The sequence below is a fragment of the Pristiophorus japonicus genome, chromosome Y (assembly GCF_044704955.1).
Source record: "Pristiophorus japonicus isolate sPriJap1 chromosome Y, sPriJap1.hap1, whole genome shotgun sequence".
In the NCBI taxonomy this organism is placed as follows: domain Eukaryota; kingdom Metazoa; phylum Chordata; class Chondrichthyes; family Pristiophoridae; genus Pristiophorus; species Pristiophorus japonicus.
The window spans coordinates 24,564,194-24,707,278 of record NC_092011.1 but is presented as its reverse complement, the minus strand read 5'-3'; positions in this window follow the sequence as shown (position 1 = coordinate 24,707,278).

The following is a 143,085-nucleotide window of genomic DNA, read 5'->3' as shown; positions in this document are numbered from 1 at the left end:
TGTGTATTCAGGGTAAGGATTACTGTACACGGTCCCTGTGTATTCAGGGTAAGGGTTACTGTACAGGGTCCCTGTGTATTCAGCGTAAGGGTCACTGTACAGTGTCCCTGTGTATTCAGGGTGAGGGTTACTGTGCAGGGTCCCTGTGTATTCATGGTAAGGGTCACTGTACAGGGTCCCTGTGTATTCAGGGTAAGTTTTACTGTGCAGGGTCCCTGTCTATTCAGGGTAAGGGTTAGTGTACAGGGTCCCTGTCTATTCAGGTTAAGGGTTACCGTACAGTGTCCCTGTGTATTCATGGTAAGGGTCAGTGTACAGTGTCCCTGTCTATTCAGGGTAAGGGTTAATGTAAAGGGTCCCTGTGTATTCAGAGTAAGGGTTAGAGTATAGGGTCCCTGTGTATTCAGGGTATGGGTTACTGTACACGGTCCCTGTGTATTCAGGGTAAGGGTCAGTGTACAGTGTCCCTGTGAATTCAGGGTAAGGGTTACTGTACAGGGTAACTGTGTATTCACGCTAAGATTTACTGTACAGGGTTCATGTCCATTCAGGGTAAGGGTTACTGTACACAGTACCTGTGTATTCTGGGTAAGGGTCAGTGTACAGTGTCCCTGTGTATTCAGGGTAAGGGTTACTGTACAGGGTCCCTGAGTATTCAGGTTAAGGTTCACCGTACATGGTCCCTATGTATTCAGGGTAAGGGTTACTGTACAGGGTCCCTGTGTATTCAGGGTAAGGGTCACTCAACAGGGTTCCTGTGTATTCAGGGTAAGGGACAATGTACAGGGTACCTGTGTATTCAGGGTAAGGGTTACTGTACAGGGTCCCTGTGTATTCAGGGTAAGGGTTATTGTACAAGATCCCTGAGTATTCCGGGTAAGGGTCACTGTACAGGGTCCCTGTGTATTCAGGGTAAGGGTTACTGTACAGGGTACCTGTGTATTCACGCTAAGGTTTACTGTACAGGGTACATGTCTATTCAGGGTAAGGGTTACTGTACACGGTACCTGTGTATTCAGGGTAAGTGTCAGTGTACAGTGTCCTTGTGTATTCAGGGTAAGGGTTACTGTACAGGGTCCCTGAATATTCAGGATTAGGTTCACTGTACATAGTCCCTATGTATTCAGGGTAAGGGTTACTGTACAGGGTCCCTGTGTATTCAGGGTAAGGGTTACTGTACAGGTTCCCTGTGTAAACAGAGTAAGTGTTAATGTACAGGGTCCCTGTGTATTCAGGGTAAGGGTCACTGTACAGCGTTCCTGTGTATTCAGGGTAAGGGTCAATGTACAGGGTACCTGTGTATTCAGGGTAAGGGTTACTGTACAGGGTCTCTGTGTATTCAGGGTAAGGGTTATTGTACAGGATCCCTGTGTATTCCGGGTAAGGGTCACTGTACAGGGTCCCTGTGTATTCAGGGTAACGGTTATTATACAGGATCCCTGTGTATTCAGGGTAAGGGTCACTGTACAGGGTCCCTGTGTATTCAAGGTAAGATTTACTGTACAGGGTCCCTGTGTATTCATGGTAAGCGTTACTGTACAGAGTCCCTGTGTAATCAGGGTAAGGGTTACTGTACAGAGTCCCTGTGTATTCAGGGTAAGGGTTACTGCACAGGGTACATGTGTATTCAGGGTAAGGGTTACTGTACAGGGTCCCTTAATATTCAGGGTATGGGTTACTGTACACGGTCCCTGTGTATTCAGGGTAAGGGTTACTGTACAGGGTCGCTGTGTATTCAGGGTAAGGGTTAATGTACAGGGTCCCTGTGTATTCAGGGTAAGGGTTAATGTACACGGTCCCTGTGTATTCAGGGTAAGGGTCAGTGTACAGTGTCCTTGTGTATTCAGGGTAAGGGTTGCTGTACAGGGTCCCTGTGTATTCAGGGTAAGCGATACTGTACAGGGTCCCCGTGTATTCAGGGTAAGGGTTACTGTACAGGGTCTCTGTGTATTCAGGTTAAGGTTTATTGTACAGGGTCTCTGTGTATTCAGGGTAAGGGTTACTGTACAGGGTCCCTGTGTATTCAGGGTAAGGGTTACTGTACACGGTCCCTGTGTATTCAAGGTAAGGGTTACTGTACAGGGTCCCAGTGTATTCTGGGTAAGGGTTACTGTACAGGGTCCCTGTCTATTCAGGGTTAGGGTTATTGTATACGGTCGCTGTGTATTCAGGGTATGGTTTACTGTACGGGATCCCTGTGTATTCATGGTAAGGGTTAATGTACACGGTCCCCGTGTAAACAGGGTAAGGGTTACTGTACAGGGACCCTGTGTATTCAGGGTAAGAGTTAATGTACACGGTCCCTGTGTATTCAGGGTAAGGGTTACTGTACAGCGTCCCAGTGTATTCAGGGTAAGGGTCAGTGTACCGTGTCCCTGTGTATTCACGGTAAGGGTTACTGTACAGGGTCCCTGTGTATTCAGTGTAAGGGTTACTGTACAGTGTCCCTGTGTATTCAGGGTAAGGGTTACTGTACACGGTCCCTGTGTATTCAGGGTAAGTGTCAGTGTAGAGTGTCCCTGTGAATTCAGGATAAGGGTTACTGTACAGGGTCCCTGTGTATTCAGGGTAAGGGTTACTGTACACGGTCCCTGTGTATTCAGGGTAAGTGTCAGTGTAGAGTGTCCCTGTGAATTCAGGATAAGGGTTACTGTACAGGGTCCCTGTGTATTCAGGGTAATGGTTACTGTACATCGTCCCTGTTTATTCAGGGTAAGGGTTACTGTACTTGGTCAATGTGTATTCAGGCTAAGGGTTACTGTACAGGGTCCCTGTGTATTCAGGGTAGGGTTACTGTACAGGATCCCTGTGTATTCAGGGTAAGGGTTACTGTACAGGGTCCCTGTGTATACAGGGCAAGGGTTACTGTAGACGGTCCCTGTGTATTCAGGGTAAGTGTCACTGTACAGGGTCCCTGTGTATTCAGGGTAAGGGTTCCTGTACAGTGCCTCTGTGTATTCAGGGTAAGGATTACTGTACACGGTCCCTGTGTATTCAGGGTAAGGGTTACTGTACAGGGTCCCTGTGTATTCAGCGTAAGGGTCACTGTACAGTGTCCCTGTGTATTCAGAGTGAGGGTTACTGTGCAGGGTCCCTGTGTATTCATGGTAAGGGTCACTGTACAGGGTCCCTGTGTATTCAGGGTAAGTTTTACTGTGCAGGGTCCCTGTCTATTCAGGGTAAGGGTTAGTGTACAGGGTCCCTGTCTATTCAGGTTAAGGGTTACCGTACAGTGTCCCTGTGTATACATGGTAAGGGTCAGTGTACAGTGTCCCTGTCTATTCAGGGTAAGGGTTAATGTACAGGGTCCCTGTGTATTCAGAGTAAGGGTTACAGTATAGGGTCCCTGTGTATTCAGGGTATGGGTTACTGTACACGGTCCCTGTGTATTCAGGGTAAGGGTCAGTGTACAGTGTCCCTGTGTATTCAGGGTAAGGGTTACTGTACAGGGTAACTGTGTATTCACGCTAAGATTTACTGTACAGGGTTCATGTCCATTCAGGGTAAGGGTTACTGTACACAGTACCTGTGTATTCTGGGTAAGGGTCAGTGTACAGTGTCCCTGTGTATTCAGGGTAAGGGTTACTGTACAGGGTCCCTGAGTATTCAGGTTAAGGTTCACTGTACATGGTCCCTATGTATTCAGGGTAAGGGTTACTGTACAGGGTCCCTGTGTATTCAGGGTCCCTGTGTATTCAGGGTAAGGGTTACTGTACAGGGTCCCTGTGTATACAGAGTAAGGGTTACTGTACAGGGTCCCTGTGTATTCAGGGTAAGGGTCACTCAACAGGGTTCCTGTGTATTCAGGGTAAGGGACAATGTACAGGGTACCTGTGTATTCAGGGTAAGGGTTACTGTACAGGGTCCCTGTGTATTCAGGGTAAGGGTTATTGTACACGATCCCTAAGTATTCCGGGTAAGGGTCACTGTACAGGGTCCCTGTGTATTCAGGGTAACGGTTATTGTACAGGATCCCTGTGTATTCAGGGTAAGGGTCACTGTACATGGTCCCTGTGTATTCAAGGTAAGGTTTACTGTACAGGGTCCCTGTGTATTCATGGTAAGCGTTACTGTACAGAGTCCCTGTGTAATCAGGGTAAGGGTTACTGTACAGAGTCCCTGTGTATTCAGGGTAAGGGTTACTGCACAGGGTACATGTGTATTCAGGGTAAGGGTTACTGTACAGGGTCCCTGTGTATTCAGGGTATGGGTTACTGTACACGGTCCCTGTGTATTCAGGGTAAGGGTTACTGTACAGGGTCCCTGTGTATTCAGGGTAAGGGTTAATGTACACGGAGCCTGTGTATTCAGGGTAAGGGTCAGTGTACAGTGTCCTTGTGTATTCAGGGTAAGGGTTACTGTACAGGGTCCCTGTGTATTCAGGGTAAGGGATACTGTACAGGGTCCCTGTGTATTCAGGGTAAGGGTTACTGTACAGGGTCTCTGTGTATTCAGGTTAAGGTTTATTGTACAGGGTCTCTGTCTATTCATGGTAAGGGTTACTGTACAGGGTCCCTGTGTATTCAGGGTAAGGGTTACTGTACACGGTCCCTGTGTATTCAAGGTAAGGGTTACTGTACAGGGTCCCTGTGTATTCTGGGTAAGGGTTACTGTACAGGGTCCCTGTCTATTCAGGGTAAGGGTTATTGTATACGGTCCCTGTGTATTCAGGGTATGGTTTACTGTACAGGATCCCTGTGTATTCAGGGTAAGGGTTACTGTACACGGTCCCTGTGTATTCAGGGTAAGGGTTACTGTACAGCGTTCCTGTGTATTCAGGGTAATGGTCAGTGTACCATGTCCCTGTTTATTCAGGGTAAGGGTTACTGTACAGAGTCCCTGTGTATTCTGTGTTAGGGTTACTGTACAGGGTCCCTGTGTCTTCAGGGTACGGGTTACTGTACAAGGTCCCTGTGTATTCAGGGTAAGAGTTACTGTACACGGTCCCTGTGTATTCAGGGTAAAGGGTTACTGTACAAGGTCCCTGTGTATTCAGGGTAAGGGTCACTGTACAGCGTCCCTGTGCATTCAGGATAAGGGTCAGTGTGCAGTGTCCCTGTGTATTATGTGTAAGGGTTACTGTACAGTGTCCCTGTGTATTCAGGGTAAGGGTTACTGTAAACGGTCCCTGTTTATTCAGGGTAAGGGTCAGTGTAGAGTGTCCCTGTGTATTCAGGATAAGGGTTACTGTACAGGGTCCCTGTGTATTCAGGGTAATGGTTACTATACAGGGTCCCTGTTTATTCACGGTAAGGGTTACTGTACATGGTCCCTGTGTATTCAGGGTAAGGGTTACTGTACAGGGTCGCTGTGTATTCAGGGTAGGGTTACTGTACAGGATCCCTGTGTATTCAGGGTAAGGGTTATTGTATACGGTCCCTGTGTATACAGGATATGGTTTGCTGTACAGGATCCCTGTGTATTCAGGGTAAGTGTCACTGTACAGGGTCCCTGTGTATTCAGGGTAAGGGTTCCTGTACAGTGTCTCTGTGTATTCAGGGTAAGGATTACTGTACATGGTCCCTGAGTATTCAGGGTAAGGGTTACTCTACAGGGTCCCTGTGTATTCAGGGTAAGGGTCACTGTACAGTGTCCCTGTGTATTCAGGGTGAGGGCTACTGTGCAGGGTCCCTGTGTATTCATGGTAAGGGTCACTGTACAGGGTCCCTGTGTATTCAGGGTAAGTTTTACTGTGCAGGGTCCCTGTGTATTCAGGGTAAGGTTTACTGTACAGGGTCCCTGTCTATTCAGGTTAAGGGTTACTGTACAGTGTCCCTGTGTATTCATGGTAAGGGTCAGTGTACAGTGTCCCTGTTATTCAGGGTAAGGGTTAATGTACAGGGTCCCTGTGTATTCAGGGTAAGGGTTACAGTATAGGGTCCCTGTGTATTCAGGGTATGGGTTACTGTGCACGGTCCCTGTGTATTCAGGGTAAGGGTCAGTGTACAGTGTCCCTGTGTATTCAGGGTAAGGGTTACTGTACAGGGTACCTGTGTATTCACGCTAAGGTTTACTGTACAGGGTACATGTCTATTCAGGGTAAGGGTTACTGTACACGGTACCTGTGTATTCAGGGTAAGGGTCAGTGTACAGTGTCCTTGTGTATTCAGGGTAAGGGTTACTGTACAGGGTCCCTGTGTATTCAGGGTAAGGGTTACTGTACAGGGTCCCTGTGTATACAGAGTAAGGGTTAATGTAGAGTCTCCCTGTGTATTCAGGGTAAGGGTCACTGTACAGGGTTCCTGTATATTCAGGGTAAGGGTCAATGTACAGGGTACCTGTGTATTCAGGTTAAGGATTACTGTACAGTGTCCCTGTGTATTCAGCGTAAGGTTTACTTTACAGGGTCCTGTGTATTCAGGGTAAGGGTTATTGTACAGGATCCCTGTGTATTCAGGGTAAGGGTTAATGTACATGATCCCTGTGTATTCAGAGTAAAGATCAGTGTAGAGGGTTCCTATGTATTCAGGGTAAGGGTTACTGTACAGGGTCCCTGTGCATTCAGGGTAAGAGTTACTGTACATGTTCCCTGTGCATTCAGGCTAAGGGATACTGTACAGGGTCCCTGTGTATTCAGGGTAAGGGTTACTGTACAGGGTCTCTGTGTATTCAGGTTAAGGTTTATTGTACAGGGTCTCTGTGTATTCAGGGTAAGGGTTACTGTACAGGGTCCCTGTCTATTCAGGGTAAGGGTTATTGTATACGGTCCCTGTGTATTCAGGGTATGGTTTACTGTACAGGATCCCTGTGCATTCAGGGTAAGGGTTACTGTACACGGTCCCCGTGTAAACAGGGTAAGGGTTACTGTACAGGGTCCCTGTATATTCAGGGTAAGAGTTACTGAACACGGTCCCTGTGTATTCAGGGTAAGGTTTACTGTACAGCGTCCCTGTGTATTCAGGGTAAGGGTCAGTGTACCGTGTCCCTGTGTATTCAGGGTAAGGGTTACTGTACAGGGTCCCTGTGTATTCTGTGTTAGGGTTACTGTACAGGGTCCCTGTGTCTTCAGGGTACGGGTTACTGTACAAGGTCCCTGTGTATTCAGGGTAAGAGTTACTGTACACGGTCCCTGTGTATTCAGGGTATGGGTTATTGTACAGGGTCCCTGTGTATTCAGGGTAAGGGTCACTGTACAGCGTCCCTGTGTATTCAGGGTAAGGGTCAGTGTGCAGTGTCCCTGTGTATTCAGTGTAAGGGTTACTGTACAGTGTCCCTGTGTATTCAGGATAAGGGTTACTGTACAGGGTCCCTGTGTATTCAGGGTAATGGTTACTGCACAGGGTCCCTGTTTATTCAGGGTAAGGGTTACTGTACTTGGTCCCTGTGTATTCAGGGTAAGGGTTACTGTACAGGGTCCCTGTGTATTCAGGGTAGGGTTACTGTACAGGATCCCTGTGTATTCAGGGTAAGGGTTACTGTACAGGGTCCCTGTGTATACAGGGTAAGGGTTACTGTAGACGGTCCCTGTGTATTCAGGGTAAGTGTCACTGTACAGGGTCCCTGTGTATTCAGGGTAAGGGTTCCTGTACAGTGTCTCTGTGTATTCAGTGTAAGGATTACTGTACACGGTCCCCGTGTATTCAGGGTAAGTTTTACTGTGCAGGTTCCCTGTGTATTCAGGGTAAGGGTTAATGTACAGGGTCCCTGTCGATTCAGGTTAAGGGTTACTGTACAGTGTCCCTGTGTATTCATGGTAAGGGTCAGTGTACAGTGTCCCTGTCTATTCAGGGTAAGGGTTAATGTACAGGGTCCCTGTGTATTCAGGGTAAGGGTTACAGTATAGGGTCCCTGTGTATTCAGGGTATGGGTTACTGTACACGGTCCCTGTGTATTCAGGGTAAGGGTCAGTGTACAGTGTCCCTGTGTATTCAGGGTAAGGGTTACTGTACAGGGTACCTGTGTATTCACGCTAAGGTTTACTGTACAGGGTACATGTCTATTCAGGGTAAGGTTTACTGTACACGGTACAAGTGTATTCAGGGTAAGGGTTACTGTACAGGGTCCCTGAATATTCAGATTAAGGTTCACTGTACATGGTCCCTATGTATTCAGGGTAAGGGTTACTGTACAGGGTCCCTGTGTATTCAGGGTAAGGGTTACTGTACAGGGACCCTGTGTATTCAGGGTAAGGGTTATTTTACAGGATCCCTGTGTATTCCGGGTAAGGGTCACTGTACAGGCTCCCTGTGTATTCAGGGTAACAGTTTTTGTACAGGATCCCTGTGTATTCAGGGTAAGGGTCACTGTACAGGGTCCCTGTGTATTCAAGGTAAGGTTTACTGTACAGGGTCCCTGTGTATTCATGGTGAGCATTACTGTACAGGAACCCTGTGTATTCAGGGTAAGGGTTATTTTACAGGATCCCTGTGAATTCCGGGTAAGGGTCACTGTACAGGGTCCCTGTGTATTCAGGGTAACGGTTATTGTACAGGATCCCTGTGTATTCAGGGTAAGGGTCACCGTTCAGGGTCCCTGTGTATTCAAGGTAAGGTTTACTGTACAGGGTCCCTGTGTATTCATGGTAAGCGTTACTGTACAGAGTCCCTGTGTAATCAGGGTAAGGGTTACTGTACAGAGTCCCTGTGTATTCAGGGTAAGGGTAACTGCACAGGGTACATGTGTATTCAGGGTAAGGGATACTGTACAGGGTCCCTGTGTATTCATGGTAAGGGTTACTGTACAGGGTCTCTGTGTATTCAGGTTAAGGTTTATTGTACAGTGTCTCTGTGTATTCAGGGTAAGGGTTACTGTACAGGGTCCCTGTGTATTCAGGGTAAGGGTTACTGTACACGGTCCCTGTGTATTCAAGGTAAGGGTTACTGTACAGGGTCCCAGTGTATTCTGGGTAAGGGTTACTGTAAAGGGTCCCTGTCTATTCAGGGTATGGGTTATTGTATACGGTCCCTGTGTATTCATGGTAAGGGTCACTGTACAGGGTCCCTGTGTATTCAGGGTAAGTTTTACTGTGCAGGGTCCCTGTGTATTCAGGGTAAGGTTTACTGTACAGGGTCCCTGTCTATTCAGGTTAAGGGTTACTGTAGAGTGTCCCTGTGTATTCATGGTAAGGGTCAGTGTACAGTGTCCCTGTTATTCAGGGTAAGGGTTAATGTACAGGGTCCCTGTGTATTCAGGGTAAGGGTTACAGTATAGGGTCCCTGTGTATTCAGGGTATGGGTTACTGTACACGGTCCCTGTGTATTCAGGGTAAGGGTCAGTGTACAGTGTCCCTGTGTATTCAGGGTAAGGGTTACTGTACAGGGTACCTGTGTATTCACGCTAAGGTTTACTGTACAGGGTACATGTCTATTCAGGATAAGGGTTACTGTACACGGTACCTGTGTATTCAGGGTAAGGGTCAGTGTACAGTGTCCTTGTGTATTCAGGGTAAGGGTTACTGTACAGGGTCCCTGTGTATTCAGGGTAAGGGTTACTGTACAGGGTCCCTGTGTATACAGAGTAAGGGTTAATGTAGAGTCTCCCTGTGTATTCAGGGTAATGGTCACTGTACAGGGTTCCTGTATATTCAGGGTAAGGGTCAATGTACAGGGTACCTGTGTATTCAGGGTAAGGGTTACTGTACAGGGTCCCTGTGTATTTAGCGTAAGGTTTACTGTACAGGGTCCTGTGTATTCAGGGTAAGGGTTATTGTACAGGATCCCTGTGTATTCAGGGTAAGGGTTAATGTACATGATCCCTGTGTATTCAGGGTAAAGATCAGTGTAGAGGGTTCCTGTGTATTCAGGGTAAGGGTTACTGTACAGGGTCCCTGTGTATTCAGGGTAAGAGTTACTGTACATGTTCCCTGTGTATTCAGGCTAAGGGATACTGTACAGGGTCCCTGTGTATTCAGGGTAAGGGTTACTGTACAGGGTCTCTGTGTATTCAGGTTAAGGTTTATTGTACAGGGTCTCTGTGTATTCAGGGTAAGGGTTACTGTACAGGGTCCCTGTGTATTCAGGGTAAGGGTTACTGTACACGGTCCCTGTGTATTCAAGGTAAGGTTTACTGTACAGGGTCCCTGTGTATTCTGGGTAAGGATTACTCTACAGGGTCCCTGTCTATTCAGGGTAAGGGTTATTGTAAACGGTCCCTGTGTATTCAGGGTATGGTTTACTGTACAGGATCCCTGTGCATTCAGGGTAAGGGTTACTCTACACGGTCCCCGTGTAAACAGGGTAAGGGTTACTGTACAGGGTCCCTGTATATTCAGGGTAAGAGTTACTGTACACGGTCCCTGTGTATTCAGGGTAAGGGTTACTGTACAGCGTCCCTGTGTATTCAGGGTAAGGGTCAGTGTACCGTGTCCCTGTGTATTCAGGGTAAGGGTTACTGTACAGGGTCCCTGTGTATTCTGTGTTAGGTTTACTGTACAGGGTCCCTGTGTCTTCAGGGTACGGGTTACTGTACAAGGTCCCTGTGTATTCAGGGTAAGAGTTACTGTACACGGTCCCTGTGTATTCAGGGTATGGGTTATTGTACAGGGTCCCTGTGTATTCAGGGTAAGGGTCACTGTAGAGCGTCCCTGTGTATTCAGGGTAAGGGTCAGTGTGCAGTGTCCCTGTGTATTCAGTGTAAGGGTTACTGTACAGTGTCCCTGTGTATTCAGGATAAGGGTTACTGTACAGGGTCCCTGTGTATTCAGGGTAATGGTTACTGCACAGTGTCCCTGTTTATTCAGGGTAAGGGTTACTGTACTTGGTCCCTGTGTATTCAGGGTAAGGGTTACTGTACAGGGTCCCTGTGTATTCAGGGTAGTGTTACTGTACAGGATCCCTGTGTATTCAGGGTAAGGGTTACTGTACAGGGTCCCTGTGTATACAGGGTAAGGGTTACTGTAGACGGTCCCTGTGTATTCAGGTTAAGTGTCACTGTACAGGGTCCCTGTGTATTCAGGGTAAGGGTTCCTGTACAGTGTCTCTGTGTATTCAGTGTAAGGATTACTGTACACGGTCCCCGTGTATTCAGGGTATGTTTTACTGTGCAGGTTCCCTGTGTATTCAGGGTAAGGATTAATGTACAGGGTCCCTGTCGATTCAGGTTAAGGGTTACTGTACAGTGTCCCTGTGTATTCATGGTAAGGGTCAGTGTACAGTGTCCCTGTCTATTCAGGGTAAGGGTTAATGTACAGGGTCCCTGTGTATTCAGGGTAAGGGTTACAGTATAGGGTCCCTGTGTATTCAGGGTATGGGTTACTGTACACGGTCCCTGTGTATTCAGGGTAAGGGTCAGTGTACAGTGTCCCTGTGTATTCAGGGTAAGGGTTACTGTACAGGGTACCTGTGTATTCACGCTAAGGTTTACTGTACAGGGTACATGTCTATTCAGGGTAAGGTTTACTGTACACGGTACCTGTGTATTCAGGGTAAGGGTTACTGTACAGGGTCCCTGAATATTCAGGTTAAGGTTCACTGTACATGGACCCTATGTATTCAGGGTAAGGGTTACTGTACAGGGTCCCTGTGTATTCAGGGTAAGGGTTACTGTACAGGGACCCTGTGTATTCAGGGTAAGGATTATTTTACAGGATCCCTGTGTATTCCGGGTAAGGGTCACTGTACAGGGTCCCTGTGTATTCAGGGTAACAGTTATTGTACAGGATCCCTGTGTATTCAGGGTAAGGGTCACTGTACAGGGTCCCTGTGTATTCAAGGTAAGGTTTACTGTACAGGGTCCCTGTGTATTCATGGTCAGCATTACTGTACAGGGACCCTGTGTATTCAGGGTAAGGGTTATTTTACAGGATCCCTGTGTATTCCGGGTAAGGGTCACTGTACAGGGTCCCTGTGTATTCAGGGTAACGGTTATTGTACAGGATGCCTGTGTATTCAGGGTAAGGGTCACCGTTCAGGGTCCCTGTGTATTCAAGGTAAGGTTTACTGTACAGGGTCCCTGTGTATTCATGGTAAGCGTTACTGTAAAGAGTCCCTGTGTAATCAGGGTAAGGGTTGCTGTACAGAGTCCCTGTGTATTCAGGGTAAGGGTTACTGCACAGGGTACATGTGTATTCAGGGTAAGGGTTACTGTACAGGGTCCCTGTGTATTCAGGGTATGGGTTACTGTACACGGTCCCTGTGTATTCAGGGTAAGGGTTACTGTACAGGGTCCCTGTGTATTCAGGGTAAGGGTTAATGTACAGGGTCCCTGTGTATTCAGAGTAAGGGTTAATGTACACGGTCCCTGTGTATTCAGGGTAAGGGTCAGTGTACAGTGTCCTTGTGTATTCAGGGTAAGGGTTACTGTAAAGGGTCCCTGTGTATTCAGGGTAAGGGATACTGTACAGGGTCCCTGTGTATTCATGGTAAGGGTTAATGTACAGGGTCTCTGTGTATTCAGGTTAAGGTTTATTGTACAGTGTCTCTGTGTATTCAGGGTAAGGGTTACTGTACAGGGTGCCTGTGTATTCAGGGTAAGGGTTACTGTACACGGTCTCTGTGTATTCAAGGTAAGGGTTACTGTACAAGGTCCCAGTGTATTCTGGGTAAGGGTTACTGTAAAGGATCCCTGTCTATTCAGGGTATGGGTTATTGTATACGGTCCCTGTGTATACAGGATATGGTTTACTTTACAGGATCCCTGTGTATTCAGGGTAAGGGTTACTGTACACGGACCCCGTGTAAACAGGGTAAGGGTTACTGTACAGGGTCCCTGTGTATTCAGGGTAAGAGTTACTGTACACGGTCCCTGTGTATTCAGGGTAAGGGTTACTGTACACGGTCCCTGTGTATCAGGGTAAGGGTCAGTGTAGAGTGTCCCTGTGTATTCAGGATAAGGATTAATGTACAGGGTCCCTGTGTATTCAGGGTAATGGTTACTGTACAGGGTCCCTGTTTATTCAGGGTAAGGGTTACTGTACATGGTACCTGTGTATTCAGGGTAAGGGTTACTGTACATTGTCCCTGTGTTTTCAGGGTAGGGTTACTGTACATGATCCCTGTGTATTCAGGGTAAGGGTTACTGTACAGGGTCCCTGTGTATACAGGGTAAGGGTTACTGTAGACGGTCCCTGTTTATTCAGGGTAAGTGTCACTGTACAGGGTCCCTGTGTATTCAGGGTAAGGGTTCCTGTACAGTGTCTCTGTGTATTCAGGGTAAGGATTACTGTACACGGTCCCTGTGTATTCAGGGTAAGGGTTACAGTACAGGGTCCCTATGTATTCAGGGTAAGGGTCACTGTACAGTGTCCCTGTGGATTCATGGTGAGGGTTACTGTGCAGGGTCTCTGTGTATTCATGGTAAGGGTCACGGTACAGGGTCCCTGTGTATTCAGGGTAAGTTTTACTGTGCAGGGTCCCTGTGTATGCAGGGTAAGGGTTACTGTACAGGGTCCCTGTCTATTCAGGTTAAGGGTTACTGTACAGTTTCCCTCTGTATTCATCTTAAGGGTCAGTGACAGTGTCCCTGTCTATTCAGGGTAAGGGTTAATGTACAGGATCCCTGTGTATTCAGGGTAAGGGTTACAGTATAGGGTCCCTGTGTATTCAGGGTATGGGTTACTGTACACGGTCCCTGTGTATTCAGGGTAAGTGTCACTGTACAGTGTCGCTCTGTATTCAGGGTAAGGGTTACTGTACAGGGTACCTGTGTATTCACGCTAAGGTTTACTGTACAGGGTACATGTCTATTCAGGGTAAGGGTTACTGTACCTGGTACCTGTGTATTCAGGGTAAGGGTCAGTGTACAGTGTCCTTGTGTATTCAGTGTAAGGATTACTGTACAGGGTCCCTGAGTATTCAGGTTAAGGTTCACTGTACATGGTCCCTATGTATTCAGGGTAAGGGTTACTGTACAGGGTCCCTGTGTATTCAGGGTAAGGGTTACTGTACAGGGTCCCTGTGTATTCAGGGTATAGGTTACTGTACACGGTCCCTGTGTATTCAGGGTAAGGGTCAGTGTACAGTGTCCCTGTGTATTCAGGGTAAGGGTTACTGTACAGGGTACCTGTGTATTCACGCTAAGGTTTACTGTACAGGGTACATGTCTATTCAGGGTAAGGGTTACTGTACACGGTACCTGTGTATTCAGGGTAAGGGTCAGTGTACAGTGTCCTTGTGTATTCAGGGTAAGGGTTACTGTACAGGGTCCCTGTGTATTCAGGGTAAGGGTTACTGTACAGGGTCCCTGTGTATACAGAGTAAGGGTTAATGTAGAGTCTCCCTGTGTATTCAGGGTAAGGGTCACTGTACAGGGTTCCTGTATATTCAGGGTAAGGGTCAATGTACAGGGTACCTGTGTATTCAGGGTAAGGGTTACTGTACAGGGTCCCTGTGTATTCAGCGTAAGGTTTACTGTACAGGGTCCTGTGTATTCAGGGTAAGGGTTATTGTACAGGATCCCTGTGTATTCAGGGTAAGGGTTAATGTACATGATCCCTGTGTATTCAGGGTAAAGGTCAGTGTAGAGGGTTCCTGTGTATTCAGGGTAAGGGTTACTGTACAGGGACCCTGTGTATTCAGGGTAAGAGTTACTGTACATGTTCCCTGTGTATTCAGGCTAAGGGATACTGTACAGGGTCCCTGTGTATTCAGGGTAAGGGTTACTGTACAGGGTCTCTGTGTATTCAGGTTAAGGTTTATTGTTCAGGGTCTCTGTGTATTCAGGGTAAGGGTTACTGTACAGGGTCCCTGTGTATTCAGGGTAAGGGTTACTGTACACGGTCCCTGTGTATTCAAGGTAAGGTTTACTGTACAGGGTCCCTGTGTATTCTGATAAGGATTACTCTACAGGGTCCCTGTCTATTCAGGGTAAGGGTTATTGTGTACGGTCCCTGTGTATTCAGGGTATGGTTTACTGTACAGGATCCCTGTGCATTCAGGGTAAGGGTTACTGTACACGGTCCCCGTGTAAACAGGGTAAGGGTTACTGTACAGGGTCCCTGTATATTCAGGGTAAGAGTTACTGTACACGGTCCCTGTGTATTCAGGGTAAGGGTTACTGTACAGCGTCCCTGTGTATTCAGGGTAAGGGTCAGTGTACCGTGTCCCTGTGTATTCAGGGTAAGGGTTACTGTACAGGGTCCCTGTGTATTCTGTGTTAGGGTTACTGTACAGGGTCCCTGTGTCTTCAGGGTACGGGTTACTGTACAAGGTCCCTGTGTATTCAGGGTAAGAGTTACTGTACACGGTCCCTGTGTATTCAGGGTATGGGTTATTGTACAGGGTCCCTGTGTATTCAGGGTAAGGGTCACTGTACAGCGTCCCTGTGTATTCAAGGTAAGGGTCAGTGTGCAGTGTCCCTGTATTCAGTGTAAGGGTTACTGTACAGTGTCCCTGTGTATTCAGGATAAGGGTTACTGTACAGGGTCCCTGTGTATTCAGGGTAATGGTTACTGCACAGGGTCCCTGTTTATTCAGGGTAAGGGTTACTGTACTTGGTCCCTGTGTATTCAGGGTAAGGGTTACTACACAGGGTCCCTGTGTATTCAGGGTAGGGTTACTGTACAGGATCCCTGTGTATTCAGGGTAAGGGTTACTGTACAGGGTCCCTGTGTATACAGGGTAAGGGTTACTGTAGACGGTCCCTGTGTATTCAGGGTAAGTGTCACTGTACAGGGTCCCTGTGTATTCAGGGTAAGGGTTCCTGTACAGTGTCTCTGTGTATTCAGTGTAAGGATTACTGTACACGGTCCCCGTGTATTCAGGGTATGTTTTACTGTGCAGGTTCCCTGTGTATTCAGGGTAAGGGTTAATGTACAGGGTCCCTGTCGATTCAGGTTAAGGGTTACTGTACAGTGTCCCTGTGTATTCATGGTAAGGGTCAGTGTACAGTGTCCCTGTCTATTCAGGGTAAGGGTTAATGTACAGGGTCCCTGTGTATTCATGGTAAGGGTTACAGTATAGGGTCCCTGTGTATTCAGGGTATGGGTTACTGTACACGGTCCCTGTGTATTCAGGGTAAGGGTCAGTGTACAGTGTCCCTGTGTATTCAGGGTAAGGGTTACTGTACAGGGTACCTGTGTATTCACGCTAAGGTTTACTGTACAGGGTACATGTCTATTCAGGGTAAGGTTTACTGTACACGGTACCTGTGTATTCAGGGTAAGGGTTACTGTACAGGGTCCCTGAATATTAAGGTTAAGGTTCACTGTACATGGTCCCTATGTATTCAGGGTAAGGGTTACTGTACAGGGTCCCTGTGTATTCAGGGTAAGGGTTACTGTACAGGGACCCTGTGTATTCAGGGTAAGGGTTATTTTACAGGATCCCTGTGTATTCCGGGTAAGGGTCACTGTACAGGGTCCCTGTGTATTCAGGGTAACAGTTATTGTACAGGATCCCTGTGTATTCAGGGTAAGGGTCACTGTACAGGGTCCCTGTGTATTCAAGGTAAGGTTTACTGTACAGGGTCCCTGTGTATTCATGGTGAGCATTACTGTACAGGGACCCTGTGTATTCAGGGTAAGGGTTATTTTACAGGATCCCTGTGTATTCCGGGTAAGGGTCACTGTACAGGGTCCCTGTGTATTCAGGGTACCGGTTATTGTACAGGATCCTTGTGTATTCAGGGTAAGGGTCACCGTTCAGGGTCCCTGTGTATTCAAGGTAAGGTTTACTGTACAGGGTCCCTGTGTATTCATGGTAAGCGTTACTGTACAGAGTCCCTGTGTAATCAGGGTAAGGGTTACTGTACAGAGTCCCTGTGTATTCAGGGTAAGGGTTACTGCACAGGGTACATGTGTATTCAGGGTAAGGTTTACTGTACAGGGTCCCTGTGTATTCAGGGTATGGGTTACTGTACACGGTCCCTGTGTATTCAGGGTAAGGGTTACTGTACAGGGTCCCTGTGTATTCAGGGTAAGGGTTAATGTACAGGGTCCCTGTGTATTCAGAGTAAGGGTTAATGTACACGGTCCCTGTGTATTCAGGGTAAGGGTCAGTGTACAGTGTCCTTGTGTATTCAGGGTAAGGGTTACTGTACAGGGTCCCTGTGTATTCAGGGTAAGGGATACTGTACAGGGTCCCTGTGTATTCATGGTAAGGGTTACTGTACAGGGTCTCTGTGTATTCAGGTTAAGGTTTATTGTACAGTGTCTCTGTGTATTCAGGGTAAGGGTTACTGTACAGGGTCCCTGTGTATTCAGGGTAAGGGTTACTGTACACGGTCCCTGTGTATTCAAGGTAAGGGTTACTGTACAGGGTCCCAGTGTATTCTGGGTAAGGGTTACTGTAAAAGGGTCCCTGTCTATTCAGGGTATGGGTTATTGTATACGGTCCCTGTGTATACAGGATATGGTTTACTGTATAGGATCCCTGTGTATTCAGGGTAAGGGTTAATGTACACGGACCCCGTGTAAACAGGGTAAGGGTTAGTGTACAGGGTCCCTGTGTATTCAGGGTAAGAGTTACTGTACACGGTCCCTGTGTATTCAGGGTAAGGGTTACTGTACACGGTCCCTGTGTATTCAGGGTAAGGGTCAGTGTAGAGTGTCCCTGTGTATTCAGGATAAGGATTAATGTACAGGGTCCCTGTGTATTCAGGGTAATGGTTACTGTAGAGGGTCCCTGTTTATTCAGGGTAAGGGTTATTGTATATGGTACCTGTGTATTCAGGGTAAGCGTTACTGTACAGGGTCCCTGTGTTTTCAGGGTAGGGTTACTGTACATGATCCCTGTGTATTCAGGGTAAGGGTTACTGTACAGGGTCCCTGTGTATACAGGGTAAGGGTTACTATAGACGGTCCCTGTTTATTCAGGGTAAGTGTCACTGTACAGGGTCCCTGTGTATTCAGGGTAAGGGTTCCTGTACAGTGTCTCTGTGTATTCAGGGTAAGGATTAATGTACACGGTCCCTGTGTATTCAGGGTAAGGGTTACTGTACAGGGTCCCTGTGTATTCAGGGTAAGGGTCACTGTACAGTGTACCTGTGGATTCATGGTGAGGGTTACTGTGCAGGGTCCCTGTGTATTCATGGTAAGGGTCACTGTACAGGGTCCCTGTGTATTCAGGGTAAGTTTTACTGTGCAGGGTCCCTGTGTATGCAGGGTAAGGGTTACTGTACAGGGTCCCTGTCTATTCAGGTTAAGGGTTACTGTACAGGGTCCCTCTGTATTCATCTTAAGGGTCAGTGACAGTGTCCCTGTCTATTCAGGGTAAGGGTTAATGTACAGGATCCCTGTGTATTCAGGGTAAGGGTTACAGTATAGGGTCCCTGTGTATTCAGGGTATGGGTTACTGTACACGGTCCCTGTGTATTCAGGGTAAGGTTCACTGTACAGTGTCGCTCTGTATTCAGGGTAAGGGTTACTGTACAGGGTAACTGTGTATTCACGCTAAGGTTTACTGTACAGGGTACATGTCTATTCAGGGTAAGGGTTACTGTACACGGTACCTGTTTATTCAGAGTAAGGGTCAGTGTACAGTGTCCTTGTGTATTCAGTGTAAGGATTACTGTACAGGGTCCCTGAGTATTCAGGTTAAGGTTCACTGTACATGGTCCCTATGTATTCAGGGTAAGGGTTACTGTACAGGGTCCCTGTGTATTCAGGGTAAGGGTTACTGTACAGGGTCCCTGTGTATTCAGGGTAAGAGTTACTGTACACGGTCCCTGTGTATTCAGGGTAAGGGTTACTGTACAGGGTCCCTGTGTATTCAGGGTAAGGGTCACTGTACAGCGTCCCTGTGTATTCAGGGTAAGGGTCATTGTGCAGTGTCCCTGTGTATTCAGTGTAAGGGTTACTGCACAGTGTCCCTGTGTATTCAGGGTAAAGGTTACTGTACACGGTCCCTGTGTATTCAGGGTAAGGGTCAGTGTAGAGTGTCCCTGTGTATTCAGGATAAGGTTTACTGTACAGGGTCCCTGTGTATTCAGGGTAATGGTTACTGTACAGGGTCCCTGTTTATTCAGGGTAAGGGTTACTGTACATGGACCCTGTGTATTCAAGGTAAGGGTTACTGTACAGGGTCCCTGTGTTTTCAGGGTAGGGTTACTGTACAGGATCCCTGTGTATTCAGGGTAAGGTTTACTGTACAGGTTCCCTGTGTATACAGGGTAAGGGTTACTGTAGACGGTCCCTGTTTATTCAGGGTAAGTGTCACTTGACAGGGTCCCTGTGTATTCAGGGTAAGGGTTCCTGTACAGTGTCTCTGTGTATTCAGGGTAAGGATTACTGTACACGGTCCCTGTGTATTCAGGGTAAGGGTTACTGTACAGGGTCCCTGTGTATTCAGGGTAAGGGTCACTGTACAGTGTCCCTGTGGATTCAGGGTGAGGGTTACTGTGCAGGGTCCCTGTGTATTCATGGTAAGGGTCACTGTACAGGGTCCCTGTGTATTCAGGGTAAGTTTTACTGTGCAGGGTCCCTGTGTATTCAGGGTAAGGGTTACTGTACAGGGTCCCTGTCTATTCAGGTTAAGGGTTACTGTAGAGTGTCCCTCTGTATTCATCTTAAGGGTCAGTGACAGTGTCACTGTCTATTCAGGGTAAGGGTTAATGTACAGGGTCCCTGTGTATTCAGGGTAAGGGTTACAGTATAGGGTCCCTGTGTATTCAGGGTATGGGTTACTGTACACGGTCCCTGTGTATTCAGGGTAAGGTTCACTGTACAGTGTCGCTCTGTATTCAGGGTAAGGGTTACTGTACAGGGTACCTGTGTATTCACGCTAAGGTTTACTGTACAGGGTACATGTCTATTCAGGGTAAGGGTTACTGTACACGGTACCTGTGTATTCAGGGTAAGGGTCAGTGTACAGTGTCCTTGTGTATTCAGTGTAAGGTTCACTGTACATGGTCCCTATGTATTCAGGGTAAGGGTTACTGTACAGGGTCCCTGTGTATTCAGGGTAAGGGTTACTGTACAGGGTCCCTGTGTATTCAGGGTAAGAGTTACTGTACACGGTCCCTGTGTATTCAGGGTAAGGGTTACTGTACAGGGTCCCTGTGTATTCAGGTTAAGGGTCACTGTACAGCGTCCCTGTGTATTCAGGGTAAGGGTCATTGTGCAGTGTCCCTGTGTATTCAGTGTAAGGGTTACTGTACAGTGTCCCTGTGTATTCAGGGTAAGGGTTACTGTACACGGTCCCTGTGTATTCAGGGTAAGGGTCAGTGTAGAGTGTCCCTGTGTATTCAGGATAAGGTTTACTGTACAGGGTCCCTGTGTATTCAGGGTAATGGTTACTGTACAGGGTCCCTGTTTATTCAGGGTAAGGGTTACTGTACATGGTCCCTGTGTATTCAAGGTAAGGGTTACTGTACAGGGTCCCTGTGTTTTCAGGGTAGGGTTACTGTACAGGATCCCTGTGTATTCAGGGTAAGGGTTACTGTACAGGGTCCCTGTGTATACAGGGTAAGGGTTACTGTAGACGGTCCCTGTTTATTCAGGGTAAGTGTCACTGTACAGGGTCCTTGTGTATTCAGGGTAAGGGTTCCTGTACAGTGTCTCTGTGTATTCAGGGTAAGGATTACTGTACACGGTCCCTGTGTATTCAGGGTAAGGGTTACTGTACAGGGTCCCTGTGTATTCAGGGTAAGGGTCACTGTACAGTGTCCCTGTGGATTCAGGGTGAGGGTTACTGTGCAGGGTCCCTGTGTATTCATGGTAAGGGTCACTGTACAGGGTCCCTGTGTATTCAGGGTAAGTTTTACTGTGCAGGGTCCCTGTGTATTCAGGGTAAGGGTTACTGTACAGGGTCCCTGTCTATTCAGGTTAAGGGTTACTGTAGAGTGTCCCTCTGTATTCATCTTAAGGGTCAGTGACAGTGTCCCTGTCTATTCAGGGTAAGGGTTAATGTACAGGGTCCCTGTGTATTCAGGGTAAGGGTTACAGTATAGGGTCCCTGTGTATTCAGGGTATGGGTTACTGTACACGGTCCCTGTGTATTCAGGGTAAGGTTCACTGTACAGTGTCGCTCTGTATTCAGGGTAAGGGTTACTGTACAGGGTACCTGTGTATTCACGCTAAGGTTTACTGTACAGGGTACATGTCTATTCAGGGTAAGGGTTACTGTACACGGTACCTGTGTATTCAGGGTAAGGGTCAGTGTACAGTGTCCTTGTGTATTCAGTGTAAGGTTCACTGTACATGGTCCCTATGTATTCAGGGTAAGGGTTACTGTACAGGGTCCCTGTGTATTCAGGGTAAGGGTTACTGTACAGGGTCCCTGTGTATTCAGGGTAAGAGTTACTGTACACGGTCCCTGTGTATTCAGGGTAAGGGTTACTGTACAGGGTCCCTGTGTATTCAGGGTAAGGGTCACTGTACAGCGTCCCTGTGTATTCAGGGTAAGGGTCATTGTGCAGTGTCCCTGTGTATTCAGTGTAAGGGTTACTGTACAGTGTCCCTGTGTATTCAGGGTAAGGGTTACTGTACACGGTCCCTGTGTATTCAGGGTAAGGGTCAGTGTAGAGTGTCCCTGTGTATTCAGGATAAGGTTTACTGTACAGGGTCCCTGTGTATTCAGGGTAATGGTTACTGTACAGGGTCCCTGTTTATTCAGGGTAAGGGTTACTGTACATGGTCCCTGTGTATTCAAGGTAAGGGTTACTGTACAGGGTCCCTGTGTTTTCAGGGTAGGGTTACTGTACAGGATCCCTGTGTATTCAGGGTAAGGGTTACTGTACAGGGTCCCTGTGTATACAGGGTAAGGGTTACTGTAGACGGTCCCTGTTTATTCAGGGTAAGTGTCACTGTACAGGGTCCCTGTGTATTCAGGGTAAGGGTTCCTGTACAGTGTCTCTGTGTATTCAGGGTAAGGATTACTGTACACGGTCCCTGTGTATTCAGGGTAAGGGTTACTGTACAGGGTCCCTGTGTATTCAGGGTAAGGGTCACTGTACAGTGTCCCTGTGGATTCAGGGTGAGGGTTACTGTGCAGGGTCCCTGTGTATTCATGGTAAGGGTCACTGTACAGGGTCCCTGTGTATTCAGGGTAAGTTTTACTGTGCAGGGTCCCTGTGTATTCAGGGTAAGGGTTACTGTACAGGGTCCCTGTCTATTCAGGTTAAGGATTACTGTAGAGTGTCCCTCTGTATTCATCTTAAGGGTCAGTGACAGTGTCCCTGTCTATTCAGGGTATGGGTTAATGTACAGGGTCCCTGTGTATTCAGGGTAAGGGTTACAGTATAGGGTCCCTGTGTATTCAGGGTATGGGTTACTGTACACGGTCCCTGTGTATTCAGGGTAAGGGTCACTGTACAGTGTCGCTCTGTATTCACGGTAAGGGTTACTGTACAGGGTACCTGTGTATTCACGCTAAGGTTTACTGTACAGGGTACATGTCTATTCAGGGTAAGGGTTACTGTACACGGTACCTGTGTATTCAGGGTAAGGGTCAGTGTACAGTGTCCTTGTGTATTCAGGGTAAGGGTTACTGTACAGGGTCCCTGAGTATTCAATTTAAGATTCACTGTACATGGTCCCTATGTATTCAGGGTAAGGGTTACTGTACAGGGTCCCTGTGTATTCAGGGTAAGGGTTACTGTACAGGGTCCCTGTGTATACAGAGTAAGGGTTAATGTACAGGGTCCCTGTTTATTCAGGGTAAGGGTCACTGTACAGGGTTCCTGTGTATTCACGGTAAGGATCAATGTACAGGGTACCTGTGTATTCAGGGTAAGGGTTACTGTACAGGGTCCCTGTGTATTCAGCGTAAGGGTTATTGTACAGGATCCCTGTGTATTCCGGGTAAGGGTCACTGTACAGGGTCCCTGTGTATTCAGGGTAACGGGTTTTGTACAGGATCCCTGTGTATTCAGGGTAAGGGTCACTGTACAGGGTCCCTGTGTATTCAGAGTAATGGTCACTGTACAGGGTCCCTGTGTATTCAGGGTAAGGTTCACTGTACAAGGTCCCTGTGTATTCAGGGTAAGGGTTACGGTACAGGGTCCCTGTGTATACAGGGTAAGGGATATTGTACAGGATCCCTTTGTATTCAGGGTAAGGGTCACTGTACAGGGTCCCTGTGTATTCAGGGTAAGGGTTATTGTACAGGGTCCCTGTGTATTCAGGGTAAGGGACACTGTACAGGGTCCCTGTGTATTCAGCGTAAGGTTTACTGTATAGGGTCCTGTGTATTCAGGGGATGGGTTATTGTACAGGATCCCTGTGTATTCAGGGTAAGGGTTACTGTACAGGGTCCCTGTGTATTCAGGGTAAGGGTCAGTGTACAGTGTCCCTGTGTATTCTGTGTAAGGGTTACTGTACAGTGTCCCTGTGTATTCAGGGTAAGGGTTACTGTACACGGTCCCTGTGTATTCAGGGTAAGGGTCAGTGTAGAGTGTCCCTGTGTATTGAGGATAAGGGTTACTGTACAGGGTCCCTGTGTATTCAGGGTAATGGTTACTGTACAGGGTCCCTGTTTATTCAGGGTAAGGGTTATTGTACATGGTCCCTGTGTATTCAGGGTAAGGGTTACTGTACAGGGTCACTGTGTATTCAGGGTAGGGTTACTGGACAGGATCCCTGTGTATTCAGGGTAAGGGTTACTGTACAGGGTCCCTGTGTATACAGGGTAAGGGTTACTGTAGACAGTCCCTGTGTATTCAGGGTAAGTTTCACTGTACAGTGTCCCTGTGTATTCAGGGTAAGGGTTCCTGTACAGTGTCTCTGTGTATTCAGGGTAAGGATTACTGTACACGGTCAATGTGTATTCAGGGTAAGGGTTACTTTACAGGGTCCCTGTGTATTCAGGGTAAGGTTCACTGTACAGTGTCCCTGTGGATTCAGGGTGAGGGTTACTGTGCAGGGTCCCTGTATATTCATGGTAAGGGTCACTGTACAGGGTCCCTGTGTATTCAGGGTAAGTTTTACTGTGCATGGTCCCTGTTTATTCAGGGTAAGGGTTACTGTACAGGGTCCCTGTCGATTCAGGTTAAGGGTTACTGTACAGTGTCCCTCTGTATTCATCTTAAGGGTCAGTGACAGTGTCCCTGTCTATTCAGGGTAAGGGTTAATGTACAGGGTCCCTGTGTATTCAGGGTAAAGGTTACAGTATAGGGTCCCTGTGTATTCAGGGTATGGGTTACTGTACACGGTCCCTGTGTATTCAGGGTAAGGGTCACTGTAGAGTGTCGCTGTGTATTCAGGGTAAGGGTTACTGTACAGGGTACCTGTGTATTCACGCTAAGGTTTACTGTACAGGGTACATGTCTATTCAGGGTAAGGGTTACTGTACACGGTACCTGTGTATTCAGGGTAAGGGTCAGTGTACATTGTCCTTGTGTATTCAGGGTAAGGGTTACTGTACAGGGTCCCTGAGTATTCAGGTTAAGGTTCACTGTACATGGTCCCTATGTATTCAGGGTAAGGGTTACTGCACAGGGTCCCTGTGTATTCAGGGTAAGGGTTACTGTACAGGGTCCCTGTGTATACAGAGTAAGGGTTAATGTACAGGGTCCCTGTGTATTCAGGGTAAGGGTCACTGTACAGGGTTCCTGTGTATTCAGGGTAAGGGTCAATGTACAGGGTACCTGTGTATTCAGGGTAAGTGTTACTGTACAGGGTCCCTGTGTATTCAGGGTAAGGGTTATTGTACAGGATCCCTGTGTATTCCGGGTAAGGGTCACTGTACAGGGTCCCTGTGTATTCAGGGTAACGGTTATTGTACAGGATCCCTGTATATTCAGGGTAAGGGTCACTGTACATGGTCCCTGTGTATTCAGAGTAATGGTCACTGTACAAGGTCCCTGTGTATTCAGGGTAAGGGTCACTGTACAAGGTCCCTGTGTATTCAGGGTAAGGGTTACGGTACAGGGTCCCTGTGTATACAGGGTAAGGGCTATTGTACAGGATCCCTGTGTATTCAGGGTAAGGGTCACTGTACAGGGTCCCTGTATATTCAGGGTAAGGGTTATTGTACAGGATCCCTGTGTATTCAGGGTAAGGGACACTGTACAGCGTCCCTGTGTATTCAGCGTAAGGTTTACTGTATAGGGTCCTGTGTATTCAGGGTAAGGGTTATTGTACAGGATCCCTGTGTATTCAGGGTAAGGGTTACTGTACAGGGTCCCTGTGTATTCAGGGTAAGGGTCAGTGTACAGGGTCCCTGTGTATTCAGGGTAAGGGTTACTGTACAGGGTCCCTGTGTATTCAGGGTAAGAGTTAATGTACAGGTTCCCTGTGTATTCAGGCTAAGGGTCACTGTACAGCGTCCCTGTGTATTCAGGGTAAGGGTCAGTGTGCAGTGTCCCTGTGTATTCAGTGTAAGGGTTACTGTACAGTGTCCCTGTGTATTCAGGGTAAGTGTTACTGTACACGGTCCCTGTGTATTCAGGGTAGGGGTCAGTGTAGAGTGTCCCTGTGTATTCAGGATAAGGGTTACTGTACAGGGTCCCTGTGTATTCAGGGTAATGGTTACTGTACAGGGTCCCTGTTTATTCCGGGTAAGGGTTACTGTACATGGTCCCTGTGTATTCAGGGTAAGGGTTACTGTACAGGGTCCCTGTGTATTCAGGGTAGGGTTACTGGACAGGATCCCTGTGTATTCAGGGTAAGGGTTATTGTACAGGGTCCCTGTGTATACAGGGTAAGGTTTACTGTAGACGGTCCCTGTGTATTCAGGGTAAGTTTCACTGTACAGGGTCCCTGTTTATTCAGGGTAAGGGTTCCTGTACAGTGTCTCTCTGTATTCAGGGTAAGGATTACTGTACACGGTCAATGTGTATTCAGGGTAAGGGTTACTGTACAGGGTCCCTGTGTATTCAGGGTAAGGATCACTGTACAGTGTCCCTGTGTATTCAGGGTGAGGGTTACTGTGCAGGGTCTCTGTGTATTCATGGTAAGGGTCACTGTACAGGGTCCCTGTGTATTCAGGGTAAGTTTTACTGTGCAGGGTCCCTGTGTATTCAGGGTAAGGGTTACTGTACAGGGTCCCTGTCTATTCAGGTTAAGGGTTACTGTACAGTGTCCCTGTGTATTCATGGTAAGGGTCAGTGTACAGTGTCCCTGTCTATTCAGGGTAAGGGTTAATGTACAGGTTCCCTGTGTATTCAGGGTAAGGATTACAGTATAGGGTCCCTGTGTATTCAGGGTAAGAGTTACTGTACAGGTTCCCTGTGTATTCAGGCTAAGGGTCACTGTACAGCGTCCCTGTGTATTCAGGGTAAGGGTCAGTGTGCAGTGTCCCTGTGTATTCAGTGTAAGGATTACTGTACAGGGTCCCTGTGTATACAGGGTAAGGGTTACTGTAGACGGTCCCTGTTTATTCAGGGTAAGTGTCATTGTACAGGGTCCCTGTGTATTCAGGGTAAGGGTTCCTGTACAGTGTCTCTGTGTATTCAGGGTAAGGATTACTGTACACAGGTCCCTGTACAGTGACCCTTACCCTGATACACAGGGATCCCTGGTATCAAGTCACTGTTAGTGTCCCTGTGGATACAGGGTGACCCTGTACAGTGACCCTTACCCGGAATACACAGGGATCCTGTAAAAACTTCCCTGAGTATTCAGGGTATGGTTTACTGTACAGTGTTCCCTGTTATTCACAGGGACCCTTTACAGTAACCCTTACCCTGAATTCACAGGACCCTGTACAGTAACCCTTACCCTTATCATAGGGACCATGTACAGTGAACCTTAACCTGAATACTCAGGGTCCCTGTGTATAGGGTAATTATAAAGGCACTGTTATCAGATGTATTACCTGAATACACAGGGACCGGGTACAGTACCCTGGTACCCTGAAAGGGTCATGTACCCATGTACTGTAGTAAGGTACCTTAGCGAGAAGGTATCAGCTAGGTACCCTGTACAGGTATACTCGGGTTACCGTACCTGTGTATTCACGCTAAGGTTTACTGTACAGGGTACATGTCTATTCAGGGTAAGGGTTACTGTACACGGTACCTGTGTATTCAGGGTAAGGGTCAGTGTACAGTGTCCTTGTGTATTCAGGGTAAGGGTTACTATACAGGGAACCTGAGTATTCAGGTTAAGGTTCACTGTACATGGTCCCTATGTATTCAGGGTAAGGGTTACTGTACAGGGTCCCTGTGTATTCAGGGTAAGGGTTACTGTAAAGGGTCCCTGTGTATTCAGGGTAAGGGTTACTGTACAGGGACCCTGTGTATTCAGGGTAAGGGTTATTTTACAGGATCCCTGTGTATTCCGGGTAAGGGTCACTGTACAGGGTCCCTGTGTATTCAGGGTAACAGTAATTGTACAGGATCCCTGTGTATTCAGGGTAAGGGTCACTGTACAGGGTCCCTGTGTATTCAGGGTAACGGTTACTGTACAGGGTCCCTGTGTATTCAGGGTAAGGGTTATTGTATAGGATCCCTGTGTATTCCGGGTAAGGTTCACTGTACAGGGTCCCTGTGTATTCAGGGTAACGGTTATTGTACAGGATCCCTGTGTATTCAGGGTAAGGGTCACTGTACAGGGTCCCTGTGTATTCAGAGTAATGGTCACTGTACAGGGTCCCTGTGTATTCAGGGTAAGGATCACTGTACAAGGTCCCTGTGTATTCAGGGTAAGGGTTACGGTACAGGGTCCCTGTGTATACAGGGTAAGGGCTATTGTACAGGATCCCTGTGTATTCAGGGTAAGGGTCACTGTACAGGATCCCTGTGTATTCAGGGTAAGGTTTATTGTACAGGATCCCTGTGTATTCAGGGTAAGGGACACTGTACAGGGTCCCTGTGTATTCAGCATAAGGTTTACTGTATAGGGTCCTGTGTATTCAGGGTAAGGGTTATTGTACAGGATCCCTGTGTATTCAGGGTAAGGGTTACTGTACAGGGACCCTGTGTATTCAGGGTAAGGGTCAGTGTACAGGGTCCCTGTGTATTAAGGGTAAGGTTTACTGTACAGGGTCCCTGTGTATTCAGGGTAAGAGTTACTGTACAATTTCCCTGTGTATTCAGGCTATGGGTCACTGTACAGCGTCCCTGTGTTTTCAGGGTAAGGTTCAGTGTGCAGTGTCCCTGTGCATTCAGTGTAAGGGTTACTGTACAGTGTCCCTGTGTATTCAGGGTAAGGGTTACTGTACACGGTCCCTGTGTATTCAGGGTAAGGGTCAGTGTAGATTGTCCCTGTGTATTCAGGATAAGGGTTACTGTACAGGGTCCCTGTGTATTCAGGGTAATGGTTACTGTACAGGGTCCCTGTTTATTCAGGGTAATGGTTACTGTACATGGTCCCTGTGTATTCAGGGTAAGGGTCACTGTACAGTGTCCCTGTGTATTCAGGGTGAGGGTTACTGTGCAGGGTCTCTGAGTATTCATGGTAAGGGTCACTGTACAGGGTCCCTGTGTATTCAGGGTAAGTTTTACTGTGCAGGGTCCCTGTGTATTCAGGGTAAGGGTTACTGTACAGGGTCCCTGTCTATTCAGGTTAAGGGTTACTGTACAGTGTCCCTGTGTATTCATGGTAAGGGTCAGTGTACAGTGTCCCTGTCTATTCAGGGTAAGGGTTAATGTACAGGTTCCCTGTGTATTCAGGGTAAGGGTTACAGTATAGGGTCCCTGCGTATTCAGGGTATGGGTTACTGTACACGGTCCCTGTGTATTTAGGGTAAGGGTCAGTGTAGAGTGTCCCTGTGTATTCAGGATAAGGGTTACTGTACAGGGTCCCTGTGTATTCAGGGTAATGGTTACTGTACAGGGTACCTGTTTATTCAGGGTAAGGGTTACTGTACAGGGTCTCTGTGTATTCAGGTTAAGGTTTATTGTACAGTGTCTCTGTGTATTCAGGGTAAGGGTTACTGTACAGGGTCCCTGTCTATTCAGGGTATGGGTTATTGTATACGGTCCCTGTGTATACAGGATATGGTTTACTGTACAGGATCCCTGTGTATTCAGGGTAAGGGTTACTGTACACGGACCCCGTGTAAACAGGGTAAGGGTTACTGTACAGGGTCCCTGTGTATTCAGGGTAAGAGTTACTGTACACGGTCCCTGTGTATTCAGGGTAAGGGTTACTGTACACGGTCCCTGTGTATTCAGGGTAAGGGTCAGTGTAGAGTGTCCCTGTGTATTCAGGATAAGGATTAATGTACAGGGTCCCTGTGTATTCAGGGTAATGGTTACTGTACAGGGTCCCTGTTTATTCAGGGTAAGGGTTACTGTATATGGTACCTGTGTATTCAGGGTAAGCGTTACTGTACAGGGTCCCTGTGTTTTCAGGGTAGGGTTACTGTACATGATCCCTGTGTATTCAGGGTAAGGGTTACTGTACAGGGTCCCTGTGTATACAGGGTAAGGGTTACTGTAGACGGTCCCTGTTTATTCAGGGTAAGTGTCACTGTACAGGGTCCCTGTGTATTCAGGGTAAGGGTTCCTGTACAGTGTCTCTGTGTATTCAGGGTAAGGATTACTGTACACGGTCCCTGTGTATTCAGGGTAAGGGTTACTGTACAGGGTCCCTGTGTATTCAGGGTAAGGGTCACTGTACAGTGTCCCTGTGGATTCATGGTGAGGGTTACTGTGCAGGGTCCCTGTGTATTCATGGTAAGGGTCACTGTACAGGGTCCCTGTGTATTCAGGGTAAGTTTTACTGTGCAGGGTCCCTGTGTATGCAGGGTAAGGGTTACTGTACAGGGTCCCTGTCTATTCAGGTTAAGGGTTACTGTACAGGGTCCCTCTGTATTCATCTTAAGGGTCAGTGACAGTGTCCCTGTCTATTCAGGGTAAGGGTTAATGTACAGGATCCCTGTGTATTCAGGGTAAGGGTTACAGTATAGGTTCCCTGTGTACTCAGGGTATGGGTTACTGTACACGGTCCCTGTGTATTCAGGGTAAGGTTCACTGTACAGTGTCGCTCTGTATTCAGGGTAAGGGTTACTGTACAGGGTACCTGTGTATTCACGCTAAGGTTTACTGTACAGGGTACATGTCTATTCAGGGTAAGGGTTACTGTACACGGTACCTGTTTATTCAGGGTAAGGGTCAGTGTACAGTGTCCTTGTGTATTCAGTGTAAGGATTACTGTACAGGGTCCCTGAGTATTCAGGTTAAGGTTCACTGTACATGGTCCCTATGTATTCAGGGTAAGGGTTACTGTACAGGGTCCCTGTGTATTCAGGGTAAGGGTTACTGTACAGGGTCCCTGTGTATTCAGGGTAAGAGTTACTGTACACGGTCCCTGTGTATTCAGGGTAAGGGTTACTGTACAGGGTCCCTGTGTATTCAGGGTAAGGGTCACTGTACAGCGTCCCTGTGTATTCAGGGTAAGGGTCATTGTGCAGTGTCCCTGTGTATTCAGTGTAAGGGTTACTGTACAGTGTCCCTGTGTATTCAGGGTAAGGGTTACTGTACACGGTCCCTGTGTATTCAGGGTAAGGGTCAGTGTAGAGTGTCCCTGTGTATTCAGGATAAGGTTTACTGTACAGGGTCCCTGTGTATTCAGGGTAATGGTTACTGTACAGGGTCCCTGTTTATTCAGGGTAAGGGTTACTGTACATGGTCCCTGTGTATTCAAGGTAAGGGTTACTGTACAGGGTCCCTGTGTTTTCAGGGTAGGGTTACTGTACAGGATCCCTGTGTATTCAGGGTAAGGGTTACTGTACAGGTTCCCTGTGTATACTGGGTAAGGGTTACTGTAGACGGTCCCTGTTTATTCAGGGTAAGTGTCACTGTACAGGGTCCCTGTGTATTCAGGGTAAGGGTTCCTGTACAGTGTCTCTGTGTATTCAGGGTAAGGATTACTGTACACGGTCCCTGTGTATTCAGGGTAAGGGTTACTGTACAGGGTCCCTGTGTATTCAGGGTAAGGGTCACTGTACAGGGTCCCTGTGTATTCAGGGTAAGTTTTACTGTGCAGGGTCCCTGTGTATTCAGGGTAAGGGTTACTGTACAGGGTCCCTGTCTATTCAGGTTAAGGGTTACTGTAGAGTGTCCCTCTGTATTCATCTTAAGGGTCAGTGACAGTGTCCCTGTCTATTCAGGGTAAGGGTTAATGTACAGGGTCCCTGTGTATTCAGGGTAAGGGTTACAGTATAGGGTCCCTGTGTATTCAGGGTATGGGTTACTGTACACGGTCCCTGTGTATTCAGGGTAAGGTTAACTGTACAGTGTCGCTCTGTATTCAGGGTAAGGGTTACTGTACAGGGTACCTGTGTATTCACGCTAAGGTTTACTGTACAGGGTACATGTCTATTCAGGGTAAGGGTTACTGTAGACGGTACCTGTGTATTCAGGGTAAGGGTCAGTGTACAGTGTCCTTGTGTATTCAGTGTAAGGATTACTGTACAGGGTCACTGAGTATTCAGGTTAAGGTTCACTGTACATGGTCCCTATGTATTCAGGGTAAGGGTTACTGTACAGGGTCCCTGTGTATTCAGGGTAAGGGTTACTGTACAGGGTCCCTGTGTATTCAGGGTAAGAGTTACTGTACACGGTCCCTGTGTATTCAGGGTAAGGGTTACTGTACAGGGTCCCTGTGTATTCAGGGTAAGGGTCACTGTACAGCGTCCCTGTGTATTCAGGGTAAGGGTCATTGTGCACTGTCCCTGTGTATTCAGTGTAAGGGTTACTGTACAGTGTCCCTGTGTATTCAGGGTAAGGGTTACTGTACACGGTCCCTGTGTATTCAGGGTAAGGGTCAGTGTAGAGTGTCCCTGTGTATTCAGGATAAGGTTTACTGTACAGGGTCCCTGTGTATTCAGGGTAATGGTTACTGTACAGGGTCCCTGTTTATTCAGGGTAAGGGTTACTGTACATGGTCCCTGTGTATTCAAGGTAAGGGTTACTGTACAGGGTCCCTGTGTTTTCAGGGTAGGGTTACTGTACAGGATCCCTGTGTATTCAGGGTAAGGGTTACTGTACAGGGTCCCTGTGTATACAGGGTAAGGGTTACTGTAGACGGTCCCTGTTTATTCAGGGTAAGTGTCACTGTACAGGGTCCCTGTGTATTCAGGGTAAGGGTTCCTGTACAGTGTCTCTGTGTATTCAGGGTAAGGATTACTGTACACGGTCCCTGTGTATTCAGGGTAAGGGTTACTGTACAGGGTCCCTGTGTATTCAGGGTAAGGGTCACTGTACAGTGTCCCTGTGGATTCAGGGTGAGGGTTACTGTGCAGGGTCCCTGTGTATTCATGGTAAGGGTCACTGTATAGGGTCCCTGTGTATTCAGGGTAAGTTTTACTGTGCAGGGTCCCTGTGTATTCAGGGTAAGGGTTACTGTACAGGGTCCCTGTCTATTCAGGTTAAGGGTTACTGTAGAGTGTCCCTCTGTATTCATCTTAAGGGTCAGTGACAGTGTCCCTGTCTATTCAGGGTAAGGGTTAATGTACAGGGTCCCTGTGTATTCAGGGTAAGGGTTACAGTATAGGGTCCCTGTGTATTCAGGGTATGGGTTACTGTACACGGTCCCTGTGTATTCAGGGTAAGGGTCACTGTACAGTGTCGCTCTGTATTCACGGTAAGGGTTACTGTACAGGGTACCTGTGTATTCACGCTAAGGTTTACTGTACAGGGTACATGTCTATTCAGGGTAAGGGTTACTGTACACGGTACCTGTGTATTCAGGGTAAGGGTCAGTGTACAGTGTCCTTGTGTATTCAGGGTAAGGGTTACTGTACAGGGTCCCTGAGTATTCAATTTAAGGTTCACTGTACATGGTCCCTATGTATTCAGGGTAAGGGTTACTGTACAGGGTCCCTGTGTATTCAGGGTAAAGGTTACTGTACAGGGTCCCTGTGTATACAGAGTAAGGTTTAATGTACAGGGTCCCTGTTTATTCAGGGTAAGGGTCACTGTACAGGGTTCCTGTGTATTCACGGTAAGGATCAATGTACAGGGTACCTGTGTATTCAGGGTAAGGGTTACTGTACAGGGTCCCTGTGTATTCAGCGTAAGGGTTATTGTACAGGATCCCTGTGTATTCCGGGTAAGGGTCACTGTACAGGGTCCCTGTGTATTCAGGGTAACGGTTATTGTACAGGATCCCTGTGTATTCAGGGTAAGGGACACTGTACAGGGTCCCTGTGTATTCAGAGTAATGGTCACTCTACAGGGTCCCTGTGTATTCAGGGTAAGGTTCACTGTACAAGGTCCCTGTGTATTCAGGGTAAGGGTTACGGTACAGGGTCCCTGTGTATACAGGGTAAGGGATATTGTACAGGATCCCTTTGTATTCAGGGTAAGGGTCACTGTACAGGGTCCCTGTGTATTCAGGGTAAGGGTTATTGTACAGGGTCCCTGTGTATTCAGGGTAAGGGACACTGTACAGGGTCCCTGTGTATTCAGCGTAAGGTTTACTGTATAGGGTCCTGTGTATTCAGGGGATGGGTTATTGTACAGGATCCCTGTGTATTCAGGGTAAGGGTTACTGTACAGGGTCCCTGTGTATTCAGGGTAAGGGTCAGTGTACAGGGTCCCTGTGTATTCAGGGTAAGGGTTACTGTACAGGGTCCCTGTGTATTCAGGGTAAGAGTTATTGTACAGGTTCCCTGTGTATTCAGGCTAAGGGTCACTGTACAGCGTCCCTGTGTATTCAGGGTAAGGGTCAGTGTGCAGTGTCCCTGTGTATTCAGTGTAAGGGTTACTGTACAGTGTCATTGTGTATTCAGGGTAAGGGTTACTGTACACGGTCCCTGTGTATTCAGGGTAAGGGTCAGTGTAGAGTGTCCCTGTGTATTCAGGATAAGGGTTACTGTACAGGGTCCCTGTGTATTCAGGGTAATGGTTACTGTACAGGGTCCCTGTTTATTCAGGGTAAGGGTTATTGTACATGGTCCCTGTGTATTCAGGGTAAGGGTTACTGTACAGGGTCCCTGTGTATTCAGGGTAGGGTTACTGGACAGGATCCCTGTGTATTCAGGGTAAGGGTTACTGTACAGGGTCCCTGTGTATACAGGGTAAGGGTTACTGTAGACGGTCCCTGTGTATTCAGGGTAAGTTTCACTGTACAGTGTCCCTGTGTATTCAGGGTAAGGGTTCCTGTACAGTGTCTCTGTGTATTCAGGGTAAGGATTACTGTACACGGTCAATGTGTATTCAGGGTAAGGGTTACTGTACAGGGTCCCTGTGTATTCAGGGTAAGGTTCACTGTACAGTGTCCCTGTGGATTCAGGGTGAGGGTTACTGTGCAGGGTCCCTGTATATTCATGGTAAGGGTCACTGTACAGGGTCCCTGTGTATTCAGGGTAAGTTTTACTGTGCATGGTCCCTGTTTATTCAGGGTAAGGGTTACTGTACAGGGTCCCTGTCGATTCAGGTTAAGGGTTACTGTACAGTGTCCCTCTGTATTCATCTTAAGGGTCAGTGACAGTGTCCCTGTCTATTCAGGGTAAGGGTTAATGTACAGGGTCCCTGTGTATTCAGGGTAAAGGTTACAGTATAGGGTCCCTGTGTATTCAGGGTATGGGTTACTGTACACGGTCCCTGTGTATTCAGGGTAAGGGTCACTGTACAGTGTCGCTGTGTATTCAGGGTAAGGGTTACTGTACAGGGTACCTGTGTATTCACGCTAAGGTTTACTGTACAGGGTACATGTCTATTCAGGGTAAGGGTTACTGTACACGGTACCTGTCTATTCAGGGTAAGGGTCAGTGTACAGTGTCCTTGTGTATTCAGGGTAAGGGTTACTGTACAGGGTCCCTGAGTATTCAGGTTAAGGTTCACTGTACATGGTCCCTATGTATTCAGGGTAAGGGTTACTGCACAGGGTCCCTGTGTATTCAGGGTAAGGGTTACTGTACAGGGTCCCTGTGTATACAGAGTAAGGGTTAATGTACAGGGTCCCTGTGTATTCAGGGTAAGGGTCACTGTACAGGGTTCCTGTGTATTCAGGGTAAGGGTCAATGTACAGGGTACCTGTGTATTCAGGGTAAGTGTTACTGTACAGGGTCCCTGTGTATTCAGGGTAAGGGTTATTGTACAGGATCCCTGTGTATTCCGGGTAAGGGTCACTGTACAGGGTCCCTGTGTATTCAGGGTAACGGTTATTGTACAGGATCCCTGTATATTCAGGGTAAGGGTCACTGTACAGGGTCCCTGTGTATTCAGAGTAATGGTCACTGTACAAGGTCCCTGTGTATTCAGGGTAAGGGTCACTGTACAAGGTCCCTGTGTATTCATGGTAAGGGTTACGGTACAGGGTCCCTGTGTATACAGGGTAAGGGCTATTGTATAGGATCCCTGTGTATTCAGGGTAAGGGTCACTGTACAGGGTCCCTGTGTATTCAGGGTAAGGGTTATTGTACAGGATCCCTGTGTATTCAGGGTAAGGGACACTGTACAGCGTCCCTGTGTATTCAGCGTAAGGTTTACTGTATAGGGTCCTGTGTATTCAGGGTAAGGGTTATTGTACAGGATCCCTGTGTATTCAGGGTAAGGGTTACTGTACAGGGTCCCTGTGTATTCAGGGTAAGGGTCAGTGTACAGGGTCCCTGTGTATTCAGGGTAAGGTTTACTGTACAGGGTCCCTGTGTATTCAGGGTAAGAGTTACTGTACAGGTTCCCTGTGTATTCAGGCTAAGGGTCACTGTACAGCGTCCCTGTGTATTCAGGGTAAGGGTCAGTGTGCAGTGTCCCTGTGTATTCAGTGTAAGGGTTACTGTACAGTGTCCCTGTGTATTCAGGATAAGTGTTACTGTACACGGTCCCTGTGTATTCAGGGTAGGGGTCAGTGTAGAGTGTCCCTGTGTATTCAGGATAAGGGTTACTGTACAGGGTCCCTGTGTATTCAGGGTAATGGTTACTGTACAGGGTCCCTGTTTATTCAGGGTAAGGGTTACTGTACATGGTCCCTGTGTATTCAGGGTAAGGGTTACTGTACAGGGTCCCTGTGTATTCAGGGTAGGGTTACTGGACAGGATCCCTGTGTATTCAGGGTAAGGGTTATTGTACAGGGTCCCTGTGTATACAGGGTAAGGTTTACTGTAGACGGTCCCTGTGTATTCAGGGTAAGTTTCACTGTACAGGGTCCCTGTTTATTCAGGGTAAGGGTTCCTGTACAGTGTCTCTCTGTATTCAGGGTAAGGATTACTGTACACGGTCAATGTGTATTCAGGGTAAGGGTTACTGTACAGGGTCCCTGTGTATTCAGGGTAAGGATCACTGTACAGTGTCCCTGTGTATTCAGGGTGAGGGTTACTGTGCAGGGTCTCTGTGTATTCATGGTAAGGGTCACTGTTCAGGGTCCCTGTGTATTCAGGGTAAGCTTTACTGTGCAGGGTCCCTGTGTATTCAGGGTAAGGGTTACTGTACAGGGTCCCTGTCTATTCAGGTTAAGGGTTACTGTACAGTGTCCCTGTGTATTCATGGTAAGGGTCAGTGTACAGTGTCCCTGTCTATTCAGGGTAAGGGTTAATGTACAGGTTCCCTGTTTATTCAGGGTAAGGGTTACAGTATAGGGTCCCTGTGTATTCAGGGTAAGAGTTACTGTACAGGTTCCCTGTGTATTCAGGCTAAGGGTCACTGTACAGCGTCCCTGTGTATTCAGGGTAAGGGTCAGTGTGCAGTGTCCCTGTGTATTCAGTGTAAGGATTACTGTACAGGGTCCCTGTGTATACAGGTTAAGGGTTACTGTAGACGGTCCCTGTTCATTCAGGGTAAGTGTCATTGTACAGGGTCCCTGTGTATTCAGGGTAAGGGTTCCTGTACAGTGTCTCTGTGTATTCAGGGTAAGGATTACTGTACACGGTCCCTGTGTATTTAGGGTAAGGGTTACTGTACAGGGTCCCTGTGTATTCAGGGTAAGGGTCACTGTTCAGTGTCCCTGTGGATTCAGGGTGAGGGTTACTGTGCAGGGTCCCTGTGTATTCATGGTAAGGGTCACTGTACAGGGTCCCTGTGTATTCAGGGTAAGTTTTACTGTGCAGGTTCCCTGTGTATTCAGGGTATGGGTTACTGTACAGTGTTCCTGTCTATTCAGGTTAAGGGTTACTGTACAGTGTCCCTGTGTATTCATCTTAAGGGTCAGTGTACAGTGTCCCTGTCTATTCAGGGTAAGGGTTAATGTACAGGGTCCCTGTGTATTCAGGGTAAGGATTACAGTATAGGGTCCCTGTGTATTCAGGGTATGGGTTACTGTACACGGTCCCTGTGTATTCAGGGAAAGGGTCACTGTACATTGTCCCTGTGTATTCAGGGTAAGAGTTACTGTACAGGGTACCTGTGTATTCACGCTAAGGTTTACTGTACAGGGTACATGTCTATTCAGGGTAAGGGTTACTGTACACGGTACCTGTGTATTCAGGGTAAGGGTCAGTGTACAGTGTCCTTGTGTATTCAGGGTAAGGGTTACTATACAGGGTCCCTGAGTATTCAGGTTAAGGTTCACTGTACATGGTCCCTATGTATTCAGGGTAAGGGTTACTGTACAGGGTCCCTGTGTATTCAGGGTAAGGGTTACTGTAAAGGGTCCCTGTGTATTCAGGGTAAGGGTTACTGTACAGGGACCCTGTGTATTCAGGGTAAGGTTTATTTTACAGGATCCCTGTGTGTTCCGGGTAAGGGTCACTGTACAGGGTCCCTGTGTATTCAGGGTAACAGTTATTGTACAGGATCCCTGTGTATTCAGGGTAAGGGTCACTGTACAGGGTCCCTGTGTATTCAGGGTAAGGTTTACTGTAGACGGTCCCTGGGTATTCAGGGTAAGTGTCACTGTACAGGGTCCCTGTGTATTCAGAGTAATGGTCACTGTACAGGGTCCCTGTGTATTCAGGGTAAGGGTCACTGTACAAGGTCCCTGTGTATTCAGGGTAAGGGTTACGGTACAGGGTCCCTGTGTATACAGGGTAAGGGCTATTGTACAGGATCCCTGTGTATTCAGGGTAAGGGTCACTGTACAGGATCCCTGTGTATTCAGGGTAAGGGTTATTGTACAGGATCCCTGTGTATTCAGGGTAAGGGACACTGTACAGGGTCCCTGTGTATTCAGCATAAGGTTTACTGTATAGGGTCCTGTGTATTCAGGGTAAGGTTTATTGTACAGGATCCCTGTGTATTCAGGGTAAGGGTTACTGTACAGGGACCCTGTGTATTCAGGGTAAGGGTCAGTGTACAGGGTCCCTGTGTATTAAGGGTAAGGTTTACTGTACAGGGTCCCTGTGTATTCAGGGTAAGAGTTACTGTACAGTTTCCCTGTGTATTCAGGCTATGGGTCACTGTACAGCGTCCCTGTGTATTCAGGGTAAGGTTCAGTGTGCAGTGTCCCTGTGTATTCAGTGTAAAGGTTACTGTACAGTGTCCCTGTGTATTCAGGGTAAGGGTTACTGTACACGGTCCCTGTGTATTCAGGGTAAGGGTCAGTGTAGAGTGTCCCTGTGTATTCAGGATAAGGGTTACTGTACAGGGACCCTGTGTATTCAGGGTAATGGTTACTGTACAGGGTCCCTGTTTATTCAGGGTAATGGTTACTGTACATGGTCCCTGTGTATTCAGGGTAAGGGTCACTGTACAGTGTCCCTGTGTATTCAGGGTGAGGGTTACTGTGCAGGGTCTCTGTGTATTCATGGTAAGGGTCACTGTACAGGGTCCCTGTGTATTCAGGGTAAGTTTTACTGTGCAGGGTCCCTGTGTATTCAGGGTAAGGGTTACTGTACAGGGTCCCTGTGTATTCAGGGTAAGTTTTACTGTGCAGGGTCCCTGTGTATTCAGGGTAAGGGTTACTGTACAGGGTCCCTGTCTATTCAGGTTAAGGGTTACTGTAGAGTGTCCCTCTGTATTCATCTTAAGGGTCAGTGACAGTGTCCCTGTCTATTCAGGGTAAGGGTTAATGTACAGGGTCCCTGTGTATTCAGGGTAAGGGTTACAGTATAGGGTCCCTGTGTATTCAGGGTATGGGTTACTGTACACGGTCCCTGTGTATTCAGGGTAAGGGTCACTGTACAGTGTCGCTCTGTATTCACGGTAAGGGTTACTGTACAGGGTACCTGTGTATTCACGCTAAGGTTTACTGTACAGGGTACATGTCTATTCAGGGTAAGGGTTACTGTACACGGTACCTGTGTATTCAGGGTAAGGGTCAGTGTACAGTGTCCTTGTGTATTCAGGGTAAGGGTTACTGTACAGGGTCCCTGAGTATTCAATTTAAGGTTCACTGTACATGGTCCCTATGTATGCAGGGTAAGGGTTACTGTACAGGGTCCCTGTGTATTCAGGGTAAAGGTTACTGTACAGGGTCCCTGTGTATACAGAGTAAGGTTTAATGTACAGGGTCCCTGTTTATTCAGGGTAAGGGTCACTGTACAGGGTTCCTGTGTATTCACGGTAAGGATCAATGTACAGGGTACCTGTGTATTCAGGGTAAGGGTTACTGTACAGGGTCCCTGTGTATTCAGCGTAAGGGTTATTGTACAGGATCCCTGTGTATTCCGGGTAAGGGTCACTGTACAGGGTCCCTGTGTATTCAGGGTAACGGTTATTGTACAGGATCCCTGTGTATTCAGGGTAAGGGTCACTGTACAGGGTCCCTGTGTATTCAGAGTAATGGTCACTCTACAGGGTCCCTGTGTATTCAGGGTAAGGTTCACTGTACAAGGTCCCTGTGTATTCAGGGTAAGGGTTACGGTACAGGGTCCCTGTGTATACAGGGTAAGGGATATTGTACAGGATCCCTTTGTATTCAGGGTAAGGGTCACTGTACAGGGTCCCTGTGTATTCAGGGTAAGGGTTATTGTACAGGGTCCCTGTGTATTCAGGGTAAGGGACACTGTACAGGGTCCCTGTGTATTCAGCGTAAGGTTTACTGTATAGGGTCCTGTGTATTCAGGGGATGGGTTATTGTACAGGATCCCTGTGTATTCAGGGTAAGGGTTACTGTACAGGGTCCCTGTGTATTCAGGGTAAGGGTCAGTGTACAGGGTCCCTGTGTATTCAGGGTAAGGGTTACTGTACAGGGTCCCTGTGTATTCAGGGTAAGAGTTATTGTACAGGTTCCCTGTGTATTCAGGCTAAGGGTCACTGTACAGCGTCCCTGTGTATTCAGGGTAAGGGTCAGTGTGCAGTGTCCCTGTGTATTCAGTGTAAGGGTTACTGTACAGTGTCATTGTGTATTCAGGGTAAGGGTTACTGTACACGGTCCCTGTGTATTCAGGGTAAGGGTCAGTGTAGAGTGTCCCTGTGTATTCAGGATAAGGGTTACTGTACAGGGTCCCTGTGTATTCAGGGTAATGGTTACTGTACAGGGTCCCTGTTTATTCAGGGTAAGGGTTATTGTACATGGTCCCTGTGTATTCAGGGTAAGGGTTACTGTACAGGGTCCCTGTGTATTCAGGGTAGGGTTACTGGACAGGATCCCTGTGTATTCAGGGTAAGGGTTACTGTACAGGGTCCCTGTGTATACAGGGTAAGGGTTACTGTAGACGGTCCCTGTGTATTCAGGGTAAGTTTCACTGTACAGTGTCCCTGTGTATTCAGGGTAAGGGTTCCTGTACAGTGTCTCTGTGTATTCAGGGTAAGGATTACTGTACACGGTCAATGTGTATTCAGGGTAAGGGTTACTGTACAGGGTCCCTGTGTATTCAGGGTAAGGTTCACTGTACAGTGTCCCTGTGGATTCAGGGTGAGGGTTACTGTGCAGGGTCCCTGTATATTCATGGTAAGGGTCACTGTACAGGGTCCCTGTGTATTCAGGGTAAGTTTTACTGTGCATGGTCCCTGTTTATTCAGGGTAAGGGTTACTGTACAGGGTCCCTGTCGATTCAGGTTAAGGGTTACTGTACAGTGTCCCTCTGTATTCATCTTAAGGGTCAGTGACAGTGTCCCTGTCTATTCAGGGTAAGGGTTAATGTACAGGGTCCCTGTGTATTCAGGGTAAAGGTTACAGTATAGGGTCCCTGTGTATTCAGGGTATGGGTTACTGTACACGGTCCCTGTGTATTCAGGGTAAGGGTCACTGTACAGTGTCGCTGTGTATTCAGGGTAAGGGTTACTGTACAGGGTACCTGTGTATTCACGCTAAGGTTTACTGTACAGGGTACATGTCTATTCAGGGTAAGGGTTACTGTACACGGTACCTGTCTATTCAGGGTAAGGGTCAGTGTACAGTGTCCTTGTGTATTCAGGGTAAGGGTTACTGTACAGGGTCCCTGAGTATTCAGGTTAAGGTTCACTGTACATGGTCCCTATGTATTCAGGGTAAGGGTTACTGCACAGGGTCCCTGTGTATTCAGGGTAAGGGTTACTGTACAGGGTCCCTGTGTATACAGAGTAAGGGTTAATGTACAGGGTCCCTGTGTATTCAGGGTAAGGGTCACTGTACAGGGTTCCTGTGTATTCAGGGTAAGGGTCAATGTACAGGGTACCTGTGTATTCAGGGTAAGTGTTACTGTACAGGGTCCCTGTGTATTCAGGGTAAGGGTTTTGTACAGGATCCCTGTGTATTCCGGGTAAGGATCACTGTACAGGGTCCCTGTGTATTCAGGGTAACGGTTATTGTACAGGATCCCTGTATATTCAGGGTAAGGGTCACTGTACAGGGTCCCTGTGTATTCAGAGTAATGGTCACTGTACAAGGTCCCTGTGTATTCAGGGTAAGGGTCACTGTACAAGGTCCCTGTGTATTCAGGGTAAGGGTTACGGTACAGGGTCCCTGTGTATACAGGGTAAGGGCTATTGTATAGGATCCCTGTGTATTCAGGGTAAGGGTCACTGTACAGGGTCCCTGTGTATTCAGGGTAAGGGTTATTGTACAGGATCCCTGTGTATTCAGGGTAAGGGACACTGTACAGCGTCCCTGTGTATTCAGCGTAAGGTTTACTGTATAGGGTCCTGTGTATTCAGGGTAAGGGTTATTGTACAGGATCCCTGTGTATTCAGGGTAAGGGTTACTGTACAGGGTCCCTGTGTATTCAGGGTAAGGGTCAGTGTACAGGGTCCCTGTGTATTCAGGGTAAGGTTTACTGTACAGGGTCCCTGTGTATTCAGGGTAAGAGTTACTGTACAGGTTCCCTGTGTATTCAGGCTAAGGGTCACTGTACAGCGTCCCTGTGTATTCAGGGTAAGGGTCAGTGTGCAGTGTCCCTGTGTATTCAGTGTAAGGGTTACTGTACAGTGTCCCTGTGTATTCAGGATAAGTGTTACTGTACACGGTCCCTGTGTATTCAGGGTAGGGGTCAGTGTAGAGTGTCCCTGTGTATTCAGGATAAGGGTTACTGTACAGGGTCCCTGTGTATTCAGGGTAATGGTTACTGTACAGGGTCCCTGTTTATTCAGGGTAAGGGTTACTGTACATGGTCCCTGTGTATTCAGGGTAAGGGTTACTGTACAGGGTCCCTGTGTATTCAGGGTAGGGTTACTGGACAGGATCCCTGTGTATTCAGGGTAAGGGTTATTGTACAGGGTCCCTGTGTATACAGGGTAAGGTTTACTGTAGACGGTCCCTGTGTATTCAGGGTAAGTTTCACTGTACAGGGTCCCTGTTTATTCAGGGTAAGGGTTCCTGTACAGTGTCTCTCTGTATTCAGGGTAAGGATTACTGTACACGGTCAATGTGTATTCAGGGTAAGGGTTACTGTACAGGGTCCCTGTGTATTCAGGGTAAGGATCACTGTACAGTGTCCCTGTGTATTCAGGGTGAGGGTTACTGTGCAGGGTCTCTGTGTATTCATGGTAAGGGTCACTGTTCAGGGTCCCTGTGTATTCAGGGTAAGCTTTACTGTGCAGGGTCCCTGTGTATTCAGGGTAAGGGTTACTGTACAGGGTCCCTGTCTATTCAGGTTAAGGGTTACTGTACAGTGTCCCTGTGTATTCATGGTAAGGGTCAGTGTACAGTGTCCCTGTCTATTCAGGGTAAGGGTTAATGTACAGGTTCCCTGTGTATTCAGGGTAAGGGTTACAGTATAGGGTCCCTGTGTATTCAGGGTAAGAGTTACTGTACAGGTTCCCTGTGTATTCAGGCTAAGGGTCACTGTACAGCGTCCCTGTGTATTCAGGGTAAGGGTCAGTGTGCAGTGTCCCTGTGTATTCAGTGTAAGGATTACTGTACAGGGTCCCTGTGTATACAGGTTAAGGGTTACTGTAGACGGTCCCTGTTCATTCAGGGTAAGTGTCATTGTACAGGGTCCCTGTGTATTCAGGGTAAGGGTTCCTGTACAGTGTCTCTGTGTATTCAGGGTAAGGATTACTGTACACGGTCCCTGTGTATTTAGGGTAAGGGTTACTGTACAGGGTCCCTGTGTATTCAGGGTAAGGGTCACTGTTCAGTGTCCCTGTGGATTCAGGGTGAGGGTTACTGTGCAGGGTCCCTGTGTATTCATGGTAAGGGTCACTGTACAGGGTCCCTGTGTATTCAGGGTAAGTTTTACTGTGCAGGTTCCCTGTGTATTCAGGGTATGGGTTACTGTACAGTGTTCCTGTCTATTCAGGTTAAGGGTTACTGTACAGTGTCCCTGTGTATTCATCTTAAGGGTCAGTGTACAGTGTCCCTGTCTATTCAGGGTAAGGGTTAATGTACAGGGTCCCTGTGTATTCAGGGTAAGGATTACAGTATAGGGTCCCTGTGTATTCAGGGTATGGGTTACTGTACACGGTCCCTGTGTATTCAGGGAAAGGGTCACTGTACATTGTCCCTGTGTATTCAGGGTAAGAGTTACTGTACAGGGTACCTGTGTATTCACGCTAAGGTTTACTGTACAGGGTACATGTCTATTCAGGGTAAGGGTTACTGTACACGGTACCTGTGTATTCAGGGTAAGGGTCAGTGTACAGTGTCCTTGTGTATTCAGGGTAAGGGTTACTATACAGGGTCCCTGAGTATTCAGGTTAAGGTTCACTGTACATGGTCCCTATGTATTCAGGGTAAGGGTTACTGTACAGGGTCCCTGTGTATTCAGGGTAAGGGTTACTGTAAAGGGTCCCTGTGTATTCAGGGTAAGGGTTACTGTACAGGGACCCTGTGTATTCAGGGTAAGGTTTATTTTACAGGATCCCTGTGTGTTCCGGGTAAGGGTCACTGTACAGGGTCCCTGTGTATTCAGGGTAACAGTTATTGTACAGGATCCCTGTGTATTCAGGGTAAGGGTCACTGTACAGGGTCCCTGTGTATTCAGGGTAAGGTTTACTGTAGACGGTCCCTGGGTATTCAGGGTAAGTGTCACTGTACAGGGTCCCTGTGTATTCAGAGTAATGGTCACTGTACAGGGTCCCTGTGTATTCAGGGTAAGGGTCACTGTACAAGGTCCCTGTGTATTCAGGGTAAGGGTTACGGTACAGGGTCCCTGTGTATACAGGGTAAGGGCTATTGTACAGGATCCCTGTGTATTCAGGGTAAGGGTCACTGTACAGGATCCCTGTGTATTCAGGGTAAGGGTTATTGTACAGGATCCCTGTGTATTCAGGGTAAGGGACACTGTACAGGGTCCCTGTGTATTCAGCATAAGGTTTACTGTATAGGGTCCTGTGTATTCAGGGTAAGGGTTATTGTACAGGATCCCTGTGTATTCAGGGTAAGGGTTACTGTACAGGGACCCTGTGTATTCAGGGTAAGGGTCAGTGTACAGGGTCCCTGTGTATTAAGGGTAAGGTTTACTGTACAGGGTCCCTGTGTATTCAGGGTAAGAGTTACTGTACAGTTTCCCTGTGTATTCAGGCTATGGGTCACTGTACAGCGTCCCTGTGTATTCAGGGTAAGGTTCAGTGTGCAGTGTCCCTGTGTATTCAGTGTAAAGGTTACTGTACAGTGTCCCTGTGTATTCAGGGTAAGGGTTACTGTACACGGTCCCTGTGTATTCAGGGTAAGGGTCAGTGTAGAGTGTCCCTGTGTATTCAGGATAAGGGTTACTGTACAGGGACCCTGTGTATTCAGGGTAATGGTTACTGTACAGGGTCCCTGTTTATTCAGGGTAATGGTTACTGTACATGGTCCCTGTGTATTCAGGGTAAGGGTCACTGTACAGTGTCCCTGTGTATTCAGGGTGAGGGTTACTGTGCAGGGTCTCTGTGTATTCATGGTAAGGGTCACTGTACAGGGTCCCTGTGTATTCAGGGTAAGTTTTACTGTGCAGGGTCCCTGTGTATTCAGGGTAAGGTTTACTGTACAGGGTCCCTGTCTATTCAGGTTAAGGGTTACTGTACAGTGTCCCTGTGTATTCATGGTAAGGGTCAGTGTACAGTGTCCCTGTCTATTCAGGGTAAGGGTTAATGTACAGGTTCCCTATGTATTCAGGGTAAGGGTTACAGTATAGGGTCCCTGTGTATTCAGGGTATGGGTTACTGTACACGGTCCCTGTGTATTTAGGGTAAGGGTCAGTGTAGAGTGTCCCTGTGTATTCAGGATAAGGGTTACTGTACAGGGTCCCTGTGTATTCAGGGTAATGGTTACTGTGCAGGGTCCCTGTTTATTCAGGGTAATGGTTACTGTACATGGTTCCTGTGTATTCAGGGTAAGGGTCACTGTACAGTGTCCCTGTGTATTCAGGGTGAGGGTTACTGTGCAGGGTCTCTGTGTATTCATGGTAAGGGTCACTGTACAGGGTCCCTGTGTATTCAGGGTAAGGGTTACTGTACACGGTCCCTGTGTATTCAAGGTAAGGGTTACTTACAGGGTCCCTGTGTATTCTGGGTAAGGGTTACTGTACAGGGTCCCTGTCTATTCAGGGTAAGGGTTATTGTATACGGTCCCTGTGTATTCAGGGTATGGTTTACTGTACAGGATCCCTGTGTATTCAGGGTAACGGTAACTGTACACGGTCCCCATGTAAACAGGGTAAGGGTTACTGTACAGGGTCCCTGTTTATTCAGGGTAAGAGTTACTGTACACGGTCCCTGTATATTCATGGTAAGGGTTACTGTAAAGGGTCCCTGTGTATTCAGGGTAAGAGTCAGTGTACAGTGTCCCTGTGTATTCAGGGTAAGGGTTACTGTACAGGGTCCCTGTGTATTCAGTGTAAGAGTTACTGTACAGGGTCCCTGTGTCTTCAGGGTACGGGTTACTGTACAAGTTCCCTGTGTATTCAGGGTAAGAGTTACTGTACAGGATCCCTGTGTATTCAGGGTAAGGGTTACTGTACAGGGTCCCTGTGTATTCAGGGTAAGGGTCACTGTACAGCGTCCCTGTGTATTCAGGGTAAGGGTCAGTGTGCAGTGTCCATGTGTATTCAGTGTAAGGGTTACTGTACAGTGTCCCTGTGTATTCAGGGTAAGGGTTACTGTACACGGTCTCTGTGTATTCAGGGTAAGGGTCAGTGTACAGTGTCCCTGTGTATTCAGGATAAGGGTTACTGTACAGGATCCCTGTTTATTCAGGGTAAGGGTTACTGTACATGGTCCCTGTGTATTCAGGGTAAGGTTTACTTTACAGGGTCCCTGTGTATTCAGGGTAGGGTTACTGTACAGGATCACTGTGTATTCAGGGTAAGGGTTACTGTACAGGGTCCCTGTGTATACAGGGTAAGGGTTACTGTAGACGGTCCCTGGGTATTCAGGGTAAGTGTCACTGTACAGGGTCCCTGTGTATTCAGGGTAAGGGTTCCTGTACAGTGACTCTGTGTATTCAGGGTAAGGATTACTGTACACGGTCCCTGTGTATTCAGGGTAAGGGTTACTGTACAGGGTCCCTGTGTATTCAGGGTAAGGGTCACTGTTCAGTGTCCCTGTGTATTCAGGGTGAGGGTTACTGTGCAGGGTCCCTGTGTATTCATGGTAAGGTTCACTGTACAGGGTCGCTGTGTATTCAGGGTAAGGGGCAGTGTACAGTGTCCCTGTGTATTCAGGGTAAGGGTTACTGTACAGGGTACCTGTGTATTCACGCTAAGGTTTACTGTACAGGGTACATGTCTATTCAGGGTAAGGGTTAATGTACAGGGTCCCTGTGTATTCAGGGTAAGGGTTACTGTACAGGGTCCCTGAGTATTCAGGTTAAGGTTCACTGTACATGGTCCCTATGTATTCAGGGTGAGTGTTACTGTGCAGGGTCCCTGTGTATTCATGGTAAGGTTCACTGTACAGGGTCGCTGTGTATTCAGGGTAAGGGGCAGTGTACAGTGTCCCTGTGTATTCAGGGTAAGGGTTACTGTACAGGGTCCCTGTGTATTCTGGGTAAGAGTTATTGTACAGGATCCCTGTGTATTCCGGGTAAGGGTCACTGTACAGGGTCCCTGTGTATTCAGGGTAACGGTTATTGTACAGCATCCCTGTGTATTCAGGGTACGGGTCACTGTACAGGGTCCCTGTGTATTCAGAGTAATGGTCACTGTACAGGGTCCCTGTGTATTCAGGGTAAGGGTCACTGTACAAGGTCCCTGTGTATTCAGGGTAAGGGTTACGGTACAGGGTCCCAGTGTATACAGGGTAATGGCTATTGTACAGGAACACTGTGTATTCAGGGTAAGGGTCACTGTACAGGGTCCCTGTGTATTCAGGGTAAGGGTTATTGTACAGGATCCCTGTGTATTCAAGGTAAGGGACACTGTACAGGGTCCCTGTGTATTCAGCGTAAGGTTTACTGTACAGGGTCCCTGTGTATTCAGGGTAAGGGTCATTGTACAGGATCCCTGTGTATTCAGGGTAAGGGTTACTGTACAGGGTCCCTGTGTATTCAGGGTAAGGGTCAGTGTACAGAGTCCCTGTGTATTCAGGGTAAGGGTTACTGTACAGGGTCCCTGTGTATTCAGGGTAAGAGTTAATGTACAGGTTCCGTGTGTATTCAGGGTAAGGGTTACTGTATAGGGTCCCTGTGTATTCAGGGTAATGGTTACTGTACAGGGTCCCTGTTTATTCAGGGTAAGGGTTACTGTACATGGTCCCTGTGTATTCAGGGTAAGGGTTACTGTAAAGGGTCCCTGTGTATTCAGGGTAGGGTTAGTGTACAGGATCCCTGTGTATTCAGGGTAAGGGTTACTGTACAGTGTCCCTGTGTATACAGGGTAAGGGTTACTGTAGACGGTCCCTGTGTATTGAGGTTAAGTGTCAATGTACAGGGTCCCTGTGTATTCAGGGTAAGGGTTCCTGTACAGTGTCTCTGTATATTCAGGGTAAGGATTACTGTACACGGTCCCTGTGTATTCAGGGTAAGGGTTACTGTATAGGGTCCCTGTGTATTCAGGGTAAGGGTCACTGTAAATGGTCCCTGTGTATTCAGGGTGAGGGTTACTGTGCAGGGTCCCTGTGTATTCATGGTAAGGGTCACTGTACATGGTCCCTGTGTATTCAGGGTAAGTTTTACTGTGCAGGGTCCCTGTGTATTCAGGGTAAGGGTTACTGTAAAGGGTCCCTGTCTATTCAGGTTAAGGGTCACTGTACAGTGTCCCTGTGTATTCATGGTAAGGGTCAGTGTACAGTGTCCCTGTCTATTCAGGGTAAGGGTTAATGTAAAGGGTCCCTGTGTATTCAGGGTAAGGGTTACAGTATAGGGTCCCTGTGTATTCAGGGTATGGGTTACTGTACACGGTCCCTGTGTATTCAGGGTAAGGGTCAGTGTACAGTGTCCCTGTGTATTCAGGGTAAGGGTTACTGTACAGGGTACCTGTGTATTCACGCTAAGGTTTACTGTACAGGGTACATGTCTATTCAGGGTAAGGGTTACTGTACACGGTACCTGTGTATTCAGGATAAGGGTCAGTGTACAGTGTCCTTGTGTATTCAGGGTAAGGGTTATTGTACAGTGTCCCTGAGTATTCAGGTTAAGGTTCACTGTACATGGTCCCTATGTATTCAGGGTAAGGGTTACTGTACAGGGACCCTGTGTATTCAGGGTAAGGGTTACTGTACAGGGTCCCTGTGTATTCAGGGTAAGGGTCACTGTAAGTGTCGCTGTGTATTCAGGGTAAGGGTTACTGTACAGGGTACCTGTGTATTCACGCAAAGGTTTACTGTACAGGGTACATGTCTATTCAGGGTAAGGGTTACTGTACACGGTACCTGTGTATTCAGGGTAAGGGTCAGTGTACAGTGTCCTTGTGTATTCAGGGTAAGGGTTACTGTACAGGGTCCCTGAGTATTCAGGTTAAGGTTCACTGTACATGGTCCCTATGTATTCAGGGTAAGGGTTACTGCACAGGGTCCCTGTGTATTCAGGGTAAGGGTTACTGTACAGGGTCCCTGTGTATACAGAGTAAGGGTTAATGTACAGGGTCCCTGTGTATTCAGGGTAAGGGTCACTGTACAGGGTTCCTGTGTATTCAGGGTAAGGGTCAATGTACAGGGTACCTGTGTATTCAGGGTAAGTGTTACTGTACAGGGTCCCTGTGTATTCAGGGTAAGGGTTATTGTACAGGATCCCTGTGTATTCCGGGTAAGGGTCACTGTACAGGGTCCCTGTGTATTCAGGGTAACGGTTATTGTACAGGATCCCTGTATATTCAGGGTAAGGGTCACTGTACAGGGTCCCTGTGTATTCAGAGTAATGGTCACTGTACAAGGTCCCTGTGTATTCAGGGTAAGGGTCACTGTACAAGGTCCCTGTGTATTCAGGGTAAGGGTTACGGTACAGGGTCCCTGTGTATACAGGGTAAGGGCTATTGTACAGGATCCCTGTGTATTCAGGGTAAGGGTCACTGTACAGGGTCCCTGTGTATTCAGGGTAAGGGTTATTGTACAGGAACCCTGTGTATTCAGGGTAAGGGACACTGTACAGCGTCCCTGTGTATTCAGCGTAAGGTTTACTGTATAGGGTCCTGTGTATTCAGGGTAAGGGTTATTGTACAGGATCCCTGTGTATTCAGGGTAAGGGTTACTGTACAGGGTCCCTGTGTATTCAGGGTAAGGGTCAGTGTACAGGGTCCCTGTGTATTCAGGGTAAGGGTTACTGTACAGGGTCCCTGTGTATTCAGGGTAAGAGTTACTGTACAGGTTACCTGTGTATTCAGGCTAAGGGTCACTGTACAGCGTCCCTGTGTATTCAGGGTAAGGGTCAGTGTGCAGTGTCCCTGTGTATTCAGTGTAAGGGTTACTGTACAGTGCCCCTGTGTATTCAGGGTAAGTGTTACTGTACACGGTCCCTGTGTATTCAGGGTAGGGGTCAGTGTAGAGTGTCCCCGTGTATTCAGGATAAGGGTTACTGTACAGGGTCCCTGTGTATTCAGGGTAATGGTTACTGTACAGGGTCCCTGTTTATTCAGGGTAAGGGTTACTGTACATGGTCCCTGTGTATTCAGGGTAAGGGTTACTGTACAGGGTCCCTGTGTATTCAGGGTAGGGTTACTGGACAGGATCCCTGTGTATTCAGGGTAAGGGTTATTGTACAGGGTCCCTGTGTATACAGGGTAAGGGTTACTGTAGACGGTCCCTGTGTATTCAGGGTAAGTTTCACTGTACAGGGTCCCTGTTTATTCAGGGTAAGGGTTCCTGTACAGTGTCTCTGTGTATTCAGGGTAAGGATTACTGTACACGGTCAATGTGTATTCAGGGTGAGGGTTACTGTACAGGGTCCCTGTGTATTCAGGGTAAGGATCACTGTACAGTGTCCCTGTGTATTCAGGGTGAGGGTTACTGTGCAGGGTCCCTGTGTATTCATGGTAAGGGTCACTGTACAGGGTCCCTGTGTATTCAGGGTAAGGGTTACTGTAAAGGGTCCCTGTGTATACAGAGTAAGGGTTAATGTACAGGGTCCCTGTGTATTCAGGGTAAGGGTCACTGTACAGGGTTCTGTGTATTCAGGGTAAGGGTCAATGTACAGGGTACCTGTGTATTCAGGGTAAGGGTCACTGTATAGGGTTCTGTGTATTCAGGGTAAGGGTCAATGTACAGGGTACCTGTGTATTCAGGGTAAGGGTTACTGTACAGGGTCCCTGTGTATTCAGGGTAAGGGTTATTGTACAGGATCCCTGTGTATTCCGGGTAAGGGTCACTGTACAGGGTCCCTGTGTATTCAGGGTAACGGTTATTGTACAGGATCCCTGTGTATTCAGGGTAAGGGTCACTGTACAGGGTCCCTGTGTATTCAGAGTAATGGTCACTGTACAGGGTCCCTGTGTATTCAGGGTAAGGGTCATTGTACAAGGTCCCTGTGTATTCAGGGTAAGGGTTACGGTACAGGGTCCCTGTGTATACAGGGTAAGGGCTATTGTACAGGATCCCTGTGTATTCAGGGTAAGGGTCACTGTACAGGATCCCTGTGTATTCAGGGTAAGGGTTATTGTACAGGATCCCTGTGTATTCAGGGTAAGGGACACTGTACAGGGTCCCTGTGTATTCAGCATAAGGTTTACTGTATAGGGTCCTGTGTATTCAGGGTAAGGGTTATTGTACAGGATCCCTGTGTATTCAGGGTAAGGGTTACTGTACAGGGTCCCTGTGTATTCAGGGTAAGGGTCAGTGTACAGGGTCCCTGTGTATTAAGGGTAAGGTTTACTGTACAGGGTCCCTGTGTATTCAGGGTAAGAGTTACTGTACAGTTTCCCTGTGTATTCAGGCTATGGGTCACTGTACAGCGTCCCTGTGTATTCAGGGTAAGGTTCAGTGTGCAGTGTCCCTGTGTATTCAGTGTAAGGGTTACTGTACAGTGTCCCTGTGTATTCAGGGTAAGGGTTACTGTACACGGTCCCTGTGTATTCAGGGTAAGGGTCAGTGTAGAGTGTCCCTGTGTATTCAGGATAAGGGTTACTGTACAGGGTCCCTGTGTATTCAGAGTAATGGTTACTGTACAGGGTCCCTGTTTATTCAGGGTAATGGTTACTGTACATGGTCCCTGTGTATTCAGGGTAAGTTTTACTGTGCAGGGTCCCTGTGTATTCAGGGTAAGGGTTACTGTACAGGGTCCCTGTCTATTCAGGTTAAGGGTTACTGTACAGTGTCCCTGTGTATTCATGGTAAGGGTCAGTGTACAGTGTCCCTGTCTATTCAGGGTAAGGGTTAATGTACAGGTTCCCTGTGTATTCAGGGTAAGGGTTACAGTATAGGGTCCCTGTGTATTCAGGGTATGGGTTACTGTACACGGTCCCTGTGTATTCAGGGTAAGGGTCAGTGTAGAGTGTCCCTGTGTATTCAGGATAAGGGTTACTGTACAGGGTCCCTCTATATTCAGGGTAATGGTTACTGTACAGGGTCCCTGTTTATTCAGGGTAATGGTTACTGTATATGGTCCCTGTGTATTCAGGGTAAGGGTCACTGTACAGTGTCCCTGTGTATTCAGGGTGAGGGTTACTGTGCAGGGTCTCTGTGTATTCATGGTAAGGGTCACTGTACAGGGTCCCTGTGTATTCAGGGTAAGGGTTACTGTAAACGGTCCCTGTGTATTCAAGGTAAGGGTTACTTACAGGGTCCCTGAGTATTCTGGGTAAGGGTTACTGTACAGGGTCCCTGTCTATTCAGGGTAAGGGTTATTGTATACGGTCCCTGTGTATTCAGGGTATGGTTTACTGTACAGGATCCCTGTGTATTCAGGGTAACGGTTACTGTACACGGTCCCCATGTAAACAGGGTAAGGGTTACTGTACAGGGTCCCTGTTTATTCAGGGTAAGAGTTGCTGTACATGGTCCCTGTATATTCATGGTAAGGGTTACTGTACAGGGTCCCTGTGTATTCAGGGTAAGAGTCAGTGTACAGTGTCCCTGTTTATTCAGGGTAAGGGTTACTGTACAGGGTCCCTGTGTATGCAGTGTAAGAGTTACTGTACAGGGTCCCTGTGTTTCAGGGTACGGGTTACTGTACAAGTTCCCTGTGTATTCAGGGTAAGAGTTACTGTACAGGGTCCCTGTGTATTCAGGGTAAGGGTCACTGTACAGGGTCCCTGTGTATTCAGAGTAATGGTCACTCTACAGGGTCCCTGTGTATTCAGGGTAAGGTTCACTGTACAAGGTCCCTGTGCATTCAGGGTAAGAGTCAGTGTAGAGTGTCCCCGTGTATTCAGGATAAGGGTTACTGTACAGGGTCCCTGTGTATTCAGGGTAATGGTTACTGTACAGGGTCCCTGTTTATTCAGGGTAAGGGTTACTGTACATGGTCCCTGTGTATTCAGGGTAAGGGTTACTGTACAGGGTCCCTGTGTATTCAGGGTAGGGTTACTGGACAGGATCCCTGTGTATTCAGGGTAAGGGTTATTGTACAGGGTCCCTGTGTATACAGGGTAAGGTTTACTGTAGACGGTCCCTGTGTATTCATGGTAAGTTTCACTGTACAGGGTCCCTGTTTATTCAGGGTAAGGGTTCCTGTACAGTGTCTCTCTGTATTCAGGGTAAGGATTACTGTACACGGTCAATGTGTATTCAGGGTAAGGGTTACTGTACAGGGTCCCTGTGTATTCAGGGTAAGGATCACTGTACAGTGTCCCTGTGTATTCAGGGTGAGGGTTACTGTGCAGGGTCTCTGTGTATTCATGGTAAGGGTCACTGTTCAGGGTCCCTGTGTATTCAGGGTAAGCTTTACTGTGCAGGGTCCCTGTGTATTCAGGGTAAGGGTTACTGTACAGGGTCCCTGTCTATTCAGGTTAAGGGTTACTGTACAGTGTCCCTGTGTATTCATGGTAAGGGTCAGTGTACAGTGTCCCTGTCTATTCAGGGTAAGGGTTAATGTACAGGTTCCCTGTGTATTCAGGGTAAGGGTTACAGTATAGGGTCCCTGTGTATTCAGGGTAAGAGTTACTGTACAGGTTCCCTGTGTATTCAGGCTAAGGGTCACTGTACAGCGTCCCTGTGTATTCAGGGTAAGGGTCAGTGTGCAGTGTCCCTGTGTATTCAGTGTAAGGATTACTGTACAGGGTCCCTGTGTATACAGGTTAAGGGTTACTGTAGACGGTCCCTGTTCATTCAGGGTAAGTGTCATTGTACAGGGTCCCTGTGTATTCAGGGTAAGGGTTCCTGTACAGTGTCTCTGTGTATTCAGGGTAAGGATTACTGTACACGGTCCCTGTGTATTTAGGGTAAGGGTTACTGTACAGGGTCCCTGTGTATTCAGGGTAAGGGTCACTGTTCAGTGTCCCTGTGGATTCAGGGTGAGGGTTACTGTGCAGGGTCCCTGTGTATTCATGGTAAGGGTCACTGTACAGGGTCCCTGTGTATTCAGGGTAAGTTTTACTGTGCAGGTTCCCTGTGTATTCAGGGTATGGGTTACTGTACAGTGTTCCTGTCTATTCAGGTTAAGGGTTACTGTACAGTGTCCCTGTGTATTCATCTTAAGGGTCAGTGTACAGTGTCCCTGTCTATTCAGGGTAAGGGTTAATGTACAGGGTCCCTGTGTATTCAGGGTAAGGATTACAGTATAGGGTCCCTGTGTATTCAGGGTATGGGTTACTGTACACGGTCCCTGTGTATTCAGGGAAAGGGTCACTGTACATTGTCCCTGTGTATTCAGGGTAAGAGTTACTGTACAGGGTACCTGTGTATTCACGCTAAGGTTTACTGTACAGGGTACATGTCTATTCAGGGTAAGGGTTACTGTACACGGTACCTGTGTATTCAGGGTAAGGGTCAGTGTACAGTGTCCTTGTGTATTCAGGGTAAGGGTTACTATACAGGGTCCCTGAGTATTCAGGTTAAGGTTCACTGTACATGGTCCCTATGTATTCAGGGTAAGGGTTACTGTACAGGGTCCCTGTGTATTCAGGGTAAGGGTTACTGTAAAGGGTCCCTGTGTATTCAGGGTAAGGGTTACTGTACAGGGACCCTGTGTATTCAGGGTAAGGTTTATTTTACAGGATCCCTGTGTGTTCCGGGTAAGGGTCACTGTACAGGGTCCCTGTGTATTCAGGGTAACAGTTATTGTACAGGATCCCTGTGTATTCAGGGTAAGGGTCACTGTACAGGGTCCCTGTGTATTCAGGGTAAGGTTTACTGTAGACGGTCCCTGGGTATTCAGGGTAAGTGTCACTGTACAGGGTCCCTGTGTATTCAGAGTAATGGTCACTGTACAGGGTCCCTGTGTATTCAGGGTAAGGGTCACTGTACAAGGTCCCTGTGTATTCAGGGTAAGGGTTACGGTACAGGGTCCCTGTGTATACAGGGTAAGGGCTATTGTACAGGATCCCTGTGTATTCAGGGTAAGGGTCACTGTACAGGATCCCTGTGTATTCAGGGTAAGGGTTATTGTACAGGATCCCTGTGTATTCAGGGTAAGGGACACTGTACAGGGTCCCTGTGTATTCAGCATAAGGTTTACTGTATAGGGTCCTGTGTATTCAGGGTAAGGGTTATTGTACAGGATCCCTGTGTATTCAGGGTAAGGGTTACTGTACAGGGACCCTGTGTATTCAGGGTAAGGGTCAGTGTACAGGGTCCCTGTGTATTAAGGGTAAGGTTTACTGTACAGGGTCCCTGTGTATTCAGGGTAAGAGTTACTGTACAGTTTCCCTGTGTATTCAGGCTATGGGTCACTGTACAGCGTCCCTGTGTATTCAGGGTAAGGTTCAGTGTGCAGTGTCCCTGTGTATTCAGTGTAAAGGTTACTGTACAGTGTCCCTGTGTATTCAGGGTAAGGGTTACTGTACACGGTCCCTGTGTATTCAGGGTAAGGGTCAGTGTAGAGTGTCCCTGTGTATTCAGGATAAGGGTTACTGTACAGGGACCCTGTGTATTCAGGGTAATGGTTACTGTACAGGGTCCCTGTTTATTCAGGGTAATGGTTACTGTACATGGTCCCTGTGTATTCAGGGTAAGGGTCACTGTACAGTGTCCCTGTGTATTCAGGGTGAGGGTTACTGTGCAGGGTCTCTGTGTATTCATGGTAAGGGTCACTGTACAGGGTCCCTGTGTATTCAGGGTAAGTTTTACTGTGCAGGGTCCCTGTGTATTCAGGGTAAGGGTTACTGTACAGGGTCCCTGTCTATTCAGGTTAAGGGTTACTCTACAGTGTCCCTGTGTATTCATGGTAAGGGTCAGTGTACAGTGTCCCTGTCTATTCAGGGTAAGGGTTAATGTACAGGTTCCCTATGTATTCAGGGTAAGGGTTACAGTATAGGGTCCCTGTGTATTCAGGGTATGGGTTACTGTACACGGTCCCTGTGTATTTAGGGTAAGGGTCAGTGTAGAGTGTCCCTGTGTATTCAGGATAAGGGTTACTGTACAGGGTCCCTGTGTATTCAGGGTAATGGTTACTGTGCAGGGTCCCTGTTTATTCAGGGTAATGGTTACTGTACATGGTTCCTGTGTATTCAGGGTAAGGGTCACTGTACAGTGTCCCTGTGTATTCAGGGTGAGGGTTACTGTGCAGGGTCTCTGTGTATTCATGGTAAGGGTCACTGTACAGGGTCCCTGTGTATTCAGGGTAAGGGTTACTGTACACGGTCCCTGTGTATTCAAGGTAAGGGTTACTTACAGGGTCCCTGTGTATTCTGGGTAAGGGTTACTGTACAGGGTCCCTGTCTATTCAGGGTAAGGGTTATTGTATACGGTCCCTGTGTATTCAGGGTATGGTTTACTGTACAGGATCCCTGTGTATTCAGGGTAACGGTAACTGTACACGGTCCCCATGTAAACAGGGTAAGGGTTACTGTACAGGGTCCCTGTTTATTCAGGGTAAGAGTTACTGTACACGGTCCCTGTATATTCATGGTAAGGGTTACTGTAAAGGGTCCCTGTGTATTCAGGGTAAGTGTCAGTGTACAGTGTCCCTGTGTATTCAGGGTAAGGGTTACTGTACAGGGTCCCTGTGTATTCAGTGTAAGAGTTACTGTACAGGGTCCCTGTGTCTTCAGGGTACGGGTTACTGTACAAGTTCCCTGTGTATTCAGGGTAAGAGTTACTGTACAGGGTCCCTGTGTATTCAGGGTAAGGGTTACTGTACAGGGTCCCTGTGTATTCAGGGTAAGGGTCACTGTACAGCGTCCCTGTGTATTCAGGGTAAGGGTCAGTGTGCAGTGTCCATGTGTATTCAGTGTAAGGGTTACTGTACAGTGTCCCTGTGTATTCAGGGTAAGGGTTACTGTACACGGTCTCTGTGTATTCAGGGTAAGGGTCAGTGTACAGTGTCCCTGTGTATTCAGGATAAGGGTTACTGTACAGGATCCCTGTTTATTCAGGGTAAGGGTTACTGTACATGGTCCCTGTGTATTCAGGGTAAGGTTTACTTTACAGGGTCCCTGTGTATTCAGGGTAGGGTTACTGTACAGGATCACTGTGTATTCAGGGTAAGGGTTACTGTACAGGGTCCCTGTGTATACAGGGTAAGGGTTACTGTAGACGGTCCCTGGGTATTCAGGGTAAGTGTCACTGTACAGGGTCCCTGTGTATTCAGGGTAAGGGTTCCTGTACAGTGACTCTGTGTATTCAGGGTAAGGATTACTGTACACGGTCCCTGTGTATTCAGGGTAAGGGTTACTGTACAGGGTCCCTGTGTATTCAGGGTAAGGGTCACTGTTCAGTGTCCCTGTGTATTCAGGGTGAGGGTTACTGTGCAGGGTCCCTGTGTATTCATGGTAAGGTTCACTGTACAGGGTCGCTGTGTATTCAGGGTAAGGGGCAGTGTACAGTGTCCCTGTGTATTCAGGGTAAGGGTTACTGTACAGGGTACCTGTGTATTCACGCTAAGGTTTACTGTACAGGGTACATGTCTATTCAGGGTAAGGGTTAATGTACAGGGTCCCTGTGTATTCAGGGTAAGGGTTACTGTACAGGGTCCCTGAGTATTCAGGTTAAGGTTCACTGTACATGGTCCCTATGTATTCAGGGTGAGTGTTACTGTGCAGGGTCCCTGTGTATTCATGGTAAGGTTCACTGTACAGGGTCGCTGTGTATTCAGGGTAAGGGGCAGTGTACAGTGTCCCTGTGTATTCAGGGTAAGGGTTACTGTACAGGGTCCCTGTGTATTCTGGGTAAGAGTTATTGTACAGGATCCCTGTGTATTCCGGGTAAGGGTCACTGTACAGGGTCCCTGTGTATTCAGGGTAACGGTTATTGTACAGCATCCCTGTGTATTCAGGGTACGGGTCACTGTACAGGGTCCCTGTGTATTCAGAGTAATGGTCACTGTACAGGGTCCCTGTGTATTCAGGGTAAGGGTCACTGTACAAGGTCCCTGTGTATTCAGGGTAAGGGTTACGGTACAGGGTCCCAGTGTATACAGGGTAATGGCTATTGTACAGGAACACTGTGTATTCAGGGTAAGGGTCACTGTACAGGGTCCCTGTGTATTCAGGGTAAGGGTTATTGTACAGGATCCCTGTGTATTCAGGGTAAGGGACACTGTACAGGGTCCCTGTGTATTCAGCGTAAGGTTTACTGTACAGGGTCCCTGTGTATTCAGGGTAAGGGTCATTGTACAGGATCCCTGTGTATTCAGGGTAAGGGTTACTGTACAGGGTCCCTGTGTATTCAGGGTAAGGGTCAGTGTACAGAGTCCCTGTGTATTCAGGGTAAGGGTTACTGTACAGGGTCCCTGTGTATTCAGGGTAAGAGTTAATGTACAGGTTCCGTGTGTATTCAGGGTAAGGGTTACTGTATAGGGTCCCTGTGTATTCAGGGTAATGGTTACTGTACAGGGTCCCTGTTTATTCAGGGTAAGGGTTACTGTACATGGTCCCTGTGTATTCAGGGTAAGGGTTACTGTAAAGGGTCCCTGTGTATTCAGGGTAGGGTTAGTGTACAGGATCCCTGTGTATTCAGGGTAAGGGTTACTGTACAGTGTCCCTGTGTATACAGGGTAAGGGTTACTGTAGACGGTCCCTGTGTATTCAGGGTAAGTGTCAATGTACAGGGTCCCTGTGTATTCAGGGTAAGGGTTCCTGTACAGTGTCTCTGTATATTCAGGGTAAGGATTACTGTACACGGTCCCTGTGTATTCAGGGTAAGGGTTACTGTATAGGGTCCCTGTGTATTCAGGGTAAGGGTCACTGTAAATTGTCCCTGTGTATTCAGGGTGAGGGTTACTGTGCAGGGTCCCTGAGTATTCATGGTAAGGGTCACTGTACATGGTCCCTGTGTATTCAGGGTAAGTTTTACTGTGCAGGGTCCCTGTGTATTCAGGGTAAGGGTTACTGTAAAGGGTCCCTGTCTATTCAGGTTAAGGGTCACTGTACAGTGTCCCTGTGTATTCATGGTAAGGGTCAGTGTACAGTGTCCCTGTCTATTCAGGGTAAGGGTTAATGTAAAGGGTCCCTGTGTATTCAGGGTAAGGGTTACAGTATAGGGTCCCTGTGTATTCAGGGTATGGGTTACTGTACACGGTCCCTGTGTATTCAGGGTAAGGGTCAGTGTACAGTGTCCCTGTGTATTCAGGGTAAGGGTTACTGTACAGGGTACCTGTGTATTCACGCTAAGGTTTACTGTACAGGGTACATGTCTATTCAGGGTAAGGGTTACTGTACACGGTACCTGTGTATTCAGGATAAGGGTCAGTGTACAGTGTCCTTGTGTATTCAGGGTAAGGGTTATTGTACAGTGTCCCTGAGTATTCAGGTTAAGGTTCACTGTACATGGTCCCTATGTATTCAGGGTAAGGGTTACTGTACAGGGACCCTGTGTATTCAGGGTAAGGGTTACTGTACAGGGTCCCTGTGTATTCAGGGTAAGGGTCACTGTAAGTGTCGCTGTGTATTCAGGGTAAGGGTTACTGTACAGGGTACCTGTGTATTCACGCTAAGGTTTACTGTACAGGGTACATGTCTATTCAGGGTAAGGGTTACTGTACACGGTACCTGTGTATTCAGGGTAAGGGTCAGTGTACAGTGTCCTTGTGTATTCAGGGTAATGGTTACTGTACAGGGTCCCTGAGTATTCAGGTTAAGGTTCACTGTACATGGTCCCTATGTATTCAGGGTAAGGGTTACTGCACAGGGTCCCTGTGTATTCAGGGTAAGGGTTACTGTACAGGGTCCCTGTGTATACAGAGTAAGGGTTAATGTACAGGGTCCCTGTGTATTCAGGGTAAGGGTCACTGTACAGGGTTCCTGTGTATTCAGGGTAAGGGTCAATGTACAGGGTACCTGTGTATTCAGGGTAAGTGTTACTGTACAGGGTCCCTGTGTATTCAGGGTAAGGGTTATTGTACAGGATCCCTGTGTATTCCGGGTAAGGGTCACTGTACAGGTTCCCTGTGTATTCAGGGTAACGGTTATTGTACAGGATCCCTGTATATTCAGGGTAAGGGTCACTGTACAGGGTCCCTGTGTATTCAGAGTAATGGTCACTGTACAAGGTCCCTGTGTATTCAGGGTAAGGGTCACTGTACAAGGTCCCTGTGTATTCAGGGTAAGGGTTACGGTACAGGGTCCCTGTGTATACAGGGTAAGGGCTATTGTACAGGATCCCTGTGTATTCAGGGTAAGGGTCACTGTACAGGGTCCCTGTGTATTCAGGGTAAGGGTTATTGTACAGGAACCCTGTGTATTCAGGGTAAGGGACACTGTACAGCGTCCCTGTGTATTCAGCGTAAGGTTTACTGTATAGGGTCCTGTGTATTCAGGGTAAGGGTTATTGTACAGGATCCCTGTGTATTCAGGGTAAGGGTTACTGTACAGGGTCCCTGTGTATTCAGGGTAAGGGTCAGTGTACAGGGTCCCTGTGTATTCAGGGTAAGGGTTACTGTACAGGGTCCCTGTGTATTCAGGGTAAGAGTTACTGTACAGGTTACCTGTGTATTCAGGCTAAGGGTCACTGTACAGCGTCCCTGTGTATTCAGGGTAAGGGTCAGTGTGCAGTGTCCCTGTGTATTCAGTGTAAGGGTTACTGTACAGTGCCCCTGTGTATTCAGGGTAAGTGTTACTGTACACGGTCCCTGTGTATTCAGGGTAGGGGTCAGTGTAGAGTGTCCCCGTGTATTCAGGATAAGGGTTACTGTACAGGGTCCCTGTGTATTCAGGGTAATGGTTACTGTACAGGGTCCCTGTTTATTCAGGGTAAGGGTTACTGTACATGGTCCCTGTGTATTCAGGGTAAGGGTTACTGTACAGGGTCCCTGTGTATTCAGGGTAGGGTTACTGGACAGGATCCCTGTGTATTCAGGGTAAGGGTTATTGTACAGGGTCCCTGTGTATACAGGGTAAGGGTTACTGTAGACGGTCCCTGTGTATTCAGGGTAAGTTTCACTGTACAGGGTCCCTGTTTATTCAGGGTAAGGGTTCCTGTACAGTGTCTCTGTGTATTCAGGGTAAGGATTACTGTACACGGTCAATGTGTATTCAGGGTGAGGGTTACTGTACAGGGTCCCTGTGTATTCAGGGTAAGGATCACTGTACAGTGTCCCTGTGTATTCAGGGTGAGGGTTACTGTGCAGGGTCCCTGTGTATTCATGGTAAGGGTCACTGTACAGGGTCCCTGTGTATTCAGGGTAAGTTTTACTGTGCAGGGTCCCTGTGTATTCAGGGTAAGGGTTACTGTACAGAGTCCCTGTCTATTCAGGTTAAGGGTTACTGTACAGTGTCCCTGTGTATTCATGGTAAGGGTCAGTGTACAGTGTCCCTGTCTATTCAGGGTAAGGGTTAATGTACAGGTTCCCTGTGTATTCAGGGTAAGGGTTACAGTATAGGGTCCCTGTGTATTCAGGGTAAGAGTTACTGTACAGGTTCCCTGTGTATTCAGGCTAAGGGTCACTGTACAGCGTCCCTGTGTATTCAGGGTAAGGGTCAGTGTGCAGTGTCCCTGTGTATTCAGTGTAAGGATTACTGTACAGGGTCCCTGTGTATACAGGGTAAGGGTTACTGTAGACGGTCCCTGTTTATTCAGGGTAAGTGTCATTGTACAGGGTCCCTGTGTATTCAGGGTAAGGGTTCCTGTACAGTGTCTCTGTGTATTCAGGGTAAGGATTACTGTACACGGTCCCTGTGTATTCAGGGTAAGGGTTACTGTACAGGGTCCCTGTGTATTCAGGGTAAGGGTCACTGTTCAGTGTCCCTGTGGATTCAGGGTGAGGGTTACTGTGCAGGGTCCCTGTGTATTCATGGTAAGGGTCACTGTACAGGGTCCCTGTGTATTCAGGGTAAGTTTTACTGTGCAGGTTCCCTGTGTATTCAGGGTATGGGTTACTGTACAGTGTTCCTGTCTATTCAGGTTAAGGGTTACTGTACAGTGTCCCTGTGTATTCATCTTAAGGGTCAGTGTACAGTGTCCCTGTCTATTCAGGGTAAGGGTTAATGTACAGGGTCCCTGTGTATTCAGGGTAAGGATTACAGTATAGGGTCCCTGTGTATTCAGGGTATGGGTTACTGTACACGGTCCCTGTGTATTCAGGGAAAGGGTCACTGTACATTGTCCCTGTGTATTCAGGGTAAGGGTTACTGTACAGGGTACCTGTGTATTCACGCTAAGGTTTACTGTACAGGGTACATGTCTATTCAGGGTAAGGGTTACTGTACACGGTACCTGTGTATTCAGGGTAAGGGTCAGTGTACAGTGTCCTTGTGTATTCAGGGTAAGGGTTACTATACAGGGTCCCTGAGTATTCAGGTTAAGGTTCACTGTACATGGTCCCTATATATTCAGGGTAAGGGTTACTGTACAGGGTCCCTGTGTATTCAGGGTAAGGGTTACTGTAAAGGGTCCCTGTGTATACAGAGTAAGGGTTAATGTACAGGGTCCCTGTGTATTCAGGGTAAGGGTCACTGTACAGGGTTCTGTGTATTCAGGGTAAGGGTCAATGTACAGGGTACCTGTGTATTCAGGGTAAGGGTCACTGTATAGGGTTCTGTGTATTCAGGGTAAGGGTCAATGTACAGGGTACCTGTGTATTCAGGGTAAGGGTTACTGTACAGGGTCCCTGTGTATTCAGGGTAAGGGTTATTGTACAGGATCCCTGTGTATTCCGGGTAAGGGTCACTGTACAGGGTCCCTGTGTATTCAGGGTAACGGTTATTGTACAGGATCCCTGTGTATTCAGGGTAAGGGTCACTGTACAGGGTCCCTGTGTATTCAGAGTAATGGTCACTGTACAGGGTCCCTGTGTATTCAGGGTAAGGGTCATTGTACAAGGTCCCTGTGTATTCAGGGTAAGGGTTACGGTACAGGGTCCCTGTGTATACAGGGTAAGGGCTATTGTACAGGATCCCTGTGTATTCAGGGTAAGGGTCACTGTACAGGATCCCTGTGTATTCAGGGTAAGGGTTATTGTACAGGATCCCTGTGTATTCAGGGTAAGGGACACTGTACAGGGTCCCTGTGTATTCAGCATAAGGTTTACTGTATAGGGTCCTGTGTATTCAGGGTAAGGGTTATTGTACAGGATCCCTGTGTATTCAGGGTAAGGGTTACTGTACAGGGTCCCTGTGTATTCAGGGTAAGGGTCAGTGTACAGGGTCCCTGTGTATTAAGGGTAAGGTTTACTGTACAGGGTCCCTGTGTATTCAGGGTAAGAGTTACTGTACAGTTTCCCTGTGTATTCAGGCTATGGGTCACTGTACAGCGTCCCTGTGTATTCAGGGTAAGGTTCAGTGTGCAGTGTCCCTGTGTATTCAGTGTAAGGGTTACTGTACAGTGTCCCTGTGTATTCAGGGTAAGGGTTACTGTACACGGTCCCTGTGTATTCAGGGTAAGGGTCAGTGTAGAGTGTCCCTGTGTATTCAGGATAAGGGTTACTGTACAGGGTCCCTGTGTATTCAGAGTAATGGTTACTGTACAGGGTCCCTGTTTATTCAGGGTAATGGTTACTGTACATGGTCCCTGTGTATTCAGGGTAAGTTTTACTGTGCAGGGTCCCTGTGTATTCAGGGTAAGGGTTACTGTACAGGGTCCCTGTCTATTCAGGTTAAGGGTTACTGTACAGTGTCCCTGTGTATTCATGGTAAGGGTCAGTGTACAGTGTCCCTGTCTATTCAGGGTAAGGGTTAATGTACAGGTTCCCTGTGTATTCAGGGTAAGGGTTACAGTATAGGGTCCCTGTGTATTCAGGGTATGGGTTACTGTACACGGTCCCTGTGTATTCAGGGTAAGGGTCAGTGTAGAGTGTCCCTGTGTATTCAGGATAAGGGTTACTGTACAGGGTCCCTCTATATTCAGGGTAATGGTTACTGTACAGGGTCCCTGTTTATTCAGGGTAATGGTTACTGTATATGGTCCCTGTGTATTCAGGGTAAGGGTCACTGTACAGTGTCCCTGTGTATTCAGGGTGAGGGTTACTGTGCAGGGTCTCTGTGTATTCATGGTAAGGGTCACTGTACAGGGTCCCTGTGTATTCAGGGTAAGGGTTACTGTAAACGGTCCCTGTGTATTCAAGGTAAGGGTTACTTACAGGGTCCCTGTGTATTCTGGGTAAGGGTTACTGTACAGGGTCCCTGTCTATTCAGGGTAAGGGTTATTGTATACGGTCCCTGTGTATTCAGGGTATGGTTTACTGTACAGGATCCCTGTGTATTCAGGGTAACGGTTACTGTACACGGTCCCCATGTAAACAGGGTAAGGGTTACTGTACAGGGTCCCTGTTTATTCAGGGTAAGAGTTACTGTACATGGTCCCTGTATATTCATGGTAAGGGTTACTGTACAGGGTCCCTGTGTATTCAGGGTAAGAGTCAGTGTACAGTGTCCCTGTTTATTCAGGGTAAGGGTTACTGTACAGGGTCCCTGTGTATGCAGTGTAAGAGTTACTGTACAGGGTCCCTGTGTCTTCAGGGTACGGTTACTGTACAAGTTCCCTGTGTATTCAGTGTAAGAGTTACTGTACAGGGTCCCTGTGTATTCAGGGTAAGGGTTACTGTACAGGGTCCCTGTGTATTCAGGGTAAGGGTCACTGTACAGCGTCCCTGTGTATTCATGGTAAGGGTCAGTGTGCAGTGTCCATGTGTATTCAGTGTAAGGGTTACTGTACAGTGTCCCTGTGTATTCAGGGTAAGGGTTACTGTACACGGTCTCTGTGTATTCAGGGTAAGGGTCAGTGTACAGTGTGCCTGTGTATTCAGGATAAGGGTTACTGTACAGGATCCCTGTTTATTCAGGGTAAGGGTTACTGTACATGGTCCCTGTGTATTCAGGGTAAGGTTTACTTTACAGGGTCCCTGTGTATTCAGGGTAGGGTTACTGTACAGGATCCCTGTGTACTCAGGGTAAGGGTTACTGTGCAGGGTCCCTGTGTATACAGGGCAAGGGTTACTGTAGACGGTCCCTGGGTATTCAGGGTAAGTGTCACTGTACAGGGTCCCTGTGTATTCAGGGTAAGGGTTCCTGTACAGTGACTCTGTGTATTCAGGGTAAGGATTACTGTACACGGTCCCTGTGTATTCAGGGTAAGGGTTACTGTACAGGGTCCCTGTGTATTCAGGGTAAGGGTCACTGTTCAGTGTCCCTGTGTATTCAGGGTGAGGGTTACTGTGCAGAGTCCCTGTGTATTCATGGTAAGGTTCACTGTACAGGGTCACTGTGTATTCAGGGTAAGGGGCAGTGTACAGTGTCCCTGTGTATTCAGGGTAAGGGTTACTGTACAGGGTACCTGTGTATTCACGCTAAGGTTTACTGTACAGGGTACATGTCTATTCAGGGTAAGGGTTAATGTACAGGGTCCCTGTGTATTCAGGGTAAGGGTTACTGTACAGGGTCCCTGAGTATTCAGGTTAAGGTTCACTGTACATGGTCCCTATGTATTCAGGGTGAGGGTTACTGTGCAGGGTCCCTGTGTATTCATGGTAAGGTTCACTGTACAGGGTCGCTGTGTATTCAGGGTAAGGGGCAGTGTACAGTGTCCCTGTGTATTCAGGGTAAGGGTTACTGTACAGGGTCCCTGTGTATTCTGGGTAAGGGTTATTGTACAGGATCCCTGTGTATTCCGGGTAAGGGTCACTGTACAGGGTCCCTGTGTATTCAGGGTAACGGTTATTGTACAGCATCCCTGTGTATTCAGGGTACGGGTCACTGTACAGGGTCCCTGTGTATTCAGAGTAAAGGTCACTGTACAGGGTCCCTGTGTATTCAGGGTAAGGGTCACTGTACAAGGTCCCTGTGTATTCAGGGTAAGGGTTACGGTACAGGGTCCCTGTGTATACAGGGTAATGGCTATTGTACAGGAACACTGTGTATTCAGGGTAAGGGTCACTGTACAGGCTCCCTGTGTATTCAGGGTAAGGGTTATTGTAAAGTATCCCTGTGTATTCAGGGTAAGGGACACTGTACAGGGTCCCTGTGTATTCAGCGTAAGGTTTACTGTACAGGGTCCCTGTGTATTCAGGGTAAGGGTCATTGTACAGGATCCCTGTGTATTCAGGGTAAGGGTTACTGTACAGGGTCCCTGTGTATTCAGGGTAAGGGTCAGTGTACAGAGTCCCTGTGTATTCAGGGTAAGGGTTACTGTACAGGGTCCCTGTGTATTCAGGGTAAGAGTTAATGTACAGGTTCCGTGTGTATTCAGGGTAAGGGTTACTGTACAGGGTCCCTGTGTATTCAGGGTAATGGTTACTGTACAGGGTCCCTGTTTATTCAGGGTAAGGGTTACTGTACATGGTCCCTGTGTATTCAGGGTAAGGGTTACTGTAAAGGGTCCCTGTGTATTCAGGGTAGGGTTACTGTACAGGATCCCTGTGTATTCAGGGTAAGGGTTACTGTACAGGGTCCCTGTGTATACAGGGTAAGGGTTACTGTAGACGGTCCCTGGGTATTCAGGGTAAGTGTCACTGTACAGGATCCCTGTGTATTCAGGGTAAGGGACACTGTACAGGGTCCCTGTGTATTCAGCATAAGGTTTACTGTATAGGGTCCTGTGTATTCAGGGTAAGGGTTATTGTACAGGATCCCTGTGTATTCAGGGTAAGGGTTACTGTACAGGGTCCCTGTGTATTCAGGGTAAGGGTCAGTGTACAGGGTCCCTGTGTATTAAGGGTAAGGTTTACTGTACAGGGTCCCTGTGTATTCAGGGTAAGAGTTACTGTACAGTTTCCCTGTGTATTCAGGCTATGGGTCACTGTACAGCGTCCCTGTGTATTCAGGGTAAGGTTCAGTGTGCAGTGTCCCTGTGTATTCAGTGGAAGGGTTACTGTACAGTGTCCCTGTGTATTCAGGGTAAGGGTTACTGTACACGGTCCCTGTGTATTCAGGGTAAGGGTCAGTGTAGAGTGTCCCTGTGTATTCAGGATAAGGGTTACTGTACAGGGTCCCTGTGTATTCAGAGTAATGGTTACTGTACAGGGTCCCTGTTTATTCAGGGTAATGGTTACTGTACATGGTCCCTGTGTATTCAGGGTAAGGGTCACTGTACAGTGTCCCTGTGTATTCAGGGTGAGGGTTACTGTGCAGGGTCTCTGTGTATTCATGGTAAGGGTCACTGTACAGGGTCCCTGTGTATTCAGGGTAAGTTTTACTGTGCAGGGTCCCTGTGTATTCAGGGTAAGGGTTACTGTACAGGGTCCCTGTCTATTCAGGTTAAGGGTTACTGTACAGTGTCCCTGTGTATTCATGGTAAGGGTCAGTGTACAGTGTCCCTGTCTATTCAGGGTAAGGGTTAATGTACAGGTTCCCTGTGTATTCAGGGTAAGGGTTACAGTATAGGGTCCCTGTGTATTCAGGGTATGGGTTACTGTACACGGTCCCTGTGTATTCAGGGTAAGGGTCAGTGTAGAGTGTCCCTGTGTATTCAGGATAAGGGTTACTGTACAGGGTCCCTGTATATTCAGGGTAATGGTTACTGTACAGGGTCCCTGTTTATTCAGGGTAATGGTTACTGTACATGGTCCCTGTGTATTCAGGGTAAGGGTCACTGTACAGTGTCCCTGTGTATTCAGAGTGAGGGTTACTGTGCAGGGTCTCTGTGTATTCATGGTAAGGGTCACTGTACAGGGTCCCTGTGTATTCAGGGTAAGGGTTACTGTAAACGGTCCCTGTGTATTCAAGGTAAGGGTTACTTACAGGGTCCCTGTGTATTCTGGGTAAGTGTTACTGTACAGGGTCCCTGTCTATTCAGGGTAAGGGTTATTGTATACGGTCCCTGTGTATTCAGGGTATGGTTTACTGTACAGGATCCCTGTGTATTCAGGGTAACGGTTACTGTACACGGTCCCCATGTAAACAGGGTAAGGGTTACTGTACAGGGTCCCTGTTTATTCAGGGTAAGAGTTACTGTACATGGTCCCTGTATATTCATGGTAAGGGTTACTGTACAGGGTCCCTGTGTATTCAGGGTAAGAGTCAGTGTACAGTGTCCCTGTTTATTCAGGGTAAGGGTTACTGTACAGGGTCCCTGTGTATGCAGTGTAAGAGTTACTGTACAGGGTCCCTGTGTCTTCAGGGTACGGGTTACTGTACAAGTTCCCTGTGTATTCAGGGTAAGAGTTACTGTACAGGGTCCCTGTGTATTCAGGGTAAGGGTTACTGTACAGGGTCCCTGTGTATTCAGGGTAAGGGTCACTGTACAGCGTCCCTGTGTATTCAGGGTAAGGGTCAGTGTGCAGTGTCCATGTGTATTCAGTGTAAGGGTTACTGTACAGTGTCCCTGTGTATTCAGGGTAAGGGTTACTGTACACGGTATCTGTGTATTCAGGGTAAGGGTCAGTGTACAGTGTGCCTGTGTATTCAGGATAAGGGTTACTGTACAGGATCCCTGTTTATTCAGGGTAAGGGTTACTGTACATGGTCCCTGTGTATTCAGGGTAAGGTTTACTTTACAGGGTCCCTGTGTATTCAGGGTAGGGTTACTGTACAGGATCCCTGTGTATTCAGGGTAAGGGTTACTGTGCAGGGTCCCTGTGTATACAGGGTAAGGGTTACTGTAGACGGTCCCTGGGTATTCAGGGTAAGTGTCACTGTACAGGGTCCCTGTGTATTCAGGGTAAGGGTTCCTGTACAGTGACTCTGTGTATTCAGGGTAAGGATTACTGTACACGGTCCCTGTGTATTCAGGGTAAGGGTTACTGTACAGGGTCCCTGTGTATTCAGGGTAAGGGTCACTGTTCAGTGTCCCTGTGTATTCAGGGTGAGGGTTACTGTACAGGGTACATGTCTATTCAGGGTAAGGGTTAATGTACAGGGTCCCTGTGTATTCAGGGTAAGGCTTACTGTACAGGGTCCCTGAGTATTCAGGTTAAGGTTCACTGTACATGGTCCCTATGTATTCAGGGTGAGGGTTACTGTGCAGGGTCCCTGTGTATTCATGGTAAGGTTCACTGTACAGGGTCGCTGTGTATTCAGGGTAAGGGGCAGTGTACAGTGTCCCTGTGTATTCAGGGTAAGGGTTACTGTACAGGGTCCCTGTGTATTCTGGGTAAGGATTATTGTACAGGATCCCTGTGTATTCCGGGTAAGGGTCACTGTACAGGGTCCCTGTGTATTCAGGGTAACGGTTATTGTACAGCATCCCTGTGTATTCAGGGTACGGGTCACTGTACAGGGTCCCTGTGTATTCAGAGTAAAGGTCACTGTACAGGGTCCCTGTGTATTCAGGGTAAGGGTCACTGTACAAGGTCCCTGTGTATTCAGGGTAAGGGTTACGGTACAGGGTCCCTGTGTATACAGGGTAATGGCTATTGTACAGGAACACTGTGTATTCAGGGTAAGGGTCACTGTACAGGGTCCCTGTGTATTCAGGGTAAGGGTTATTGTAAAGTATCCCTGTGTATTCAGGGTAAGGGACACTGTACAGGGTCCCTGTGTATTCAGCGTAAGATTTACTGTACAGGGTCCCTGTGTATTCAGGGTAAGGGTCATTGTACAGGATCCCTGTGTATTCAGGGTAAGGGTTACTGTACAGGGTCCCTGTGTATTCAGGGTAAGGGTCAGTGAACAGAGTCCCTGTGTATTCAGGGTAAGGGTTACTGTACAGGGTCCCTGTGTATTCAGGGTAAGAGTTAATGTACAGGTTCCGTGTGTATTCAGGGTAAGGGTTACTGTACAGGGTCCCTGTGTATTCAGGGTAATGGTTACTGTACAGGGTCCCTGTTTATTCAGGGTAAGGGTTACTGTACATGGTCCCTGTGTATTCAGGGTAAGGGTTACTGTAAAGGGTCCCTGTGTATTCAGGGTAGGTTTACTGTACAGGATCCCTGTGTATTCAGGGTAAGGGTTACTGTACAGGGTCCCTGTGTATACAGGGTAAGGGTTACTGTAGACGGTCCCTGGGTATTCAGGGTAAGTGTCACTGTACAGGGTCCCTGTGTATTCAGGGTAAGGGTTCCTGTACAGTGACTCTGTGTATTCAGGGTAAGGATTACTGTACACGGTCCCTGTGTATTCAGGGTAAGGGTTACTGTACAGGGTCCCTGTGTATTCAGGGTAAGGGTCACTGTTCAGTGTCCCTGTGTATTCAGGGTGAGGGTTACTGTGCAGGGTCCCTGTGTATTCATGGTAAGGTTCACTGTACAGGGTCGCTGTGTATTCAGGGTAAGGGGCAGTGTACAGTGTCCCTGTGTATTCAGGGTAAGGGTTACTGTACAGGGTACCTGTGTATTCACGCTAAGGTTTACTGTACAGGGTACATGTCTATTCAGGGTAAGGGTTAATGTACAGGTTCCCTGTGTATTCAGGGTAAGGGTTACTGTACAGGGTCCCTGAGTATTCAGGTTAAGGTTCACTGTACATGGTCCCTATGTATTCAGGGTGAGGGTTACTGTGCAGGGTCCCTGTGTATTCATTGTAAGGTTCACTGTACAGGGTCGCTGTGTATTCAGGGTAAGGGGCAGTGTACAGTGTCCCTGTGTATTCAGGGTAAGGGTTACTGTACAGGGTCCCTGTGTATTCTGGGTAAGGGTTATTGTACAGGATCCCTGTGTATTCCGGGTAAGGGTCACTGTACAGGGTCCCTGTGTATTCAGGGTAACGGTTATTGTACAGCATCCCTGTGTATTCAGGGTACGGGTCACTGTACAGGGTCCCTGTGTATTCAGAGTAATGGTCACTGTACAGGGTCCCTGTGTATTCAGGGTAAGGGTCACTGTACAAGGTCCCTGTGTATTCAGGGTAAGGGTTACGGTACAGGGTCCCTGTGTATACAGGGTAATGGCTATTGTACAGGAACAATGTGTATTCAGGGTAAGGGTCACTGTACAGGGTCCCTGTGTATTCAGGGTAAGGGTTATTGTACAGTATCCCTGTGTATTCAGGGTAAGGGACACTGTACAGGGTCCCTGTGTATTCAGCGTAAGGTTTACTGTACAGGGTCCCTGTGTATTCAGGGTAAGGGTCATTGTACAGGATCCCTGTGTATTCAGGGTAAGGGTTACTGTACAGGGTCCCTGTGTATTCAGGGTAAGGGTCAGTGTACAGAGTCCCTGTGTATTCAGGGTAAGGGTTACTGTACAGGGTCCCTGTGTATTCAGGGTAAGAGTTAATGTACAGGTTCCGTGTGTATTCAGGGTAAGGGTTACTGTACAGGGTCCCTGTGTATTCAGGGTAATGGTTACTGTACAGGGTCCCTGTTTATTCAGGGTAAGGGTTACTGTACATGGTCCCTGTGTATTCAGGGTAAGGGTTACTGTAAAGGGTCCCTGTGTATTCAGGGTAGGGTTAGTGTACAGGATCCCTGTGTATTCAGGGTAAGGGTTACTGTACAGGGTCCCTGTGTATACAGGGTAAGGGTTACTGTAGACGGTCCCTGTGTATTCAGGGTAAGTGTCAATGTACAGGGTCCCTGTGTATTCAGGGTAAGGGTTCTTGTACAGTGTCTCTGTGTATTCAGGGTAAGGATTACTGTACACGGTCCCTGTGTATTCAGGGTAAGGGTTACTGTACAGGGTCCCTGTGTATTCAGGGTAAGGGTCACTGTAAATTGTCCCTGTGTATTCAGGGTGAGGGTTACTGTGCAGGGTCCCTGTGTATTCATGGTAAGGGTCACTGTACATGGTCCCTGTGTATTCAGGGTAAGTTTTACTGTGCAGGGTCCCTGTGTATTCAGGGTAAGGGTTACTGTACAGGGTCCCTGTCTATTCAGGTTAAGGGTCACTGTACAGTTTCCCTGTGTATTCATGGTAAGGGTCAGTGTACAGTGTCCCTGTCTATTCAGGGTAAGAGTTAATGTAAAGGGTCCCTGTGTATTCAGGGTAAGGGTTACAGTATAGGGTCCCTGTGTATTCAGGGTATTGGTTACTGTACACGGTCCCTGTGTATTCAGGGTAAGGGTCAGTGTACAGTGTCCCTGTGTATTCAGGGTAAGGGTTACTGTACAGGGTACCTGTGTATTCACGCTAAGGTTTACTGTACAGGGTACATGTCTATTCAGGGTAAGGGTTACTGTACACGGTACCTGTGTATTCAGGATAAGGGTCAGTGTACAGATGTCCTTGTGTATTCAGGGTAAGGGTTATTGTACAGTGTCCCTGAGTATTCAGGTTAAGGTTCACTGTACATGGTCCCTATGTATTCAGGGTAAGGGTTACTGTACAGGGACCCTGTGTATTCAGGGTAAGGGTTACTGTACAGGGTCCCTGTGTATACAGAGTAAGGGTTAATGTACAGGGTCCCTGTGTATTCAGGGTAAGGGTCACTGTACATGGTTCCTGTGTATTCAGGGTAAGGGTCAATGTACAGTGTACCTGTGTATTCAGGGTAAGGATTACTGTACAGGGTCCCTGTGTATTCAGGGTAAGGGTTATTGTACAGGATCCCTGTGTATTCCGGGTAAGGCTCACTGTACAGGGTCCCTGTGTATTCAGGGTAACGGTTATTGTACAGGATCCCTGTGTATTCAGGGTAACGGTCACTGTACAGGATCCCTGTGTATTCAGAGTAATGGTCACTGTAAAGGGTCCCTGTGTATTCAGGGTAAGGGTCACTGTACAAGGTCCCTGTGTATTCAGGGTAAGGTTTACGGTAGAGGGTCACTGTGTATACAGGGTAAGGGCTATTGTACAGGATCCCTGTGTATTCAGGGTAAGGGTCACTGTACAGGGTCCCTGTGTATTCAGGGTAAGGGTTATTGTACAGGATCCCTGTGTATTCAGGGTAAGGGTCACTGTACAGGGTCCCTGTGTATTCAGCCTAAGGTTTACTGTACAGGGTCCTGTGTATTCAGGGTAAGGGTTATTGTACAGGATCCCTGTGTATTCAGGGTAAGGGTTACTGTACAGGGTCCCTGTGTATTCATGGTAAGGGTCAGTGTACAGGGTCCCTGTGTATTCAGAGTAAGGTTTACTGTACAGGGTCCCTGTGTATTCACGGTAAGAGTTACTGTACAGGTTCCCTGTGTATTCAGGGTAAGGGTTACTGTACAGGGTCCCTGTGTATTCAGGGTAAGGTTTACTGTACAGGGTCCCTGTGTATTCTGGGTAAGGGTTATTGTACAGGATCCCTGTGTATTCCGGTAAGGGTCACTGTACAGGGTCCCTGTGTATTCAGGGTAACGGTTATTGTACAGCATCCCTGTGTATTCAGGGTACGGGTCACTGTACAGGGTCCCTGTGTATTCAGAGTAATGGTCACTGTACAGGGTCCCTGTGTATTCAGGGTAAGGGTCACTGTACAAGGTCCCTGTGTATTCAGGGTAAGGGTTACGGTACAGGGTCCCTGTGTATACAGGGTAAGGGCTATTGTACAGGAACACTGTGTATTCAGGGTAAGGGTCACTGTACAGGGTCCCTGTGTATTCAGGGTAAGGGTTATTGTACAGGATCCCTGTGTATTCAGGGTAATGGACACTGTACAGGGTCCCTGTGTATTCAGCGTAAGGTTTACTGTACAGGGTCCCTGTGTATTCAGGGTAAGGGTCATTGTACAGGATCCCTGTGTATTCAGGGTAAGGTTTACTGTACAGGGTCCCTGTGTATTCAGGGTAAGGGTCAGTGTACAGAGTCCCTGTGTATTCAGGGTAAGGGTTACTGTACAGGGTCCCTGTGTATTCAGGGTAAGATTTAATGTACAGGTTCCGTGTGTATTCAGGGTAAGGTTTACTGTACAGGGTCCCTGTGTATTCAGGGTAAGGGTTACTGTACAGGGTCCCTGTGTATTCAGGGTAAGAGTTACTATACAGGGTCCCTGTGTATTCAGGGTAAGGGTTACTGTACAGGGACCCTGTGTATTCAGGGTAAGGGTCACTGTACAGGATCCCTTTGTATTCAGGGTAAGGGTTACTGTACAGGGTCCCTGTGTATTCAGGGTAAGTGTCACTGTACAGGGGCCCTGTGTATTCAGGTTAAGGGTCACTGTTCAGGTCCCTGTTTATTCAGGGTAAGTGTTACTGTACAGGGTCCCTGTGTATTCAGGGTATTGGTTACTGTACACGGTACCTGTATATTCAGGGTAAGGTTACTGTACAGGGTCCCTGTGTATTCAGGGTAAGGGTTACTGTACACGGTCCCTGTGTATTCAAGGTAAGGGTTACTTACAGGGTCCCTGTGTATTCTGGGTAAGGGTTACTGTACAGGGTCCCTGTCTATTCAGGGTAAGGGTTATTGTATACGGTCCCTGTGTATTCAGGGTATGGTTTACTGTACAGGATCCCTGTGTATTCAGGGTAACGGTTACTGTACACGGTCCCCATGTAAACAGGGTAAGGGTTACTGTACAGGGTCCCTGTTTATTCAGGGTAAGAGTTACTGTACACGGTCCCTGTATATTCATGGTAAGGGTTACTGTACAGGGTCCCTGTGTATTCAGGGAAAGGGTCAGTGTACAGTGTCCCTGTGTATTCAGGGTAAGGGTTACTGTACAGGGTCCCTGTGTATTCAGTGTAAGAGTTACTGTACAGAGTCCCTGTGTCTTCAGGGTACGGGTTACTGTACAAGTTCCCTGTGTATTCAGGGTAAGAGTAACTGTACAGGGTCCCTGTGTATTCAGGGTAAGGGTTACTGTACAGGGTCCGTGAGTATTCAGGGTAAGGGTCACTGTACAGCGTCCCTGTGTATTCAGGGTAAGGGTCCGTGTGCAGTGTCCCTGTGTATTCAGTGTAAGGGTTACTGTACAGTGTCCCTGTGTATTCAGGGTAAGGGTTACTGTACACGTTCTCTGTGTATTCAGGGTAAGGGTCAGTGTACAGTGTCCCTGTGTATTCAGGATAAGGGTTACTGTACAGGATCCCTGTTTATTCAGGGTAAGGGTTACTGTACATGATCCCTGTGTATTCAGGGTAAGGTTTACTTTACAGGGTCCCTGTGTATTCAGGGTAGGGTTACTGTACAGAATCCCTGTGTATTCAGGGTAAGGGTTACTGTACAGGGTCCCTGTGTATACAGGGTAAGGGTTACTGTAGACGGTCCCTGGGTATTCAGGGTAAGTGTCACTGTACAGGGTCCCTGTGTATTCAGGGTAAGGGTTCCTGTACAGTGACTCTGTGTATTCAGGGTAAGGATTACTGTACACGGTCCCTGTGTATTCAGGGTAAGGGTTACTGTACAGGGTCCCTGTGTATTCAGGGTAAGGGTCACTGTTCAGTGTCCCTGTGTATTCAGGGTGAGGGTTACTGTGCAGGGTCCCTGTGTATTCATGGTAAGGTTCACTGTACAGGGTCGCTGTGTATTCAGGGTAAGGGGCAGTGTACAGTGTCCCTGTGTATTCAGGGTAAGGGTTACTGTACAGGGTACCTGTGTATTCACGCTAAGGTTTACTGTACAGGGTACATGTCTATTCAGGGTAAGGGTTAATGTACAGGGTCCCTGTGTATTCAGGGTAAGGGTTACTGTACAGGGTCCCTGAGTATTCAGGTTAAGGTTCACTGTACATGGTCCCTATGTATTCAGGGTGAGGGTTACTGTGCAGGGTCCCTGTGTATTCATGGTAAGGTTCACTGTACAGGGTCGCTATGTATTCAGGGTAAGGGGCAGTGTACAGTGTCCCTGTGTATTCAGGGTAAGGGTTACTGTACAGGGTCCCTGTGTATTCTGGGTAAGGGTTATTGTACAGGATCCCTGTGTATTCCGGGTAAGGGTCACTGTACAGGGTCCCTGTGTATTCAGGGTAACGGTTATTGTACAGCATCCCTGTGTATTCAGGGTATGGGTCACTGTACAGGGTCCCTGTATTCAGAGTAATGGTCACTGTACAGGGTCCCTGTGTATTCAGGGTAAGGGTCACTGTAGAAGGTCCCTGTGTATTCAGGGTAAGGGTTACGGTACAGGGTCCCTGTGTATACAGGGTAATGGCTATTGTACAGGAACACTGTGTATTCAGGGTAAGGGTCACTGTACAGGGTCCCTGTGTATTCAGGGTAAGGGTTATTGTACAGGATCCCTGTGTATTCAGGGTAAGGGACACTGTACAGGGTCCCTGTGTATTCAGCGTAAGGTTTACTGTACAGCGTCCCTGTGTATTCAGGGTAAGGGTCATTGTACAGGATCCCTGTGTATTCAGCGTAAGGGTTACTGTACAGGGTCCCTGTGTATTCAGGGTAAGGGTCAGTGTACAGAGTCCCTGTGTATTCAGGGTAAGGGTTACTGTACAGGGTCCCTGTGTATTCAGGGTAAGAGTTAATGTACAGGTTCCGTGTGTATTCAGGGTAAGGGTTACTGTACAGGGTCCCTGTGTATTCAGGGTAAGGGTCAGTGTAGAGAGTCCCTGTGTATTCAGGGTAAGGGTTACTGTACAGGGTCCCTGTGTATTCAGGGTAAGAGTTAATGTACAGGTTCCGTGTGTATTCAGGGTAAGGGTTATTGTACAGGGTCCCTGTGTATTCAGGGTAAGGGTTACTGTACAGGGTCCCTGTGTATTCAGGGTAAGAGTTACTATACAGGATCCCTGTGTATTCAGGGTAAGGATTACTGTACAGGGTCCCTGTGTATTCAGGGTAAGGGTTATTGTACAGGATCCCTGTGTATTCCGGGTAAGGGTCACTGTACAGGGTCCCTGTGTATTCAGGGTAACGGTTATTGTACAGGATCCCTGTGTATTCAGGGTAACGGTCACTGTATAGGATCCCTGTGTATTCAGAGTAATGGTCACTGTACAGGGTCCCTGTGTATTCAGGGTAAGGGTCACTGTACAAGGTCCCTTTGTATTCAGGGTAAGGTTTACGGTAGAGGGTCACTGTGTATACAGGGTAAGGGCTATTGTACAGGATCCCTGTGTATTCAGGGTAAGGGTCACTGTACAGGGTCCCTGTGTATTCAGGGTAAGTGTTATTGTACAGGATCCCTGTGTATTCAGGGTAAGGGACACTGTACAGGGTCCCTGTGTATTCAGCGTAAGGTTTACTGTACAGGGTCCTGTGTATTCAGGGTAAGGGTTATTGTACAGGATCCCTGTGTATTCAGGGTAAGGGTTACTGTACAGGGTCCCTGTGTATTCACGGTAAGGGTCAGTGTACAGGGTCCCTGTGTATTCAGAGTAAGGTTTACTGTACAGGGTCCCTGTGTATTCACGGTAAGAGTTACTGTACAGGTTCCCTGTGTATTCAGGGTAAGGGTTACTTTACAGGGTCCCTGTGTATTCAGGGTAAGGGTTACTGTACAGGGTCCCTGTGTATTCTGGGTAAGGGTTATTGTACAGGATCCCTGTGTATTCTGGGTAAGGGTCACTGTACAGGGTCCCTGTGTATTCAGGGTAACGGTTATTGTACAGCATCCCTGTGTATTCAGGGTACGGGTCACTGTACAGGGTCCCTGTGTATTCAGAGTAATGGTCACTGTACAGGGTCCCTGTGTATTCAGGGTAAGGGTCACTGTACAAGGTCCCTGTGTATTCAGGGTAAGGGTTACGGTACAGGGTCCCTGTGTATACAGGGTAAGGGCTATTGTACAGGAACACTGTGTATTCAGCGTAAGGGTCACTGTACAGGGTCCCTGTGTATTCAGGGTAAGGGTTATTGTACAGGATCCCTGTGTATTCAGGGTAAGGGACACTGTACAGGGTCCCTGTGTATTCAGTGTAAGGTTTACTGTACAGGGTCCCTGTGTATTCAGGGTAAGGGTCATTGTACAGGATCCCTGTGTATTCAGGGTAAGGGTTACTGTACAGGGTCCCTGTGTATTCAGGGTAAGGGTCAGTGTACAGAGTCCCTGTGTATTCAGGGTAAGGGTTACTGTACAGGGTCCCTGTGTATTCAGGGTAAGATTTAATGTACAGGTTCCGTGTGTATTCAGGGTAAGGGTTACTGTACAGGGTCCCTGTGTATTCAGGGTAAGGGTTATTGTACAGGGTCCCTGTGTATTCAGGGTAAGAGTTACTATACAGGGTCCCTGTGTATTCAGGGTAAGGGTTACTGTACAGGGACCCTGTGTATTCAGGGTAAGGGTCACTGTACCGGATCCCTGTGTATTCAGGGTAAGGGTTACTGTACAGGGTCCCTGTGTATTCAGGGTAAGTGTCATTGTACAGGGTCCCTGTGTATTCAGGTTAAGGGTCACTGTTCAGGTCCCTGTTTATTCAGGGTAAGGGTTACTGTACAGGGTCCCTGTGTATTCAGGGTATTGGTTACTGTACACGGTACCTGTGTATTCAGGGTAAGGTTACTGTACAGGGTCCCTGTGTATTCAGGGTAAGGGTTACTGTACACGGTCCCTTTGTATTCAAGGTAAGGGTTACTTACAGGGTCCCTGTGTATTCTGGGTAAGGGTTACTGTACAGGGTCCCTGTCTATTCAGGGTAAGGGTTATTGTATACGGTCCCTGTGTATTCAGGGTATGGTTTACTGTACAGGATCCCTGTGTATTCAGGGTAAGGGTTACTGTACACGGTCCCCATGTAAACAGGGTAAGGGTTACTGTACAGGGTCCCTGTTTATTCAGGGTAAGAGTTACTGTATACGGTCCCTGTATATTCATGGTAAGGGTTACTGTACAGGGTCCCTGTGTATTCAGGGTAAGGGTCAGTGTACAGTGTGCCTGTGTATTCAGGGTAAGGGTTACTGTACAGGGTCCCTGTGTATTCAGTGTAAGAGTTACTGTACAGGGTCCCTGTGTCTTCAGGGTACGGGTTACTGTACAAGTTCCCTGTGTATTCAGGGTAAGAGTTACTGTACAGGGTCCCTGTGTATTCAGGGTAAGGATTACTGTACAGGGTCCCTGTGTATTCAGGGTAAGAATCACTGTGCAGCGTCCCTGTGTATTCAGGGTAAGGGTCAGTGTGCAGTGTCCCTGTGTATTCAGTGTAAGGGTTACTGTAGAGTGTCCCTGTGTATTCAGGGTAAGGGTTACTGTACACGGTCCCTGTGTATTCAGGGTAAGGGTCAGTGTACAGTGTCCCTGTGTATTCAGGATAAGGGTTACTGTACAGGGTCCCTGTTTATTCAGGGTAAGGGTTACTGTATATGGTCCCTGTGTATTCAGGGTAAGGGTTACTTTACAGGGTCCCTGTGTATTCAGGGTAGGGTTACTGTACAGGATCCCTGTGTATTCAGGGTAAGGGTTACTGTACAGGGTCCCTGTGTATACAGGGTAAGGGTTACTGTAGACGGTCCCTGGGTATTCAGGGTAAGTGTCACTGTACAGGGTCCCTGTGTATTCAGGGTAAGGGTTCCTGTACAGTGACTCTGAGTATTCAGGGTAAGGATTACTGTACACGGTCCCTGTTTATTCAGGGTAAGGGTTACTGTACAGGGTCCCTGTGTATTCAGGGTAAGGGTCACTGTTCAGTGTCCCTGTGTATTCAGGGTGAGGGTTACTGTGCAGGGTCCCTGTGTATTCATGGTAAGGTTCACTGTACAGGGTCGCTGTGTATTCAGGGTAAGGGGCAGTGTACAGTGTCCCTGTGTATTCAGGGTAAGGGTTACTGTACAGGGTACCTGTGTATTCACGCTAAGGTTTACTGTACAGGGTACATGTCTATTCAGGGTAAGGGTTAATGTACAGGGTCCCTGTGTATTCAGGGTAAGGGTTACTGTACAGGGTCCCTGAGTATTCAGGTTAAGGTTCACTGTACATTGTCCCTATGTATTCAGGGTGAGGGTTACTGTGCAGGGTCCCTGTGTATTCATGGTAAGGTTAACTGTACAGGGTCGCTGTGTATTCAGGGTAAGGGGCAGTGTACAGTGTCCCTGTGTATTCAGGGTAAGGGTTACTGTACAGGGACCCTGTGTATTCTGGGTAAGGGTTATTGTACAGGATCCCTGTGTATTCCGGGTAAGGGTCACTGTACAGGGTCCCTGTGTATTCAGGGTAACGGTTATTGTACAGCATCCCTGTGTATTAAGGGTACGAGTCACTGTACAGGGTCCCTGTGTATTCAGAGTAATGGTCACTGTACAGGGTCCCTGTGTATTCAGGGTAAGGGTCACTGTACAAGGTCCCTGTGTATTCAGGGTAAGGGTTACTGTACAGGGTCCCTGTGTATACAGGGTAAGGGCTATTGTACAGGAACACTGTGTATTCAGGGTAAGGGTCACTGTACAGGGTCCCTGTGTATTCAGGGTAAGGGTTATTGTACAGGGTCCCTGTGTATTCAGGGTAAGGGTCAGTGTACAGAGTCCCTGTGTATTCAGGGTACGGGTTACTGTACAGGGTCCCTGTGTATTCAGGGTAAGAGTTAATGTACAGGTTCCGTGTGTATTCAGGGTAAGGGTTACTGTACAGGGTCCCTGTGTATTCAGGGTAAGGGTTACTGTACAGGGTCCCTGTGTATTCAGGGTAAGAGTTACTATACAGGGTCCCTGTGTATTCAGGGTAAGGGTTACTGTACAGGGACCCTTTGTATTCAGGGTAAGGGTCACTGTACAGGATCCCTGTGTATTCAGGGTAAGGGTTACTGTACAGGGTCCCTGTGTATTCAGGGTAAGTGTCACTGTACAGGGTCCCTGTGTATTCAGGTTAAGGGTCACTGTTCAGGTCCCTGTTTATTCAGGGTAAGGGTTACTGTACAGGGTCCCTGTGTATTCAGGTTATTGGTTACTGTACACGGTACCTGTGTATTCAGGGTAAGGTTACTGTACAGGGTCCCTGTGTATTCTCGGTAAGGGTTACTTTACAGGGTCCCTGTCTATTCAGGGTAAGGGTTATTGTATACGGTCCCTGTGTATTCAGGGTATGGTTTACTGTACAGGATCCCTGTGTATTCAGGGTAAGGGTTACTGTACACGGTCCCCATGTAAACAGGGTAAGGGTTACTGTACAGTGTCCCTGTTTATTCAGGGTAAGAGTTACTGTACACGGTCCCTGTATATTCATGGTAAGGGTTACTGTACAGGGTCCCTGTTTATTCAGGTTAAGGGTCAGTGTACAGTGTCCCTGTGTATTCAGGGTAAGGGTTACTGTACAGGGTCCCTGTGTATTCAGTGTAAGAGTTACTGTACAGGGTCCCTGTGACTTCAGGGTACGGGTTACTGTACAAGTTCCCTGTGTATTCAGGGTAAGAGTTACTGTACAGGGTCCCTGTGTATTCAGGGTAAGGGTTACTGTACAGGGTGCCTGTGTATTCAGGGTAAGGGTCACTGTACAGCGTCCCTGTGTATTCAGGGTAAGGGTCAGTGTGCAGTGTCCCTGTGTATTCAGTGTAAGGGTTACTGTACAGTGTCCCTGTGTATTCATGGTAAGGGTTACTGTACAGGGTCCCTGTGTATTCAGGGTAAGGATCAGTGTACAGTGTCCCTGTGTATTCAGGATAAGGGTTACTGTACAGGGTCCCTGTTTATTCAGGGTAAGGGTTACTGCACATGGTCCCTGTGTATTCAGGGTAAGGGTTAATTTACAGGGTCCCTGTGTATTCAGGGTAGGGTTACTGTACAGGATCCCTGTGTATTCAGGGTAAGGGTTACTGTACAGGGTCCCTGTGTATACAGGGTAAGGGTTACTGTAGACGGTCCCTGGGTATTCAGGGTAAGTGTCACTGTACACGGTCCCTGTGTATTCAGGGTAAGGGTTACTGTACAGGGTCCCTGTGTATTCAGGGTAAGGGTCACTGTTCAGTGTCCCTGTGTATTCAGGGTGAGGGTTACTGTGCAGGGTCCCTGTGTATTCATGGTAAGGTTCACTGTACAGGGTCGCTGTGTATTCAGGGTAAGGGGCAGTGTACAGTGTCCCTGTGTATTCAGGGTAAGGGTTACTGTACAGGGTACCTGTGTATTCACGCTAAGGTTTACTGTACAGGGTACATGTCTATTCAGGGTAAGGGTTAATGTACAGGGTCCCTGTGTATTCAGGGTAAGGGTTACTGTACAGGGTCCCTGAGTATTCAGGTTAAGGTTCACTGTACATGGTCCCTATGTATTCAGGGTGAGGGTTACTGTGCAGGCTCCCTGTGTATTCATGGTAAGGTTCACTGTACAGGGTCGCTGTGTATTCAGGGTAAGGGGCAGTGTACAGTGTCCATGTGTATTCAGGGTAAGGGTTACTGTACAGGGTCCCTGTGTATTCTGGGTAAGGGTTATTGTACAGGATCCCTGTGTATTCCGGGTAAGGGTCACTGTACAGGGTCCCTGTGTATTCAGGGTAACGGTTATTGTACAGCATCCCTGTGTATTCAGGGTACGGGTCACTGTACAGGGTCCCTGTGTATTCAGAGTAATGGTCACTGTACAGGGTCCCTGTGTATTCAGGGTAAGGGTCACTGTACAAGGTCCCTGTGTATTCAGGGTAAGGGTTACGGTACAGGGTCCCTGTGTATACATGGTAAGGGCTATTGTACAGGAACACTGTGTATTCAGGGTAAGGGTCACTGTACAGGGTCCCTGTGTATTCAGGGTAAGGGTTATTGTACAGGATCCCTGTGTATTCAGGGTAAGGGACACTGTACAGGGTCCCTGTGTATTCAGCGTAAGGTTTACTGTACACGGTCCCTGTGTATTCAGGGTAAGGGTCATTGTACAGTATCCCTGTGTATTCAGGGTAAGGGTTACTGTACAGGGTCCCTGTGTATTCAGGGTAAGGGTCAGTGTACAGAGTCCCTGTGTATTCAGGGTAAGGGTTACTGTACACGGTCCCTGTGTATTCAGGGTAAGAGTTAATGTACAGGTTCCGTGCGTATTCAGGGTAAGGGTTACTGTAAAGGGTCCCTGTGTATTCAGGGTAAGGGTTACTGTACAGGGTCCCTGTGTATTCAGGGTAAGAGTTACTATACAGGGTCCCTGTGTATTCAGGGTAAGGGTTACTTTACAGGGACCCTGTGTATTCAGGGTAAGGGTCACTGTACAGGATCCCTGTGTATTCAGGGTAAGGGTTACTGTACAGGGTCCCTGTGTATTCAGGGTAAGTTTCACTGTACAGGGTCCCTGTGTATTCAGGGTAAGGGTCACTGTTCAGGTCCCTGTTTATTCAGGGTAAGGGTTACTGTACAGGGTCCCTGTGCATTCAGGGTATTGGTTACTGTACACGGTACCTGTGTATTCAGGGTAAGGGTTACTGTACAGGATCCCTGTGTATTCAATGTATGCGTTAATGTACAGGGTCCCTGTGTATTTAGGGTAAGGGTTAATGTACACGGTCCCTGTGTATTCAGGGTAAGGGTCAGTGTACAGTGTCCTTGTGTATTCAGGTTAAGGGTTACTGTACAGGGTCCCTGTGTATTCAGGGTAAGGGATAATGTACAGGGTCCCTGTGTATTCAGGGTAAGGGTTACTGTACAGGGTCTCTGTGTATTCAGGTTAAGGTTTATTGTACAGGGTCTCTGTGTATTCAGGGTAAGGTTACTGTACAGGGTCCCTGTGTATTCAGGGTAAGGGTTACTGTACACGGTCCCTGTGTATTCAAGGTAAGGGTTACTTACAGGGTCCCTGTGTATTCTCGGTAAGGGTTACTGTACAGGGTCCCTGTCTATTCAGGGTAAGGGTTATTGTATACGGTCCCTGTGTATTCAGGGTATGGTTTACTGTACAGGATCCCTGTGTATTCAGGGTAAGGGTTACTGTACACTGTCCCCATGTAAACAGGGTAAGGGTTACTGTACAGGGTCCCTGTTTATTCAGGGTAAGAGTTACTGTACACGGTCCCTGTGTATTCATGGTAAGGGTTACTGTACAGGGTCCCTGTGTATTCAGGGTAAGGGTCAGTGTACAGTGTCCCTGTGTATTCAGGGTAAGGGTTACTGTACAGGGTCCCTGTGTATTCAGTGTAAGAGTTACTGTACAGGGTCCCTGTGTCTTCAGGGTACGGGTTACTGTACAAGTTCCCTGTGTATTCAGGGTAAGAGTTAGTGTAGAGGGTCCCTGTGTATTCAGGGTAAGGGTTACTGTACAGGGTCCCTGTGTATTCAGGGTAAGGGTCACTGTACAGCGTCCCTGTGTATTCAGGTTAAGGGTCAGTGTGCAGTGTCCCTGTGTATTCAGTGTAAGGGTTACTGTACAGTGTCCCTGTGTATTCAGGGTAAGGGTTACTGTACACGGTCCCTGTGTATTCAGGGTAAGGGTCAGTGTACAGTGTCCCTGTGTATTCAGGATAAGGGTTACTGTACAGGGTCCCTGTTTATTCAGGGTAAGTGTTACTGTACATGGTCCCTGTGTATTCAGGGTAAGGGTTACTTTACAGGGTCACTGTATATTCAGGGTAGGGTTACTGTACAGGATCCCTGTGTATTCAGGGTAAGGGTTACTGTAAAGGGTCCCTGTGTATACAGGGTAAGGGTTACTGTAGACGGTCCCTGGGTATTCAGGGTAAGTGTCACTGTACAGGGTCCTTGTGTATTCAGGGTAAGGGTTCCTGTACAGTGACTCTGTGTATTCAGGGTAAGGATTACTGTACACGGTACCTGTGTATTCAGGGTAAGGGTTACTGTACAGGGTCCCTGTGTATTCAGGTTAAGGTTCACTGTACAGGGTCGCTGTGTATTCAGGGTAAGGGGCAGTGTACAGTGTCCCTGTGTATTCAGGGTAAGGGTTACTGTACAGGGTACCTGTGTATTCACGCTAAGGTTTACTGTACAGGGTACATGTCTATTCAGGGTAAGGGTTAATGTACAGGGTCCCTGTGTATTCAGGGTAAGGGTTACTGTACAGGGTCCCTGAGTATTCAGGTTAAGGTTCACTGTACATGGTCCCTATGTATTCAGGGTAAGGGTTACTGTACAGGGACCCTGTGTATTTAGGGTAAGGGTTACTGTACAGGGTCCCTGTGTATACAGAATAAGGGTTAATGTACAGGGTCCCTGTCTAATCAGGGTAAGGGTCACTGTACAGGGTTCCTGTGTATTCAGGGTAAGGGTCAATGTACAAGGTCCCTGTGTATTCAGGGTAAGGGTTACGGTACAGGGTCCCTGTGTATACAGGGTAATGGCTATTGTACAGGAACACTGTGTATTCAGGGTAAGGGTCACTGTACAGGGTCCCTGTGTATTCAGGGTAAGGGTTATTGTAAAGTAACCCTGTGTATTCAGGGTAAGGGACACTGTACAGGGTCCCTGTGTATTCAGCGTAAGGTTTACTGTACAGGGTCCCTGTGTATTCAGGGTAAGGGTCATTGTACAGGATCCCTGTGTATTCAGGGTAAGGGTTACTGTACAGGGTCCCTGTGTATTCAGGGTAAGGGTCAGTGTACAGAGTCCCTGTGTATTCAGGGTAAGGGTTACTGTACAGGGTCCCTGTGTATTCAGGGTAAGAGTTAATGTACAGGTTCCGTGTGTATTCAGGGTAAGGGTTACTGTACAGGGTCCCTGTGTATTCAGGGTAATGGTTACTGTACAGGGTCCCTGTTTATTCAGGGTAAGGGTTACTGTACATGGTCCCTGTGTATTCAGGGTAAGGGTTACTGTAAAGGGTCCCTGTGTATTCAGGGTAGGGTTACTGTACAGGATCCCTGTGTATTCAGGGTAAGGGTTACTGTACAGGGTCCCTGTGTATACAGGGTAAGGGTTACTGTAGACGGTCCCTGGGTATTCAGGGTAAGTGTCACTGTACAGGGTCCCTGTGTATTCAGGGTAAGGGTTCCTGTACAGTGACTCTGTGTATTCAGGGTAAGGATTACTGTACACGGTCCCTGTGTATTCAGGGTAAGGGTTACTGTACAGGGTCCCTGTGTATTCAGGGTAAGGGTCACTGTTCAGTGTCCCTGTGTATTCAGGGTGAGGGTTACTGTGCAGGGTCCCTGTGTATTCATGGTAAGGTTCACTGTACAGGGTCGCTGTGTATTCAGGGTAAGGGGCAGTGTACAGTGTCCCTGTGTATTCAGGGTAAGGGTTACTGTACAGGGTACCTGTGTATTCACGCTAAGGTTTACTGTACAGGGTACATGTCTATTCAGGGTAAGGGTTAATGTACAGGTTCCCTGTGTATTCAGGGTAAGGGTTACTGTACAGGGTCCCTGAGTATTCAGGTTAAGGTTCACTGTACATGGTCCCTATGTATTCAGGGTGAGGGTTACTGTGCAGGGTCCCTGTGTATTCATTGTAAGGTTCACTGTACAGGGTCGCTGTTTATTCAGGGTAAGGGGCAGTGTACAGTGTCCCTGTGTATTCAGGGTAAGGGTTACTGTACAGGGTCCCTGTGTATTCTGGGTAAGGGTTATTGTACAGGATCCCTGTGTATTCCGGGTAAGGGTCACTGTACAGGGTCCCTGTGTATTCAGGGTAACGGTTATTGTACAGCATCCCTGTGTATTCAGGGTACGGGTCACTGTACAGGGTCCCTGTGTATTCAGAGTAATGGTCACTGTACAGGGTCCCTGTGTATTCAGGGTAAGGGTCACTGTACAAGGTCCCTGTGTATTCAGGGTAAGGGTTACGGTACAGGGTCCCTGTGTATACAGGGTAATGGCTATTGTACAGGAACAATGTGTATTCAGGGTAAGGGTCACTGTACAGGGTCCCTGTGTATTCAGGGTAAGGGTTATTGTAAGTATCCCTGTGTATTCAGGGTAAGGGACACTGTACAGGGTCCCTGTGTATTCAGCGTAAGGTTTACTGTACAGGGTCCCTGTGTATTCAGGGTAAGGGTCATTGTACAGGATCCCTGTGTATTCAGGGTAAGGGTTACTGTACAGGGTCCCTGTGTATTCAGGGTAAGGGTCAGTGTACAGAGTCCCTGTGTATTCAGGGTAAGGGTTACTGTACAGGGTCCCTGTGTATTCAGGGTAAGAGTTAATGTACAGGTTCCGTGTGTATTCAGGGTAAGGGTTACTGTACAGGGTCCCTGTGTATTCAGGGTAATGGTTACTGTACAGGGTCCCTGTTTATTCAGGGTAAGGGTTACTGTACATGGTCCCTGTGTATTCAGGGTAAGGGTTACTGTAAAGGGTCCCTGTGTATTCAGGGTAGGGTTAGTGTACAGGATCCCTGTGTATTCAGGGTAAGGGTTACTGTACAGGGTCCCTGTGTATACAGGGTAAGGGTTACTGTAGACGGTCCCTGTGTATTCAGGGTAAGTGTCAATGTACAGGGTCCCTGTGTATTCAGGGTAAGGGTTCTTGTACAGTGTCTCTGTGTATTCAGGGTAAGGATTACTGTACACGGTCCCTGTGTATTCAGGGTAAGGGTTACTGTACAGGGTCCCTGTGTATTCAGGGTAAGGGTCACTGTAAATTGTCCCTGTGTATTCAGGGTGAGGGTTACTGTGCAGGGTCCCTGTGTATTCATGGTAAGGGTCACTGTACATGGTCCCTGTTTATTCAGGGTAAGTTTTACTGTGCAGGTTCCCTGTGTATTCAGGGTAAGGGTTACTGTACAGGGTCCTTGTCTATTCAGGTTAAGGGTCACTGTACAGTTTCCCTGTGTATTCATGGTAAGGGTCAGTGTACAGTGTCCCTGTCTATTCAGGGTAAGAGTTAATGTAAAGGGTCCCTGTGTATTCAGGGTAAGGGTTACAGTATAGGGTCCCTGTGTATTCAGGGTATTGGTTACTGTACACGGTCCCTGTGTATTCAGGGTAAGGGTCAGTGTACAGTGTCCCTGTGTATTCAGGGTAAGGGTTACTGTACAGGGTACCTGTGTATTCACGCTAAGGTTTACTGTACAGGGTACATGTCTATTCAGGGTAAGGGTTACTGTACACGGTACCTGTGTATTCAGGATAAGGGTCAGTGTACAGATGTCCTTGTGTATTCAGGGTAAGGGTTATTGTACAGTGTCCCTGAGTATTCAGGTTAAGGTTCACTGTACATGGTCCCTATGTATTCAGGGTAAGGGTTACTGTACAGGGACCCTGTGTATTCAGGGTAAGGGTTACTGTACAGGGTCCCTGTGTATACAGAGTAAGGGTTAATGTACAGGGTCCCTGTGTATTCAGGGTAAGGGTCACTGTACATGGTTCCTGTGTATTCAGGGTAAGGGTCAATGTACAGTGTACCTGTGTATTCAGGGTAAGGATTACTGTACAGGGTCCCTGTGTATTCAGGGTAAGGGTTATTGTACAGGATCCCTGTGTATTCCGGGTAAGGCTCACTGTACAGGGTCCCTGTGTATTCAGGGTAACGGTTATTGTACAGGATCCCTGTGTATTCAGGGTAACGGTCACTGTACAGGATCCCTGTGTATTCAGAGTAATGGTCACTGTAAAGGGTCCCTGTGTATTCAGGGTAAGGGTCACTGTACAAGGTCCCTGTGTATTCAGGGTAAGGTTTACGGTAGAGGGTCACTGTGTATACAGGGTAAGGGCTATTGTACAGGATCCCTGTGTATTCAGGGTAAGGGTCACTGTACAGGGTCCCTGTGTATTCAGGGTAAGGGTTATTGTACAGGATCCCTGTGTATTCAGGGTAAGGGTCACTGTACAGGGTCCCTGTGTATTCAGCCTAAGGTTTACTGTACAGGGTCCTGTGTATTCAGGGTAAGGGTTATTGTACAGGATCCCTGTGTATTCAGGGTAAGGGTTACTGTACAGGGTCCCTGTGTATTCACGGTAAGGGTCAGTGTACAGGGTCCCTGTGTATTCAGAGTAAGGTTTACTGTACAGGGTCCCTGTGTATTCACGGTAAGAGTTACTGTACAGGTTCCCTGTGTATTCAGGGTAAGGGTTACTGTACAGGGTCCCTGTGTATTCAGGGTAAGGTTTACTGTACAGGGTCCCTGTGTATTCTGGGTAAGGGTTATTGTACAGGATCCCTGTGTATTCCGGTAAGGGTCACTGTACAGGGTCCCTGTGTATTCAGGGTAACGGTTATTGTACAGCATCCCTGTGTATTCAGGGTACGGGTCACTGTACAGGGTCCCTGTGTATTCAGAGTAATGGTCACTGTACAGGGTCCCTGTGTATTCAGGGTAAGGGTCACTGTACAAGGTCCCTGTGTATTCAGGGTAAGGGTTACGGTACAGGGTCCCTGTGTATACAGGGTAAGGGCTATTGTACAGGAACACTGTGTATTCAGGGTAAGGGTCACTGTACAGGGTCCCTGTGTATTCAGGGTAAGGGTTATTGTACAGGATCCCTGTGTATTCAGGGTAATGGACACTGTACAGGGTCCCTGTGTATTCAGCGTAAGGTTTACTGTACAGGGTCCCTGTGTATTCAGGGTAAGGGTCATTGTACAGGATCCCTGTGTATTCAGGGTAAGGGTTACTGTACAGGGTCCCTGTGTATTCAGGGTAAGGGTCAGTGTACAGAGTCCCTGTGTATTCAGGGTAAGGGTTACTGTACAGGGTCCCTGTGTATTCAGGGTAAGATTTAATGTACAGGTTCCGTGTGTATTCAGGGTAAGGTTTACTGTACAGGGTCCCTGTGTATTCAGGGTAAGGGTTACTGTACAGGGTCCCTGTGTATTCAGGGTAAGAGTTACTATACAGGGTCCCTGTGTATTCAGGGTAAGGGTTACTGTACAGGGACCCTGTGTATTCAGGGTAAGGGTCACTGTACAGGATCCCTGTGTATTCAGGGTAAGGGTTACTGTACAGGGTCCCTGTGTATTCAGGGTAAGTGTCACTGTACAGGGGCCCTGTGTATTCAGGTTAAGGGTCACTGTTCAGGTCCCTGTTTATTCAGGGTAAGGGTTACTGTACAGGGTCCCTGTGTATTCAGGGTATTGGTTACTGTACACGGTACCTGTATATTCAGGGTAAGGTTACTGTACAGGGTCCCTGTGTATTCAGGGTAAGGGTTACTGTACACGGTCCCTGTGTATTCAAGGTAAGGGTTACTTACAGGGTCCCTGTGTATTCTGGGTAAGGGTTACTGTACAGGGTCCCTGTCTATTCAGGGTAAGGGTTATTGTATACGGTCCCTGTGTATTCAGGGTATGGTTTACTGTACAGGATCCCTGTGTATTCAGGGTAACGGTTACTGTACACGGTCCCCATGTAAACAGGGTAAGGGTTACTGTACAGGGTCCCTGTTTATTCAGGGTAAGAGTTACTGTACACGGTCCCTGTATATTCATGGTAAGGGTTACTGTACAGGGTCCCTGTGTATTCAGGGAAAGGGTCAGTGTACAGTGTCCCTGTGTATTCAGGGTAAGGGTTACTGTACAGGGTCCCTGTGTATTCAGTGTAAGAGTTACTGTACAGAGTCCCTGTGTCTTCAGGGTACGGGTTACTGTACAAGTTCCCTGTGTATTCAGGGTAAGAGTAACTGTACAGGGTCCCTGTGTATTCAGGGTAAGGGTTACTGTACAGGGTCCGTGAGTATTCAGGGTAAGGGTCACTGTACAGCGTCCCTGTGTATTCAGGGTAAGGGTCCGTGTGCAGTGTCCCTGTGTATTCAGTGTAAGGGTTACTGTACAGTGTCTCTGTGTATTCAGGGTAAGGGTTACTGTACACGTTCTCTGTGTATTCAGGGTAAGGGTCAGTGTACAGTGTCCCTGTGTATTCAGGATAAGGGTTACTGTACAGGATCCCTGTTTATTCAGGGTAAGGGTTACTGTACATGATCCCTGTGTATTCAGGGTAAGGTTTACTTTACAGGGTCCCTGTGTATTCAGGGTAGGGTTACTGTACAGAATCCCTGTGTATTCAGGGTAAGGGTTACTGTACAGGGTCCCTGTGTATACAGGGTAAGGGTTACTGTAGACGGTCCCTGGGTATTCAGGGTAAGTGTCACTGTACAGGGTCCCTGTGTATTCAGGGTAAGGGTTCCTGTACAGTGACTCTGTGTATTCAGGGTAAGGATTACTGTACACGGTCCCTGTGTATTCAGGGTAAGGGTTACTGTACAGGGTCCCTGTGTATTCAGGGTAAGGGTCACTGTTCAGTGTCCCTGTGTATTCAGGGTGAGGGTTACTGTGCAGGGTCCCTGTGTATTCATGGTAAGGTTCACTGTACAGGGTCGCTGTGTATTCAGGGTAAGGGGCAGTGTACAGTGTCCCTGTGTATTCAGGGTAAGGGTTACTGTACAGGGTACCTGTGTATTCACGCTAAGGTTTACTGTACAGGGTACATGTCTATTCAGGGTAAGGGTTAATGTACAGGGTCCCTGTGTATTCAGGGTAAGGGTTACTGTACAGGGTCCCTGAGTATTCAGGTTAAGGTTCACTGTACATGGTCCCTATGTATTCAGGGTGTGGGTTACTGTGCAGGGTCCCTGTGTATTCATGGTAAGGTTCACTGTACAGGGTCGCTATGTATTCAGGGTAAGGGGCAGTGTACAGTGTCCCTGTGTATTCAGGGTAAGGGTTACTGTACAGGGTCCCTGTGTATTCTGGGTAAGGGTTATTGTACAGGATCCCTGTGTATTCCGGGTAAGGGTCACTGTACAGGGTCCCTGTGTATTCAGGGTAACGGTTATTGTACAGCATCCCTGTGTATTCAGGGTATGGGTCACTGTACAGGGTCCCTGTATTCAGAGTAATGGTCACTGTACAGGGTCCCTGTGTATTCAGGGTAACGGTCACTGTAGAAGGTCCCTGTGTATTCAGGGTAAGGGTTACGGTACAGGGTCCCTGTGTATACAGGGTAATGGCTATTGTACAGGAACACTGTGTATTCAGGGTAAGGGTCACTGTACAGGGTCCCTGTGTATTCAGGGTAAGGGTTATTGTACAGGATCCCTGTGTATTCAGGGTAAGGGACACTGTACAGGGTCCCTGTGTATTCAGCGTAAGGTTTACTGTACAGCGTCCCTGTGTATTCAGGGTAAGGGTCATTGTACAGGATCCCTGTGTATTCAGGGTAAGGGTTACTGTACAGGGTCCCTGTGTATTCAGGGTAAGGGTCAGTGTACAGAGTCCCTGTGTATTCAGGGTAAGGGTTACTGTACAGGGTCCCTGTGTATTCAGTGTAAGAGTTACTGTACAGAGTCCCTGTGTCTTCAGGGTACGGGTTACTGTACAAGTTCCCTGTGTATTCAGGGTAAGAGTAACTGTACAGGGTCCCTGTGTATTCAGGGTAAGAGTTAATGTACAGGTTCCGTGTGTATTCAGGGTAAGGGTTACTGTACAGGGTCCCTGTGTATTCAGGGTAAGGGTCAGTATAGAGAGTCCCTGTGTATTCAGGGTAAGGGTTACTGTACAGGGTCCCTGTGTATTCAGGGTAAGAGTTAATGTACAGGTTCCGTGTGTATTCAGGGTAAGGGTTATTGTACAGGGTCCCTGTGTATTCAGGGTAAGGGTTACTGTACAGGGTCCCTGTGTATTCAGGGTAAGAGTTACTATACAGGATCCCTGTGTATTCAGGGTAAGGATTACTGTACAGGGTCCCTGTGTATTCAGGGTAAGGGTTATTGTACAGGATCCCTGTGTATTCCGGGTAAGGGTCACTGTACAGGGTCCCTGTGTATTCAGGGTAACGGTTATTGTACAGGATCCCTGTGTATTCAGGGTAACGGTCACTGTATAGGATCCCTGTGTATTCAGAGTAATGGTCACTGTACAGGGTCCCTGTGTATTCAGGGTAAGGGTCACTGTACAAGGTCCCTTTGTATTCAGGGTAAGGTTTACGGTAGAGGGTCACTGTGTATACAGGGTAAGGGCTATTGTACAGGATCCCTGTGTATTCAGGGTAAGGGTCACTGTACAGGGTCCCTGTGTATTCAGGGTAAGTGTTATTGTACAGGATCCCTGTGTATTCAGGGTAAGGGACACTGTACAGGGTCCCTGTGTATTCAGCGTAAGGTTTACTGTACAGGGTCCTGTGTATTCAGGGTAAGGGTTATTGTACAGGATCCCTGTGTATTCAGGGTAAGGGTTACTGTACAGGGTCCCTGTGTATTCACGGTAAGGGTCAGTGTACAGGGTCCCTGTGTATTCAGAGTAAGGTTTACTGTACAGGGTCCCTGTGTATTCACGGTAAGAGTTACTGTACAGGTTCCCTGTGTATTCAGGGTAAGGGTTACTTTACAGGGTCCCTGTGTATTCAGGGTAAGGGTTACTGTACAGGGTCCCTGTGTATTCTGGGTAAGGGTTATTGTACAGGATCCCTGTGTATTCTGGGTAAGGGTCACTGTACAGGGTCCCTGTGTATTCAGGGTAACGGTTATTGTACAGCATCCCTGTGTATTCAGGGTACGGGTCACTGTACAGGGTCCCTGTGTATTCAGAGTAATGGTCACTGTACAGGGTCCCTGTGTATTCAGGGTAAGGGTCACTGTACAAGGTCCCTGTGTATTCAGGGTAAGGGTTACGGTACAGGGTCCCTGTGTATACAGGGTAAGGGCTATTGTACAGGAACACTGTGTATTCAGCGTAAGGGTCACTGTACAGGGTCCCTGTGTATTCAGGGTAAGGGTTATTGTACAGGATCCCTGTGTATTCAGGGTAAGGGACACTGTACAGGGTCGCTGTGTATTCAGTGTAAGGTTTACTGTACAGGGTCCCTGTGTATTCAGGGTAAGGGTCATTGTACAGGATCCCTGTGTATTCAGGGTAAGGGTTACTGTACAGGGTCCCTGTGTATTCAGGGTAAGGGTCAGTGTACAGAGTCCCTGTGTATTCAGGGTAAGGGTTACTGTACAGGGTCCCTGTGTATTCAGGGTAAGATTTAATGTACAGGTTCCGTGTGTATTCAGGGTAAGGGTTACTGTACAGGGTCCCTGTGTATTCAGGGTAAGGGTTACTGTACAGGGTCCCTGTGTATTCAGGGTAAGAGTTACTATACAGGGTCCCTGTGTATTCAGGGTAAGGGTTACTGTACAGGGACCCTGTGTATTCAGGGTAAGGGTCACTGTACCGGATCCCTGTGTATTCAGGGTAAGGGTTACTGTACAGGGTCCCTGTGTATTCAGGGTAAGTGTCATTGTACAGGGTCCCTGTGTATTCAGGTTAAGGGTCACTGTTCAGGTCCCTGTTTATTCAGGGTAAGGGTTACTGTACAGGGTCCCTGTGTATTCAGGGTATTGGTTACTGTACACGGTACCTGTGTATTCAGGGTAAGGTTACTGTACAGGGTCCCTGTGTATTCAGGGTAAGGGTTACTGTACACGGTCCCTTTGTATTCAAGGTAAGGGTTACTTACAGGGTCCCTGTGTATTCAGGGTAAGGTTTACTTTACAGGGTCCCTGTGTATTCAGGGTAGGGTTACTGTACAGAATCCCTGTGTATTCAGGGTAAGGGTTACTGTACAGGGTCCCTGTGTATACAGGGTAAGGGTTACTGTAGACGGTCCCTGGGTATTCAGGGTAAGTGTCACTGTACAGGGTCCCTGTGTATTCAGGGTAAGGGTTCCTGTACAGTGACTCTGTGTATTCAGGGTAAGGATTACTGTACACGGTCCCTGTGTATTCAGGGTAAGGGTTACTGTACAGGGTCCCTGTGTATTCAGGGTAAGGGTCACTGTTCAGTGTCCCTGTGTATTCAGGGTGAGGGTTACTGTGCAGGGTCCCTGTGTATTCATGGTAAGGTTCACTGTACAGGGTCGCTGTGTATTCAGGGTAAGGGGCAGTGTACAGTGTCCCTGTGTATTCAGGGTAAGGGTTACTGTACAGGGTACCTGTGTATTCACGCTAAGGTTTACTGTACAGGGTACATGTCTATTCAGGGTAAGGGTTAATGTACAGGGTCCCTGTGTATTCAGGGTAAGGGTTACTGTACAGGGTCCCTGAGTATTCAGGTTAAGGTTCACTGTACATGGTCCCTATGTATTCAGGGTGTGGGTTACTGTGCAGGGTCCCTGTGTATTCATGGTAAGGTTCACTGTACAGGGTCGCTATGTATTCAGGGTAAGGGGCAGTGTACAGTGTCCCTGTGTATTCAGGGTAAGGGTTACTGTACAGGGTCCCTGTGTATTCTGGGTAAGGGTTATTGTACAGGATCCCTGTGTATTCCGGGTAAGGGTCACTGTACAGGGTCCCTGTGTATTCAGGGTAACGGTTATTGTACAGCATCCCTGTGTATTCAGGGTATGGGTCACTGTACAGGGTCCCTGTATTCAGAGTAATGGTCACTGTACAGGGTCCCTGTGTATTCAGGGTAACGGTCACTGTAGAAGGTCCCTGTGTATTCAGGGTAAGGGTTACGGTACAGGGTCCCTGTGTATACAGGGTAATGGCTATTGTACAGGAACACTGTGTATTCAGGGTAAGGGTCACTGTACAGGGTCCCTGTGTATTCAGGGTAAGGGTTATTGTACAGGATCCCTGTGTATTCAGGGTAAGGGGCACTGTACAGGGTCCCTGTGTATTCAGCGTAAGGTTTACTGTACAGCGTCCCTGTGTATTCAGGGTAAGGGTCATTGTACAGGATCCCTGTGTATTCAGGGTAAGGGTTACTGTACAGGGTCCCTGTGTATTCAGGGTAAGGGTCAGTGTACAGAGTCCCTGTGTATTCAGGGTAAGGGTTACTGTACAGGGTCCCTGTGTATTCAGTGTAAGAGTTACTGTACAGAGTCCCTGTGTCTTCAGGGTACGGGTTACTGTACAAGTTCCCTGTGTATTCAGGGTAAGAGTAACTGTACAGGGTCCCTGTGTATTCAGGGTAAGAGTTAATGTACAGGTTCCGTGTGTATTCAGGGTAAGGGTTACTGTACAGGGTCCCTGTGTATTCAGGGTAAGGGTCAGTATAGAGAGTCCCTGTGTATTCAGGGTAAGGGTTACTGTACAGGGTCCCTGTGTATTCAGGGTAAGAGTTAATGTACAGGTTCCGTGTGTATTCAGGGTAAGGGTTATTGTACAGGGTCCCTGTGTATTCAGGGTAAGGGTTACTGTACAGGGTCCCTGTGTATTCAGGGTAAGAGTTACTATACAGGATCCCTGTGTATTCAGGGTAAGGATTACTGTACAGGGTCCCTGTGTATTCAGGGTAAGGGTTATTGTACAGGATCCCTGTGTATTCCGGGTAAGGGTCACTGTACAGGGTCCCTGTGTATTCAGGGTAACGGTTATTGTACAGGATCCCTGTGTATTCAGGGTAACGGTCACTGTATAGGATCCCTGTGTATTCAGAGTAATGGTCACTGTACAGGGTCCCTGTGTATTCAGGGTAAGGGTCACTGTACAAGGTCCCTTTGTATTCAGGGTAAGGTTTACGGTAGAGGGTCACTGTGTATACAGGGTAAGGGCTATTGTACAGGATCCCTGTGTATTCAGGGTAAGGGTCACTGTACAGGGTCCCTGTGTATTCAGGGTAAGTGTTATTGTACAGGATCCCTGTGTATTCAGGGTAAGGGACACTGTACAGGGTCCCTGTGTATTCAGCGTAAGGTTTACTGTACAGGGTCCTGTGTATTCAGGGTAAGGGTTATTGTACAGGATCCCTGTGTATTCAGGGTAAGGGTTACTGTACAGGGTCCCTGTGTATTCACGGTAAGGGTCAGTGTACAGGGTCCCTGTGTATTCAGAGTAAGGTTTACTGTACAGGGTCCCTGTGTATTCACGGTAAGAGTTACTGTACAGGTTCCCTGTGTATTCAGGGTAAGGGTTACTTTACAGGGTCCCTGTGTATTCAGGGTAAGGGTTACTGTACAGGGTCCCTGTGTATTCTGGGTAAGGGTTATTGTACAGGATCCCTGTGTATTCTGGGTAAGGGTCACTGTACAGGGTCCCTGTGTATTCAGGGTAACGGTTATTGTACAGCATCCCTGTGTATTCAGGGTACGGGTCACTGTACAGGGTCCCTGTGTATTCAGAGTAATGGTCACTGTACAGGGTCCCTGTGTATTCAGGGTAAGGGTCACTGTACAAGGTCCCTGTGTATTCAGGGTAAGGGTTACGGTACAGGGTCCCTGTGTATACAGGGTAAGGGCTATTGTACAGGAACACTGTGTATTCAGCGTAAGGGTCACTGTACAGGGTCCCTGTGTATTCAGGGTAAGGGTTATTGTACAGGATCCCTGTGTATTCAGGGTAAGGGACACTGTACAGGGTCGCTGTGTATTCAGTGTAAGGTTTACTGTACAGGGTCCCTGTGTATTCAGGGTAAGGGTCATTGTACAGGATCCCTGTGTATTCAGGGTAAGGGTTACTGTACAGGGTCCCTGTGTATTCAGGGTAAGGGTCAGTGTACAGAGTCCCTGTGTATTCAGGGTAAGGGTTACTGTACAGGGTCCCTGTGTATTCAGGGTAAGATTTAATGTACAGGTTCCGTGTGTATTCAGGGTAAGGGTTACTGTACAGGGTCCCTGTGTATTCAGGGTAAGGGTTACTGTACAGGGTCCCTGTGTATTCAGGGTAAGAGTTACTATACAGGGTCCCTGTGTATTCAGGGTAAGGGTTACTGTACAGGGACCCTGTGTATTCAGGGTAAGGGTCACTGTACCGGATCCCTGTGTATTCAGGGTAAGGGTTACTGTACAGGGTCCCTGTGTATTCAGGGTAAGTGTCATTGTACAGGGTCCCTGTGTATTCAGGTTAAGGGTCACTGTTCAGGTCCCTGTTTATTCAGGGTAAGGGTTACTGTACAGGGTCCCTGTGTATTCAGGGTATTGGTTACTGTACACGGTACCTGTGTATTCAGGGTAAGGTTACTGTACAGGGTCCCTGTGTATTCAGGGTAAGGGTTACTGTACACGGTCCCTTTGTATTCAAGGTAAGGGTTACTTACAGGGTCCCTGTGTATTCTGGGTAAGGGTTACTGTACAGGGTCCCTGTCTATTCAGGGTAAGGGTTATTGTATACGGTCCCTGTGTATTCAGGGTATGGTTTACTGTACAGGTTCCCTGTGTATTCAGGGTAAGGGTTACTGTACACGGTCCCCATGTAAACAGTGTAAGGGTTACTGTACAGGGTCCCTGTTTATTCAGGGTAAGAGTTACTGTACACGGTCCCTGTATATTCATGGTAAGGGTTACTGTACAGGGTCCCTGTGTATTCAGGGTAAGGGTCAGTGTACAGTGTGCCTGTGTATTCAGGGTAAGGGTTACTGTACAGGGTCCCTGTGTATTCAGTGTAAGAGTTACTGTACAGGGTCCCTGTGTCTTCAGGGTACGGGTTACTGTACAAGTTCCCTGTGTATTCAGGGTAAGAGTTACTGTACAGGGTCCCTGTGTATTCAGGGTAAGGATTACTGTACAGGGTCCCTGTGTATTCAGGGTAAGGATCACTGTGCAGCGTCCCTGTGTATTCAGGGTAAGGGTCAGTGTGCAGTGTCCCTGTGTATTCAGTGTAAGGGTTACTGTAGAGTGTCCCTGTGTATTCAGGGTAAGGGTTACTGTACACGGTCCCTGTGTATTCAGGGTAAGGGTCAGTGTACAGTGTCCCTGTGTATTCAGGATAAGGGTTACTGTACAGGGTCCCTGTTTATTCAGGGTAAGGGTTACTGTATATGGTCCCTGTGTATTCAGGGTAAGGGTTACTTTACAGGGTCCCTGTGTATTCAGGGTAGGGTTACTGTACAGGATCCCTGTGTATTCAGGGTAAGGGTTACTGTACAGGGTCCCTGTGTATACAGGGTAAGGGTTACTGTAGACGGTCCCTGGGTATTCAGGGTAAGTGTCACTGTACAGGGTCCCTGTGTATTCAGGGTAAGGGTTCCTGTACAGTGACTCTGAGTATTCAGGGTAAGGATTACTGTACACGGTCCCTGTGTATTCAGGGTAAGGGTTACTGTACAGGGTCCCTGTGTATTCAGGGTAAGGGTCACTGTTCAGTGTCCCTGTGTATTCAGGGTGAGGGTTACTGTGCAGGGTCCCTGTGTATTCATGGTAAAGTTCACTGTACAGGGTCGCTGTGTATTCAGGGTAAGGGGCAGTGTACAGTGTCCCTGTGTATTCAGGGTAAGGGTTACTGTACAGGGTACCTGTGTATTCACGCTAAGGTTTACTGTACAGGGTACATGTCTATTCAGGGTAAGGGTTAATGTACAGGGTCCCTGTGTATTCAGGGTAAGGGTTACTGTACAGGGTCCCTGAGTATTCAGGTTAAGGTTCACTGTACATTGTCCCTATGTATTCAGGGTGAGGGTTACTGTGCAGGGTCCCTGTGTATTCATGGTAAGGTTCACTGTACAGGGTCGCTGTGTATTCAGGGTAAGGGGCAGTGTACAGTGTCCCTGTGTATTCAGGGTAAGGGTTACTGTACAGGGACCCTGTGTATTCTGGGTAAGGGTTATTGTACAGGATCCCTGTGTATTCCGGGTAAGGGTCACTGTACAGGGTCCCTGTGTATTCAGGGTAACGGTTATTGTACAGCATCCCTGTGTATTAAGGGTACGAGTCACTGTACAGGGTCCCTGTGTATTCAGAGTAATGGTCACTGTACAGGGTCCCTGTGTATTCAGGGTAAGGGTCACTGTACAAGGTCCCTGTGTATTCAGGGTAAGGGTTACTGTACAGGGTCCCTGTGTATACAGGGTAAGGGCTATTGTACAGGAACACTGTGTATTCAGGGTAAGGGTCACTGTACAGGGTCCCTGTGTATTCAGGGTAAGGGTTATTGTACAGGGTCCCTGTGTATTCAGGGTAAGGGTCAGTGTACAGAGTCCCTGTGTATTCAGGGTACGGGTTACTGTACAGGGTCCCTGTGTATTCAGGGTAAGAGTTAATGTACAGGTTCCGTGTGTATTCAGGGTAAGGGTTACTGTACAGGGTCCCTGTGTATTCAGGGTAAGGGTTACTGTACAGGGTCCCTGTGTATTCAGGGTAAGAGTTACTATACAGGGTCCCTGTGTATTCAGGGTAAGGGTTACTGTACAGGGACCCTTTGTATTCAGGGTAAGGGTCACTGTACAGGATCCCTGTGTATTCAGGGTAAGGGTTACTGTACAGGGTCCCTGTGTATTCAGGGTAAGTGTCACTGTACAGGGTCCCTGTGTATTCAGGTTAAGGGTCACTGTTCAGGTCCCTGTTTATTCAGGGTAAGGGTTACTGTACAGGGTCCCTGTGTATTCAGGTTATTGGTTACTGTACACGGTACCTGTGTATTCAGGGTAAGGTTACTGTACAGGGTCCCTGTGTATTCTCGGTAAGGGTTACTTTACAGGGTCCCTGTCTATTCAGGGTAAGGGTTATTGTATACGGTCCCTGTGTATTCAGGGTATGGTTTACTGTACAGGATCCCTGTGTATTCAGGGTAAGGGTTACTGTACACGGTCCCCATGTAAACAGGGTAAGGGTTACTGTACAGTGTCCCTGTTTATTCAGGGTAAGAGTTACTGTACACGGTCCCTGTATATTCATGGTAAGGGTTACTGTACAGGGTCCCTGTTTATTCAGGTTAAGGGTCAGTGTACAGTGTCCCTGTGTATTCAGGGTAAGGGTTACTGTACAGGGTCCCTGTGTATTCAGTGTAAGAGTTACTGTACAGGGTCCCTGTGTCTTCAGGGTACGGGTTACTGTACAAGTTCCCTGTGTATTCAGGGTAAGAGTTACTGTACAGGGTCCCTGTGTATTCAGGGTAAGGGTTACTGTACAGGGTCCCTGTGTATTCAGGGTAAGGGTCACTGTACAGCGTCCCTGTGTATTCAGGGTAAGGGTCAGTGTGCAGTGTCCCTGTGTATTCAGTGTAAGGGTTACTGTACAGTGTCCCTGTGTATTCATGGTAAGGGTTACTGTACAGGGTCCCTGTGTATTCAGGGTAAGGATCAGTGTACAGTGTCCCTGTGTATTCAGGATAAGGGTTACTGTACAGGGTCCCTGTTTATTCAGGGTAAGGGTTACTGCACATGGTCCCTGTGTATTCAGGGTAAGGGTTAATTTACAGGGTCCCTGTGTATTCAGGGTAGGGTTACTGTACAGGATCCCTGTGTATTCAGGGTAAGGGTTACTGTACAGGGTCCCTGTGTATACAGGGTAAGGGTTACTGTAGACGGTCCCTGGGTATTCAGGGTAAGTGTCACTGTACACGGTCCCTGTGTATTCAGGGTAAGGGTTACTGTACAGGGTCCCTGTGTATTCAGGGTAAGGGTCACTGTTCAGTGTCCCTGTGTATTCAGGGTGAGGGTTACTGTGCAGGGTCCCTGTGTATTCATGGTAAGGTTCACTGTACAGGGTCGCTGTGTATTCAGGGTAAGGGGCAGTGTACAGTGTCCCTGTGTATTCAGGGTAAGGGTTACTGTACAGGGTACCTGTGTATTCACGCTAAGGTTTACTGTACAGGGTACATGTCTATTCAGGGTAAGGGTTAATGTACAGGGTCCCTGTGTATTCAGGGTAAGGGTTACTGTACAGGGTCCCTGAGTATTCAGGTTAAGGTTCACTGTACATGGTCCCTATGTATTCAGGGTGAGGGTTACTGTGCAGGGTCCCTGTGTATTCATGGTAAGGTTCACTGTACAGGGTCGCTGTGTATTCAGGGTAAGGGGCAGTGTACAGTGTCCATGTGTATTCAGGGTAAGGGTTACTGTACAGGGTCCCTGTGTATTCTGGGTAAGGGTTATTGTACAGGATCCCTGTGTATTCCGGGTAAGGGTCACTGTACAGGGTCCCTGTGTATTCAGGGTAACGATTATTGTACAGCATCCCTGTGTATTCAGGGTACGGGTCACTGTACAGGGTCCCTGTGTATTCAGAGTAATGGTCACTGTACAGGGTCCCTGTGTATTCAGGGTAAGGGTCACTGTACAAGGTCCCTGTGTATTCAGGGTAAGGGTTACGGTACAGGGTCCCTGTGTATACATGTTAAGGGCTATTGTACAGGAACACTGTGTATTCAGGGTAAGGGTCACTGTACAGGGTCCCTGTGTATTCAGGGTAAGGGTTATTGTACAGGATCCCTGTGTATTCAGGGTAAGGGACACTGTACAGGGTCCCTGTGTATTCAGCGTAAGGTTTACTGTACACGGTCCCTGTGTATTCAGGGTAAGGGTCATTGTACAGTATCCCTGTGTATTCAGGGTAAGGGTTACTGTACAGGGTCCCTGTGTATTCAGGGTAAGGGTCAGTGTACAGAGTCCCTGTGTATTCAGGGTAAGGGTTACTGTACAGGGTCCCTGTGTATTCAGGGTAAGAGTTAATGTACAGGTTCCGTGCGTATTCAGGGTAAGGGTTACTGTAAAGGGTCCCTGTGTATTCAGGGTAAGGGTTACTGTACAGGGTCCCTGTGTATTCAGGGTAAGAGTTACTATACAGGGTCCCTGTGTATTCAGGGTAAGGGTTACTTTACAGGGACCCTGTGTATTCAGGGTAAGGGTCACTGTACAGGATCCCTGTGTATTCAGGGTAAGGGTTACTGTACAGGGTCCCTGTGTATTCAGGGTAAGTTTCACTGTACAGGGTCCCTGTGTATTCAGGGTAAGGGTCACTGTTCAGGTCCCTGTTTATTCAGGGTAAGGGTTACTGTACAGGGTCCCTGTGCATTCAGGGTATTGGTTACTGTACACGGTACCTGTGTATTCAGGGTAAGGGTTACTGTACAGGATCCCTGTGTATTCAATGTATGGGTTAATGTACAGGGTCCCTGTGTATTTAGGGTAAGGGTTAATGTACACGGTCCCTGTGTATTCAGGGTAAGGGTCAGTGTACAGTGTCCTTGTGTATTCAGGTTAAGGGTTACTGTACAGGGTCCCTGTGTATTCAGGGTAAGGGATAATGTACAGGGTCCCTGTGTATTCAGGGTAAGGGTTACTGTACAGGGTCTCTGTGTATTCAGGTTAAGGTTTATTGTACAGGGTCTCTGTGTATTCAGGGTAAGGTTACTGTACAGGGTCCCTGTGTATTCAGGGTAAGGGTTACTGTACACGGTCCCTGTGTATTCAAGGTAAGGGTTACTTACAGGGTCCCTGTGTATTCTCGGTAAGGGTTACTGTACAGGGTCCCTGTCTATTCAGGGTAAGGGTTATTGTATACGGTCCCTGTGTATTCAGGGTATGGTTTACTGTACAGGATCCCTGTGTATTCAGGGTAAGGGTTACTGTACACTGTCCCCATGTAAACAGGGTAAGGGTTACTGTACAGGGTCCCTGTTTATTCAGGGTAAGAGTTACTGTACACGGTCCCTGTGTATTCATGGTAAGGGTTACTGTACAGGGTCCCTGTGTATTCAGGGTAAGGGTCAGTGTACAGTGTCCCTGTGTATTCAGGGTAAGGGTTACTGTACAGGGTCCCTGTGTATTCAGTGTAAGAGTTACTGTACAGGGTCCCTGTGTCTTCAGGGTACGGGTTACTGTACAAGTTCCCTGTGTATTCAGGGTAAGAGTTAGTGTAGAGGGTCCCTGTGTATTCAGGGTAAGGGTTACTGTACAGGGTCCCTGTGTATTCGGGGTAAGGGTCACTGTACAGCGTCCCTGTGTATTCAGGTTAAGGGTCAGTGTGCAGTGTCCCTGTGTATTCAGTGTAAGGGTTACTGTACAGTGTCCCTGTGTATTCAGGGTAAGGGTTACTGTACACGGTCCCTGTGTATTCAGGGTAAGGGTCAGTGTACAGTGTCCCTGTGTATTCAGGATAAGGGTTACTGTACAGGGTCCCTGTTTATTCAGGGTAAGGGTTACTGTACATGGTCCCTGTGTATTCAGGGTAAGGGTTACTTTACAGGGTCACTGTATATTCAGGGTAGGGTTACTGTACAGGATCCCTGTGTATTCAGGGTAAGGGTTACTGTAAAGGGTCCCTGTGTATACAGGGTAAGGGTTACTGTAGACGGTCCCTGGGTATTCAGGGTAAGTGTCACTGTACAGGGTCCTTGTGTATTCAGGGTAAGGGTTCCTGTACAGTGACTCTGTGTATTCAGGGTAAGGATTACTGTACACGGTACCTGTGTATTCAGGGTAAGGGTTACTGTACAGGGTCCCTGTGTATTCAGGTTAAGGTTCACTGTACAGGGTCGCTGTGTATTCAGGGTAAGGGGCAGTGTACAGTGTCCCTGTGTATTCAGGGTAAGGGTTACTGTACAGGGTACCTGTGTATTCACGCTAAGGTTTACTGTACAGGGTACATGTCTATTCAGGGTAAGGTTTACAGTACATGGTCCCTGTGTATTCAGGGTAAGGGTTACTGTACAGGGTCCCTGTGTATTCAGGGTAGGGTTACTGTACAGGATCCCTGTGTATTCAGGGTAAGGGTTACTGTACAGGGTTCCTGTGTATACAGGGTAAGGGTTCCTGTAGACGGTCACTGTGTATTCAGGGTAAGTGTCACTGTACAGGGTCCCTGTGTATTCAGGGTAAGGGTTCCTGTACAGTGTCTCTGTGTATTCAGGGTAAGGATTACTGTACACGGTCCCTGTGTATTCAGGGTAAGGGTTACTGTACAGGGTCCCTGTGTATTCAGGGTAAGGGTCACTGTACAGTGTCCCTGTGTATTCAGGGTGAGGGTTACTGTGCAGCGTCCCTGTGAATTCATGGTAAGGGTCACTGTACAGGGTCCATTGTGTATTCAGGGTAAGTTTTTCTGTGCAGGGTCCCTGTGTATTCAGGGTAAGGGTTACTGTACAGGGTCCCTGACTATTCAGGTTAAGGGTTACTGTACAGTGTCCCTGTGTATTCATGGTAAGGGTCAGTGTACAGTGTCACTGTCTATTCAGGGTAAGGGTTAATGTACAGGGTCCCTGTGTATTCAGAGTAAGGGTTACAGTATAGAGTCCCTGTGTATTCAGGGTATGGGTTACTGTACACGGTCCCTGTATATTCAGGGTAATGGTCAGTGTAAATTGTCCCTGTTTATTCAGGGTAAGGGTTACTGTACAGGGTACCTGTGTATTCACGCTAAGGTTTACTGTACAGGGTACATGTCTATTCAGGGTAAGGGTTACTGTACACGGTACCTGTGTATTCAGGATAAGCGTCAGTGTACAGTGGCCTTGTGTATTCAGGGTAAGGGTTACTGTACAGGGTCCCTGAGTATTCAGGTTAAGGTTCACTGTACATGGTCCCCATGTATTCAGGGTAAGGGTTACTGTACAGGGTCCCTGTGTATTCAGGGTAAGGGTTAATGTACAGGGTCCCTGTGTATACAGAGTAAGGGTTAATGTACAGGGTCCCTGTGTTTTCAGGGTAAGGGTCACTGTACAGGGTTCCTGTGTATTCAGGGTAAGGGTCAATGTACAGGGTACCTGTGTATTCAGGGTAAGGGTTATTGTACAGGGTCCCTGTGTATTCAGGGTAAGGGTTATTGTACAGGATCCCTGTGTATTCCGGGTAAGGGTCACTGTACAGTGTCCCTGTGTATTCAGGGTAACGGTTATTGTACAGGATCCCTGTGTATTCAGGGTAAGGGTCACTGTACAGGGACCCTGTGTATTCAGAGTAATGGTCACTGTACAGGGTCCCTGTGTATTCAGGGTAAGCGTCACTGTACAAGGTCCCTGTGTATTCAGGGTAAGGGTTACGGTACAGGGTCCCTGTGTATACAGGGTAAGTGCTATTGTACAGGATCTCTGTGTATTCATGGTAAGGGTCACTGTAGAGGGTCCCTGTGTATTCAGGGTAAGGGTTATTGTACAGGATCCCTGTGTATTCAGGGTAAGGGACACTGTACAGGGTCCCTGTGTATTCAGCGTAAAGTTTAATGTACAGGGTCCCTGTGTATTCAGCGTAAGGGTTATTGTACACGATCCCTGTGTATTCAGGGTAAGGGTTACTGTACAGGGTCCCTGTGTATTCATGGTAAGGGTCAGTGTACAGGGTCCCTGTGTATTCAGGGTAAGGGTTACTGTACAGAGTCCCTGTATATTGAGGGTAAGAGTTACTGTACAGTTTCCCTGTGTATTCAGGGTAAGTTTTACTGTACAGGGTCCCTGTGTATTCAGGGTAAGGGTTACTGTACAGGGTCCCTGTGTATTCAGGGTAAGAGTTACTGTACAGCGTCCCTGTGTATTCAGGGTAAGGGTTACTGTACAGGGACCCTGTGTATTCAGAGTAAGGGTCACTGTACAGGATCCCTGTGTATTCAGGGTAAGGATTACTGTACAGGGTCCCTGTGTATTCAGGGTAAGTGTCACTGTCCAGGGTCCCTGTGTATTCAGTGTAAGGGTCACTGTTCAGGTCCCTGTGTATTCAGGGTAAGGGTTAATGTACACGGTCCCTGTGTATTCAGGGTAAGGGTTACTGTACAGGGTCCCTGTGTATTCAGGGTAAGGGTCACTGTACAGAATCCCTGTGTATTCAGGGTAAGGGTCACTGTACAGGGTCCCTGTGTATTCAGGGTAAGGGTCACTGTAAATGTCCCTGTTTCTTCAGCGTAAGGATTACTGTACAGGGTCACTGTGTATTCAGTGTAAGGGTTACTGTACAGGGTACCTGTGTATTCAGGGTAAGGGTTAATGTACACGGTCCCTGTGTATTCTTGGTAAGGGACAGTGTACAGTGTGCCTGTGAATTCAGGGTATGGGTTACTGTACAGGATCCCTGTGTATTCAGGGTAAGGGTTACTGTAAAGGGTCCCTGTGTATTCAGGGTAAGGGTTACTGTACGCGGTCCCTGTGTATTCAGGGTAAGGGTTACTGTACAGTGTCCCTGTGTATTCAGGGTAAGGGTTACTGTACAGGGTCCATTTTTATTCAGGGTAAGGGTTACTGTATACGGTCCCTGTGTATTCAGGGTAAGGGTTACTGTACAGGGTCCCTGTGTATTCAGGGTAAGGGGTTCTGTACACGGTCCCCGTCTAAACAGGGTAAGAGTTACTGTACAGGGTCCCTGTGTATTCAGGGTAAGGCTCAGTATACAGTGTCCCTGTGTATTCAGGGTAAGGGTTACTGTACAGGGTCCCTGTGTATTCAGTGTAAGGGTTACTGTAAAGGGTCCCTGTGTATTCAGGGTAAGGGTTACTGTACAGGGTCCCTGTGTATTCAGGGTAAGAGTTACTCTACACAGCCCCTGTGTATTCAGGGTAAGGGTTACTGTACAGGGTCCCTGTGTATTCAGGGTAAGGGTCACTGTACAGGGTCCCTGTGGATTCAGGGTAAGGGTCAGTGTACAGTGTCCCTGCGTATTGAGGGTAAGGGCTACTGTACAGGGTCCCTGTGTATTCAGGGTAAGGGTTAATGTACAGGGTCCCTGTCTATTCAGGTTAAGGGTTACTGTACAGGGTCCCTGTGTATTCATGGTAAGGGTTAGTGTACAGTGTCCCTGTCTATTCAGGGTAAGGGTTAATGTACAGGGTCCCTGTGTATTCAGGGTAAGGGTTACTGTATATGGTCACTGTGTAATCAGGGTATGGGTTACTGTACACGGTCCCTGTTTATTCATGGTAAGGGTCAGTGTACAGTGTCCCTGTGTATTCAGGGTAAGGGATACTGTACATGGTACCTGTGTATTCACGCTAAGGGTTACCGTACACGGTCCCTGTGTATTCAGGTTAAGGTTCAGTGTACAGTGTCCCTGTGTATTCAGATAAGGGTTACTGTACAGGGTCCCTGTGTATTCAGGTTAAGGTTCACTGTACAGGGTCCCAGTTCATTCATGGTTAGGGTCACTGTACAGGGTCCCTGTGTATTCAGGGTAAGGGTTACTGAAAAGTATCCCTGTGTATTCAGGGTAAGGGTCAATATACAGGGTACCTGTGTATACAGGGTTACGGTCACTGTACAGGTTCCCTGTGTATTCAGGGTAAGGGTCACTGTACAAGATCCCTGTGTATTCAGGGTAAAGGTTACGGTACAGGGTCCCTGTGTATACAGGGTAAGGGCTATTGTACAGGGTTCCTGTGTATTCAGGGTAAGGGTTATTGTACAGGATCCCTGTGTATTCAGGGTAAGGGTTACTGTACAGGGTCCCTGTGTATTCAGGGTAAGGGTCAGTGTACAGGGTCCTTGTGTATTCAGGGTAAGGGTTACTGTACAGGGTCCCTGTATATTCAGGGTAAGAGTTACTGTACAGTTTCCCTGCGTATTCAGGGTAAGGGTTACTGTACAGGGTCCCTGTGTATTCAGGGTAAGGGTTACTGTAAAGGGTCCCTGTGTATTCAGGGTAAGAGTTACTGTACAGGGTCCCTGTGTATTCAGGGTAAGGGTTACTGTACAGGGACCCTGTGTATTCAGGGTAAGGGTCACTGTACAGGATCCCTGTGTATTCAGGGTAAGGGTTACTTTACAGGGTCCCTGTGTATTCAGGGTAAGTGTCACTGTACAGGGTCCCTGTGTATTCAGGGTAAGGGTCACTGTTCAGGTCCCTGTGTATTCAGGTTAAGGGTTACTGTACAGGGTACCTGTGTATTCAGGGTAAGTGTCACTGTACAGGGTCCCTGTGTATTCAGGGTAAGGGTCACTGTACATGTCCCTGTTTCTTCAGCGTAAGGATTACTGTACAGGGTCACTGTGTATTCAGGGTAACGGTTACTGTACAGGGTACCTGTGTATTCAGGGTAAGGGTTAATGTACACGGTCCCTGTGTATTCTGGGTAAGGGACAGTGTACAGTGTGCCTGTGTATTCAGGGTATGGGTTACTGTACAGGATCCCTGTGTATTCAGGGTAAGGGTTACTGTACAGGGTCCCTGTGTATTCAGGGTAAGGGTTACTGTACAGAGTCCCTGTGTATTCAGGCTAAGGGTTACTGTACAGTGTCCCTGTGTATTCAGGGTAAGGGTTACTGTACAGGGTCCATTTTTATTCAGGGTAAGGGTTACTGTATACAGTCCCTGTGTATTCAGGGTAAGGGGTTCTGTACACGGTCCCCGTGTAAACAGGATAAGAGTTATTGTACAGGGTCCCTGTGTATTCAGGGTAAGGGTCACTGTACAGGGTCCCTGTGTATTCAGGGTAAGGGTTACTGTACAGGGTCCCTGTGTATTCAGGGTAAGGGTTACTGTACAGGGTCCCTGTGTATTCAGGGTAAGAGTTACTGTACACAGACCCTGTGTATTCAGGGTAAGGATTACTGTACAGGGTCCCTGTGTATTCAGGGTAAGGGTCACTGTACAGGTTCCCTGTGGATTCAGGGTAAGGGTCAGTGTACAGTGTCCCTGCGTATTCAGGGTAAGGGTTACTGTACAGTGTCCCTGTGTATTCAGGGTAAGGATTAATGTACAGGGTCCCGGTCTATTCAGATTAAGGGTTACTGTACAGGGTCCCTGTGTATTCATGGTAAGGGTCAGTGTACAGTGTCCCTGTCTATTCAGGGTAAGGGTTAATGTACAGGGTCCCTGTGTATTCAGGGTAAGGGTTACTGTATAGGGTCACTGTGTAATCAGGGTATGGGTTACTGTACACGGTCCCTGTGTTTTCATGGTAAGGGTCAGTGTACAGTGTCCCTGTGTATTCAGGGTAAGGGTTACTGTACAGGGTACCTGAGTATTCACGCTAAGGGTTACTGTACACGGTCCCTGTGTATTCAGGGTAAGGTTCAGTGTACAGTGTCCCTGTGTATTCAGATAAGGGTTACTGTACAGGTTCCGTGTGTATTCAGGTTAAGGTTCACTGTACAGGGTCCCAGTTTATTCATGGTTAGGGTCACTGTACAGGATCCCTATGTATTCAGGGTAAGGGTTACTGTAAAGTATCCCTGTGTATTCAGGGTAAGGGTTAATGTACAGCATCCCTGTGTATTCAGGGTAAGGGTCACTGTACAGGGTTCCTGTGTATTCAGGGTAAGGGTCAATGTACAGGGTACCTGTGTATTCAGGGTTAGGGTTACTGTACAGGGTCGCTGTGTATTCAGGGTAAGGGTCAATATACAGGGTACCTGTGTATACAGGGTTAGGGTCACTGTACAGGGTCCCTGTGTATTCAGGGTAATGGTTACTGTACAGGGTCCCTGTGTATTCAGGGTAAGGGTTACTGTACAGTGTCCCTGTTTATTCAGGGTAAGATTTACTGTACAGGGTCCCTGTATATTCAGGGTAAGGTTTACTGTACAGGGTCCCTGTGTATTCAGGGTAAGGGTCACTGTACAAGGGACATGAGTATTCAGGGTTAGGGTCACTTTACAGGGTCCCTGTGTTTTCAGGGTAAGGGTTACTGTACAGGGTCCCTGTGTATTCAGGTTAAGAGTCATTGTACAGAGTCCCTGTTTATTCAGGCTAAGGGTTACTGTACAGTGTGTCTGTTTATTCAGGATAAGGTTCACTGTACAGGGTCCCTGTGTATTCAGGGTAAGGGTTACAGTACAGGGTCCCTGTGTATTCAGGGTAAGGGTTACTGTACAGGGTCCCTGTATATTCAGGGTAAGGGTCACTGTACAGTATCCCTGTGTATTCAGGGTAAGGGTTACTGTACAGGGTCCCTGTGTATTCAGGGTAAGGTTTATTGTATAGGATCCCTGTGTATTCAGGTTAAGGGTCACTGTACAGGGTCCCTGTGTAGTCAGGGTAAGGGTTATTGTACAGGATCACTGTGTATTCAGGGTAAGGGTCTCTCTACAGGGCCCCTGTGTATTCAGGGTAAGGGTTACTGTACAGGGTCCCTGTGTATTAAGGGTAAGGGTTATTGTACAGGATCCCTGTGTATTCAGTGTAAGAGTTACTGTACAGGTTCCCTGTGTATTCAGGGTAAGGTTTACTGTACAGGGTCCCTGTGTATTTAGGGTAAGGGTCACTGTACCGGGTCCCTGTGTATTCAGGGTAAGGGTTACTGTAGACGGTCCCTGGGTATTCAGGGTAAGTGTCACTGTACACGGTCCCTGTGTATTCAGGGTAAGGGTTACTGTACAGGGTCCCTGTGTATTCATGGTAAGGGTCACTGTTCAGTGTCCCTGTGTATTCAGGGTGAGGGTTACTGTGCAGGGTCCCTGTGTATTCATGGTAAGGTTCACTGTACAGGGTCGCTGTGTATTCAGGGTAAGGGGCAGTGTACAGTGTCCCTGTGTATTCAGGGTAAGGGTTACTGTACAGGGTACCTGTGTATTCACGCTAAGGTTTACTGTACAGGGTACATGTCTATTCAGGGTAAGGGTTAATGTACAGGGTCCCTGTGTATTCAGGGTAAGGGTTACTGTACAGGGTCCCTGAGTATTCAGGTTAAGGTTCACTGTACATTGTCCCTATGTATTCAGGGTGAGGGTTACTGTGCAGGGTCCCTGTGTATTCATGGTAAGGTTCACTGTACAGGGTCGCTGTGTATTCAGGGTAAGGGGCAGTGTACAGTGTCCCTGTGTATTCAGGGTAAGGGTTACTGTACAGGGACCCTGTGTATTCTGGGTAAGGGTTATTGTACAGGATCCCTGTGTATTCCGGGTAAGGGTCACTGTACAGGGTCCCTGTGTATTCAGGGTAACGGTTATTGTACAGCATCCCTGTGTATTAAGGGTACGAGTCACTGTACAGGGTCCCTGTGTATTCAGAGTAATGGTCACTGTACAGGGTCCCTGTGTATTCAGGGTAAGGGTCACTGTACAAGGTCCCTGTGTATTCAGGGTAAGGGTTACGGTACAGGGTCCCTGTGTATACAGGGTAAGGGCTATTGTACAGGAACACTGTGTATTCAGGGTAAGGGTCACTGTACAGGGTCCCTGTGTATTCAGGGTAAGGGTTATTGTACAGGGTCCCTGTGTATTCAGGGTAAGGGTCAGTGTACAGAGTCCCTGTGTATTCAGGGTACGGGTTACTGTACAGGGTCCCTGTGTATTCAGGGTAAGAGTTAATGTACAGGTTCCGTGTGTATTCAGGGTAAGGGTTACTGTACAGGGTCCCTGTGTATTCAGGGTAAGGGTTACTGTACAGGGTCCCTGTGTATTCAGGGTAAGAGTTACTATACAGGGTCCCTGTGTATTCAGGGTAAGGGTTACTGTACAGGGACCCTTTGTATTCAGGGTAAGGGTCACTGTACAGGATCCCTGTGTATTCAGGGTAAGGGTTACTGTACAGGGTCCCTGTGTATTCAGGGTAAGTGTCACTGTACAGGGTCCCTGTGTATTCAGGTTAAGGGTCACTGTTCAGGTCCCTGTTTATTCAGGGTAAGGGTTACTGTACAGGGTCCCTGTGTATTCAGGTTATTGGTTACTGTACACGGTACCTGTGTATTCAGGGTAAGGTTACTGTACAGGGTCCCTGTGTATTCTCGGTAAGGGTTACTTTACAGGGTCCCTGTCTATTCAGGGTAAGGGTTATTGTATACGGTCCCTGTGTATTCAGGGTATGGTTTACTGTACAGGATCCCTGTGTATTCAGGGTAAGGGTTACTGTACACGGTCCCCATGTAAACAGGGTAAGGGTTACTGTACAGTGTCCCTGTTTATTCAGGGTAAGAGTTACTGTACACGGTCCCTGTATATTCATGGTAAGGGTTACTGTACAGGGTCCCTGTTTATTCAGGTTAAGGGTCAGTGTACAGTGTCCCTGTGTATTCAGGGTAAGGGTTACTGTACAGGGTCCCTGTGTATTCAGTGTAAGAGTTACTGTACAGGGTTCCTGTGTCTTCAGGGTACGGGTTACTGTACAAGTTCCCTGTGTATTCAGGGTAAGAGTTACTGTACAGGGTCCCTGTGTATTCAGGGTAAGGGTTACTGTACAGGGTCCCTGTGTATTCAGGGTAAGGGTCACTGTACAGCGTCCCTGTGTATTCAGGGTAAGGGTCAGTGTGCAGTGTCCCTGTGTATTCAGTGTAAGGGTTACTGTACAGTGTCCCTGTGTATTCATGGTAAGGGTTACTGTACAGGGTCCCTGTGTATTCAGGGTAAGGATCAGTGTACAGTGTCCCTGTGTATTCAGGATAAGGGTTACTGTACAGGGTCCCTGTTTATTCAGGGTAAGGGTTACTGCACATGGTCCCTGTGTATTCAGGGTAAGGGTTAATTTACAGGGTCCCTGTGTATTCAGGGTAGGGTTACTGTACAGGATCCCTGTGTATTCAGGGTAAGGGTTACTGTACAGGGTCCCTGTGTATACAGGGTAAGGGTTACTGTAGACGGTCCCTGGGTATTCAGGGTAAGTGTCACTGTACACGGTCCCTGTGTATTCAGGGTAAGGGTTACTGTACAGGGTCCCTGTGTATTCAGGGTAAGGGTCACTGTTCAGTGTCCCTGTGTATTCAGGGTGAGGGTTACTGTGCAGGGTCCCTGTGTATTCATGGTAAGGTTCACTGTACAGGGTCGCTGTGTATTCAGGGTAAGGGGCAGTGTACAGTGTCCCTGTGTATTCAGGGTAAGGGTTACTGTACAGGGTACCTGTGTATTCACGCTAAGGTTTACTGTACAGGGTACATGTCTATTCAGGGTAAGGGTTAATGTACAGGGTCCCTGTGTATTCAGGGTAAGGGTTACTGTACAGGGTCCCTGAGTATTCAGGTTAAGGTTCTCTGTACATGGTCCCTATGTATTCAGGGTGAGGGTTACTGTGCAGGGTCCCTGTGTATTCATGGTAAGGTTCACTGTACAGGGTCGCTGTGTATTCAGGGTAAGGGGCAGTGTACAGTGTCCATGTGTATTCAGGGTAAGGGTTACTGTACAGGGTCCCTGTGTATTCTGGGTAAGGGTTATTGTACAGGATCCCTGTGTATTCCGGGTAAGGGTCACTGTACAGGGTCCCTGTGTATTCAGGGTAACGGTTATTGTACAGCATCCCTGTGTATTCAGGGTACGGGTCACTGTACAGGGTCCCTGTGTATTCAGAGTAATGGTCACTGTACAGGGTCCCTGTGTATTCAGGGTAAGGGTCACTGTACAAGGTCCCTGTGTATTCAGGGTAAGGGTTACGGTACAGGGTCCCTGTGTATACATGGTAAGGGCTATTGTACAGGAACACTGTGTATTCAGGGTAAGGGTCACTGTACAGGGTCCCTGTGTATTCAGTGTAAGGGTTATTGTACAGGATCCCTGTGTATTCAGGGTAAGGGACACTGTACAGGGTCCCTGTGTATTCAGCGTAAGGTTTACTGTACACGGTCCCTGTGTATTCAGGGTAAGGGTCATTGTACAGTATCCCTGTGTATTCAGGGTAAGGGTTACTGTACAGGGTCCCTGTGTATTCAGGGTAAGGGTCAGTGTACAGAGTCCCTGTGTATTCAGGGTAAGGGTTACTGTACAGGGTCCCTGTGTATTCAGGGTAAGAGTTAATGTACAGGTTCCGTGCGTATTCAGGGTAAGGGTTACTGTACAGGGTCCCTGTGTATTCAGGGTAAGGGTTACTGTACAGGGTCCCTGTGTATTCAGGGTAAGAGTTACTATACAGGGTCCCTGTGTATTCAGGGTAAGGGTTACTGTACAGGGACCCTGTGTATTCAGGGTAAGGGTCACTGTACAGGATCCCTGTGTATTCAGGGTAAGGGTTACTGTACAGGGTCCCTGTGTATTCAGGGTAAGTTTCACTGTACAGGGTCCCTGTGTATTCAGGGTAAGGGTCACTGTTCAGGTCCCTGTTTATTCAGGGTAAGGGTTACTGTACAGGGTCCCTGTGCATTCAGGGTATTGGTTACTGTACACGGTACCTGTGTATTCAGGGTAAGGGTTACTGTACAGGATCCCTGTGTATTCAATGTATGGGTTAATGTACAGGGTCCCTGTGTATTCAGGGTAAGGGTTAATGTACACGGTCCCTGTGTATTCAGGGTAAGGGTCAGTGTACAGTGTCCTTGTGTATTCAGGTTAAGGGTTACTGTACAGGGTCCCTGTGTATTCAGGGTAAGGGATAATGTACAGGGTCCCTGTGTATTCAGGGTAAGGGTTACTGTACAGGGACTCTGTGTATTCAGGTTAAGGTTTATTGTACAGGGTCTCTGTGTATTCAGGGTAAGGTTACTGTACAGGGTCCCTGTGTATTCAGGGTAAGGGTTACTGTACACGGTCCCTGTGTATTCAAGGTAAGGGTTTCTTACAGGGTCCCTGTGTATTCTCGGTAAGGGTTACTGTACAGGGTCCCTGTCTATTCAGGGTAAGGGTTATTGTATACGGTCCCTGTGTATTCAGGGTATGGTTTACTGTACAGGATCCCTGTGTATTCAGGGTAAGGGTTACTGTACACTGTCCCCATGTAAACAGGGTAAGGGTTACTGTACAGGGTCCCTGTTTATTCAGGGTAAGAGTTACTGTACACGGTCCCTGTGTATTCATGGTAAGGGTTACTGTACAGGGTCCCTGTGTATTCAGGGTAAGGGTCAGTGTACAGTGTCCCTGTGTATTCAGGGTAAGGGTTACTGTACAGGGTCCCTGTGTATTCAGTGTAAGAGTTACTGTATAGGGTCCCTGTGTCTTCAGGGTACGGGTTACTGTACAAGTTCCCTGTGTATTCAGGGTAAGAGTTAGTGTAGAGGGTCCCTGTGTATTCAGGGTAAGGGTTACTGTACAGGGTCCCTGTGTATTCAGGGTAAGGGTCACTGTACAGCGTCCCTGTGTATTCAGGTTAAGGGTCAGTGTGCAGTGTCCCTGTGTATTCAGTGTAAGGGTTACTGTACAGTGTCCCTGTGTATTCAGGGTAAGGGTTACTGTACACGGTCCCTGTGTATTCAGGGTAAGGGTCAGTGTACAGTGTCCCTGTGTATTCAGGATAAGGGTTACTGTACAGGGTCCCTGTTTATTCAGGGTAAGGGTTACTGTACATGGTCCCTGTGTATTCAGGGTAAGGGTTACTTTACAGGGTCACTGTATATTCAGGGTAGGGTTACTGTACAGGATCCCTGTGTATTCAGGGTAAGGGTTACTGTAAAGGGTCCCTGTGTATACAGGGTAAGGGTTACTGTAGACGGTCCCTGGGTATTCAGGGTAAGTGTCACTGTACAGGGTCCTTGTGTATTCAGGGTAAGGGTTCCTGTACAGTGACTCTGTGTATTCAGGGTAAGGATTACTGTACACGGTACCTGTGTATTCAGGGTAAGGGTTACTGTACAGGGTCCCTGTGTATTCAGGTTAAGGTTCACTGTACAGGGTCGCTGTGTATTCAGGGTAAGGGGCAGTGTACAGTGTCCCTGTGTATTCAGGGTAAGGGTTACTGTACAGGGTACCTGTGTATTCACGCTAAGGTTTACTGTACAGGGTACATGTCTATTCAGGGTAAGGGTTAATGTACAGGGTCCCTGTGTATTCAGGGTAAGGGTTACTGTACAGGGTCCCTGAGTATTCAGGTTAAGGTTCACTGTACATGGTCCCTATGTATTCAGGGTAAGGGTTACTGTACAGGGACCCTGTGTATTTAGGGTAAGGGTTACTGTACAGGGTCCCTGTGTATACAGAATAAGGGTTAATGTACAGGGTCCCTGTCTAATCAGGGTAAGGGTCACTGTACAGGGTTCCTGTGTATTCAGGGTAAGGGTCAATGTAGAGGGTACCTGTGTATTCAGGATAAGGGTTACTGTACAGGGTCCCTGTGTATTCAGGGTAAGGGTTATTGTACAGGATCCCTGTGTATTCCGGGTAAGGGTCACTGTACAGGGTCCCTGTGTATTCAGGGTAACGGTTATTGTACAGGATCCCTGTGTATTCAGGGTAAGGGTCACTGTACAGGGTCCCTGTGTATTCAAGGTAAGGTTTACTGTACAGGGTCCCTGTGTATTCATGGTAAGCGTTACTGTACAGAGTCCCTGTGTAATCAGGGTAAGGGTTACTGTACAGAGTCCCTGTGTATTCAGGGTAAGGGTTACTGCACAGGGTACATGTGTATTCAGGGACGGGTTACTGTACAGGGTCCCTGTGTATTCAGGCTATGGGTTACTGTACACGGTCCCTGTGTATTCAGGTTAAGGGTTACTGTACAGTGTCCCTGTGTATTCAGGGTAAGGGTTAATGTACAGGGTCTCTGTATATTCAGGGTAAGGGATACTGTACAGGGTCCCTGTGTATTCAGGGTAAGGGTTACTGTACAGGGTCTCTGTGTATTCAGGTTAAGGTTTATTGTATAGCGTCTCTGTGTATTCAGGGTAAGGGTTACTGTACAGGGTCCCTGTGTATTCAGGGTAAGGGTTACTGTACACGGTCCCTGTGTATTCAGTGTAAGGGTTACTGTACAGTGTCCCTGTGTATTCAGGGTAAGGGTTACTGTACACGGTCCCTGTGTATTCAGGGTAAGGGTTACTGTACACGGTCCCTGTGTATTCAGGGTAAGGGTCAGTGTACAGTGTCCCTGTGTATTCAGGATAAGGGTTACTGTACAGGGTCCCTGTTTATTCAGGGTAAGGTTTACAGTACATGGTCCCTGTGTATTCAGGGTAAGGGTTACTGTACAGGGTCCCTGTGTATTCAGGGTAGGGTTACTGTACAGGATCCCTGTGTATTCAGGGTAAGGGTTACTGTACAGGGTCCCTGTGTATACAGGGTAAGGGTTCCTGTAGACGGTCACTGTGTATTCAGCGTAAGTGTCACTGTACAGGGTCCCTGTGTATTCAGGGTAAGGGTTCCTGTACAGTGTCTCTGTGTATTCAGGGTAAGGATTACTGTACACGGTCCCTGTGTATTCAGGGTAAGGGTTACTGTACAGGGTCCCTGTGTATTCAGGGTAAGGGTCACTGTACAGTGTCCCTGTGTATTCAGGGTGAGGGTTACTGTGCAGCGTCCCTGTGAATTCATGGTAAGGGTCACTGTACAGGGTCCATTGTGTATTCAGGGTAAGTTTTTCTGTGCAGGGTCCCTGTGTATTCAGGGTAAGGATTACTGTACAGAGTCCCTGACTATTCAGGTTAAGGGTTACTGTACAGTGTCCCTGTGTATTCATGGTAAGGGTCAGTGTACAGTGTCACTGTCTATTCAGGGTAAGGGTTAATGTACAGGGTCCCTGTGTATTCAGAGTAAGGGTTACAGTATAGAGTCCCTGTGTATTCAGGGTATGGGTTACTGTACACGGTCCCTGTATATTCAGGGTAATGGTCAGTGTAAATTGTCCCTGTTTATTCAGGGTAAGGGTTACTGTACAGGGTACCTGTGTATTCACGCTAAGGTTTACTGTACAGGGTACATGTCTATTCAGGGTAAGGGTTACTGTACACGGTACCTGTGTATTCAGGATAAGGGTCAGTGTACAGTGGCCTTGTGTATTCAGGGTAAGGGTTACTGTACAGGGTCCCTGAGTATTCAGGTTAAGGTTCACTGTACATGGTCCCCATGTATTCAGGGTAAGGGTTACTGTACAGGGTCCCTGTGTATTCAGGGTAAGGGTTAATGTACAGGGTCCCTGTGTATACAGAGTAAGGGTTAATGTACAGGGTCCCTGTGTTTTCAGGGTAAGGGTCACTGTACAGGGTTCCTGTGTATTCAGGGTAAGGGTCAATGTACAGGGTACCTGTGTATTCAGGGTAAGGGTTACTGTACAGGGTCCCTGTGTATTCAGGGTAAGGGTTATTGTACAGGATCCCTGTGTATTCCGGGTAAGGGTCACTGTACAGTGTCCCTGTGTATTCAGGGTAACGGTTATTGTACAGGATCCCTGTGTATTCAGGGTAAGGGTCACTGTACAGGGACCCTGTGTATTCAGAGTAATGGTCACTGTACAGGGTCCCTGTGTATTCAGGGTAAGCGTCACTGTACAAGGTCCCTGTGTATTCAGGGTAAGGGTTACGGTACAGGGTCCCTGTGTATACAGGGTAAGTGCTATTGTACAGGATCTCTGTGTATTCATGGTAAGGGTCACTGTAGAGGGTCCCTGTGTATTCAGGGTAAGGGTTATTGTACAGGATCCCTGTGTATTCAGGGTAAGGGTCACTGTACAGGGACCCTGTGTATTCAGAGTAATGGTCACTGTACAGGGTCCCTGTGTATTCAGGGTAAGCGTCACTGTACAAGGTCCCTGTGTATTCAGGGTAAGGGTTACGGTACAGGGTCCCTGTGTATACAGGGTAAGTGCTATTGTACAGGATCTCTGTGTATTCATGGTAAGGGTCACTGTAGAGGGTCCCTGTGTATTCAGCGTAAAGTTTACTGTACAGGGTCCCTGTGTATTCAGGGTAAGGGTTATTGTACACGATCCCTGTGTATTCAGGGTAAGGGTTACTGTACAGGGTCCCTGTGTATTCATGGTAAGGGTCAGTGTACAGGGTCCCTGTGTATTCAGGGTAAGGGTTACTGTACAGAGTCCCTGTATATTGAGGGTAAGAGTTACTGTACAGTTTCCCTGTGTATTCAGGGTAAGTTTTACTGTACAGGGTCCCTGTGTATTCAGGGTAAGGGTTACTGTACAGGGACCCTGTGTATTCAGGGTAAGAGTTACTGTACAGGGTCCCTGTGTATTCAGGGTAAGGGTTACTGTACAGGGACCCTGTGTATTCAGAGTAAGGGTCACTGTACAGGATCCCTGTGTATTCAGGGTAAGGATTACTGTACAGGGTCCCTGTGTATTCAGGGTAAGTGTCACTGTCCAGGGTCCCTGTGTATTCAGTGTAAGGGTCACTGTTCAGGTCCCTGTGTATTCAGGGTAAGGGTTAATGTACACGGTCCCTGTGTATTCAGGGTAAGGGTTACTGTACAGGGTCCCTGTGTATTCAGGGTAAGGGTCACTGTACAGAATCCCTGTGTATTCAGGGTAAGGGTCACTGTACAGGATCCATGTGTATTCAGGGTAAGGGTCACTGTACATGTCCCTGTTTCTTCAGCGTAAGGATTACTGTACAGGGTCACTGTGTATTCAGTGTAAGGGTTACTGTACAGGGTACCTGTGTATTCAGGGTAAGGGTTAATGTACACGGTCCCTGTGTATTCTTGGTAAGGGACAGTGTACAGTGTGCCTGTGAATTCAGGGTATGAGTTACTGTACAGGATCCCTGTGTATTCAGGGTAAGGGTTACTGTAAAGGGTCCCTGTGTATTCAGGGTAAGGGTTACTGTACGCGGTCCCTGTGTATTCAGGGTAAGGGTTACTGTACAGTGTCCCTGTGTATTCAGGGTAAGGGTTACTGTACAGGGTCCATTTTTATTCAGGGTAAGGGTTACTGTATACGGTCCCTGTGTATTCAGGGTAAGGGTTACTGTACAGGGTCCCTGTGTATTCAGGGTAAGGGGTTCTGTACACGGTCCCCGTCTAAACAGGGTAAGAGTTACTGTACAGGGTCCCTGTGTATTCAGGGTAAGGCTCAGTATACAGTGTCCCTGTGTATTCAGGGTAAGGGTTACTGTACAGGGTCCCTGTGTATTCAGTGTAAGGGTTACTGTAAAGGGTCCCTGTGTATTCAGTGTAAGGGTTACTGTACAGGGTCCCTGTGTATTCAGGGTAAGAGTTACTGTAAACAGCCCCTGTGTATTCAGGGTAAGGGTTACTGTACAGGGTCCCTGTGTATTCAGGGTAAGGGTCACTGTACAGGGTCCCTGTGGATTCAGGGTAAGGGTCAGTGTACAGTGTCCCTGCGTATTGAGGGTAAGGGCTACTGTACAGGGTCCCTGTGTATTCAGGGTAAGGGTTAATGTACAGGGTCCCTGTCTATTCAGGTTAAGGGTTACTGTACAGGGTCCCTGTGTATTCATGGTAAGGGTTAGTGTACAGTGTCCCTGTCTATTCAGGGTAAGGGTTAATGTACAGGGTCCCTGTGTATTCAGGGTAAGGGTTACTGTATATGGTCACTGTGTAATCAGGGTATGGGTTACTGTACACGGTCCCTGTTTATTCATGGTAAGGGTCAGTGTACAGTGTCCCTGTGTATTCAGGGTAAGGGATACTGTACATGGTACCTGTGTATTCACGCTAAGGGTTACTGTACACGGTCCCTGTGTATTCAGGTTAAGGTTCAGTGTACAGTGTCCCTGTGTATTCAGATAAGGGTTACTGTACAGGGTCCCTGTGTATTCAGGTTAAGGTTCACTGTACAGGGTCCCAGTTCATTCATGGTTAGGGTCACTGTACAGGGTCCCTGTGTATTCAGGGTAAGGGTTACTGAAAAGTATCCCTGTGTATTCAGGGTAAGGGTCAATATACAGGGTACCTGTGTATACAGGGTTACGGTCACCGTACAGGTTCCCTGTGTATTCAGGGTAAGGGTCACTGTACAAGATCCCTGTGTATTCAGGGTAAAGGTTACGGTACAGGGTCCCTGTGTATACAGGGTAAGGGCTATTGTACAGGGTTCCTGTGTATTCAGGGTAAGGGTTATTGTACAGGATCCCTGTGTATTCAGGGTAAGGGTTACTGTACAGGGTCCCTGTATATTCAGGGTAAGGGTCAGTGTACAGGGTCCTTGTGTATTCAGGGTAAGGGTTACTGTACAGGGTCCCTGTATATTCAGGGTAAGAGTTACTGTACAGTTTCCCTGCGTATTCAGGGTAAGGGTTACTGTACAGGGTCCCTGTGTATTCAGGGTAAGGGTTACTGTAAAGGGTCCCTGTGTATTCAGGGTAAGAGTTACTGTACAGGGTCCCTGTGTATTCAGGGTAAGGGTTACTGTACAGGGACCCTGTGTATTCAGGGTAAGGGTTACTTTACAGGGTCCCTGTGTATTCAGGGTAAGTGTCACTGTACAGGGTCCCTGTGTATTCAGGGTAAGGGTCACTGTTCAGGTCCCTGTGTATTCAGGTTAAGGGTTACTGTACAGGGTACCTGTGTATTCAGGGTAAGTGTCACTGTACAGGGTCCCTGTGTATTCAGGGTAAGGGTCACTGTACATGTCCCTGTTTCTTCAGCGTAAGGATTACTGTACAGGGTCACTGTGTATTCAGGGTAACGGTTACTGTACAGGGTACCTGTGTATTCAGGGTAAGGGTTAATGTACACGGTCCCTGTGTATTCTGGGTAAGGGACAGTGTACAGTGTGCCTGTGTATTCAGGGTATGGGTTACTGTACAGGATCCCTGTGTATTCAGGGTAAGGGTTACTGTACAGGGTCCCTGTGTATTCAGGGTAAGGGTTACTGTACAGAGTCCCTGTGTATTCAGGCTAAGGGTTACTGTACAGTGTCCCTGTGTATTCAGGGTAAGGGTTACTGTACAGGGTCCATTTTTATTCAGGGTAAGGGTTACTGTATACAGTCCCTGTGTATTCAGGGTAAGGGGTTCTGTACACGGTCCCCGTGTAAACAGGATAAGAGTTATTGTACAGGGTCCCTGTGTATTCAGGGTAAGGGTCACTGTACAGGGTCCCTGTGTATTCAGGGTAAGGGTTACTGTACAGGGTCCCTGTGTATTCAGGGTAAGGGTTACTGTACAGGGTCCCTGTGTATTCAGGGTAAGAGTTACTGTACACAGACCCTGTGTATTCAGGGTAAGGATTACTGTACAGGGTCCCTGTGTATTCAGGGTAAGGGTCACTGTACAGGTTCCCTGTGGATTCAGGGTAAGGGTCAGTGTACAGTGTCCCTGCGTATTCAGGGTAAGGGTTACTGTACAGTGTCCCTGTGTATTCAGGTAAGGATTAATGTACAGGGTCCCGGTCTATTCAGATTAAGGGTTACTGTACAGGGTCCCTGTGTATTCATGGTAAGGGTCTTGTACAGTGTCCCTGTCTATTCAGAGTAAGGGTTAATGTACAGGGGCCCTGTGTATTCAGGGTAAGGGTTACTGTATAGGGTCACTGTGTAATCAGGGTATGGGTTACTGTACACGGTCCCTGTGTTTTCATGGTAAGGGTCAGTGTACAGTGTCCCTGTGTATTCAGGGTAAGGGTTACTGTACAGGGTACCTGAGTATTCACGCTAAGGGTTACTGTACACGGTCCCTGTGTATTCAGGGTAAGGTTCAGTGTACAGTGTCCCTGTGTATTCAGATAAGGGTTACTGTACAGGTTCCGTGTGTATTCAGGTTAAGGTTCACTGTACAGGGTCCCAGTTTATTCATGGTTAGGGTCACTGTACAGGATCCCTATGTATTCAGGGTAAGGGTTACTGTAAAGTATCCCTGTGTATTCAGGGTAAGGGTTAATGTACAGCATCCCTGTGTATTCAGGGTAAGGGTCACTGTACAGGGTTCCTGTGTATTCAGGGTAAGGGTCAATGTACAGGGTACCTGTGTATTCAGGGTTAGGGTTACTGTACAGGGTCGCTGTGTATTCAGGGTAAGGGTCAATATACAGGGTACCTGTGTATACAGGGTTAGGGTCACTGTACAGGGTCCCTGTGTATTCAGGGTAATGGTTACTGTACAGGGTCCCTGTGTATTCAGGGTAAGGGTTACTGTACAGTGTCCCTGTTTATTCAGGGTAAGATTTACTGTACAGGGTCCCTGTATATTCAGGGTAAGGTTTACTGTACAGGGTCCCTGTGTATTCAGGGTAAGGGTCACTGTACAAGGGACCTGAGTATTCAGGGTTAGGGTCACTTTACAGGGTCCCTGTGTTTTCAGGGTAAGGGTTACTGTACAGGGTCCCTGTGTATTCAGGTTAAGAGTCATTGTACAGAGTCCCTGTTTATTCAGGCTAAGGGTTACTGTACAGTGTGTCTGTTTATTCAGGATAAGGTTCACTGTACAGGGTCCCTGTGTATTCAGGGTAAGGGTTACAGTACAGGGTCCCTGTGTATTCAGGGTAAGGGTTACTGTACAGGGTCCCTGTATATTCAGGGTAAGGGTCACTGTACAGTATCCCTGTGTATTCAGGGTAAGGGTTACTGTACAGGGTCCCTGTGTATTCAGGGTAAGGTTTATTGTATAGGATCCCTGTGTATTCAGGTTAAGGGTCACTGTACAGGGTCCCTGTGTAGTCAGGGTAAGGGTTATTGTACAGGATCACTGTGTATTCAGGGTAAGGGTCTCTCTACAGGGCCCCTGTGTATTCAGGGTAAGGGTTACTGTACAGGGTCCCTGTGTATTAAGGGTAAGGGTTATTGTACAGGATCCCTGTGTATTCAGTGTAAGAGTTACTGTACAGGTTCCCTGTGTATTCAGGGTAAGGTTTACTGTACAGGGTCCCTGTGTATTTAGGGTAAGGGTCACTGTACCGGGTCCCTGTGTATTCAGGGTAAGGGTTTCTGTACAGGATCCCTGTGTATTCAGCGTAAGGATTACTGTACAGGGTCCTGTGTATTCAGGGTATGTGTCACTGTACAGGGTCCCTGTGTATTCAGGGTAAGGGTTACTGTAAAGGGTCCCTGTGTATTCAGGGTAAGGGTCACTGCACAGGGCCCCTGTGTATTCAGGGTAAGGGTTACTGTATATGGACCCTGTGTATTCAGGGTAAGGGATACTGTACAGGGTCCCTGTATATTCAGGGTAAGGGTCACTGTACAGTATCCCTGTGTATTCAGGGTAAGGGTTACTGTACAGGGTCCCTGTGTATTCAGGGTAAGGGTTATTGTACAGGATCCCTGTGTATTCAGGTTAAGGTTCACTGTACAGGGTCCCTGTGTAGTCAGGGTAAGGCTTATTGTACAGGATCACTGTGTATTCAGGGTAAGGGTCTCTGTACAGGGCCCCTGTGTATTCAGGGTAAGGGTTACTGTACAGGGTCCCTGTGTATTCAGGGTAAGGGTTATTGTACAGGATCCCTGTGTATTCAGGGTAAGGGTTACTGTAAAGGGTCCCTGTGTATTCAGGGTAAGGGTCAGTGTAAAGGGTCCCTTTGTATTAAGGGTAAGCGTTACTGTACAGGGTCCCTGTGTATTCAGTGTAAGAGTTACTGTACAGGTTCCCTGTGTATTCAGGGTAAGGTTTACTGTACAGGGTCCCTGTGTATTCAGGGTAAGGGTCACTGTACAAAGTCCCTGTGTATTCAGGGTATGGGTTACTGTACACGGTCCCTGTGTATACAGAGTAAGGGTTAATGTACAGGGTCCCTGTGTTTTCAGGGTAAGGGTCACAGTACAGGGTTCCTGTGTATTCAGGGTAAGGGTCAATGTACAGGGTACCTGTGTATTCAGGGTAAGGTTACTATACAGGGTCCCTGTGTATTCAGGGTAAGGGTTATTGTACAGGATACCTGTGTATTCCGGGTAAGGGTCACTGTACAGTGTCCCTGTGTATTCAGGGTAACGGTTATTGTACAGGATCCCTGTGTATTCAGGGTAAGGGTCACTGTACAGGGTCCCTGTGTATTCAGAGTAATGGTCACTGTACAGGGTCCCTGTGTATTCAGGGTAAGCGTCACTGTACAAGGTCCCTGTGTATTCAGGGTAAGGGTTACGGTACAGGGTCCCTGTGTATACAGGGTAAGGGCTATTGTACAGGATCCCTGTGTATTCAGGGTAAGGGTCACTGTAGAGGGTCCCTGTGTATTCAGGGTAAGGGTTATTGTACAGGATCCCTGTGTATTCAGGGTAAGGGACACTGTACAGGGTCCCTGTGTATTCAGCGTAAGGATTACTGTACAGGGTCCCTGTGTATTCAGGGTAAGTGTCACTGTCCAGGGTCCCTGTGTATTCAGTGTAAGGGTCACTGTTCAGGTCCCTGTGTATTCAGGGTAAGGGTTAATGTACACAGTCCCTGTGTATTCAGGGTAAGGGTTACTGTACAGGGTCCCTGTGTATTCAGGGTAAGGGTCACTGTACAGAATCCCTGTGTATTCAGGGTAAGGGTCACTGTACAGGATCCATGTGTATTCAGGGTAAGGGTCACTGTACATGTCCCTGTTTCTTCAGCGTAAGGATTACTGTACAGGGTCACTGTGTATTCAGTGTAAGGGTTACTGTACAGGGTACCTGTGTATTCAGGGTAAGGGTTAATGTACACGGTCCCTGTGTATTCTTGGTAAGGGACAGTGTACAGTGTGCCTGTGAATTCAGGGTATGGGTTACTGTACAGGATCCCTGTGTATTCAGTGTAAGGGTTACTGTAAAGGGTCCCTGTGTATTCAGGGTAAGGGTTACTGTACGCGGTCCCTGTGTATTCAGGGTAAGGGTTACTGTACAGTGTCCCTGTGTATTCAGGGTAAGGGTTACTGTAGAGGGTCCATTTTTATTCAGGGTAAGGGTTACTGTATACGGTCCCTGTGTATTCAGGGTAAGGGTTACTGTACAGGGTCCCTGTGTATTCAGGGTAAGGGGTTCTGTACACGGTCCCCGTCTAAACAGGGTAAGAGTTACTGTACAGGGTCCCTGTGTATTCAGGGTAAGGCTCAGTGTACAGTGTCCCTGTGTATTCAGGGTAAGGGTTACTGTACAGGGTCCCTGTGTATTCAGTGTAAGGGTTACTGTACAGGGTCCCTGTGTATTCAGGGTAAGGGTTACTGTACAGGGTCCCTGTGTATTCAGGGTAAGAGTTACTGTACACAGCCCCTGTGTATTCAGGGTAAGGGTTACTGTACAGGGTCCCTGTGTATTCAGGGTAAGGGTCACTGTACAGGGTCCCTGTGGATTCAGGGTAAGGGTCAGTGTACAGTGTCCCTGCGTATTGAGGGTAAGGGCTACTGTACAGGGTCCCTGTGTATTCAGGGTAAGGGTTAATGTACAGGGTCCCTGTCTATTCAGGTTAAGGGTTACTGTACAGGGTCCCTGTGTATTCATGGTAAGGGTTAGTGTACAGTGTCCCTGTCTATTCAGGGTAAGGGTTAATGTACAGGGTCCCTGTGTATTCAGGGTAAGGGTTACTGTATATGGTCACTGTGTAATCAGGGTATGGGTTACTGTACACGGTCCCTGTGTATTCATGGTAAGGGTCAGTGTACAGTGTCCCTGTGTATTCAGGGTAAGGGATACTGTACAGGGTACCTGTGTATTCACGCTAAGGGTTACTGTACACGGTCCCTGTGTATTCAGGTTAAGGTTCAGTATACAGTGTCCCTGTGTATTCAGATAAGGGTTACTGTACAGGGTCCCTGTGTATTCAGGTTAAGGTTCACTGTACAGGGTCCCAGTTCATTCATGGTTAGGGTCACTGTACAGGGTCCCTGTGTATTCAGGGTAAGGGTTACTGAAAAGTATCCCTGTGTATTCAGGGTAAGGGTCAATATACAGTGTACCTGTGTATACAGGGTTACGGTCACTGTATAGGTTCCCTGTGTATTCAGGGTAAGGGTCACTGTACAAGATACCTGTGTATTCAGGGTAAAGGTTACGGTACAGGGTCCCTGTGTATACAGGGTAAGGGCTATTGTACAGGGTTCCTGTGTATTCAGAGTAAGGGTTATTGTACAGGATCCCTGTGTATTCAGGGTAAGGGTTACTGTACAGGGTCCCTGTGTATTCAGGGTAAGGGTCAGTGTACAGGGTCCTTGTGTATTCAGTGTAAGGGTTACTGTACAGGGTCCCTGTATATTCAGGGTAAGAGTTACTGTACAGTTTCCCTGCGTATTCAGGGTAAGGGTTACTGTACAGGGTCCCTGTGTATTCAGGGTAAGGGTTACTGTACAGGGTCCCTGTGTATTCAGGGTAAGAGTTACTGTACAGGGTCCCTGTGTATTCAGGGTAAGGGTTACTGTACAGGGACCCTGTGTATTCAGGGTAAGGGTCACTGTACAGGATCCATGTGTATTCAGGGTAAGGGTTACTTTACAGGGTCCCTGTGTATTCAGGGTAAGTGTCACTGTACAGGGTCCCTGTGTATTCAGGGTAAGGGTCACTGTTCAGGTCCCTGTGTATTCAGGTTAAGGGTTACTGTACAGGGTACCTGTGTATTCATGGTAAGTGTCACTGTACAGGGTCCCTGTGTATTCAGGGTAAGGGTCACTGTACATGTCCCTGTTTCGTCAGCGTAAGGATTACTGTACAGGGTCACTGTGTATTCAGGGTAACGGTTACGGTACAGGGTACCTGTGTATTCAGGGTAAGGGTTAATGTACACGGTCCCTGTGTATTCTGGGTAAGGGACAGTGTACAGTGTGCCTGTGTATTCAGGGTATGGGTTACTGTACAGGATCCCTGTGTATTCAGGGTAAGGGTTACTGTACAGGGTCCCTGTGTATTCAGGGTAAGGGTTACTGTACAGAGTCCCTGTGTATTCAGGCTAAGGGTTACTGTACAGTATCCCTGTGTATTCAGGGTAAGGGTTACTGTACAGGGTCCATTTTTATTCAGGGTAAGGGTTACTGTATACAGTCCCTGTGTATTCAGGGTAAGGGGTTCTGTACACGGTCCCCGTGTAAACAGGATAAGAGTTATTGTACAGGGTCCCTGTGTATTCAGGGTAAGGGTCACTGTACAGGGTCCCTGTGTATTCAGGGTAAGGGTTACTGTACAGGGTCCCTGTGTATTCAGGGTAAGGGTTACTGTACAGGGTCCCTGTGTATTCAGGGTAAGAGTTACTGTACACAGCCCCTGTGTATTCAGGGTAAGGATTACTGTATAGGGTCCCTGTGTATTCAGGGTAAGGGTCACTGTACAGGTTCCCTGTGGATTCAGGGTAAGGGTCAGTGTACAGTGTCCCTGCGTATTCAGGGTAAGGGTTACTGTACAGTGTCCCTGTGTATTCAGGGTAAGGATTAATGTACATGGTCCCGGTCTATTCAGATTAAGGGTTACTGTACAGGGTCCCTGTGTATTCATGGTAAGGGTCAGTGTACAGTGTCCCTGTCTATTCAGGGTAAGGGTTAATGTACAGGGTCCCTGTGTATTCAGGGTAAGGGTTACTGTATAGGGTCACTGTGTAATCAGGGTATGGGTTACTGTACACGGTCCCTGTGTTTTCATGGTAAGGGTCAGTGTACAGTGTCCCTGTGTATTCAGGGTAAGGGTTACTGTACAGGGTGTCTGAGTATTCACGCTAAGGGTTACTGTACACGGTCCCTGTGTATTCAGGGTAAGGTTCAGTGTACAGTGTCCCTGTGTATTCAGATAAGGGTTACTGTACAGGGTCCGTGTGTATTCAGGTTAAGGTTCACTGTACAGGGTCCCAGTTTATTCATGGTTAGGGTCACTGTACAGGATCCCTATGTATTCAGGGTAAGGGTTACTGTAAAGTATCCCTGTGTATTCAGGGTAAGGGTTAATGTACAGCGTCCCTGTGTATTCAGGGTAAGGGTCACTGTACAGGGTTCCTGTGTATTCAGGGTAAGGGTCAATGTACAGGGTACCTGTGTATTCAGGGTTAGGGTTACTGTACAGGGTCGCTGTGTATTCAGGGTAAGGGTCAATATACAGGGTACCTGTGTATACAGGGTTAGGGTCACTGTACAGGGTCCCTGTGTATTCAGGGTAATGGTTACTGTACAGGGTCCCGGTGTATTCAGGGTAAGGGTCACTGTACAGGGTACCTGTGTATTCAGGGTTAGGGTCACTGTAAAGTGTCCCTGTGTATTCAGGGTAAGTGTTACTGTACAGTGTCCCTGTGTAATCAGGGTAAGTTTCACTGTACAGGGTCCCTGTGTATTCAGGGTAATGGTTACTGTAAAATGTCCCTGTGTATTCAGGGTAAGGGTTACTGTACAGTGTCCCTGTTTATTCAGGGTAAGATTTACTGTACAGGGTCCCTGTGTATTCAGGGTAAGGTTTACTGTACAGGGTCCCTGTGTATTCAGGGTAAGGGTCACTGTACAAGGGACCTGAGTATTCAGGGTTAGGGTCACTTTACAGGGTCCCTGTGTTTTCAGGGTAAGGGTTACTGTACAGGGTCCCTGTGTATTCAGGTTAAGAGTCATTGTACAGAGTCCCTGTTTATTCAGGCTAAGGGTTACTGTACAGTGTGTCTGTTTATTCAGGATAAGGTTCACTGTACAGGGTCCCTGTGTATTCAGGGTAAGGGTAACAGTACAGGGTCCCTGTGTATTCAGGGTAAGGGTTACTGTACAGGGTCCCTGTATATTCAGGGTAAGGGTCACTGTACAGTATCCCTGTGTATTCAGGGTAAGGGTTACTGTACAGGGTCCCTGTGTATTCAGGGTAAGGGTTATTGTACAGGATCCCTGTGTATTCAGGTTAAGGGTCACTGTACAGGGTCCCTGTGTAGTCAGGGTAAGGGTTATTGTACAGGATCACTGTGTATTCAGGGTAAGGGTCTCTCTACAGGGCCCCTGTGTATTCAGGGTAAGGGTTACTGTACAGGGTCCCTGTGTATTAAGGGTAAGGGTTATTGTACAGGATCCCTGTGTATTCAGTGTAAGAGTTACTGTACAGGTTCCCTGTGTATTCAGGGTAAGGTTTACTGTACAGGGTCCCTGTGTATTTAGGGTAAGGGTCACTGCACAGGGTCCCTGTGTATTCAGGGTAAGGGTTTCTGTACAGGATCCCTGTGTATTCAGCGTAAGGATTACTGTACAGGGTCCTGTGTATTCAGGGTAAGTGTCACTGTACAGGGTCCCTGTGTATTCAGGGTAAGGGTTACTGTAAAGGGTCCCTGTGTATTCAGGGTAAGGGTCACTGCACAGGGCCCCTGTGTATTCAGGGTAAGGGTTACTGCACAGGGTCCCTGTGTATTCAGGGTAAGGGTTACTGTATATGGACCCTGTGTATTCAGGGTAAGGGATACTGTACAGGGTCCCTGTATATTCAGGGTAAGGGTCACTGTACAGTATCTCTGTGTATTCAGGGTACGGGTTACTGTACAGGGTCCCTGTGTATTCAGGGTAAGGGTTATTGTACAGGATCCCTGTGTATTCAGGTTAAGGGTCACTGTACAGGGTCCCTGTGTAGTCAGGGTAAGGCTTATTGTACAGGATCACTGTGTATTCAGGGTAAGGGTCTCTGTACAGGGCCCCTGTGTATTCAGGGTAAGGGTTACTGTACAGGGTCCCTGTGTATTCAGGGTAAGGGTTATTGTACAGGATCCCTGTGTATTCAGGGTAAGGGTTACTGTAAAGGGTCCCTGTGTATTCAGGGTAAGGGTCAGTGTAAAGGGTCCCTGTGTATTAAGGGTAAGGGTTACTGTACAGGGTCCCTGTGTATTCAGTGTAAGAGTTACTGTACAGGTTCCCTGTGTATTCAGGGTAAGGTTTACTGTACAGGGTCCCTGTGTATTCAGGGTAAGGGTCACTGTACAAAGTCCCTGTGTATTCAGGGTATGGGTTACTGTACACGGTCCCTGTGTATTCAGGGTAATGGTCAGTGTACAGTGTCACTGTTTATTCAGGGTAAGGGTTACTGTACAGGGTACCTGTGTATTCACGCTAAGGTTTACTGTACAGGGTACATGTCTATTCAGGGTAAGGGTTACTGTACACGGTACCTGTGTATTCAGGATAAGGGTCAGTGTACAGTGTCCTTGTGTATTCAGGGTAAGGGTTACTGTACAGGGTCCCTGTGTATACAGAGTAAGGGTTAATGTACAGGGTCCCTGTGTTTTCAGGGTAAGGGTCACTGTACAGGGTTCCTGTGTATTCAGGGTAAGGGTCAATGTACAGGGTACCTGTGTATTCAGGGTAAGGTTACTATACAGGGTCCCTGTGTATTCAGGGTAAGGGTTATTGTACAGGATCCCTGTGTATTCCGGGTAAGGGTCACTGTACAGTGTCCCTGTGTATTCAGGGTAACGGTTATTGTACAGGATCCCTGTGTATTCAGGATAAGGGTCACTGTACAGGGTCCCTGTGTATTCAGAGTAATGGTAACTGTACAGGGTCCCTGTGTATTCAGGGTAAGCGTCACTGTACAAGGTCCCTGTGTATTCAGGGTAAGGGTTACGGTACAGGGTCCCTGTGTATACAGGGTAAGGGCTATTGTACAGGATCCCTGTGTATTCAGGGTAAGGGTCACTGTAGAGGGTCCATTTTTATTCAGGGTAAGGGTTACTGTATACAGTCCCTGTGTATTCAGGGTAAGGGGTTCTGTACACGGTCCCCGTGTAAACAGGATAAGAGTTATTGTACAGGGTCCCTGTGTATTCAGGGTAAGGGTCACTGTACAGGGTCCCTGTGTATTCAGGGTAAGGGTTATTGTACAGGATCCCTGTGTATTCAGGGTAAGGGACACTGTACAGGGTCCCTGTGTATTCAGCGTAAAGTTTACTGTACAGGATCCCTGTGTATTCAGGGTAAGGGTTAATGTACACGATCCCTGTGTATTCAGGGTAAGGTTTACTGTACAGGGTCCCTGTGTATTCAGGGTAAGGGTCACTGTACAGGGTCCCTGTGTATTCAGGGTAAGGGTTACTGTACAGGGTCCCTGTATATTGAGGGTAAGAGTTACTGTACAGTTTCCCTGTGTATTCAGGGTAAGGGTTACTGTACAGGGTCCCTGTGTGTTCAGGGTAAGGGTTACTGTACAGGGTCCCTGTGTATTCAGGGTAAGAGTTACTGTACAGGGTCCCTGTGTATTCAGGGTAAGGGTTACTGTACAGGGACGCTGTGTATTCAGAGTAAGGGTCACTGTACAGGATCCCTGTGTATTCAGGGTAAGGATTACTGTACAGGGTCCCTGTGTATTCAGTGTAAGGGTCACTGTTCAGGTCCCTGTGTATTCAGGGTAAGGGTTAATGTACACGGTCCCTGTGTATTCAGGGTAAGGGTTACTGTACAGGGTCCCTGTGTATTCAGGGTAAGGGTCACTGTACAGGATCCCTGTGTATTCAGGGTAAGGGTCACTGTACAGGATCCATGTGTATTCAGGGTAAGGGTCACTGTACATGTCCCTGTTTCTTCAGCGTAAGGATTACTGTACAGGGTCACTGTGTATTCAGTGTAAGGGTTACTGTACAGTGTACCTGTGTATTCAGGGTAAGGATTAATGTACACGGTCCCTGTGTATTCTTGGTAAGGGACAGTGTACAGTGTGCCTGTGAATTCAGGGTATGGGTTACTGTACAGGATCCCTGTGTATTCAGGGTAAGGGTTACTGTAAAGGGTCCCTGTGTATTCAGGGTAAGGGTTACTGTATGCGGTCCCTGTGTATTCAGGGTAAGGGTTACTGTACAGTGTCCCTGTGTATTCAGGGTAAGGGTTACTGTACAGGGTCCATTTTTATTCAGGGTAAGGGTTACTGTATACGGTCCCTGTGTATTCAGGGTAAGGGTTACTGTACAGGGTCCCTGTGTATTCAGGGTAAGGGGTTCTGTACACGGTCCCCGTCTAAACAGGGTAAGAGTTACTGTACAGGGTCCCTGTGTATTCAGGGTAAGGCTCAGTGTACAGTGTCCCTGTGTATTCAGGGTAAGTGTTAATGTACAGGGTCCCTGTGTATTCAGTGTAAGGGTTACTGTACAGGGTCCCTGTGTATTCAGGGTAAGGGTTACTGTACAGGGACCATGTGTATTCAGGGTAAGAGTTACTGTACACAGCCCCTGTGTATTCAGGGTAAGGGTTACTGTACAGGGTCCCTGTGGATTCAGGGTAAGGGTCAGTGTACAGTGACCCTGCGTATTGAGGGTAAGGGCTACTGTACAGGGTCCCTGTGTATTCAGGGTAAGGGTTAATGTACAGGGTCCCTGTCTATTCAGGTTAAGGGTGACTGTACAGGGTCCCTGTGTATTCATGGTAAGGGTTAGTGTACAGTGTCCCTGTCTATTCAGGGTAAGGGTTAATGTACAGGGTCCCTGTGTATTCAGGGTAAGGGTTACTGTATAGGGTCACTGTGTAATCAGGGTATGGGTTACTGTACACGGTCCCTGTGTATTCATGATAAGGGACAGTGTACAGTGTCCCTGTGTATTCAGGGTAAGGGATACTGTACAGGGTACCTGTGTATTCATGCTAAGGGTTACTGTACACGGTCCCTGTGTATTCAGGGTAAGGTTCAGTGTACTGTGTCCCTGTGTATTCAGATAAGGGTTACTGTACAGGGTCCCTGTGTATTCAGGTTAAGGTTCACTGTACAGGGTCCCAGTTCATTCATGGTTAGGGTCACTGTACAGGGTCCCTGTGTATTCAGGGTAAGGGTTACTGAAAACTATCCCTGTGTATTCAGGGTAAGGGTCAATATACAGGGTACCTGTGTATACAGGGTTAGGGTCACTGTACAGGTTCCCTGTGTATTCAGGGTAAGGGTCACTGTACAAGATCCCTGTGTATTCAGGGTAAGGGTTACGGTACAGGGTCCCTGTGTATACAGGGTAAGGGCTATTGTACAGGGTTCCTGTGTATTCAGGGTAAGGGTTATTGTACAGGATCCCTTGTATTCAGGGTAAGGGTTACTGTACAGGGTCCCTGTTTATTCAGGGTAAGGGTCAGTGTACAGGGTCCTTGTGTATTCAGGGTACGGGTTACTGTACAGGGTCCCTGTATATTCAGGGTAAGAGTTACTGTAAAGTTTCCCTGTGTATTCAGGGTAAGGGTTACTGTACAGGGTCCCTGTGTATTCAGGGTAAGGGTTACTGTACAGGGTCCCTGTGTATTCAGGGTAAGAGTTACTGTACAGGGTCCCTGTGTATTCAGGGTAAGGGTTACTGTACAGGGACCCTGTGTATTCTGGGTAAGGGTCACTATACAGGATCCCTGTGTATTCAGGGTAAGGGTTACTGTACAGGGTCCCTGTGTATTCAGGGTAAGTGTCACTGTACAGGGTCCCTGTGTATTCAGGGTAAGGGTCACTGTTCAGGTCCCTGTGTATTCAGGTTAAGGGTTACTGTACAGGGTACCTGTGTATTCAGGGTAAGTGTCACTGTACAGGGTCCCTGTGTATTCAGGGTAATGGTCACTGTACATGTCCCTTTTTCTTCAGCGTAAGGATTACTGTACAGGGTCACTGTGTATTCAGGGTAACGGTTACTGTACAGGATCCCTGTGTATTCAGGGTAAGGGTTACTGTACAGGGTCCCTGTGTATTCAGGGTAAGGGTTACTGTACAGAGTCCCTGTGTATTCAGGCTAAGGGTTACTGTACAGTGTCCCTGTGTATTCAGGGTAAGTGTTACTGTACAGGGTCCATTTTTATTCAGGGTAAGGGTTACTGTATACGGTCCCTGTGTATTCAGGGTAAGGGTTACTGTACAGGGTCCCTGTGTATTCAGGGTAAGGGGTTCTGTACACGGTCCCCGTGTAAACAGGATAAGAGTTATTGTACAGGGTCCCTGTGTATTCAAGGTAAGGCTCAGTGTACAGTGTCCCTGTGTATTCAGGGTAAGGGTTACTGTACAGGGTCCCTGTGCATTCAGGGTAAGGGTTACTGTACAGGGTCCCTGTGTATTCAGGGTAAGGGTTACTGTACAGGGTCCCTGTGTCTTCAGGGTAAGAGTTACTGTACACAGCCCCTGTGTATTCAGGGTAAGGATTACTGTACAGGGTCCCTGTGTATTCAGGGTAAGGGTCACTGTACAGGTTCCCTGTGGATTCAGGGTAAGGGTCAGTGTACAGTGTCCCTGCGTATTCAGGGTAAGGGTTACTGTACAGTGTCCCTGTGTATTCAGGGTAAGGATTAATGTACAGGGTCCCGGTCTATTCAGATTAAGGGTTACTGTACAGGGTCCCTGTGTATTCATGGTAAGGGTCAGTGTACAGTGTCCCTGTCTATTCAGGGTAAGGGTTAATGTACAGGGTCCCTGTGTATTCAGGGTAAGGGTTACTGTATAGGGTCACTGTGTAATCAGGGTATGGGTTACTGTACACGGTCCCTGTGTTTTCATGGTAAGGGTCAGTGTACAGTGTCCCTGTGTATTCAGATAAGGGTTACTGTACAGGGTCCCTGTGTATTCAGGTTAAGGTTCACTGTACAGGGTCCCAGTTTATTCATGGTTAGGGTCACTGTACAGGGTCCCTGTGTATTCAGGGTAAGGGTTACTGTAAAGTATCCCTGTGTATTCAGGGTAAGGGTTAATGTACAGCGTCCCTGTGTATTCAGGGTAAGGGCCACTGTACAGGGTTCCTGTGTATTCAGGGTAAGGGTCAATGTACAGGGTACCTGTGTATTCAGGGTTAGGGTTACTGTACAGGGTCGCTGTGTATTCAGGGTAAGGGTCAATATACAGTGTACCTGTGTATACAGGGTTAGGGTCACTGTACAGGGTCCCTGTGTATTCAGGGTAATGGTTACTGTACAGGGTCCCGGTGTATTCAGGATAAGGGTCACTGTACAGGGTACCTGTGTATTCAGGGTTAGGGTCACTGTAAAGTGTCCCTGTGTATTCAGGGTAAGTGTTACTGTACAGTGTCCCTGTGTATTCAGGGTAAGGGTCACTGTACAGGGTCCCTGTGTATTCAGGGTAAGGGTTACTGTAAAGTGTCCCTGTGTATTCAGGGTAAGGGTTACTGTACAGTATCCCTGTTTATTCAGGGTAAGATTTACTGTACAGGGTCCCTGTGTATTCAGGGTAAGGGTTTCTGTACAGGGTCCCTGTGTATTCAGGGTAAGGGTCACTGTACAAGGGACCTGAGTATTCAGGGTTAGGGTCACTTTACAGGGTCCCTGTGTTTTCAGGGTAAGGGTTACTGTACAGGGTCCCTGTGTATTCAGGTTTAGAGTCATTGTACAGAGTCCCTGTTTATTCAGGCAAAGGGTTACTGTACAGTGTATCTGTTTATTCAGGATAAGGTTCACTGTACAGGGTCCCTGTGTATTCAGGGTAAGGGTTACAGTACAGGGTCCCTGTGTATTCAGGGTAAGGGTTACTGTACAGGGTCCCTGTATATTCAGGGTAAGGGTCACTGTACAGTATCCCTGTGTATTCAGGGTAAGGGTTACTGTACAGGGTCCCCGTGTATTCAGGGTAAGGGTTATTGTACAGGATCCCTGTGTATTCAGGTTAAGGGTCACTGTACAGGGTCCCTGTGTAGTCAGGGTAAGGGTTATTGTACAGGATCACTGTGTATTCAGGGTAAGGGTCTCTGTACAGGGCCCCTGTGTATTCAGGGTAAGGGTTACTGTACAGGGTCCCTGTGTATTAAGGGTAAGGGTTATTGTACAGGATCCCTGTGTATTCAGTGTAAGAGTTACTGTACAGGTTCCCTGTGTATTCAGGGTAAGGTTTACTGTACAGGGTCCCTGTGTATTTAGGGTAAGTGTCACTGTACAGGGTCCCTGTGTATTCAGGGTAAGGGTTACTGTAAAGGGTCCCTGTGTATTCAGGGTAAGGGTCACTGCACAGGGCCCCTGTGTATTCAGGGTAAGGGTTACTGCACAGGGTCCCTGTGTATTCAGGGTAAGGGTTACTGTATATGGACCCTGTGTATTCAGGGTAAGGGATACTGTACAGGGTCCCTGTATATTCAGGGTAAGGGTCACTATACAGTATCCCTGTGTATTCAGGGTAAGGGTTACTGTACAGGGTCCCTGTGTATTCAGGGTAAGGGTTATTGTACAGGATCCCTGTGTATTCAGGTTAAGGGTCACTGTACAGGGTCCCTGTGTAGTCAGGGTAAGGGTTATTGTACAGGATCACTGTGTATTCAGGGTAAGGGTCTCTGTACAGGGCCCCTGTGTATTCAGGGTAAGGGTTACTGTACAGGGTCCCTGTGTATTCAGGGTAAGGGTTATTGTACAGGATCCCTGTGTATTCAGGGTAAGGGTTACTGTACAGGGTCCCTGTGTATTCAGGGTAAGGGTCAGTGTAAAGGGTCCCTGTGTATTAAGGGTAAGTGTTACTGTACAGGGTCCCTGTGTATTCAGTGTAAGAGTTACTGTACAGGTTCCCTGTGTATTCAGGGTAAGGTTTACTGTACAGGGTCCCAGTGTATTCAGGGTAAGGGTCACTGTACCGGGTCCCTGTGTATTCAGGGTAAGGGTTACTGTACAGGGACCCTGTGTATTCAGGGTAAGGGTCACTGTACAGGATCCCTGTGTATTCAGCGTAAGGATTACTGTACAGGGTCCTGTGTATTCAGGGTAAGTGTCACTGTACAGGGTCCCTGTGTATTCAGGGTAAGGGTTACTGTAAAGGGACCCTGTGTATACAGGGTAAGGGTCACTGCACAGGGTCCCTGTGTATTCAGGGTAAGGGTTACTGTATATGGACCCTGTGTATTCAGGGTAAGGGATACTGTACAGGGTCCCTGTATATTCAGGGTAAGGGTCACTATACAGTATCCCTGTGTATTCAGGGTAAGGGTTACTGTACAGGGTCCCTGTATATTCAGGGTAAGGGTCACTATACAGTATCCCTGTGTATTCAGGGTAAGGGTTACTGTACAGGGTCCCTGTGTATTCAGGGTAAGGGTTATTGAACAGGATCCCTGTGTATTCAGGTTAAGGGTCACTGTACAGGGTCCCTGTGTAGTCAGGGTAAAGGTTATTGTACAGGATCACTGTGTATTCAGGGTAAGGGTCTCTGTACAGGGCCCCTGTGTATTCAGGGTAAGGGTTACTGTACAGGGTCCCTGTGTATTCAGGGTAAGGGTTATTGTACAGGATCCCTGTGTATTCAGGGTAAGGGTTACTGTACAGGGTCCCTGTGTATTCAGGGTAAGGGTCAGTGTAAAGGGTCCCTGTGTATTAAGGGTAAGGGTTACTGTACAGGGTCCCTGTGTATTCAGTGTAAGAGTTACTGTACAGGTTCCCTGTGTATTCAGGGTAAGGTTTACTGTACAGGGTCCCTGTGTATTCAGGGTAAGGGTCACTGTACCGGGTCCCTGTGTATTCAGGGTAAGGGTTACTGTACAGGGACCCTGTGTATTCAGGGTAAGGGTCACTGTACAGGATCCCTGTGTATTCAGCGTAAGGATTACTGTACAGGGTCCTGTGTATTCAGGGTAAGTGTCACTGTACAGGGTCCCTGTGTATTCAGGGTAAGGGTTACTGTAAAGGGACCCTGTGTATACAGGGTAAGGGTCACTGCACAGGGCCCCTGTGTATTCAGGTTAAGGGTTACTGCACAGGGTCCCTGTGTATTCAGGGTAAGGGTTACTGTATATGGACCCTGTGTATTCAGGGTAAGGGATACTGTACACGGACCCTGTGTATTCAGGGTAAGGGTTACTGTACAGGGTCCCTGTGTATTCAGGGTAAGGATTACTGTAGAGGTTCCCTGTGTATTCAGGGTAAGGGTCACTGCACAGGGCCCCTGTGTATTCAGGGTAAGGGTTACTGCACAGGGTCCCTGTGTATTGAGGGTAAGGTTTAATGTACAGAGTCACTGTGTATTCAGGATAAGGGTTACTCTACAGGGTCCCTGTGTATTCAGGGTAAGGGTTACTGTACAGGGTCCCTGTATATTCAGGGTAAGGGTCACTGTACAGTATCCCTGTGTATTCAGGGTAAGGGTTACTGTAAAGGGTCCCCGTGTATTCAGGGTAAGGGTTAATTTACAGGATCCCTGTGTATTCAGGTTAAGGGTCACTGTACAGGGTCCCTGTGTAGTCAGGGTAAGGGTTATTGTACAGGATCACTGTGTATTCAGGGTAAGGGTCTCTGTACAGGGCCCCTGTGTATTCAGGGTAAGGGTTACTGTACAGGGTCCCTGTGTATTAAGGGTAAGGGTTATTGTACAGGATCCCTGTGTATTCAGTGTAAGAGTTACTGTACAGGTTCCCTGTGTATTCAGGGTAAGGTTTACTGTACAGGGTCCCTGTGTATTTAGGGTAAGTGTCACTGTACAGGGTCCCTGTGTATTCAGGGTAAGGGTTACTGTAAAGGGTCCCTGTGTATTCAGGGTAAGGGTCACTGCACAGGGCCCCTGTGTATTCAGGGTAAGGGTTACTGCACAGGGTCCCTGTGTATTCAGGGTAAGGGTTACTGTATATGGACCCTGTGTATTCAGGGTAAGGGATACTGTACAGGGTCCCTGTATATTCAGGGTAAGGGTCACTATACAGTATCCCTGTGTATTCAGGGTAAGGGTTACTGTACAGGGTCCCTGTGTATTCAGGGTAAGGGTTATTGTACAGGATCCCTGTGTATTCAGGTTAAGGGTCACTGTACAGGGTCCCTGTGTAGTCAGGGTAAGGGTTATTGTACAGGATCACTGTGTATTCAGGGTAAGGGTCTCTGTACAGGGCCCCTGTGTATTCAGGGTAAGGGTTACTGTACAGGGTCCCTGTGTATTCAGGGTAAGGGTTATTGTACAGGATCCCTGTGTATTCAGGGTAAGGGTTACTGTACAGGGTCCCTGTGTATTCAGGGTAAGGGTCAGTGTAAAGGGTCCCTGTGTATTGAGGGTAAGGGTTACTGTACAGGGTCCCTGTGTATTCAGTGTAAGAGTTACTGTACAGGTTCCCTGTGTATTCAGGGTAAGGTTTACTGTACAGGGTCCCAGTGTATTCAGGGTAAGGGTCACTGTACCGGGTCCCTGTGTATTCAGGGTAAGGGTTACTGTACAGGGACCCTGTGTATTCAGGGTAAGGGTCACTGTACAGGATCCCTGTGTATTCAGCGTAAGGATTACTGTACAGGGTCCTGTGTATTCAGGGTAAGTGTCACTGTACAGGGTCCCTGTGTATTCAGGGTAAGGGTCACTGTAAAGGGACCCTGTGTATACAGGGTAAGGGTCACTGCACAGGGTCCCTGTGTATTCAGGGTAAGGGTTACTGTATATGGACCCTGTGTATTCAGGGTAAGGGATACTGTACAGGGTCCCTGTATATTCAGGGTAAGGGTCACTATACAGTATCCCTGTGTATTCAGGGTAAGGGTTACTGTACAGGGTCCCTGTGTATTCAGGGTAAGGGTTATTGTACAGGATCCCTGTGTATTCAGGTTAAGGGTCACTGTACAGGGTCCCTGTGTATTCAGGGTAAGGGTTACTGTAAAGGGACCCTGTGTATTCAGGATAAGGGTTACTGCACAGGGTCCCTGTGTATTCAGGGTAAGGGTTACTGTATATGGACCCTGTGTATTCAGGGTAAGGGATACTGTACAGGGTCCCTGTATATTCAGGGTAAGGGTCACTATACAGTATCCCTGTGTATTCAGGGTAAGGGTTACTGTACAGGGTCCCTGTGTATTCAGGGTAAGGGTTATTGAACAGGATCCCTGTGTATTCAGGTTAAGGGTCACTGTACAGGGTCCCTGTGTAGTCAGGGTAAGGGTTATTGTACAGGATCACTGTGTATTCAGGGTAAGGGTCTCTGTACAGGGCCCCTGTGTATTCAGGGTAAGGGTTACTGTACAGGGTCCCTGTGTATTCAGGGTAAGGGTTATTGTACAGGATCCCTGTGTATTCAGGGTAAGGGTTACTGTACAGGGTCCCTGTGTATTCAGGGTAAGGGTCAGTGTAAAGGGTCCCTGTGTATTAAGGGTAAGGGTTACTGTACAGGGTCCCTGTGTATTCAGTGTAAGAGTTACTGTACAGGTTCCCTGTGTATTCAGGGTAAGGTTTACTGTACAGGGTCCCTGTGTATTCAGGGTAAGGGTCACTGTACCGGGTCCCTGTGTATTCAGGGTAAGGGTTACTGTACAGGGACCCTGTGTATTCAGGGTAAGGGTCACTGTACAGGATCCCTGTGTATTCAGCGTAAGGATTACTGTACAGGGTCCTGTGTATTCAGGGTAAGTGTCACTGTACAGGGTCCCTGTGTATTCAGGGTAAGGGTTACTGTAAAGGGACCCTGTGTATACAGGGTAAGGGTCACTGCACAGGGCCCCTGTGTATTCAGGGTAAGGGTTACTGCACAGGGTCCCTGTGTATTCAGGGTAAGGGTTACTGTATATGGACCCTGTGTATTCAGGGTAAGGGATACTGTACACGGACCCTGTGTATTCAGGGTAAGGGTTACTGTACAGGGTCCCTGTGTATTCAGGGTAAGGATTACTGTAGAGGTTCCCTGTGTATTCAGGGTAAGGGTCACTGCACAGGGCCCCTGTGTATTCAGGGTAAGGGTTACTGCACAGGGTCCCTGTGTATTGAGGGTAAGGTTTAATGTACAGAGTCACTGTGTATTCAGGATAAGGGTTACTCTACAGGGTCCCTGTGTATTCAGGGTAAGGGTTACTGTACATGGACCCTGTGTATTCAGGGTAAGGGATACTGTACACGGTCCCTGTGTATTCAGGGTAAGGGTTACTGTACAGTTTCCCTGTGTATTCAGGGTAAGGATCAGTGTACAGTGTCCCTGTGTATTCAGGGTAAGTTTTATTGTACAGGGTCCCTGTGTATTCAGGGTAAGGGTTACTGTAAAGGGTCCCTGTGTATTCAGTGGAAGGGATACTGTACAGGTTCCCTGTTTATTCAGGGAAAGGTTTACTGTACACGGTCCATGTGTATTCAGGGTAAGTGTTACTGTACAGGTTCCCTGTGTATTCAGGTTAAGGATCACTGTACAGGGTCCCTGTTTATTCAGGGTAAGGATCAGTGTACAGTGTCCCTGTGTATTCAGGGTAAGGGTTACTGTACAGGGTCCCTGTTTATTCAGGTAAGGGTTACTGTACAGGGTCCCTGTGTATTCAGAGTAAGGGTTACTGTACTGGATCCCTGTGTATTCAGGGTAAGGGTTATTGTACAGGGTCCCTGTGTATTCAGGTTAAGGGTTACTGTACAGGGTACATGTGTATTCAGGGTAAGGATTACTGTACAGGGTATATTTGTATTCAGGGAATGGGTTACTGTACACGGTCCCTGTGTATTCAGGGTAAGGGTTACTGTACAGGGTCCCTGTGTATTCAGGGTAAGGGTTAATGTACAGGGTACCTGTGTATTCAGGGTAAGGGTTAGTGTACACGGTCCCTGTGTATTCAGGGTAAGGGTCAGTGTACAGTGTCCCTGTGTATTCAGGGTAAGGGTTACTGTACAGGGTCCCTGTGTATTCACGGTAAGGGTCACTGTACAGGGTCCCTGTGTATTCAGGGTAAGGGTTACTGTACAGGGTCTCTGTTTATTCAGGTTAAGGTTTAATGTAAAGAGTCCCTGTGTATTCAGGGTAAGGGTTACTGTACAGGATCCCTGGGTATTCAGGGTAAGGGTTACTGTACAGGGTCCCTGTGTATTCAGGGTAAGGGTTACTGTACACGGTCCCTGTGTATTCAGGGTAAGGTTTACTGTACATGGTCCCTGAGTATTCTGGGTAAGGGTTACTGTACAGGGTCCCTGTCTATTCAGGGTAAGGATTATTGTATACGGTCCCTGTGTATTCAGGGTAAAGTTTACTGTAAAGGATCCCTGTGTATTCAGGGTAAGGGTTACTGTACACGGTCCCCGTGTAAACAGGGTAAGGGTTACTGTACATGGTCCCTGTTTATTCAGGTAAGGGTTACTGTACAGGGTACCTGTGTATTCAGGCTAAGGGTTACTGTATAGGGTCCCTGTGTATTCAGGGTAAGGGTCAGTGTACAGTGTCCCTGTGTATTCAGGGTAAGGGTTAATTTACAGGGTCCCTGTTTATTCAGGCTAAGGGTTACTGTACAGGGTCCCTGTGTATTCAGGGTTAGGGTTACTGTACAGAGTCCCTGTGTATTCAGGGTAAGGGTTACTGTACAGAGTCCCTGTGAATTCAGGGTAAGGTTTACTGCACAGGGTCCATGTGTATTCAGGGTAAGGGTTATTGTACAGGGTCCCTGTGTATTCAGGGTATGTCTTACTGTACACGGTCCCTGTGTATTCATGGTAACGGTCAGTGTACAGTGTCCCTGTGTATTCAGGGTAAGGTTTACTGTACATGGTCCCTGTGTATTCAGGGTAAGTGTTACTGTACAGGGTACCTGTGTATTCAGGGTAAGGGTTACTGTACAGAGTCCCTGTTTATTCAGGTAAGGGTTACTGTACAGGGTCCCTGTGTATTCAGAGTAAGGGTTACTGTACAGGGTCCCAGTGTATTCAAGGTAAGGGTCAGTGTACATTGTCCCTGTGTATTCAGGGTAAGGGTCAGTGTACAGGGTCCCTGTGTATTCAGGGTAAGGTTTATTGTACAGGGTCCCTGTGTATTCAAGGTAAGGTTTACTGTACAGGGTCGCTGTGTATTCAGAGTAAGCGTTACTGTAGAGAGTCCCTGTGTATTCATGGTAAGGTTTACTGTACAGGGTCCCTGTGTATTCAGGGTAAGGGTTAATGTACAGGGTCCCTGTGTATTCAGGGTAAGGGTTAATGTACACGGTCCCTGTGTATTCAGGGTAAGGGTCAGTGTACAGTGTCCTTGTGTATTCAGGGTAAGGGTTACTGTACAGGGTCCCTGTGTATTCAGGGTAAGGGATACTGTACAGGGTCCCTGTGTATTCAGGGTAAGGGTTACTGTACAGGGTCTCTGTGTATTCAGGTTAAGGTTTATTGTACAGGGTCTCTGTGTATTCAGGGTAAGGGTTACTGTACAGGGTCCCATAGAAACATAGAAACATAGAAACATAGAAAAT